We start from the raw sequence: 144,179 nt of genomic DNA, 5'->3' as shown, positions 1-144,179 counted from the left end.
GTTTCCTCGGAGGATGATCAAATCCGTACATGATACATGTATGACCAGCCCGATCCCTATATCTGGATAGTTGTACGAACGCCAGTAGAAGTGAATGGATCTATCTCTGATAAGAATAATCGAAACTCAAAGTGACAACAATCTATTGTAACCAAAGTATCAGAATTAGCAAACTGCATGACAAAGGATTACTTGCACATGTCTAATCCGGGATGTTCAAAAATTTTGATGGAGTCCAAGTCGGCATAGTGAGTTCCCCGTAAGGCCACACCAACGCGCAAGGCAGCTAACCACTTTGACAATCAAACAGACTAAATACTCCTAGGATGATTACGTATCAAAGGACACGACGGACCAAACAGTACGAGAATCCTCGTAAAGTCACACTAACGCGCAGAGGCCCTACCTTTCAGACTTACCCTCCAATGCTATTAACAATCTGACGTGAAAGGGTTGTGATTGGTGACCTGTAAAGCCACGATGAATGCGCAGGGGACAATCACAACTGTAAGACCCGTATCCTATACTGTATCGCTTTGCAGGCTTCCGTGGTCCTTCTGGTCGAATTCCGGCGACCCGCGATCTGTTATTGGCATTTGCACGTGATCTTGAGTCGTGTCCAGTATATCTGAGTCGGCTCGACTCGAAACTTGTACCATCATGACCGCATTGTCACCGCGGTTCTAATGCCGCGTCTCGTGCGTCAAAGTGACGCTTAGATCAGAAGTTGTGGCCCACGCATTATAATGACTGTGGACCGGACATTGTGGGACCTACCTATCCCTATGATACCATTCCTTAGGTGTCATGTCCTTACACAAGTAATAATGACTCATCCTCTTAAGTCAACACCTCCCCTTCCTCCTTACCTAGGCATTTATAATGGCCATCATTATGACAAGCAATAACTCATCTCTCTCTTATCTCTCTCTCTCTCTCTTTCTTCCCATTCCATCAAGGAGAACTCCTAAACGTCTATGGCAGCCCTCCCATTTCCATCGACAATCACCTTAGATCGCCTTCAATCCAACCATTAGAAGCCTATCTCCACCATTGAAGGAGCCTCATTGGAGCTTTGGAACACTACGGAGAAAAAAAGAAAGAAGGTGGGTGCTTCTCTTTCTCCCTCTCTTTCTCTCTCTTTGAATGGTAATGATGATGAAGGGGTGAGTGTGGCCCACCATGAATCATATTTTTCATGTGGGACCCATTGGATGAATGTGTTGGATCTACGCCATCCAGCCCATTAGCGGACCAAGATGAAGGAAAAAAACATAAGTATCAGATAGATCCAAATCAGGTGGGCCACGTTTATATGGGACCCACCTTGACTAAAATGTGGGCCACGTGCATGTGGGGCCCACCATGATGCTGTGTATATCCATGTTGTCCAGCATGAGGCAGCATGGTTGGTTAACATGGAGTGTATGTACTGACATGGGTGTGTACTAATAAAGCTAACAAAACAAGTTTTGCTTTTGGGATAGGCTTCCCATGTAGGCTCCACCTTGATGTATGGGGCTGATCCACGTCGTCCATTCCATTCTTCAGCTCATTTTAGGCGTTGAGCCAAAAAATGAAACTGATCCCATTTTCTGGTGGGCCATACAATAGGGAATAGTGGTATTACCATTGAAACCCACTTTGATCCTTCTATTCGCCAAAAATAGGCCGCATATTGGACTCATTTGGTCGATCTTGGACCGTGGAATCCAATGGTTGAAGTGGATTCATCTGATGTGGGCCCTACAGGGGAAAAATCGTAAATTTACACATTAAAAAAAAATTTAAGTAACAAACGCAGCAGCACCTGCTGCTGCCGCTGTCAGTGGGCGGGCGGACGGCCTGTCAGGGCCCTCACGGCCCCAGTTGTGGGCCCCACCGTGATGCATTTCGAACATCAACATCGTGCATTTGTTGAGTACCATTTGGGAAAGTGGGCCCTCCAAAGATCGGCCGTATACACAGCTCAGATGGCCCACATGGCAGGAAAAGGTGTGATTGAACGTCTGCCTTTGAAACCCTTACGGGTATCACAGAAGTTTTAGATCATTATGAAATTCGTCTACCCTCTTCGTCACAGTCCGTGTGACCTTGTCAATGGCTGGGATGGAAGATAAACATTATGGTGGGCCCCATGTGGGACCCACTTTTTGCGTGGATTGTATGTCCAATCCGTCCTCTAGAGAACGTCCAGAGCCTGGACGATTTTATTTTATTTTATTTAAAAAAGGAGTAATGTATATTATTATATAATATATATTATATTATATCACATATATAATATAATATAATATAATAAAGTATAATATTATTATAATATAATATATATATATGATGGTGGGTCTACATGGGACCCACCTATAGCATTGAATGCAGTCCATCCAAACCATCCATCAACGGGCGTCCAGGGCTGGGCGTTTGTATACATACATTACGTATGTATATTTATACAATAAACAATATATATAGTGGACCCACCTGACGTGGGAACCTGATTGGCTGGTGTATCCCACATCAGCCATATAGCTGACTGGATTGACGTCAGCAATGCCCGCATGCCTCCACCATGAGGTACTGTTATATCCAAACCGTCTATCATCTGGACGTTGATGTCAGCATGCTAAGTGGGGCCTTCTTTGATGAAGGGTCCTATCCAGCACTGTCCAGCAGCTGCTGGACGGTAGGGCCACCTTAACATATGTATTGTTGGGGAACATGGGACCCCTTGGCACATATGGTGTCCACGCTGTCCAGAAGATGGGACGGTGAGACCCACACCTTCATACGTGCTCTGCGTGGCTTATATCACACTGTCCAATGATACATATAGTGGGGACTACCTTGATGCATGCGTTTCATCCATATTGCCCACAGTCTAGACCTTGGATGGTGGGGCTAGCCGCGACGTACGTGTTTTATCCACTGTCCATGTGGATGTGTGGACACCACTGTGATGTATTTGTTATATCCACACCGTCCAGATTGTGTTGGACGGTGTTGGTAAAATGTTTGAATGGTGATGGACAATGTTTGAATAGTGTTGATTTACATAAACAATGTTTGAATGATGTTGATTTATATAGATGATGTTTGGATGGTGCCGATTTACATAAAGAATGTTTGGATGGTGCTGAATTACCTGGACAATGTTTGGACAGTACTGATCACCATTAGTGTGCCGTGTACCCCATGAAATGATAGTGTACAGTGATACACACGTTATACTCACAACCATTGAAATGATTTTTGGTGTGGTCCAAGCCCATTTGAGGCCCATTGGTGCGACGCATCCATAGGGCCCATCATGATGTATGTTTGAAGTCCATATGATAGGGCCCACCTGCTTCTATTTGAGGCCCATGTCATAGGGCCCACCTGCCTTGTATTATGAGGCCCACGTGCAGGGCCCACCTGTTGAGTGTTAGGCCCATGTGAGCGGCCCATAATGGTGTGTTAGGCCCATGGTGATGCATTTACGGCCGATTTGACAAAGCCCATTGTGATATATCCGAGGCCCATGGGTGCGGCCCATTGAGATGTATTTAAGGCCCATGGGCGAGACCTGATATGATGTAATTAAGGCCCATTGCAATGTATTCGAGCTCCGTGGGTGTGACCCATTGTGATACATTCGAGACCCTTGTATGAAGCTCGATGTGATGTATGTGAGGCCCATGAGTGAGGCCCATAAGTGATGTGTATTGGGCCATTGTGTGAGGCCATAGGCCCACTATATATTATATTTGGCTCTATGTGGGCCACTCCTTGGGAGCAATGTTGGTTAAATGGCCACATTGATGGGCAATGACGGTTAGATGTCATCATTGTAACCTTCCCTTAGGCCTGGTTAGGCCCATTCTCTTCGTGGGTTAATCCAAATAAGTGGGCCCCATTCCCCATAGACAGATGGCTCCGTGCTATCAGATTGATATAACCACGGTCGAGATCCGATCTTTGCATTATTGTTGATTAGTTGCCCATTTATGGACCCTGCCTTGTTTATACATGTTGATGATCGGTACCAATTATCGAGGCCGATTCTGAGTGTCGACTCTGAGTATTGAGGCCAAATATTGAGGTCGATTGTTGAGGCCCAATGCGATGAATATGCGGCCTATATTTGAGGACCATTATGATGTGCATTCAGGCTGTGTTTAAGGCCTAATATGGTGTATATGAGGCCTATGCGATGAGGCCCATTTGGGATGCATTTGAGGACCAGGCTATGAAGCCCATTGTGATGTATGTTAGGCCCATGAGAAAGGCTCATTGTGATGTATTCATGGCCCATGATGCATGGCTCATTCGATGTATTCGAGACCCATGTGTAGGGCCCACATGTCATGTATTTGAGGCCCATGAGCAGGGCCCGCCTGTTGTGTATATGTGTCCTTAAGTAAGGCCCACTGTGTTGTATATCGGGCTTTTGTGTGAGCCCGTGGGCCCATTATATGTTTGGCTCTATGTGGGCCATTCCTTGGGGGCAATGTTGGTTAAATGTCCACATTGTCGAGGTCGATTATCGATGTCGGTTGATAATACCAGTTATGAGTATGTGACAGCATAGCATCATGATACATATCCATACACATCATCTGCATGTTTGTTATGAGATGTGGTTGATCATTGCATATGTCATTGCTGCATGTTGTTATGAGACTCCCTGATAGGTGGAGGTTATCTCACATGAGCACGTGGTATGCGTAGGATTGATGCATGACTGGATTGTATGACTCATGCATCTCGCATTATGATTACTGCATGCCATAGCGACATCAGGGTCATAGCCTCCACAGGCATATCGTGGATGGTTAAATATGACACCGAAAATGTTTGGTTCTAGCATACGGGCGCCATAGATGTCCTTGGGTGAAAATTCTTAAAACTCTGTGGCCAGGAGAAGCCCCAACGTCGAGACCGAGTGGATACATGAGCACCTGAGTGCCGAATACCAGGAGGCCGCGTCTCCCACTGTGTCGTGGTCGGTTGGGAGGGGGTGTGGCCTTACCCACCCGAGGGTAGGGGGCAATACTAGGTTGAGTTTGACTAGCTCGTGAATGGGTCCGCTATCGACATGCCGGATAGGTATTGGCAGACTATTGGCCAGGCGGATAGTGAAGTTTCTTACGCTCACTTGGACTGTGCGGCTAGGAGAGCGACAGTGCTATTTGAAGTGTACTAAACCCTGGTAATGATCCTAGAGATGAACTGTACTAATATGTAGATTTAGTAAGTAGGAGTTGCATACTCATTCATGCATTCATTCATTTACTATCCACTCGGGTTGGTGGTGCGCAACTATTTGTTACGTGTGCCTTCGCAATGGTCATGATTTTGGTTGGGGCGCGCGACTAACCTAAGATTAGGAGTTTACCACATTGAGTCTGATTATCCAAATTTAGGTATGGGACTGGTTTGGATAGAAGTCCCTTGTGATGGACCCCATAGCCTGCGATACTACGTACTATCATCTCGACTTCACACTCCAGCATGGTCCTTCCATTTGCACTGCATATTGCATTACATTCATGGCATATGACATTTTGGGTTACTGTGTTTCTGCATTATATAGTCTAGATATGACTGATGTTATTCATGGACTTATCAGGAATTGCATATTGCAACGCATCCTCAGCATCTGATACCTGGCTCTTTACGACTCCTCATTTGCATAGTTGTTCTGTATTACGTATTCTGATATTAATTGACTTATGAAATTGTCTGTATTTCCACTTATTTTGTTATCGTATGATTTATGATCTTGTCATAATCTTATTAGCATTTCTGTTTACCCTGATAATTCATGATCTTGTCAATATTTCTTCTTATTCCGATATGGTACGATTTATGGATTACCAGTACATTCGGTATTGTATGACTATGGCATTGCGTTGAATACTTGACACTTACCTTGTGCACACACTTTCACCACCCTCTAAGCTTTCTATAAACTTATGCACAATAGATGCGTGCAGGTGATGTTAGGTTGCAGCAATGTTGAGCTTGGAGTGTGCAGCGGTCTTTTGGAACTTGATTTTCGATTTATGTATTTCCCTTTCAGCATTGTGTTCAAATGTTTATATTAGTGGATATATGATGATGATGTTGCCTTTGTGATTTGGGTATGCTTGTGGTTATGCTTATTACGAGTTAAATGTAAAAAAAAGAATCATACTTGTAGCATCCCAGGATCGGAATCTGGCGTATGAATGCTAAGAGTCGAGAATGGGGTACTGCGGAGGCTGTCAGCACCAGATTCGGTGATCGAAAATTTTGTGAGCCTGGTTTCCGAGTTTGGGACGTGACAACAACATTTTCATCAACCCTCGTGATATGTGCAAGTCATCTTTTTCCAAACAGTCAACTCACAATGATACAATGGCAGGCAACAGATTCGAATCACTATCCTTTCTAACCAGAAGGGTGGGGTGTCCACGTGCTTTGGCCTTCGGTTGCTCACAACCTCGGCCAAAGAGGGGCATCTGTAGACACCCCACTCAGGATAACATCTTGAAAAAGGCTAAGACAGGCCAGGAACCATGATCACACCTTAAACCAAACCCTAATCCTAGCCTAAACTTAACCCTGCCACAAAAACCTCAAAGCTTCCAAACTGAGACCCAAAACCTTGATCCAAACGTTCAATCCACACACAGCCCCCGCCCATACCTTATACCATGACTAGAACCCGTTACCCAAGCCCCAGCCAACCTGGCCGAGTCATAAAACCCCAGAAGGAAGCCACCGTTCGAACCAGCACATCAGACAAAGCCTGCACGTGCGAACCCGGCCCGAACAGAGCCTGAGCGGTAGTCTGACTAACGCCGGCGGTACTCGGAGTGCCACCACATGTGGCTCGCGTGTGGACAACTGTCCCAGCGTCCAAAAGTTAACTTTCTCTAGTATTTACCCTCTCCATCTTCACATTTACCATTTTACCGGCCCCAAAGCCAATGGGAACGCGCCACGTGGCACTCATCCCCCCTAGCCAATCACAAGCCTCCATATCCTAATTTTAACCCTTACCCACCCCCTATTTACAACAATGTCATTGGAGAAGGCTATAAATAACCTTCTCCTCTTCTCATTTGAGTCATCCCCAACAAGCCACTTCATATTTCCAAGGCTAAGTGAGAAAGAAAGGGAGAGAATGAGGAAGAGAGTGAAGGAAAGGGAAGGAGCTCCCAAGCCTTCAATGATTCGAAATTTCCAGCCATCCCCTAGCCTTCCTCTCAACCTTTCTAATCCATAAATCTAGCCTAGATTGATCATGGTTCAATCCATACCTTAGCTCACTTAAAGATCAAGTCAAAGATCCATTCATTTTACATACAAGCATTCATCATGACATCTATTCTCTTTTCAACCCCCCTGCTCCTCTAGATCTCTAGTGAACGTATGCTTTGTGACTTGCCGTACACCGAATCCTGTCACATCAGAAATTCCTGGTGATCTAGTCCATTCTTCTTTACCTTTTTACATAAGCATCATTACATCCGCTTTCTAGACACGCTGTTGGACGTATGTTCTGTAGCTTGTCGAAGTCTCGGATCTTGCTACATCAGAAATCTGCATGTGCGCCTAGTCCCATCTCGACCACAGCATACATCATCCCTTGAGATTGTTTTACAACACTAAGTAAAGACCGTACATTTATATGGGTAGAGAGGGTGCCTAACACCTTCCCTCTTTATAACCGAGGTCCCTTACCCATAATCCCGGATAGCAGACCAGGAGTCAATTTAAAGGAGGGAAGTCTTCAGATTTCTCTGACTTTACGTATTCCGTAGTTCTAGCCGACTGTGGGATTCTAAGATTATTCGGCTAGTGGCGACTCCAACATCCATAATCACCCATATTAAAAACACTAATCAGCATGGGCGCCAATTTTTCAGTGTCTACAGATACTTACCGTTAAAAACTTGCTGGGGCCACTATTTCTTTTAGTATGGGCCAGTTGAGTGTTGAATCTACCTCATTTTTTTTTATCTCATATATCAAAATGTTGTGGTAAAATGGATGGACGGATTAGATATGTTATATACATCAAGATGGGGTCCAAAAATTTAAACTACTTCTTTTGAACCGGTTTCCAAGACTGAAATTCCCATGAATATTCAAACAGGTGAAACGGTAATAATCATCCACTTCCAGGGTGTTTACAATTTCTAGGTGAAACGATAAAAATCAAATAGGACCTTAAGGATCATCATATATTATTAAGTTTTTATAACTAAAGCCATTTTATAAATTAGAATTACCCTGAATCGATGCTGCTGAAAATTGATGAATTATTGATGTCAATCCCTTAAAGTAGAATATGCCTACTATATCCATTTCAGATAAAGGAGGGAATGAGAACTAACTAATAGAGATTTCTCCTCATGGCTCGACCGGTCGAGGGTGCTAATCGACCAGTCGAGGACTTACTCGACTCAAACTCCAGCGAGTTTGGTTTAATTTTCTTCGAGGTGCTCGACCAGTCGAGGTTACATAGATTTGAGTCCGGATTTTGCACGGACTGCGGAAATTTGAGGTGGTTTCGCAAGAGGTGCGAAAGGGAGTTACCTAAACTATAAATAGGAGTGTCTGGGGCTTTTCTAGGGAATGCAAGAGGGTTTCCTAAAGCTTTACAAGGGTTTGCTAAAGGGTTTAGGGCTATTAAAGGTGTGAGAGAGAAAAGAAGCTTGTGGAAGGGAGGTTTTGCTCGTAGAGGTGGTCTACTGTACACTCGACATCTCAGTGCTTCTACGTCCTCGTGATCGGTGACATCTCTCTGCTTTTCTTACTCTCTTATTGTTTATCCACTCATGTGTAAGTGAAGAAGGTTGTAACGTTCTACTTCATAGTGGATTGTTGATTTGGACTAGGTCCCATGGTTTTTACCTCTCTGAGGGTTTTCCACGTAAAAATCTATTGTGACGTGTGGTTTGTGCTTTGATTTATTTCATAACTTTATTATCCCATATATAATTCTAGTGTTTTTAGGAGGCTAGATCCTAAGGTTTTGTGTAAGGCCCCTAACACTAACAGGTAAACCCTTAGTGGTGTTAAAGTAGGCACAAAGAACTGTCCAAGGGCAAACCCCATGTTGACACGTGAACATGTGATAGAAGGAGGAGAGCAAGGTCTCTCTCTCTCTCTCTCTCTCTCTCTCTCTCTTATAATACTGTATTATGAATTGCAAAATGACCTTGGTATGCATCGGACATGGAGACCAGAAGAGCTATAGGGCGTGCCTTGTTGGGATGTCATTGCTGCCATTGCTGCTGTAGGTCGAATGTTGGAGTCTTCCTCTCCTTACACCCTTAGAAAATCTCTGATGGGATCACTACTTTTGTCGATCGTGTTGGATTGGGGACCCAACCCTGTTAATATAGGTTAGAGGGGTGAGGAGTTTGAAACCCATAAAAAAATCCTCTCCCCAAGGCTCCACACGAATTGGTAATCATAGTCCCTATAAAACACTGTGTGCATATCACAGTTATAACACTCCACCCCTTATACGAATTTCTGGATGCATCATAGCTTAGTGGGGCCCACTGGTACACCCGATCACATTATCCAACCCTTAGAACAATCCAGACCATTAATCAATAAGGCCCACCTTATAGAATTCTTACACCGCTCCCTCCCTCAATCCCTCTCATATAGTTATTTATCTATTTTCTCTCTCCTATGGTGTCTAATAGGGCTAACGGTGTTTAAAGCTCTCCCACGCTTAATCCTTTTATCATACGACCTTTGCATATATGGAGAGACACCACCATGGTGCTTTGCTACCCTATAGTTTTCTGTATGCCCTACTATATTGAAAGTTTGTGATATTTTCTTAATCAAGTACCCAAATTGACTTAATCCTTCCTATGTCAATAGTCATATACCTTTAATTCAATTATCACATAAATCAATTAGTATATCCTAAGATCTTATCCATTATAGTTATCATAAAATGCGATTAAAACAATTTAATGAAAGAAAAAAAATCAATTATTGAAAATATTTATAAAACTATTAATAAACTTTTTAAGTGTGGGCCCAATAAAAAACCACATGATTCGTTTAAGGTATAAAGGAGCTTATAGTTAATCAGCAGGTCCCTCGTTAGATCGCATGGGCCTTAATTATTCCTTGATGCATACACTCAACTACACTTACATATAAACCATTATAATTAGCCCCATGAGGTGAAATAGAGCACGCTTTACTAAAAACTTAAACTCTCCATATGTCTTTGAGTTTAAGGACCGATCAAAGTTAGTATGTATTCAACTCGATATAATCTAAGTATGGTGGAACTCTAGGTCTAGCGACTTGAATTGATATGTGAAGTAGGGTAAAGGCTTTGCATCATCGTTAAATTCGATGGTGGAGACATTCTATTCCTACTTGTCATCGATCCCCTCGCATAGGATGACAATATAAGAATAACTACAACTTTGCCATAAAATTTGCTAGGTGGTCATGGAATGAACATGGTATTGTGATATATGGAATGTAACTTCCCTTTGGCCAGTGACTATTGTGCCCAAACTCAAGTTTCCATGGACAGTAAAGTAAGCAATTTTTTTAACCTACTCTTCTTGTGTATTTTTAAGATAAACTTACATTAATTACAATAATACTAATATGTTTATATGAGACCCATGATTTTAACGATTGATAGATAAAATCATTAATGTCAATGATTATGATATATATTGTCAATTTATAACGTTTATACTGGCTTTACATGGCACACAAACTTAATAAATAAGGACTTCAATTTTTAAGTGGGTTTAGTTACGTTAGGGCTTAACTAATTTTTTTACTCAAGCTTAGGCCTTGGCCGAGCAATAATAGACTAGGCCCAAGATTTGTTTTTGAACTGGTCAATTGACCCTATTTAAAATTTCAATCTTGTTATCCTAATGCAGGTTCATAATCCCATATGGGCTTGTTATGTAAGGTCAATGCCAAGCTTGGGCATTGAGTCTTAAGTGTTGGGCTTGGCCTAGCTGCCTGTCATAACTCGTCATTTGCCACACTAGTCGTAATCATTTATTTTATAATCATCGATTTAACCAATAAAAATAAAATTTGATGGTGGTCCAAATTATGACCCATGGCTATTGGTGTATATATAGGTTTGTTCTCTTCCACGATAAGGCCCATGATTGGACATTCTAAATTGCTATAAATGCATACCAAGTGTGTGAAGGATGGGAGACTGTATCATCAAAGTCCAGTATTAACAATTTGTGGCCACGTAGTTACGACCATTAAATCAAACTTATTTTTAAGGCCTGTTTGATTAACCGTAAATGCATGGAAAATATATTGAATAAGTAATGATGTCTTCTTAGTACTTGTTGTGAGTAAAAATATTGATTTGTATGATTTTTGGAAATAGTATCATGTAAACTCCGTAGGCCCCACCACGATGTGTTTCAACCACACTATCCATTTATTTTGTGAGACCATTTTTTAAAAATGAGTCATATTCAACACTTCTTTAACCCTTGGGAAGTTTTCAATGGCATGGGTCAATCCTCACTGTTTTATATAGTGTAGTGTTGAGATTTGGATCTGCCTCATATTTGGGCTTATGACAACAAATGATATGAAAAAATTAAATAGATAGTCTAAATACAACATATACATCATGGTGGGGCCCGCCTATCACAATGTTGAGTTTTGCTTGATTTCCAAAGTAAATTCCATGCTAAACCACACGTGGAGAACTTGTCACAATTGCTTATTTACACTTGTTTACATGCATTTACAACTAACGAAACAATCCCTTAGTGGTGTTTCGTAACTTCACCTTACAAACATTCGATGCCAACAATAAAAAAACTATAAAAGAAAATATCGAAAGCCAAAAATCCAAAGGCCAAACTAAACCAAAATACAAGAGACAAGATGCACAAAAGATTTATGTAGCACGACAATATACTTACTTTACATGGCAACAACATAGATATTTATCCTTCACTAAGAGAAACCAAATTACAAGGCCTACCTCTCACCACCTTGCATAATAAATCCCTCACCAAAACATCAATAAAAAAATATACAATGAAATATCTCACTCTACCCGTGGTCTCCTATATATAAACCACATTACACGCGAGAGCAAGTGACAAAGATTAGAGGAACTATGCTTTATCTTACATAATCATATGGACGTATATGGGGAGGAGAGTAAGAGAGAGATACATGGAAGAGGAGGAGATAAAGAAAGAGATAGACATCTATCTCACAAGGAGACGTGTGTTTCACACCCACAACAAGTGGCACATCGTTATAAATGTTTAACAGGTGAATTCGGGTTCATAAATTGAGCTATCCATGAGAAGTGCATATATCATCTGCATGTTTATATTTAAAAAAAATATGGTGAATTATTTATTAAAAAAAAGAAATTCAAGTTCTCAACATATTCTATAAAAGTTTGTATGAACAATTGAAGTTGTAGTTGGTTGAATATATGTTGGCGAATAATCTTGACCTCTCATTTAGTGGGTTCTATTGGTTATCTTTTCACTAAAAATTAATATTGTGCTTTCAATAACTGTCACACCCCATAATTCGAGTACCAGTAGGGTTACTCAATACCCAAATTCCAAGCATGTGAGTTAAAATTAATATATTATCATTAATGCACAAGTAAATACTCAATTCCACAATCTAATATATATTCAAAATAAATGAGGATAACTACTAATTTCAAACTTAATTAAATGACATTGTACCGTACCATCTACAACTTAAGCGACTAATTAAGCTAAATTACTTAACTTATTACATTAACATTTGAAATTTTTAATTTAAGTATAATAATTAACAATGCAAATTAATAATAAAGGCCTGCTTGCTCAAAATATTTCAACTCGGCAACTATATGGTTTAAATTAACGTGAGTATAACAACTTAGTAGGATTGTCTCAAACATAAATATGAAGTTTTAGATTTCGCATTTTTATAAATAAAATAATATATTTGAAACAAACGTAACAATATAACTTATGATAACATTGAGTACAATGAATGCAAAAATGATATGCATATGATACTATCTATGATCTACATAAATAATCAAATAAAATCTATCATTAATTACAACATCGTACTTAGTGTATGGCCACGTTGCGTTAACGCCCACGCACCGTTACCTCATGGTGTGAGGGACCTATTTATACATTAACTGGCAATCAGACTACTACTCCAGTTGTACTTCTGGCGTATGTCCGCGCACACAATTGTATTCATATGACATACACAAATGAGACTCCAAAGGGTCCAATGGGTTATAAAGTCTTTCATCCAATGGACACGATTGCGCTACTTGCTGACTTTAGGATTTTTCACCAAATGAACACGATCATGCTACTTGCTCACATTACTCATTCATTTTCTTTTCTTTTCTTTATTTTCTCTATTTATTTTTCCATAAATTAAATGATAATGATATGTGATATGAATGTAATAAATTTTACACAATGAATAAATTTACAGGAAGTAATCTTATTTAAACAAAATACAATAAATCTACGATTTAAAAAAAAACAATATTGTATAATGTTAGTGTTATTAGAAATAAATCCCTAGAATTGTTTGAAAATCAGTTTATTAACTGAAACAGACTGAGATTGGATTTTTAGGAAGGTACGAGCTACATTCTGAAACAGTTAGAGAATTTATGACAATATCCCCTGACTTTACTAAATTCCTAAACAGGCTTAAGATTCCGATTTTCATAAGAATATAACCATACTTAATGAGTAGATAATCAAATAAAATTTTACATCTACTAATAAAATTCAAAAGATAAAAATATTATTATGTTTATTTCAAATAAAATTCTAGAATAATTTAAATAAATAAATAATTAATTATTAATATTATTTTACTTAAAACTCCAACTTTTAATCAATTTAATATATAACTTATTAATTTATATATAATCACTATAAAAGTATATATAACCTTGCAGTTTTATTACTTTAAATCTTAAATTAATTCTAACATTCAACAACAATTTCAAAATAAATTAAACATATTAACAAATAAGTCAGTATTTTAATAATAAATCCATTAAATTAATTTAATTTACAACTAAATGAATCTTAAGTTGTCTAATTATTATAAAATAATAATATACAGCATATGATTAACTTATATTTAATAATTATAATAATCTATTTTCAATTTATTTAATTAATAAATATAAGTTTAATTTAACCACTTATAAGTCACTTGTTCTTAATTTTAAATTAAATAATTCATTGATGATGATTTTCTCAAATCTACAACATACGACTTAGGGTCGATCGCAACGTCAATTATACGTCACGAGATGTCGAAATTCGACAGGAAGGATCGCGGGATTCGACGGAACAGAACGGACTAGGATACGGGTCTTACAAAGATTAAAGTTTCAAGTGTTAAATCGTATAATTCTAAATAATAAACATATATTAAAATTTACATTTTCACGAAGTGATTTAGTTTAATTAATTCTAAAGTTCCTAAATTAATTCAAAAAAGAAGAAGAAACTAACTAAATGAAGTTAACTTTTACCAATTTTCATAACTAAAACTTTATTTAATTCCAATAATACTAATTAAAAAAATAGGGCCACTTTATAATTAAACTATACAAAATTATCTAATTTAATTAATATTAAAATTCGAAAGTAATATGAAAATATAAATAAAAGTCTTAACAAGGTTAATCTAAAGCATTAAAAGGATTCATAAGGTAAATAAATCTATCAAAGCTAATGAAACAGGATAATCTATTTAAAAATAAAAATATCAGCTAATCTATTATTTTAAAAATAAAAATATCAACTAATCTATTATATGTAATTTAATTAATTAATTTAAATAAAATACATAAATATTTGGATTTAAAACATAAAAAAATTTAAAAGTTCAGATCTGCATGAGATCACGTACATTTGAAAAATAATATGTTAATTTAACTTGGTACGACCTTAATTCAATTTCGATATCTTTCTCTTGCTATCTATAGAGTTCTCATTTTTTTCTTTCGTTTTTGTTTTTTATTTTTATTTTTATATCTGACTATTTGTTTCTTTTATTTTGTTTTATTTAATTTTAAGAGAAGGAGAAACGGAATGGAAGAGGAGTGGGGTAGATATGACTAGATAGTCTCATTGATTGGATGGTTCAAATTGGTGGGATGGCCCCACCATGATGGAGGTTGTAAGATAGTGGTGGGTTCATTACTCATTGCTGCTCAAAGAAGAAGGAAGAAGGGAGAGAGTATTGGGGAAGTGGGTTTGGGGGGCGATGTGCTTCTCCATGTCACTGCGATTTTGATTTTTTTTTTTAAAATTTAAATATGGTGAGCCATTAGAGGACATGATAAATCCACTCAATCCATCATCTTGTCTTAACCATGAGAAGACATGAGGCCAAAAAATAAGGCTAATCCAAAACTCGGGTGGGCCATACTAAAGAGGACGATGGGGTTGATTCCCATAAAAAAAAAACAGGTTGTTACAATCTCACTTTTCATGAGGTTTTTACTTCTTGTGATGTTATTTTTCATAATGACATTTTTTCCTCATGCCGAGATATCCACCACACATAAAAAATGATATGCGTACGATACTATCCATGAATCCACATAAATAATCAAATAAAATCCATCATTAATTACAACATCGTATTTAGTGTATAGCCACGTTGCATTAACGCCCACGCACCGTTATCTCATGGTGTGAGTGACTTATTTATACGTTAACTGGTGATCAGACTACTGTTTTAGTTATACTTGTGCCGCATGTTTGTGCATACAATTGTATTCATATGCTGTACACAAATGAAACTCTGAAGGGTCCAACGAGTTATAGAGTCTTTCACCTAAGAGACACGATTGCACTACTTGTTGGCTTTAGGGTCTTTTGCTGTAGGGACACGATCGTCCTACTTGCTCATACTACTCATTATTTTTTTCCCTCTATTTATTTTTTCATAAATCAAATAATAATAATGTATGATATAAATGTAATAAATTTCATACAATGAATACATTTACAGTAAGTAACCTTATTTAAACAAAATACAATAAATTTACGATTTAAAAAAAAATAATATTGTATAATGTTAGTGTTATTAGAAATAAACCCCTAGAATTATCTGAAAATTAGGTTATTAACTGAAACAGACTAATATTTGGTTTCCATGACGGTACGGGCTGCATTCTGAAACAATCAGAGAATTTATGACAATATCCCTTGACTTTGCTGAAATTTCTAAACAGGCTTAAGATTCCGATTTTTGTATGAAAATAACCATATTTAATAAGTAGAAAATCAAATGAAATTTTACATTTACTAATAAAAGTCAAAAGATAATAATATTATTATGTATGTTTCAAATAAAATTATAAAATAATTAAATTTATTTCTTATTTATTTATTTATTTATTATTATTATTTTACTTAAGACTCCAACTTTTAATCAATTTAATGTATAACTTATTAATTTATATCTAGTCACTATAAAAATATATAAAACCTTGCAGTTTTATTACTTAAATTTTAAATCAATTCTAACATTCAATAATAATTTCAAAATAAATTAAACATATTAACAAATAATTCAGTATTTTAATAATAAATCTGTTAAATTTATTTAATTTAAACTAAATGAATCTTAAGTTGCCCGATTATTATAAATTAATAATCTACATCATATGATTAACTTATATTTAATAATTATAACAATCTATTTTCAATTTATTTAATTAATAAATATAAGTTTAATTTAACCACTTATAAGTCACTTGACTTAATTTTAAATTAAATCATTCACTATGAATTAGTTGTTCTAATATTTCAAATATGAATTAAAAAAATTTATTATCCAATATATACATATATATTTAAATTTACAAATCCAATATTTTAAATTTTAAGTTTGACAAAAAATTGACCTAATTAATCTTAACCATTAAGATTAAAGTTTCAAGTATTAAATCGTATAATTCTAAATAATAAGCATATATTAAATTTTAAATTATCAGGAAGTGATTTAGTTTAATTAATTCTAAAGTTCTTAAATTAATTCATAAAAAAGAAAAGAAAAGGAAACTAACTAAATGAAGCTGACTTTTACCAATTTTCATAACAAAAAATTTATTTAATTATAATAATACCTAATAACAAAAGGATCACTTTATAATTAAACTATACAAAATTATTTGATTCAATTAATATTAAAATTCGAAAGTAATATGAAAATATAAATAAAATTCTTGGCAAGGCTAATCTAAAGCATTAAAATGATTCATAAGGTAAATAAATTTATCCAAGCCAATGAAATAGAATAATCTATTTAGAAATAAAAATATCAGCCAATCTATTATATGTAATTTAATTAATTAATTAAAATAAAATACATAAATATTTGGATTTAAAACATAAAAAATTTTAAAAGTTCAGATCCGCATGAGATCACCTGCATTTGAAAAATAATATGTTAATTCAACTTAATACGACTTTAATTCAATTTCGATATCTTTCTCTTGCAATCTCTAAAGTTCTCATTTTTCTCTTTCAATTTTTTTTTTTTGTTTTTTTATTTTTTTGATCTGATTGTTTGTTTATTTTATTTTATTTTAAAAGAAAGAGAAATGGAATGGAAGAGGAGTGGAGTAGATATGATAGGACAGTCCCATTGATTGGATGACTCAAATTGGTGGGAGGGTCCCACCATGATGGAGGTTGTAAGATGGTGGTGGGTTCAGTACCCATTGCTGGTCGAAGAAGAAGGAAGAAGGGAGAGAGTGTCGGGGAAGTGGGTTTAAGCAGCGATGTGCTTCTTGCACATCACTACGATTTTGATTTGTTGTTTTTTTTTTTAAAATATGGTGAGCCATGAGAGGACATAATAAATCCACTCCATCCATCATCTTGGCCTGACCATGAGAGGACATGAGGCCAAAAATAAGGCTGATCCAAAACTCAGGTGGGCCATACTAAAGAGGACGGTGGGGTTGGTTCCCATTGTAAAAAAAAAAAAAAAAAACAGGTTGTTACAATCGCACTTTTCGTGAGGTTTTTACTTCTTGTGATGTTATTTTTCACAATGGCATTTTTCATCATGCCGAGATATCCACCACACATTCTCTCGTCCTACCATGCCTTTCCTTAATGAAGAGCCACCACTAATTCATATTGCTCTTTTTTCCTTAACCACCAAAGGAACTTGTTCCTACTCCTACTCTAAACCCTTGCTGCTCTGATTGTACAAAGTATCCTCTAGCTTAACCATGTGATTTTCATTGCTCGAATGTCGTCATGTCTTTTATCCATGCGGTGTATTCTTTGAAGGTCGTTGCATTTCATTTGTTATAAGTAATTTTTTCATAAAACATACAAGTTTTTCTCAAGCTACAAAAGACCCTCATTAGCACTATGCATTGACAACAGTTAAACTTAAGCAAAATAATAGTCATAATATTAGAGGTGTACATGAACCGAGCTAGCTCAATTAGCTCGCTCGACTCAACTCCAAAAAGCTCGATTTGACTTAGTTCGAAGTTGAGTTCGAGCTGAGTCGAGTTGATTTTTCAAGCTCGAAAATGAGTTTGAGCCGAGTTCGAGCTAGCCCCAGCTCTACTTGACTTGGATTGAACCCAACTCGAATCGAACTCGGATTGAACCAGTTCGGTGACTCGATTACTTTGATATTAATGTTGCTCACCAATTGTTTGATGAAATGACTTAAAGAAGTGTGGCTGGTGGCAAGGAAGGTATGTATATGAAACCAACACCCTTTATTTCTTGATTTTTATGTTGCTTAGAAGGTTTTTGATAAAATACTTGTAAAACCATTGCTGCTGTCTCCAGTACAGTGAGATTTTAAAGGTGCAGTCCAGTGTTTGTGAAAATGCTGCAATGGTGAACTTGGCTTGATCTTGGCTTGAACTCGGCTCAAATTGGCCCCAGCTGCTGACTGAACTGAGCCGAGCTGAGTTCGAGCTGAGGTCAGATAGTGGCCAAGCCGAGTTCGAGCTGAGGCTAGCTTGACTCGGTTCGACTGGATGTACACCCCTACATAATATACTTTATCATAAAATTCACACCAAAACTCAATTATTAGAGCCACATATTTTTGGAGAAAAAAAAATGATAGTTGGAAAAAAGTTGACCAATGCATGTTCAACATATGCACAAGGCCTAGCTAAGCACTGAACATGGAAATATCACAACTAGGTATGTTCCTGGCAGGTCTTAGTCAATGAGTGGCCTAATCTCATACTCACATGCATTGGGGATTATGTCTACAATATCTTGTATTATGATGGTAATAAGTACATCATCCTTTTTTATTTTTGGCTATGCAATATTATATAATATTGGACCATGTTACACAGATTAGATAAAATATGTGTAATAATCAATTAGTATGATTGTAAAGATAATGTCTTCCAATTTCTACTGTCTTTTAATGTTCTTAACGAACTTTATTAAACTTTATAAACTTCATGAGTTTTGTTAGGTCTGGTTCCATTCGGATCTGAAAATGAGACCTGGATCCAATTGGGTCTAGTTCCCATCAGTTCTCTGGACATTGGCTTAAGTCGGGCTTTGAAACGTTGGTGGTGTGTAAATGAGCAATCTTTCATATATGCTGCTCGACAAATGTCATTCGGCTTCTTTCAAATTGGCCCCAGCTGACTCGATTCTAGCTGCCTGCATGATGTCATTCGGCTTATGTTATTCGGATCCTTACTCTTGCACGGGTGGTAGACTCTCAGGAGTTTCAACACTTGGTCAAGGGTTCGAGTATCCATAAGTGGTGAAATTCCACTAGCGTGAGAGAGAGAGAGAGAGAGAGGATTTGTAAGGGAGTAATGATTATGTTGTAAGAAAGCAAATGATAGCCTATGGTGACAATAACAAAGTTGCTATACTTAGGCTAGGTTTGGGTGATGTCTAGAATGGGTGGTGAAAATTCCATGCAATTGTGTAGTGTGTGTGGGTGGTATGTATGAGAAGTTGTACCATGAAAGTGGTCCACATATTTTTTTTGTACAAAAGTGGGCCACATGATGAAATGCTCATAACTTTTGATCTATAAGTCGGATGAATGCACAAGATGCATCATTGGAACCACAATGATGATACGAACGAGATGGCATAGGTCTAGGGTCGATCCGAGTTGGGTCTTACTATGAAAATAGGTTTTTTCAGGTTCACCTAAAACCCTCACAATTATACTAATAGAACTCTAAAGATAATGATATTAATATTTTTGTTTCAAATAAAATTTTAGAATAATTTATTCTATTTCCTTTTATTTTATTTTATTTTTGTTGATCACTTAAGATTCCAACTTTTAATCAATTTAATATATAACTTATTAATTTATATCTAATCACTCTAAAATTATATCTAACCTTGTAATTCTATTACTTTAAATTTAAATCAGTTTTAACATTCAACAATAATTTCAAAATAAATTAAACATATTAACAAATAAGTCAGTATTTTAATAATAAATCCATTAAATTAATTTAATTTACAACTAAATGAATCTTAAGTTGTCTGATTATTATAAAATAATAATCTACAGCATATGATTAACTTATATTTAATAATTATAACAATCTATTTTCAATTTATTTAATTAATAAATATAGGTTTAATTTAACCACTTATAAGTCCCTAGACTTAATTTTAAATTAAATCATTCATTATGTAATAGTTGAAGTGGATTTCAAATATAAATTAAAAAATTTAATGTCAATTATACGTCACAGGTTGCCGAAATTCGACAGGAAGGATCGCGGGATTCGACGGAACAGAACGGACTAGGATACGGGTCTTACAAAGATTAAAGTTTTAAGTGTTAAATCATATAATTCTAAATAATAAACATATATTAAAATTTAAATTTTCACGAAGTGATTTAGTTTAATTAATTCTAAAGTTCTTAAATTAAATTTTTTTTTTTTTTTAAAGAAACTAACTAAATGAAGCTGACTTTTACCAATTTTCATAACTAAAACTTTATTTAATTCCAATAATACCTAATTAAAAAAAAATAAGGCCACTTTATAATTAAACTATAAAAAATTATCTAATTCAATTAATATTAAAATTCGAAAGTAATATGAAAATATAAATAAAAGTCTTGGCAAGGTTAATCTAAAGCATTAAAAGGATTCATAAGGTAAATAAATCTATCCAAGCCAATGAAACAGGATAATCTATTTAAAAATTTAAATATCAGCTAATCTATTATTTTAAAAATAAAAATATCAGTTAATCTATTATATGTAATTTAATTAATTAATTTAAATAAAATACATAAATATTTGGATTTAAAACATAAATTTTTTAAAAAGTTTAGATCTGCATGAGATCACGTACATTTGAAAAATAATATGTTAATTCAACTTGATATGGCCTTAATTCAATTTCGATATCTTTCTCTTGTTATCTATAGAGTTCTCCTTTTTTTTCTTTCGTTTTTGTTTTTTATTTTTATTTTTATATCTGATTGTTTGTTTCTTTTATTTTATTTTATTTCATTTTAAGATAAGGAGAAACGGAATGGAAGAGGAGTGGGGTAGATATGACTGGACAGTCCCATTGATTGGATGGTTCAAATTGGTGGGAGGGTCCCACCATGATGGAGGTTGCAAGATAGTGGTGGGTTCAGTACCCATTGCTGTTCATAGAAGAAGGAAGAAGGGAGACAGTGTCGGGGAAGTGGGTTTGGGGGGCGATGTGCTTCTGCATGTCACTGTGATTTTGATTTGTTTTTTTTTTTTTAAATTTTATTTTAAAAATATGGTGAGTCATGAGAGGACATGATAAATCCACTCAATCCATCATCTTGCCTTGACCATGAGAAGACATGAGGCCAAAAAATAAGGCTGATCCAAAACTCGGGTGGGCCATACTAAAGAGGACGGCGGGGTTGATTCCCATCGTAAAAAAAAAAAAAAAAAAAAAAACGGGTTGTTACAATCTCACTTTTCGTGAGGTTTTTACTTCTTGTGATGTTATTTTTCACAATGGCATTTTTTCATCATGCGAGATATCCACCACACATTCTCCCGTCCTACCATGCCTTTCCTTAATGAAGAGCCACCACTAATTCATATTGCTCTTTTTTCCTTAACCACTAAAGGAACTTGTTCCTACTCCTACTCTAAACCCTTGCTGCTCTGATTCTACAAAGTATCCTCTAGCTTAACCATGTGATTTTCATTGTTCAAATGTCGTCTTGTCTTTTACCCATGCGGTGTATTCTTTGAAGGTCATTGCATTTCCTTTAGGTAACTTCCTCTCTTATGAGAAATTATTTTATTTATATAAAGCATTTGTTATCAGTAATTTTTTCATAGAACATACAAGTTTTTCTCAAGCTACAAAAGAGCCTCATTAGCACGATGCATTGACAACAATGAAACTTGAGCAAAATAATAGTCATAATATTAGAGGTGTACATGAACCGAGCTAGTTCAGTTAGCTCGCTCGACTCAACTCCAAAAAGCTCGATTTGACTCAGTTCGAAGCTGAGTTTGAGCTGAGCCGAGTTGATTTTTCAAGCTCGAAAATGAGTTCGAGCCGAGTTCGAGCTGGCCCCAGCTCTACTCGACTTGGATCGAACCCAACGATTACTTTGATATTGATGTTGCTCACCAATTGTTTCATGAAATGACTTAAAGAAGTGTGGCTGGTAGCAAGGAAGGTATGTATATGAAACCAACACCTTTTTTTCTTGATTTTTATGTTGCTTAGAAGGTTTTTGATAAAATATTTGTACAACCATTGCTGCTGTCTCAAATATAGTGAGATTTTGAAGGTGCAATCCAGGTGTTTGTGAAAATGCTGCAATGGTGAACTTAGTTCGATCTTGGCTTGAACTCGGCTCAAATTGGCCCCAACTGCTGATCGAACTGAGCCGAGCCGGCCGGTCAAGCTTGAGGCCTGAGCCGAGCCGAGTTCGAGCTGAGGCTAGCTTGATTCGGTTCGACTGGATGTACACCCCTACACAATATACTTTATCATAAAAATCACACCAGTACTCAATTATTAGAGCCACATATTTTTGGAAAAAAAAAATGATAGTTGGAAAAAAGTTGACCAATTCATATTCAACATATGCACAAGGCCTAGCTAAGCACTGACCATGGAAATATCACAACTGGGTATGTTCCTGGCAGGTCTTAGTCAATGAGTGGCCTAATCTCATACTCACATGCATTGGGGATTATGTCTACAATATCTTGTATTATGATGGTAATAAGTACATCATCCTTTTTTATTTTTGGCTATGCAATATTATATAATATTGGACCATGTTACACAGATTAGATAAAATATGTGTAATAATCAATTAGTATGATTGTAAAGATAATGTCTTCCAATTTCTACTGTCTTTTAATGTTCTTAACGAACTTTATTAAACTTTATAAACTTCATGAGTTTTGTTAGGTCTGGTTCCATTCGGATCTGAAAATGAGACCTGGATCCAATTGGGTCTAGTTCCCATCAGTTCTCTGGACATTGGCTTAAGTCGGGCTTTGAAACGTTGGTGGTGTGTAAATGAGCAATCTTTCATATATGCTGCTCGACAAATGTCATTCGGCTTCTTTCAAATTGGCCCCAGCTGACCCGATTCTAGCTGCCTGCATGATGTCAAACCCGAAGCCGAGTAGACCCGTTTTTTAATCGGGTAAAAATGGTGGCCCAGAACCGAACGCGATTTTTAACTGGATAAAATATATAGTGGCCCGCACCCAATTCGATTTCTGAACAATTTGGAAAGATTGAGCGAGAACTTTAAAATCAGGTGGAATCTTAAACCCTCTGGTGAAAAAAACAAAGACATTCAGCGGCAAAGAAGCAGCCGATGGCGTATCTGTGGAGAAATGATCCAATAGGACGTTGTATCTTAAAATTAAGACGCAACTTGTTTATTTTTTCATTGTAATTTCACTTTATTATGATATCAAAACCGTATAAAATGTGGGTTATATGATAAAGATGGCTTTGGTCGAAAATCAACATCATCCATTCATGGGTGGGGCTACATCAGTGAAATCAATGTACAACAAATGGTTTGACTCGATGCATATGTGTGGCCAACATGATGAGTGGATTGTCTGATTTTTTCTCTAGGTGATCTTCATGTTATGGTCCACCCTTGTAATGGATCGGATTTTTCACTAAAGGGATGCATAAGCAAAAATTAAGAAATACCTAAGTTTGTGACATGCAACGTATATTTGAGAGGAAATAAAGTAATAAAGGAATCTCCTCCGAGTAGAGTATTATTTTTGCCCGGAAACAGCTGAATAGATGTGGCTACCTTATCGTTATCTACGCCCTTGAGTTAGTGGGCCTCACATGCATACTCGTTGACAGAATAGTCAAATCGTTTGTTGGAGGTGATGCATGGCCCATCCACAGCGGGTCCGCCAGATAAACGATTTTTGTCCTCGAAAGTGGGGCCCACGTGTTCAAGCGCTATGCCACGACCAGCAAAGAGACGAAGTTGCCTGTACCCCTGCCCACATGAAGTTCTTGTGGTTGGAAGCTACGTGGGGCCCACCAAGACGTCCGTGATAAATCCACACCATCCATCAGTTTCTCCAGCTCGTGTTAAGACATGATACATAAAATAAGGTAGGTCTGCAACTTAAGTGTACCACACTACAGGAAGCAATGGGGATGGAATGCTTCATGTAGAAAACTTCATGGAGCTACACAAGTTTTGGATCGGGCTAATATGCGTATTTTAAGTACATCCTAGTTATAATGACCTCATGAACGGTTTAGATGACTTATAAATATCATGATGTGCCTTGGGATGGTTTCAATGACCCGGCATTTCCATCCCCACTGTTTCCTCTAATGTGGTCCTTTCTACCTCTGGATCTGTCTCATTTTGGGATCATGTCCTAACATGAGATGGAGAAACTAATGAACGAGCTGGATTTCTCAAGGACATCTGGATGAACTCTAGGTAGCTTCCGACCACAGGATCTTTCTATGGACAAGGGCACAGGCAACTCGCGTCCACCGGCAACAGGGAACAAAAGGGTGAGCACTCACTTTCACATGCATTTCTCATCCTACACGCGCGTGCACTCACACGTTGGCCCAGCCCGTGCACATGCCTGCATGTGCAAATCCAGAAAATGAGCAGAAAATCCAAACTGTCCACCAATTGAACTTACGGTAAAGATTACTCCATTCGCTTGGTGGCCCACGGCGCATGAAACACAAGGAGAGCTGTACTTAATTCTACGGTCATCTATTTTCTTCGAACACTTTAGACTACCTGATGAATCTACAGTCTGATTTTTTGGTGCAGGACATCTACATGGAGGATCCATCTGATAGACGGATTAGATTTTTCTCTTGTGTACCATGTCAGGACATCAGAACTAGGCTATGCACGCGTGTGGTCGCATAACTCAACTACCTTCCATTATCCTTAAGCTCATCAAATAGCGTTTCGTACAATGTTCTAATGGAGATTGTACGTTACGCCAGGGCTTTCAGATCTACATGCGTGGCATATCAACTAGTGATCTAAAGCGTTGGTATGATACCGATAGGAAACCTGAAGTGGCCAATTCACCAAAAATTTACTAGATTGGAAGATCCTGGACGCACAATATTAATCACTCTATTGCCTTTTTAACAGTTATCTCGTTGACCGTTTATTGAAAGGGTAGGATGTTTATTAAGGGAATTTTGTGGTGCATTGACTATTTGCAGTGTGGCCCATAATATCAACGGCTTGGATCACTCAAGAATGGCACGCTGTTACAACTGAAAACCTGAACGATACTGCAAAATAACACCGCTCGAGCGTAGGATTGGATATCATCTTCCTTTATCTAACACCCACCCACCGCTCTCACGTCCTAGTCCACATGTTCTCTTATTAGTATCTTCCCTCGTCGTAAAGACGAGAGGCGATTTGCGCGAAGAGTGATTAAAAAACAAATTTCCAGCATACGTGCCAGTAGTCCACATGTATGGTATATCTAGACCATTCATCATATTGCCCTTCCATTAGCCAGTCCTTGTACAGAAAAATATGGGCCGCTCTACACATGTAAAAATGGTTCTCCCTCGAAAGTTGGCCGCTCTACACATGTAAAAATGGATGGATATGAAGAGTCGACCAACTTAAGTTGTGTGGGCCACCAGAAGGGGAGACCAGACTGATTATTTGGACCATGGAATGTTCATTGATGTGACATGTGTGCGCTCAACGGCCTCTTCAGTCTTTAATCTAGCGAATTGCCTTCGCACATCTGTTCTATCTCCTCCCAAAACCGCACAGTCATTGCTAGATCAAGACGCCACATCTTCAAGCGCCAAGCACAGACACACGTGCCAATGCTGCGCGTGTTTGGGATCAATCCGTTTATCAGACGATCCACCCGATGAGTGTTTCTCATTTAAAATCACGGTGGTCCGTTTTCAGGTGGGCCTCACGTGGGAAGAAATTGATCGGTTGGAAAAATGATTAACCAATGGTCCACATTCAATATGCCTGCCTGCGTTTCTCCTTAATCATTGGGCAGCTTTTATCCTACGGATGGAAAGTCACAAGTGTTCGATGAACATTTAAGATATCTACACGTGTTGTGCGGCCAATTTTCGCGCCTGAAGATAGAGCGTTTGGAATTAGGATTCTTCGTGTCACACGTGAACTTGCCTCGAAAAAACTATGATACTCTGGCACTGTGATGGATGATACGCAGTCACTTAAAAAGAAATTGCATAAGTGATGTACCAATAGTCAAATTAAACCGTCCAAATGATGTTACTTCGTGTAGATTTATAATGAACCAAGACTAAATCTTATATGGTTATCTAACTACCGGATCGGTCAACATTTATTGGACGGTTAAAAATGGAAAAATATCCAACGGTCCTATTTCCTTAAACAGGTGTCCACAAATCAGAAGTTACAACCTTTCAACCAATTTGATCTTGGCATTTTGACTTGGAGATAGTGAATTCACAATATAATCGGTTTTATTTGAGTTAACATATGACACGTGCACAATTTCTTAGTGACTGAGTATCAAGCGTCGTAAGCACCTGAGTATCATATAACTCTCCGTTTGCCTCGGCCGAGTGCGGACCAACACTCGTGTAAATCGTGCAGGGCGTGGGATAACATATCCGATGCTTAGTACTTCTGAGTGCAGTTGCTCGACTGCACTTTGTTAGCTCAGCCCCCTCACGTGTGGGGATAAGGCACACATGTGTAAAATCGGAGCCTCTCATCTAGGCTATGTTCCGTGTCTAGGTTCTCTTTCTAAAAAATCAGCCAAAAAGATAATCAAGTGGGCCACACGTATACATCACACTTCGACCGTTGGATAGATCCTCTGAAACGTGCGCTTTTCTTGTACACGTATGGCTAACATGATAATCGCGTCAGCCTGAATTTTGAGACATTGCATCTGCACAGTGGGGATACTACAATGAGCAGCTTGGATATTACACACATGTGAGTCGTGTACACGTGTGGGGCGAGTGCGAGTACAATTTTAGCCTTGCTCGATCTCATCCAACAGGTACTTTACTCTCGGATTTTGTGAACAAGAAATATAAATTGTTGTTGGTGTTCTCTGTCACTGCTGCTGCTGTGGTTGTTGTTGTTGCTGTTGGTGGCTGTCGTGGTGGTGGTGGTGGTGATTGCGTCTGTGGTTGCAATGGCCGTTGTTTCTCCCACATCTCTCGCATCTCAACTGTCTGGCCCCAAATCCGCAATCCCATCCGCTTCGCATTTCTCTGGATTGCGTCGCTCTTGCTTGAATCTGGACACTTCATCTTCTACTCATGCCTTTTTTCAGAAGATCGACTCTCGCCTCCAAATCTCCACTAGCCGAAGAGCCTGCAGAGGAGTCGTTGCCATGGCCGGGTCTGGAAAGGTAAAAAAGCTCTGGCATGATCATGTCCTCTCCTTCTCTCTCATATTGATGTTGTTTTGTTTTTACATGTTTGTGTTGTTATATGACGATGAAATAATCTGGATAGATGGTTAGGGTTAGGGTTTTGTGTAGATGTTTCATGTGATGTTGGATCGAAAAGAAGGCCTTTTTTTGTTCGTTTTGTGTAGTGTTGGGGCGTCCACATTTTGATCTAAGCCGTTTAGCATCATGTGGTTGGCAATTCCTTTATTTCTCAACCGTTGGATGAGTTGGTGGCTTATGAATGGATAGTTACAAATGGTGATCCACATTTAACAGTGTATTTATTGGATGCTCTGGATCATCCTGTTGAAGGATGGTTTGGATTTTGAAAGGTGGGCCCCACCTGCAGAGTTTGTTGGGCTGAGGGGAATTGCTTAGTCAAACGTTGTCTCTTATTCTGTATCTGGAGATTCTATTTTAATTGTAGGCAATGTGTGAATGAACAGTTTGGAGACTCGATTTTTCTTAGATATTAGGCACTCTATCCTGTACATTTTGTGTGAAAGTACGAGATCCAAACCGTTAATCTGGTGGGCCCTGTGGTGGACAGATCATATCCCAAAAATGATCATGGTTGGTCGATCCTACTTGCCCCACTGGAGGACTTTTTCCCATTGAATGTAAGTTGGATTGTTGATGTACATCTTTTAGCTCCTCTAATCATAATATCCAGTCCTTTGATGTCCAACTGGTGCGTTTTTTGGAGTATGAGCTGACCTGTTAATGGCAACACCACCAATGAATTAGCTAGATCTTGTACATGTGCTACATTTGTGAGGGTAGACCACCCAATATGTCTGAAAAATGTGCCAAAAACTGGACCCTTATTGCATTTTTATCACTTTAGGCTGCCTATCCTTGAGAAATTCTAGAAAACTATAATAAGGCTTGAGGTTATCTTGAGTTCCTTAGATTTTGAGTGATGCTTCTTCCTCTCTCTTGATGCTGCATTTACGGATGATTGTGTGACTATTGTGTGATTGAGATTCTTATTCATCATCTTTATTTTGCTTGTGATAAGCCTGTTGTTGCTGTTACTCTGACTACACTCTAGTATCACTTGTCAGTTTTCACCTGCGCATAATACTTAATATTGGAGCCTATTAGTAATGTTATTCAAGGATGGTTGCTTCACATGGTTTGCTCCCATGGCATCTCCACACTTTGGGCTTCTTTTAGTTTAATGCTTCTAAACTAGTAAATGTTAAACTGTTAAAGTTGTGAATTTCATAACAAATAGTCTTGTGTATGATGCTACTTGCTCAAACATATTACCTCTTACTTTTCCCATTGGTCCCAAATACCATAATGAGGTAGCCTTGCAATGAAGCCATCATTTACCAATGAAATAAAACAGATAGGGATTATAAATTAGTGTGCATATTTGGAGATAACTTTATGCATCTTCTTTCTTTCTTTCTTTCTTTCTTTCTTTATTCTTTTATTATTATTATTATTATTATTATTATTATTATTTTTAATCCCGACCTTACATGTTATTGTACACTCTCTTTTGCCATGCCTGCTCCTTATTCCTTGCTTTGCTTGTGGTTGCAGTTTTTCGTTGGCGGTAATTGGAAGTGTGTAAGTATACTTCAGAAATTATGTCATATTTTCCGTTTGCCTTTCTTGCTCTAAATTTATTTATTTATTTATTTTTCTTTTATCTGTTGGCCTTAAATTCATTATCATTGTCTACATGTCAGCACTTAGTTATGTTGCATGCAGTTTGCTTCTTTTTGGTTTTAATATAGTTAAATGGAGAATTTGAGGACTGCATGTAACAGGCCATCAATGGATATGCTTATGTTTGGACAGGGAATTGCTGTATCTTTTTAATTGTTGAACTTATGCATCAATGTCTGAACTCCTTATATGTGCTGGAGAGCCTAAAAAATGCTGCAGGAAAATTATTTCACATTAGGGTAGGATCTATTCTATCTCTGCAGAAGAACGTCCTTCCTCTAGATACTTGAAGAATGTACTAGTGTAACATTTACTTGTACAAATTTGTTTCTGGAAGCTGTTAGTGAGGCCTATGACTGAGAAAAAATTGTTCTCTGCTACGCCAGAAATCTATTTATGCAGTTTCCCTATCTCTCCACCCTATGCCATGATAAATTGACTACGTATGTTTGGAGGCATATTGTGCAACTCGTAAAATGTAGATAAGGAATTTTTGGCATGCCTTGAAGGAAGACTTACAGGGGTCATGTTATTGCCCTTGGTTCAACCATAGAATTTGGGGTATTGAAATCCAAGGAGATCTTCTTGGTTTAGTTCTTTTAGTTAGGATTTGACCCAATGCCTGGGTGGGTTGGATCCTTCAAATTCCCAAAGGAATCCATTTAGGGCGTAATACTACTTGGATATGGGGGAGGGAGTCCATGTCACTTACGATTTAAGAATTAACTAAATTCAATTAAAGTTTTGCACTTGTTATACTTTGAGGTGAATTAACTGCTTTGTCTTGGATGAGGACCCTTGGTGTATGTTCTTTGCAGATGAGTTGGTATAGGTTTACAAGATTAGAGGGGGTAAATGCTAAATTAGAGGTTTGGAGGAAGACTTTAGATTCTAGAGTGTAGAGATTTACACAATAGCATGACCAAGATGGTGTTTGGAATGCGATGTGTGGCTCAGTTGCACTGGGACCCTATGGGGGATCCACCAGGCCAGATGGTGAGATGCGAGCATCCAAATCCAACCCGTGGTCACTGGTCAGAGAGACACATGTCCCTCAAGGAGAGGCGTGACATGTACTGCTAGACATCAGAGGTTTGGAGGAAGACTCTAGAGTTTAGAGACTTGGAGATTAGTATAACCAAGACAGTGTTTTGACTGCAATCCATGGCTCAACTACACCTTGGCAGGATCCACCGACCCAGATAGTGAGATGTGAGCATCCAAATCTAACCTATGGTAAAAGAGATGTGCCCCTCAAGGAGAGGCATGGCATGCACTGCATGACAGTGGAGGTTCGGAGGAAGATGTTAGAGTCAAGAGTCTAGAGACTTGGACATTGGCATAACTAGGACAGTGTTTAGACTGCAATCCATGGCTTAGCTGTGCCAGGACCCTGGGGGGATCCACTGACCCAGATGGTGAGATACGAGCATCCGACTCCAAACCATGGCCAGAGAGGTGTCCCACAAAGGAGAGGCATGACAAGCATTGCAAGACATGGAATTGGTTCTCCACTATCCCCTACCTTACAATAACCATCCATTCCCTCGGCTCTGACACTCATTTCCATCACTAGGACTCTCCAGCACTGCCTGTTCCTCTGGCTCCCTTTGGATCAACACCTTAAAAGCCGAGTCGCCCTCAACTAGCTTCACCTGATGAATGACCCAAGCTAAGATCTTCCTCTTTACGTAGATTCTTGCAAACCACGACTCCTTGTTCTTGGACTTGGTATTCAGTGCCCTAAACACAACCATATCTCTAGTGAGATGTCAAGTGTTCGAAGCATCGGTATCGGCATATTGCTACAAGTTTCATTGGCTGGAGATACGAAAATAATATTGATATCGTCGATAATATCGCTGATAACTGGAAATGCGAGAAAACATGGGAAAAACGGTAAAATTTTCAGTGAAACTTCAGAAGATGCTAAAATACACATATTTGCATATTTAGAATTAACTTTTTTGCAAAAAGAATGTATACACAATAAGTTTTCATGTAATGAGAGCTTAAAAAAGCATGTGTCGTCGTAAGAAACAATCTAACCATCCCATCCTTCCCATTTAAGCATCCAATCACCTATCCAAATATCCATCGATATTGTAGAATATCAAGAAGTCATTATATTTTGCCAAGAAATCGTCAACAACTAGAAAGGAAACAAAAGATTGTGGTCTTGATATTGCGCATGTTGGGATAATGATAATATTGAGATATTATCAATATTAGCAACGACAAATTGAAAATTGAATACAACACTGTGCTCATAAAAAAATTGAAATGGATTTTTTTTTTTTTTAATAAACAAATTTTCTGTGATATCTCTATGTTGGTGATATTATTGAAATATCGTCGATACACGTGATAAAAGTGTCACATAGAATTTACACAATCGAAAATATTGGTGATACATTGGCACTATCGATACATTGGCAATACAAGTGACGCCTGAAACTTACACAACTGAAAATATTGATGATATCGATATGTTGGCGATACTTAGCGATACATTGTTGATGCCTGGAATTTCTAATACTACCGGTGTTATCGGTATTGCTACTAGTGTTATCGGAATCGCCAAGTTGGAGATAGCAATAATATCGTAGATATTTCGATAATATTGGAGATAATTTAAACAAGTGCCATACGTTTTGACCCATAAATTTGCCAGCAGAAACCACTTGGACCATCGCGAAATTTGAGAACTGATACTCTCCATAATGATTGAATCCTCCAACAACATGTGCTGAAACTTAACATGAGGTTCGACCTCCAGCCAGAAGTCCTGGGAATTAAGTGGATTAACTGGGAATTTATTCTTCAGTAGAACCCACCTGAGATCCACCAATCCATCACATGACTCACAACTAAAACTGGAAAGTTATCCTTAGGATGTGAGAGAACTAGAGATTGATCCAATCTCCTCCTTTGTATAGCCACCACCAACCTGTTGATTTTAACAGTATGAATGGCGCCATCAGCAAGAGTCACCAGGGGATCCTGGAATCTTTGACAATTCAACACCTGAATGGCATAGACCATTATCTTATTCCTCAGTATTGTGGTGGCCCATGACAACATTCATAAATGACCTCACTCTCCTAGATTGAGGCTGCGCTGAGACCAGGACCTTTCCTCCAGATCTCTATCGCCATTCGTGTGGACTGCTGGTTTCTCTTTGATATCTCCTCCTCTTTAGTTTTGTTCTTGGAGGACGAATAACTGTTGGCCTATGCGGGAGGACTTGGACCTGGTATGGCTAACCTTCAGCTTTCTCTTTGCAAAAATGCCTCTGTCCAGGCCTTGACCCACAACAGCTGCCTCAGGGAGCCATACCTAACAAAACCAAAGCCCCTAGCATATCCTGACTTCCTATCCACTGGAATTGCCACATCTAGCACCTTACCAAATTCCTTGAAATGCCGCCCGAACTCTATATGTTCCATTCCTTTGGGAATTCCTCGACAAAAAATATGGTCTCTGATGTCTTTGGACATCCTCTGAACTTCCCGATCCACACCTATGTCCATTCATATGCACCTTCGTCAATCTGGATTGCTATACTTAGTTTTTGGAGATATATATATATATTAAAAATATTAAAAATATTTTTTGGATAATTTGTCTACAAAATTTATTAAGTTGGCAGCTGTTGAATTTTCAGCATCGAGTTATAACATTATTCATTTTTTCCCAAGGTCCAAAATCATGATGATGATGATGAAGGTTCAAAAGTAGCAGGGTGCTTTTGCCTTAATTGTGGATGATTTTTCAAAAATTCGCATATTCTTCAGTATTTTTGGACTTGATATGTGCCTTATACTATTTTGCATAACATTTTTTCTTTCTTCGTTTATTCTTTCGTTGGAGTTCACATCGGTGTTGATGAAGATTTTGCTTTCCCGTATTTTACCCTATGGACCATTTTTCTGGATTTTCAAAAATTTTCTTTTCTTTTTTCGCTCAAATTATTATTCATTTGATTGGGTTTTGATCCTTGTTTATGCTTGCATGCAACATGCCAACATCTAATGTGTTTTAGTTGCTTCAGATGTCTGGGAACAATGGTGTTTTTTGGTCTTCAATTTCTTGAATAGTTTACTAAATATTCCTCATCCTCGCAACTTTCTTGTTAGTTGTATTTATGCATCATTTATTTTTTTCGTGGCATGGATTTTTCTTTTCTTGGTGGTTTCCTGTCTCATATCATCGGAAGTAGTACTTACATTCATGGATATTGCCGTTCTGTATTTGTAGTTTCATCAATTTTACTTTGTTTTTATGTTATTTCTTCTGTAGAATGGGACAAAAGACTCTATCAGCAAGCTTGTTGCTGACTTGAATAGCTCGAAGATTGAGCCTGACGTTGGTAAGTGAATAACTTTCTACTTTTATTGTGTTGGTTTTTATGCATCTTGAACTATGAGTGCGACTACAACATTCTTCTTTGCCCCCTTCCTTTGTATATTGACATTTCAAACATTGTTTTTTTTTGAAAGGAAATTTCTAACATTGATCTCTACATGCATTTATTATATTTCCTACTTAGACAATTGATGGAGAAATATAGGGAGAGGAGGAGGGATCTCCACATGGTCTTTATTGACTTAGAGAAAGCATAAGATAGGGTCCTAGAGAGTTAATCTTGTGGCATTGAGAAAGAAAGGAGACTCAAGATGATATACTGACATTGTTAAGGATATGTATGAGGGAATGGTAATAGATGTGAGGATCACTAGTGGAGAGAAGCGATTTCCCAATTACTGAAGGCTTACACTAGGGGGCATTGAGCCCGTGCCTTTTCGCGTTGGTTATAGACAAGTTAACGACATTTGCAGGAAGAGATCCTATGGTGCATGTTGTTGGTAGATGGCATAGTTTTGATTGCCAAGACGAGGGCATAAGCACAAAGCTAGATTTATGGAGGGATGCTTTAGAATCTAAATGATTTGAAATTAATTAGATTAAAACAGTTAGTAATGATAGGAGTGACAACAAGGAATTAGTTAAAATTGCTGATCAAGAAGTTTCCCAAAATGATCATTTTCAATACCTTGGGTTGATAATTCATGAGAGAGGAGTGATTGAAAAGGATGTTGGCAAAGAATTTAGGCCGGGTGGAAGAAATGGAGATGTGCCTCCGGAGTTTTATGTGATCGTCGTGTACCACTCAAACTGAAATGGATATTTTGTAGGATAGCTAGAAGATCAGCAATGCTTTATGGGATAGAATGTTGGACTTTGAAAGAACAACATTTTCATAGGATGAGTTTAGCTAAAATGAGGATGTTGAGATGGATGAGTGGTAGGATGAGGAATGATAGAATTAGAAATGAATGCATTTGAGCAATAGTACCAATAGGTAATAAGATGAAGGAACGTATGTGGAAATAAATGTAATTTTGTTTGTGCATGTGTATGTTCATTTTGTACTCCTGTGGAGCACTGTATCTTTCCTGCGAAGTGTATACACACACACACACACACCTATGTGTATGTGTGTGTGTGTATATATATACACACACACACCCAATTTCTCTCTACACTTTCTCATGCTATTTTCTACTTGGTATAAGAGAGGCTATGATTGTTGGGACTTGATCGCAGCCTACAATTGTGGGGCTCGTTGCTGACGTCATCCGTACATACGGGTGACATCAGCAGTGTATGACCGATTAGTCTTTTTGAAGCAGAAAGTATGAGATCTGGTAGATCTTGATTTTAGAGGAATAATGGTGTTTTTTCTGCATTTTTTGGAGAAGTTTTTCGTGGTGTTTTAGAGACAATAGAAAAAAATTGGAACAAGTCTAGATTTCGTTATTTTTGTTGTGCTCTATTTTTGAAGGATTTTCAGGCAGATTTCCCACATGAGGTAGATGCGGTTGATTAAGAGCAATTACCAGATACAAGAATCACAAAGTTATATCAAGATTTGGGTGTGCTACAACGTGTTTTGTGAGAAGTGGGTGCCATCAGCTCTTGTTTTTAGGCCTTTTATTGGGATTTCTTTATTCCCTCTTTATGATGTTATGGGGCTACTAATGCAATGTTGAATCATGTTAATGGTGATTATGCAGCTAATGTTCTCGATTCCCTACTTAGTGGTACTGCGCACACAAGGTGTTCTACGTTATGCTTCACTCAACTTGACATGGGAAATTTTTATATGTAGTGGGTTTTTTCTTTTTAATTCATCATCTCTTCCTTTATCAGGCTTCTGTTGTTAGTTGTGAGTGTCGTTCACTCGTATTGTGTTGCATGTGTTGCACACATGTTTCCATATGCTATTGTGTGTGTATTCTCTCAAGTGTAGTGAGTGTAGTTCACTCATTTATTGTGCAAGTTGTACATGTTTGTGCGAGAATTTGCATGTGGATAACAGGTTAGTGACTCGATGGTTGTTGAGTTTGGTTATGGCCTTCTTCTTGAAGAGAAGATTCAATGAACGAAGAAAGTTTAAGCTACAATCAACAAACAATCACCAATTGAAGATCTTGTATCTTGCCATGTTGTGTTTGAGGGGGAGCAATGGTCAACGCCGATTATCATCTTCTTTATATGTATTCCAAGTTGAGTATGATCAATATCCATGCTCCAGCTTGAGGGGGAGTGTGGAAATAGATGTAATTTTGTTTGTGCATGTGTATGTACATTTTGTACTCCTGTGGAGCACTGTATCTTTCCTTCAAAGTTAATATGTATATGTGTGTGTGTGTGTGAGTTAGTCATTAAAACTAACCAATACAACACAAGAGTTGCCCTAGCCGTTTCTCTCTCTACTAAGCTTAGATGGTTTGGTCATGTGCAATGGAGACCAAGAACCTGCCAGGTAGGAGGGAGTTGGTACAAGTTGAAGGCTCTAAAAAGGCATGGGGAAGGCCTAAAAGGACTTGGATGAGGTAGCAAGAAAAGACTTGACCTATGGTCTAGCTGAGGGTCTGCCCCTTTGATAGAGTGGAATGGTGGAACGTGATTCATGTAGCCAACTCCAATTAATTGGGATAAGGCTTAGATGATGATGACATGCATTTATTATATGTGAGATGGATGTATGAATTGATGGGTGATGGATGGATGTGCCGATCGATAGATCAGCAGCTTAGGAGATATATCTGTAATTAAACAGGTGTGGAGATATATTTGTAATTAAACAGCTTAGGAGATGGATGTATGAATTGACCAATGGTATAGCTTCTCCCGTCTGTTCCTTGAGTGGGTTCTCTTGGGATCAGTAGACAAACTCGTGGAAGGTTTGGTACAATGGGCCTTCCAAAATTTGAGGTAAGGTGCTAACTTTCTCGGGGACAGCTGGGACTGGCAACTCAAACTGAGTGGAGTTGATAATAATTAAAGCTGGGTGGACATTCTTGCGAGCTCAGTAGATGGCATGCTAATTGTGGAAGGGGACTCTTTGGTAGTTGCATGGGCCACTAGGAAATGTGTTCCACCATGTAAATTAGCTTTTATCACAAATGCCTTAAAATTACGCATCATAACCATGAATGCTTCTTTTAGTCAGTTTCCCAAAGAAGCTAATTGTGTTGTGGATTCTCTAGCAAATGAAGTGCTCCAAAGATCTTTGTATAGAAGGCTCTTATCCATTGCCCTTTTCTCCTATTTTTAACATATGCTAACTGTTATTCATAAAAAAAGTTGCTCAAACTGCAGTCTATTACAAACTTTTGGCCAGATAAATTCATCTCCCTTTTTGTCCACGATTATTAGAGAAATTCTATTTGGATTCTCTGGCAAATGAAGTGCTCCAAAGATCTTTGTATAGAAGACTCTTATCCATTGCCCTTTTCTCCTATTTTTAACATATGCTAACTGTTATTCATAAAAAAGTTGCTCAAACTGCAGTCTATTACAAACTTTTGGCCAGATAAATTCATCTCCCTTTTTGTCCATGATTATTAGGGAAATTCTATTTGGATTATTGGGATTTGATCTTTGGGCATCAGTTTCTTTTGTCAGATATTTTTATCTGAAGGATTTTGGGATCTCTAGATTGCAGAAATTTCTTAGGAAGCAATTGTGAAAGCTTTAGAAGGATTGAGTTCATGTTTTTATTAGTTATTTTATCATCCTACAAGGATCTTGACCATATCTGACATGCAAAAGATGGGCATTGCAGAAACTGGAATTTAGGCGTTTATGTTTTTTGGCCTTTTCTTAGCTTGTTTGGATTCGTTTTCTTATCACTTGCTGTTAATCAAGGTTTTTATTTTCTGTGGTCAGTTACCCATCTTATTCTGAAGTAGTTGATGAAATATGTTCTTACCTTTTGTTCTCTGTTGATGATGCAGATGTTGTTGTTGCACCTCCATTTATATACATTGATCAGGTAAAGAACTCATTAACTGGTCGGATTGAGATATCTGCACAGAATTCTTGGGTTGGAAAAGGTGGAGCCTTTACTGGAGAAATCAGGTTGTCTTTCTGCTCGTAGATGAATTGAATCCTACACAATCTCCATCTTTAAGATTTCTTTTCTTTATGAGCCTTTTGATTATGGGATAGAAGCTTGTGATGCATTTTGCTGTTGCTTGGTTCTAGTCAGTTGCTTACTGACTATTAAACAGGTGGACCACTAGGTATGTTTTAAGTAGATTGATAGGAAAGATTAGAATTGTGGTCAAGAAATTAAGGGGCATGCTAATTTTTACGTGCCATTTGTGAACTTTTTAAACTTGTATATATGAAAATTTGTCACCTTAGGCACTCTTGAGCAGTAGGGTTGTGTCTTGGATAGCTAACCATTTTCTCGATTGCTTGACACCTTCATTGGTACAGAAACTTTCAAATAATTGCATAATATCACCATCAAACTTTTAGAATTCAGAAGTTTCATGATGCCAGGTTTTGGAATGACCTACAGAGAAGACATCTCAGCGTAGGTGCTTTAAAACACTTGTATGGGCTTCAAGGAATTGATAAATTTTGATCATCAAGAGATCACGAGTGGCCAGGTTTTGGAATGACCTACAGAGAAGACATCTCAGCTTAGGTGCTTTAAAACACTTGTATGGGATTCAAGGAATTGATAAATTTTGATCATCAAGAGATCATGAGTGAATGCTTTACACTTTACACCCAGAAAGCTGACCCTTTCATAAATTGATTACATCTTTACTAAAATACAGAATAATTAGAGATTTTTTCTCAAAAATTTCTGCCTTCCATATTTTGACTCGAAAAAAGAGAGATTGACATGTTCACTGCTGTGACTGTAACTGCCAACTGGATTTTCACTATTGTATAGGAGTAAAACACTTTCAGGCTCCTTCAACTTAACATTGACTCTTCAGGTTACAAACACATCCCAATCAACTAATGCACTATTTTCTCTTGACAACTTCTGCTCAACAGGAACTTGTGCGTTGTTTGGTATTGAGACTGGAATCTAAAAATGAAAAAAAGTATATTACTTAGTTGGCTAACTTTCCTTATGAAAATTATCTAGTCAGAGACTGAAAGTTATGGACCTCTCTAGTTATAAACTGCAGTTTGAACAGTTTTTGCTCCCTTTTTTGACCTCCAAAAGAGATATATATCTCTCGACCATTACATCCCAATCGTCGTCAGATGAAGTACTTGATAGGGAGCCCACGATGTTCAAGCGGCAGGTCAACCTCACAACCAATGTGCTCAACACTATCTTACTGAAATATTCACATTGATACCTTGGACCATACCTTTTGAAGGTTACCCCACTGCTTTCTAGCAATTAAGGAAACATGGCACAAAGCCGTTGCCTTGCCAGGTGCCGGCTTCAAGGATAGTGGTTGCCTTTGACATATTGGTGATGAAAGTCAATGGACAAATTTTGGCCTTCTAAATCCCTCCATGGTGACAACCCCTTGATAAATTTCTAGATGACCCTTGCACAAGGGTAAGAGAAAATTTGGAGAGGGGATTCCATGGCAAAGGCCTCTAGAGTGCCTATAAGAACTACTTGTTCACACAGCAAATCAAAATAGAATCGCACCACAAGGCCAATTCGTGCTTATTTAAGACATTGATTTTCTCAAGGCTCCACAACTACAAGAAGAGCTACCACTTAACATGCTTGCAATTCATTTAGAGATCAGATCAGAAACCACCCAGCTAGCACAAACTTTGTGGATTGTTGACGACCACATTTACCCTAACAATCCCATGAGAGCAAATCATCATCTCTTTTGCCAAGAAAAAGCCCCAAAGATTTACCTCTTTTCAAGATAAACCCGACTCGCAGGTGATCAACGGCCTCACAAAAATCTACCTCTGCCAAACAGGAATTAATCTCCCAGGTTGGTCACTGGTATCAGAGATTCAGTGTCTGATTCTTGCTTGCTGTTCATTTTTTGGCTCCACATTGACAATCTCTCGAATAGGTTGCAGGCAGGATTCAATCATTGCCGTTGTTACTGGAGATGAGTCTCCAACTCCGATTCCAGTGATCGTACATTCACATTGGTAATTACTATTTAGCTGGCGTATCCTTGGATTCCGAAAAGAAGACAGAATGGCATCACTTTTGTTTCAGTGACATATCTAATAAGGCTTCTAAGGGTTTGTAGGAGCTGTTACGATCATCCACATCAATTTAAGCAAGCAAGAAGGGTGTGAAAGCTACTGTTTTTAGGTCCAGCTTGCTCAATCTCTTAGCAGCGTGTGTTGGAGGCAATGGAGGCATTTGAACAACTAGACCATAATATGGTACAAAGGCATTTGGGAAGCAACTAGTTGCCTCTGGCAAAGCTTCTAGAAGGCTGACTACTACATACAGGGACCCATATACTAGAATATGTCATACTTTCTGTGATAATTTTTCTCCTAGGTATTTGGGGAATCTTTTTTAAATAGATGAAAGAATGTTGTAATGTTAATTGAGTTAATGCTACTAGCTGCCAATTTGAACTTTTTGGTATTTTCTGTTTATCTGGATGATATGATGGGTCAATCATTTGTGTGACTTGTGGTAAAGGTGGCAGCAAGGCTGAAGTTTGGGGATTTGGTCATGCTGGTTATTACTTTTCAAATTCGAGGGACCATTGTGTTCAAATGGATAAAGTGTTAGCAACAATACAAATGGACTATGGGCTTCCTCCAAATATGAAGAAAGCATCAGGGCTATATACTTGTCTTTCCTCGAGTCAGTCATATGTGATCCATTATGTATTTTGTCACTGAGGGAAAAGAAGTGCTGAACTAGGATGAAAGTCATATGCAATTTGGGGAATCTTTTTAAATAGATGAAAGAATGTTGTAATGTTAATTGAGTTAATGCTACTAGCTGCCAATTTGAACTTTTTGGTATTTTCCGTTTATCTGGATGATATGATGGGTCAATCATTTGTGTGACTTGTGGTAAAGGTGGCAGCACGGCAGAAGTTTGGGGATTTGGTCATGCTGGTTATTACTTTCCAAATTCGAGGGACCATTGTGTACAAATGGATAAAGTGTTAGCAACAATACAAATGGATTATGGGCTTCCTCCAAATATGAAGAAAGGATCAGGGCTATATACTTGTCTTTCCTCGAGTCAGTTGTATGTGATCCATTATGTATTTTGTCACTGAGAGAAAAGAAGTGCTGAACTAGGATGAAAGTCATATGCAATTTTCTTGAATCAACAGAGGCCACAAATGAGATTGATGTGCCTGGCACATTGTTGCATGCCCTCCCCTAGGGGAAGGGGGCAGGAGCACTCCACCCTTGATAAATGAATCAATGTTATTGACTGTGTTCCCTTCAATGTTGCCTCAACACCTAGTTGTCAGTGCTGTTCCCATCGCTGGATTGAAATCATTTGCATCACCCAATTGCCGTCCTTTTAACTATTGACAATGTTGTAAACCTGTCATCCAACAAGTGCAGTTGGAGTCATTGTCACTTGTCAGTGTATGGCTAGCAAAGAAACCATCTGCAAAGAAAAATAGGAGATAGGAAGGGGGTTTGTTAAACTCATTATAGAGCTCTCACTGATTGGAGCAGCTATGCACTGCAAGGTATATCGGTTATGGTGGCCATAACGACCACTGTAATTATTGTTATGGTATTGGCCTTAATGCTCATTACAACGAGTGTTTGAAATATCGGTATCGTGTTATGTATCTCACCCTTGGGATACAGATACATATTGGTTATCGCATGGGATATATCGTTTGTATTGGGTAATTTATGGCACTTTTTGGGAAACATAGTAAAACTTTGGGAAATTAGTTGAAGTTTTCAATGAAACTTCAGGGATTGTTAAAAAAGGCCTTAATACACACTTTTGAATCATAACATCTCAAAAAAAGTGCACATAGGTTTCCTTTGTATAGGGTCCTAAGCTATGCGCCGTCTGAATGAAATAATGCAATTGTATTTAAATTGAATTTATAACATTTATAAATGTAAGAAGACGTATGAAAACACAACTAATTCATTCAAAAGCAAAAGAAGTAGATAAGTAGATCAACCCTCATACATGTTTGGTTTCATGTTTGGAGTGCAACATTGCAAGCGATTTGGGATAAATTGGTAAAATTTAGAATTTCCTCAAATCGGGCCGCCAACACTTCAAATTTCGAATTAGAGTGTATGTGATGATTATTTCATCAAACACTCTTAAATACTTTGAAATTAGTCTCAATTGAAAGCTGGTTGAAGAGAAATTTCGAAAAATAATAATAATATTTTATTATTTTTTAATTAAAAAATAAAGTTTATTTCTTGGAATTTGACATGGACTTTAACAATTCAGTAGATGAGGCCTCATGCACACTTGATTTCATGTTTGGAGTGTAATATTTCAAGCAATTTGGGAGAAATTGGGAAAAATTGGAAAATTTTCCCAAATCGGGCCACCGACACTCATATATGGAAATTATAGTTTATATGATGATCATTTCAACAAATGCTCCTATAAATAGTTTCAAATTGCACTCAATTGGTCGTTGGTTGAAGGGAAATTTTAAAAATCAAATACTCTTAAATAGTTTCAAATTACACTCAATTGGTTACTGGTTGAAGGGAAATTTGAAAAAGAAAAATTAATATTTTAATATATATTTTTTTAATTAAGAATAATTTTTATTTTAAGAAATTTGAAAAAAGAGAGTTAACAAATCAGTAGATTAGGCCTCATACATATTTGATTTCATGTGCGGAGTGCAACATTGCAAGCAATTTAGGAGAAATTGGGGAAATTTTGAATTTTCGTCAAATTTTCCTAAATCGGGCCACCTACACTCAAATCTCGAAATCGAAGATTGAAAGCGTTGATTTTCTATGCAAAACATGAAGAATCAACGATTTCTTATGATTTCACACTCATTTTATATGATTTAAACAAGAAAAAAAAAGGATTAAAAGAAAAAATTACTTAACGAATGAGAAACGACCCCAAATGGAAGAAAATCTTGATTCTGATTTCAAATGTGGATTTTTATCCCAAATCCAAGCATAAGATGGACCGAATCCACACACTAAGAGGTTAGAAGAGAGAAATCTGAAGAAAAATGGTTAAAAAAAAAGGTTTTCGAGGTTTTTGGGAAGGGCAACGTGCGTTGCCTGTTAAGTATTGACGATATCTATCGATATCGACAGATATTGTTGATACATCGTAAAAAGCTTGAGAAAAAAGGTCGATATCGCGCGATATGTCACGATATCGCCAATATTCAGGAAACTGGGCCTTTTTTTTTTATTGGTTATTATCCATTGATTTTGTATTACTGACTTGCCATATCGATAATATCGGCCGATATATTGGCCTATATTATTGATATTGCAAACACTGGTTACAACCATTTCTTTTCTAAAACTGCATCGGCCCCATAACGGCTGTTATGGGGCATTTTTTCTGTAATGCCAGTTACAGCTTTATAATGCATAGCAGTTCCCACCTTTGTGCAATTGCAATTTATGTTAGCTTGTTTTTGAATACCTTGATGGACATTGAACAGTTATCTTAGTTGTTGAACCATCACCATGTAGTTGGAACAGCCATTGCTGTGAAGGTTTATGAAAACCTACCTCATAGAGAAGTGGATACAAAAGCTCCTGGGACCTGAAGTAAAAGGAGTTAAAAGAAAGCCATTCTCTGGGCTCTCTGAGAGAGCACCATAATCCAGTGCACCTTCAGGTCAAAAACAAGCATTAGCCCAAACCCATTATTGTTCGGACCAGGCCTGAGTGCAATTTCACCAAGCTCCATAATCCAGGTGCACCTTCAGGTCGAAAACAAGCATTATTCCAAACCCAATATTGTTCAGACCAGGCCTGAGTCCAATTTCACCAAGCTCTGGCCCAGACCCTGGGGCTGAAATGGTCACTTTCATAAACCGGGGCAACACACACCATTTTTATAACATCAACACTTCCCGTTGTTGTTGTACATTGTTGCTGACTGTATTCGTCGCCATCGTTGTTACTGCCTTCGACGTTGCTGTCAGTGCTATAATAGCCATTACTTGAGGGTTTTGTGGAAACCCATCTCACAGAGAACTGAAAAAGGTAAAGCAAGAGCATTGTAGGGACACATTCTAAAAATGGGGTTAAGTACCTTTTTCTTTCCTGTGTTTTGTGAGAACACTACAATTATGTATATGTCCATGCCTACAACTAAGGTCCAGGCCTTGTTATGGAAGGCCATGGTCCAGTTGAGCAAAGCATAAACCATGTGCCATCAGCCCTTAGCTCAGGACCAGTAATGTCAACCATTGATCCAAGCCTAGTTACCCACAGTCCAGGCACACTTAGCTTGCTCAGGGGTGATATCTCATTTGTTTGTTTGTCAGTTTTTAAATCCATTTGGAAGCTATGCGGCTGTCAAATCAAGAGCATATTAAGGTAGCAATTACTCAATTCTTTTGGATCATTTCAAAGCATTGATCATGGGCAGTGTTCCAAATATCTGCAATCCATCCATTGATTTGTTTTTTGGTTAATTGCAAGCCAATGGATATGGTATTGAAGCAGGTGGGGCATGACCCCCAAGGCAAGTCAAGTGAATCAAACCCTTTTCATTAAGTTTATTTATTAGCAAACATATAGGCTTCACCATTCTACAATCATTTGCATGTTCATATATGCTCTTGTTTCTGGATAGATGCACCTACCTCTTTCTAGCTGTAGTCCAACATGTATAAATTGCGTCAATGCCATAGAGGCTCCATGGAAGCTTGTGAGCTGGAAATATACTGATAGGAGGCCTGTGATTTCCTGTTATTAATCATATACAATACCACTTGATTCCTTGTAATGTTCTTTTCCCTTTCCCTTTTAATCAACTCGTAACTTCCTGTTAGTGAGATACTGCATCTAATCACACACCCAATGTGCTTTTTTGAGTCTCTATAACTTCTGCTTGCACTATTTTCCCTTTTGGGGTGACCACTATTTATTGCGTGTTCCCTCATCCACGCCATTTATTGCATGTTTCTCTCATCCATGCCAAGATGGAGTTTAATTTCAACAGTTCTAATACCGCCATTCTTTTGAAACTGTATTTTCTTATACTTGTCTATAATATTCTGGCAAATAAGGTCTCCAAATCCTTTTATCCTTCTGCTTTGAGACTTTGTTGGATACTTTTATGAGGATTCTGACATTTTCCCACTTTGAGGTCTTGTTTCTTGGATTTTATATCATCACTCCCTCCCTTACCAAAAGTTTCCTTTCCAATTTGTAGTGTGGAACAATTGAAGGATATTGGCTGCCAGTGGGTCATTCTTGGGCATTCTGAGCGGAGACATGTCATTGGTGAAGATGATCAGGTAAACATTCCAAAACTATTCCCATGAACGCCTTTTTTGCTACATTCAGGGCTATGATCATACCTAAGTGAACTATTGAAGTGAAGCTGAGTAAATGAAGCCTTGCTATTGATATGGAACTTTACTAAAACCCTCCCATCTTCAGTTTATCGGAAAGAAAGCTGCTTACGCCTTGGGTCAGAATCTCAAGGTAATTGCCTGTATAGGAGAGAAATTAGAAGAAAGAGAAGCAGGGAAAACATTTGATGTCTGTTTTCAACAACTAAAGGCTTTCGCAGGTACATCTTTGTAATTTTGGCAAATGTTTTCTTTTCTTTTGAAGTCACATTAGATCGGGTCTAACGTGTGAAAAAGAAGAAGATAAGGACGACTGATTTCCATATCTGGATGGGTTCATGTTGTGCAGATAATGTGCCCAGTTGGGATGATGTAGTGATTGCATACGAGCCTGTGTGGGCCATTGGCACAGGTAAAGTTGCCACTCCACAGCAGGCTCAGGAAGTACATGTAGCCATTCGCGATTGGCTCAGAAAGAATGTCTCAGCAGAAGTAGCATCTAAAACACGCATTATTTATGGAGGTACTCTTTCTGTTCACAACTGTTAGTTCATGGATTATGCTTTTCTTATTATCTGAAAGGGAAATTTTATAGGAGGGCTGTAAACCTGTAAGACAAACCGTGCTTTATGGGACAGAATGTTGGCAGTTATGTAGCTGAAATGGGGATGCTGAGATGGATGAGTGGCAAGCCAAGGAAGGATAGAATTAGAAATGAATGCATTTGAAGGAATTTAGAAGTAGCATCAATAGGTAATAAGATGAGAGGGAAAGTACACTTGGATCATTTGGTCATGTGGAATGGAGACCAAGAACTGCATCGGTTAGGAGTGAGTTGGTACAAGTTGAAGGATCTAAAAGGGCAAGGGGAAGGCCCAAAAGGACATGGGGGTGGAGGTAGTAAAAGAAGACTTAGCCCAAGGTATTCAAAATCGGTTACGTTTCACCCGTAATGGCCGATACGTAACGGTAACGGTTGATACCGTTACGCGATACGGCCCCGAAACGGAGCACCCTCTATTTTTGGGTTTGTAACGGCCGTTACGGTACCGTAACAACAGTTACGGCCCATAACCGTAAAGAAAATGGGAAAAAATGAAATTAAAAAAAATACCTTTTTCTTCTTCTTTTTGGGTTGCGGCTGCAGCTGCGGCATTGCTGTGGTCGGGCCGCTGCTGCGGTTGTGGCACTGCTGTGGCTGCGGTGGCAGCAGCTGCCCTTCTGCTTCTTTCTTCCCATCTCGCTCTCTCTCTCTCTCAGTCTCCCTCTTTTCTTTTCTCTCTCTCTCTCTCTTCTTTTCATTTTCACAGCCACGCACTTATTTATTTTTATATACTCTGCAGTCTGCACACGCACGCAGCACAGTGCACACACACGCACTTTTTTGTTACATGGGGCCCACCTTGATTTATGTGTAGTATATCCATGCTGTCCATAATTTTTTTAAGTTCATTTTAAGGCACGATGCTTGAAATGAAGGGATCCAAATCTCAATTGGGCCACACAGTTGGGATTGAATGTCCACTGTTAAAATCTTCTAAGGGCCCACTATAATGTTTATTTTCCATTGAACCTGTTGATGAGGTCACATAGACCTTGACCTGACCTTGATGAAGGGAGAACACAAATAACAGCTTGATCCCAAAAAAAAAATTGTCTTAAGAAAATTTTAATGGTGGGAATTAAATCCCTTTTTTGTGGTCCATCTAAGATTTTGATCCGCCTCATTTTTTGAACCATGCCATGAAATAAGTTAGCAAAAAAGGATGGACCACATGGATATACAACAAATGCATTGAGGTGGGCCCCACTTTTAAAGGGATGCTCACTAGTGGTCCACCGAAGATTTAGATCTACCTGAATTTTTGGACCATACCTTGAAATGAGTTGGCAAAACGGATTGATGGCATGTATATACAAATACATCGAGGTGGCCTGCCTGGCCCACTAGTGGTCCACCTGAGATCTGGATTTACCTTTTTTTTTTTTCCTTTTCCAATGCCCTTAAATGAGTTGCCAAAACAGATGGATGACATGGATATATAATACATAATCGAGTGGACCCTAGTACATGGCCCTAAAAATTTATGCATGAGCTATATATCAACTCAAAATTAACCAATTAAATTTTAGGACCATTATTGCTAAGTCACAATCCCAAAATTAAATTGTTTGAACAATTTTCACCATTAGTGTGCAGACACTTGTTTTTTAAAATAGGACCATTTGATATTTTTCATTTTTCACTGTCCAATAAATGTCCACCAATCCATTAGCGGGATAAGTGCCAATAGATTGCATTAATTTGAGGCTAGTTTGGGGCATCAAATGGTCCCCGAACCCCAATTTAATTTTATTTTTTAAAAGATCTATGGGGGAAAATGATATCAAATTGTTAGGTGCATAAAAAGTCCCTAAACTCTATATATTGAAATGAAATGTATGTGAGTCATGAAGTATGCAATGCACTAGCACTATAAATAAAAGGAAAACTTGAAAATATAAGATGTTTTGGTATTACATTCATTATAGTAAATTTATATAAATATTATATAGTTAGAAAACTAAATATAAAAAGTTGTATTTAATTCCAGGTTTTTAGGTTCGTAAGTCCTTCAGACAACCCAGTATAGCATTCTCACCAAAGACTGGACCGTTACACCACCATAAACATGTTCCAAATTATAAATGAATGCATATTTGGAATATTTAGAATATTCCGGATTTAATGGATATTTTTCTATAATTTTTTGACAAAAAAAATAAAAAACTTGTACCGTTACACACCGGTGGGCACCGTTACGCCCACCGATACCGCAACGAAACACCTTGACTTAACCTATGGTTTAACTAAGGTTATGGCCCTTGATAGAGTGGAATGGTGGAAAAGGATTCATGCAGCCTGCGCCAATTGGTTGGGATAAGGCTTTGATGACAATGGTGACGGCGGTTTTCTTATTATCTGCTTACCTTTTTGTACTGTCAAATATACTATAAGATGTTATTAGATTCCGTACATTTCCTTTATGCTGTTACGGTAGAAAAACATGAAAGGCTTTCTCAAATTAGGTGGAATTTCCAAAAACTAATGCGTAGACTGTTTTTCCTGGTAAAAGCTCTGTAGATTATTATAAACCGTGTACTACTGTATGCAGACTGTTTTTGTAAAGATTGCCGTGTCATGTGTTGGACAGTTGGGCTGAACTTGGTTGTGAACATGGAAATCAGGACAACCTGATTGAAGGGTTAAGATCTTCCAATCTGGAGAACTTTGGGGCATCCCTCATCGATGATGAGCTCGAGAGATCAACAGTCTTGATCACCTGACTGTGAGCTACGCATGCAAGCAAACCATATATTTCTGAAGTTCAGGACAACACAAGTCCTCTATGCAAAATATTTTGCCACACAGGAACACATAAAGAATAAGAATTGTACTCTTGCACATATGCCTTTCTGTGGCATGTTTGTGTGAGATTTTGGACTGCTAATCGGGTGGTCCACACAGTGCACAGGGGCAGGTCAGACCTCAGTCTCTCCTTGCATGCATTGCACCCACCATACCTGGTTATTATATAGTCAACACAGTTTGATGTCAGGTACCTGTCATTGGATTTTTTGAGCAATGACATGACTTCCTGTTTCAAATATTGAGATAGATTGGAGAAACAGGATTCATAAAGCTGAAGGTGGGAGAAGGGCTACGAAGATGATATAATTACATAAAATGATTTAGAAAAAAAATCATAGAAATTGATACAAACAGCAAGAAGGTTAAGTTGTGGTGTTGTATGACGTGTATGGAAACCTTGTCTGACAGTCAATTAGGCCCAGTGCTTTGTGAAAGCAGATGGTCTCAACAAACTTGTCCTTTCTAGCTCTTGGTAGCTGGTATCAGAGAAGTATCATATGTTTCTGAGAAGAATCAGAGAAGCATCATATGGATCCACTACCATTTTGTTTTTGTTGCTATTCCTAGACTTTTGAGCTTTGCTTGCCTGCCAAGTTCTGCCAGTGCCATTCTCACTTGTTTTATGTAGTCATTGATATTCTCAACTTCAAGCTTTGCTCATCTGCAAAGTTTTGCCCATGCCGTGGACTCTCTTTCATTTCATTTCATGTCCTGGAGGCGTAGTGCTCGTAAGAAGTTTTTAGCTTGGTTTATGCTCTTTAAAGTTTCTAAGGATGAATGGGGCATTCTCTATTTGCAGGTTCTGTAAATGGGGGCAATTGCGCTGAACTTGCAAAGCAACCAGATATTGATGGATTTCTTGTTGGTGGCGCTTCCTTGAAGGTATGCTCATGCAGTACACCAACACAATCATCGCAGATTCCTGATTCATTGGGATGCGTGAATTACATTTACCGTAACACAACACCACCATTTGTTTTCATATGTATATGTTATGTGTGCATTGGCCTCAGCCACTCTTAAATCTAATACCGGCTTAAAAAAGTTTTTGGCCACCATGCCCTGGGCATCCACAAGCACTTCTCCAATCACCTAAAACCTTAGGGCCTGTTTTGATATGGGCAAAGTTATGTGGCGACTAAGCAAACCATGGCATGCTGTTACTGACTGGTTGTTCTGTCCCTTGTTTGTCAAACACCCTGGAACATGGAAAGGAGAGAGATTGTGGCACATGCGGAGAACTAAAACATTGGTTGGTGGCACATGTGCATGTGCACATTTGATGTTCACATTGACACATGCGCTACATTTTTTAGTGCTTGAAATTTGATGGTGGCACATATGCACCTGTGGGATGCTTGAACTTGGATGTTTGTGGACGTGGCATATTGGAACATGTCAACTGTGTGCATGGATCACATTTGAAACTGTCAAGTCTCATTGATAAGTAGTTCCACCTCTCCACTCAACAACACCCAATCCATGATTTAATGGTCATATTTGTTCAAAAGTCCATTGATTCCTGTGCAAAAGGTGGTGGACGAACTATTGGCGTGTACGGTTTGTCGGTTCCTCTGACTGCTTGTCATGACACAACTTTGCCCAAATCCAAACAGCTCCTTGCCAGTAGAATTCCTGCTGTGTACTAAGGACACTCCATTTTTCTTTTTTCCCTCAAAATGTCACGTTAAACACGGTTGTCAAACTGAATTGCACACATCTAAACAACTACTATTAGAAAACTGCAATGTATCTCTTTTGGTTTTTTTTTTTTTTTTTGTTTTTTTTTTGTTTTGTTTTTTGTTCATCTTTATTACTGCATTTTAACTGTATCTATATCTTATATTTTATGTAGTTCCAAAGTATTTATTGTTAGGTAAATGCATTTTTCCACATTTCATGCTTTACGAACTGAGAGAATAATACAAAATAATAATAATAATAATAATAATAATCATCAGATATATTTTCAGTCACGCTTCTAGTGGATTCTTGCCAAGTTCTTCAGTTGGTCCTTTGTGTAAATGCTGCATACAGTCTCAGGCATTGGAGAAAGTATATTCAATATACACTTCCAAGGTTGTTGACAGTTTGAACTATGCTACACTTGATGAGTGTGTGGTTAGTCTGGGTGTTGTGAGATCACAAGATGTGTGTTCAAGTAGTTTCTGTGATTATGCAATGTTTTATAAATATTGGTTTTTGCAGGGCCCAGAATTCACTACCATCGTCAATTCAGTTACTTCCAAGAAGGTGTCGGCTTAATGAATACTGGGTGATTTCAGTGCTGAAGGAGGACAATTGAAGACCATTAGTTGTTTAGTTATTTGTATTTGTGGGGTTTTGATCTCTCCCTTAAGAAGGAAAAAAAAAGGGAATAAAAAAAAGCTGTCGAGTACGCACTATGAGTATTATACTTCTTTTTGAAATAAGGCTACAAATCGTTGTTGAAACGTTTCTTGCTGAAACTTCACTTCTATTGAGATCACCTCGGGTAGTGCAGTCACTAGCCAGGCTACCCAGGAAAAAAATGCATGGTAAAAAAAGAAAAAGAAAAAAAGTTTCATATTCAATGAATGTATGTAGCCATCTGGAAGAGTGGGGCCTGATATTTGCACCAAGTCATCTTCATACTGTGGCCTACCTTAATGGATGGCTCAGATGCTCTATGGACCTGCCATGTTGGTTTCTTTAGTGCGTGCAGGGCCAGCGAGCCTCCACAAGTCAATCTCACAGGCCACTTGCTTCATACATTTAACTACTCGTAGAGTAATGCCTCCTTTATAAGAGGGCCAAATTCATGCAAGTTGCAATGCTGTTTACATGGTGGGTTATTTGATACTCTGGCAGAGGGTGATGGTTGGTGTGCCGGCCTCAAATGTTGTACATGCGGCAGATATTAACTCGAACTAAGCCTAACAAATTGCAGATCCCTGTGTAGAAGTCATCATACCAAAATATGTATTTGTTTGAACCATCCTAACTCTGATTCTTGGACACTATTTCCTTTTAACATCAAAACTCCACATGATGTCTTTGAATAGGCTACTTAAAAGTAACAAAAGCAGTGTTCTTTTTTTGTTAATGGTCCATGTTATTTGGGCTTTACAATGTGGAAGTGTTTAGTTCGAGTTAAAGTGACAATGGGACAATCTCATAATGCCTGTTTATCAACAGTAATGCTTTGCCAGTGTATTTAAGTTCCTTTGGATCATGGGCCCCATTTACATAAACTGAAAACCCAAATGGTACTTAGCATTGTGTGTAATCCCACTGTTTCCCTCTGAATAAAACATTAAATAGCAATATAGAAATCAATGCTGGGCTCCATCTTGTGCCAATGTCGCATCTAAGCTGTACACGAGCCGAACCGAGTTGAGCTTGGTACAGCTCAGCTCATTCAGCCAGCAGCCTATCCAGTTTGAGTTTGGCTTGGCTTAGTCCTCGAGCTTGACTGGCCAGTTTGGCTTGGTTAGCCTCGAGCTGAGTTCGAGCCAAGCTTGAGCTTTTAATCTGAGTTTGAGTTCAAGCTTTCGAGTTGAGCATTTTCTTTCTAGTTTTTTGAGCTCGGCTTGAAACCCTTTCGAGCTCAAAAAATCACCTTGGCTCAGCCCGAACACAAATTTGAGACGAGCTGAGTCAAGCTTATCCGAGCTGAACCTAGCGAGTTAATCGAGCTTAGTTCGTGTTCAGCTTTAGTTGCATGTGCAGGAGATCAGGGGCCAGTCCCTGTCATGCATGGAGTAAGGCTCGCCCCACTTTGGTCATTTTCACTTAATTGAATTTTGTCAATTCCTACTTTGGTCATTTTAATTAATTAATTGAATTTTGTCAATGCAGACTTTGAGATCCATGCATGACAAGATGATATCATGATCACTTCGGGTCCATCTCGAAACGAAATTTGCCACCTCCACTTTGGCTATTTCTCCTATGAAATTGAGTGGTTATGCAATTCTATTTAATTGAGCATCCAAACACACTTTGGGCATGCACACATGCATTCACAATTTTGGGTGGACACATGTTTACGGGTGTGTGTTTTCAGTCCTCTCTCTCTCTCTCTCTCTCTCTCTCTCAGTACTTTCAGGGAAGCTGGGGATCTGTTTGGACTTTCAGAACTACTAGGGCTCTGGAAGGGGTCCACTTCTTAAGGACAGGCAAGCTGCTGAATCTTAGCGAGTAGCAGTTAAAGTAGACTGGCCATAGGGTACTGTCGACCCACCGAACAGGACTCGGATTCGGCAGTGACCCCTCCACTACCGAGGTTGGTACTGGTTGCTCCTATGGGCCCCACCATGATTTATGTATTTTATCCACACCGTCCATCCATTTTTCCAGCTTATTTTAGGTGACGAGAACAAAAGTGAGGCAGATCCAAATATCAAGTCGACCAAACCACAGGAAAAAGTGGTGATTGAACACCCACAATTAAAAAGCTTCCTCGGGCCTACTGTTATGTTTATTTTCCATCAACCTTTTGATAAATTCACAGAGATCCAGATAAAAGGAAAACACAAATAGCCGATTTATCCAAAACTGACGGCCCCCCAGAAGTTTTTAACGGTGGTTGTCGTTCAATAACTGCTATTTCCTGTGGTGTGGTCCACCTGAGATTTCGGTCGGTCTCATTTTTGGGCTAATACCAAAAAATGATCTGAAAAAATGGATAGACGGCATGGATAAAACGCACACATCATGGTAGGGCCCACAGAGCACCAACTAGTACCAACCTCTGTACCGAAAGGGTCACTACCGAATCCAAATCCGAGTTGGACCGCTCAGAAGTTGAAATCAGAATTGTAAATTTTAGTGTAGTTTCAGTCTTTGAAGCCAAACATGGACCTCTTTCTGGAAAGAAAAGCTTTGAATTCTCATTGTGGTTTGAAAAATTCTCTAACCATAACCGAAAATATTTCACGCTTACAAAGCATTCATAGTGGGGCCCATGGTTCTAGAAAGATAACCAAATAATCGTCCCTATCAGATGATCCTAACCATCCAATTAGTTATCATTTTCTATTATTTTTGCTTGATGCTGTTTGGGAGAGGGCAGTTAATATAAATTGTGCAGGGCCCACAATGTATGTGGGATGGATAATATGGTTTTGATTGCAATTGTTGAGAAAGGCGATTAGAAATTGAGAATTCTGATTCACCCATTATTTATGTAATTCAAGCTTCATAGAAATTAAATGGTTGTGAATTGGGTTAAGGCTGCGTTTGGATGCACAAGTGTAGTGAATTGCAAACAGTCAGCTTAAAGTTTAAATAGACGGAAATGAAGAAATTGGAAGGATCCTCAAATTGCAGTTATGTTTCTTTCCTTGGCAACTTGAAAGAAATTTAGTCGCTATTTGGAATCAAATCCCTCGCTAAACTATAATTTGGTTGATTGCACTTTATTAGACTAATAATTGCAATCCAATTGGATAGATTGGTCCAACGAAGTGGAAAAAACCAACCCCGTGGAGTCATCTGGCACCCTGAAAATCCTGGATTTCAACTCCAGGTGGTTCAAATCAACGATTTTTATCCTTTCTCAATTTCAAGGAAAACCCCTAGCTTGCAAAATTTAGGATCTTGTAGCCATCTTCAAAAGATATAATTACCATCTCCTCTTCTCGTAAGGTATTTACATTCATTTATAACAATGGATCTTTTCACATGCATTTTCACCATGATAATGAGATACTAAAAAATTAATCCTATGCAATCATTATGTGAGTTACACCGTCAAAATATTTTACAATCACAATATATATATATATATATATATATATATATATATATATATATATATATATATATATATATATATATATATATATATATATATATATATATATATAAAATGAAATTAGTGGGCTCATTTTTATAAGCTACCAAAAGTTTGGAATTACCTTATTTTTTGACCTTAGTAATTTGACAATGGGCTCAGTGTAATAATTGTTTTAGACACTTATTTCATGTTTACAATATTTGAGAGTATTTAATTCTCCACACTTATTGTCTTGTAAATATACTACGAAATAATTCTAAGAATCAAATCGTAAAAACCCAAGCTCTCAAAAAAGATTTGGATGGTCGATGCTGCCAAAGATCTAAGATTTCAATTGCCTTACTTTTGAGTTGGACTTGAAAGAAACATAATTCTAATTTGAGATCCTCATTATAAGTAATGGGAAATATAATTTAGGTATATGATTCTTGATTAAATGACTTTTTGCAATTTAATTCATTTATACTTCCAAACACATCCTAAGTTGATTTTTATGGCTGTGTTTGAAACTTCTCAATGAAAACTTTCTTGTTCCTTAGCTGTGGTTTTGTGCCATTCAATGAAGCTCGTGTATTCCAAATGCAACAATAATGACTACTAAACAAGAATTTGAAATCTAAATACTGTAATTGGGCATTAGAGTTCTGCTGAGAAAGATTAATGAAGCACTGTCATGCTGAAAGATGACCTGCAGTAAGCATACTGGAGTGTTCTTCTGCATCAAACGTGCATACAACCCATGCATTTTGTATTCATGGAACCTGATTTCTTTGTACCTTACTAGCAGGTGGTTAAGAATTTCTAGACAACTGATGACTGCATACACATGAATGAGGGGTCCCGCCGTATCTGGGCCGCAGCAGTTAGGCAATCCAAAGCATCTATGCATGGATGCTTACACATCGAAAGCAGACCGCTGCCCAATTTTATTTGTAGCTGTCCACTGTGGGGCCCTATGGGTGGGTTGGGTGGATGAACTTGAGCAGAAGGGTTGCTTGCAGCCCCCTACACTCCCCCATCCAAAAGCTAGAATGTAAATGTGCACAAAGCATACATATGTGTGCATATTTGTGTATTAGTACTAATTCTCAAGTGTGCATGTGGATGGTCAGATGCATTCTTATATATGTAAAATCCACAGCAAAAGGGGTTTGTTCAGCGATTTTGGTTGTGAAAGTGGATTGTCATGTGCACATTGCAGCTGTAATTGGAGCAGATATCATATATACCAATGTTTGAGGAGCCTTTTGCCCGCGCGTCGACTGAGACAGGCGCGGGAGTGGAGCATGCATGAAGATCAATTGAAAGGAAATACTACATTCCGGGTCATCATGAATTCGTTGTAGCATGCATGAAGAGCTGTTGAAGGGAAATTGCAACTCCATGTGATCAAGAACTCATCTGATTGCTAATCAGGTGATTGGATCAGATGATTTGAGACTGATATAGTGGAACAGAAGGAAAATCTTCAGACCCCATTCGACACCTTCTCAGTGTAATAGAAAATTTCTTGTTTGTTGCAATTCCAATTGCAATGGAAAACAATGAATAGAATACAAAAATGTTGAAGTACACAAGCACAAGAGACCATCTCTAGACACCAAAGATGCATTCATATTTGTAGTCTCACACATTACATTTGATTAGAAAAGACAAGAAAAAAGCCCGCATTACAAGATGTACAGAAGCATGCAAGGTCATTTTACCAGAACCTCTCCCTGTAAATTCCGTGGCGTCAGTTCTCATGAGCTTGTGTAGTTCTGATGGGCAGAAAAATTGATTTCTCTGAACAGACTACTGAGTGAAAGATGGAGACATGACAAAGATGGGGCCCACAGGATCCGTTGCAATCTGGTATATAAGAGTAGACGAGAACATTGGCTTTCATCTCTTTTCCCCCCATCTATGTCGTTCTCTTTACCCTTGTTTTACAATATCTACATCTTGCGAGAATTTCGGCGAGCAGTCGGGCTGTGGACACTTCTCATGCTTGCAGTTCTCAACAGTCTGCGGAATTCTGACAAGCTTATCTTCCCATCTTTGTCAATGTCAGCATCCTCTAGGAGTGGATCAACTGAGCCCTTCAATCCTGTGTGCTGCAAAAACAACAAAATCCACAGACAATTAGTACGATGATAGTGTTGAATCAAAAGTTGTCATGTTTCCCAATGAGTCTTCACCATGGACTCAACATCATTGTTGTATACAAGCCCCATGATTTACTATTGAGGAATGCTACTCAAACAACCGTGCTTCATGGAGTTCCATGAAGTGCTCTATGAGAATGTCTCTCATACAGTCATACTGATAGGAAATAGCATGCGTATGTCGATCAGGACTGTAGATCTGGTGGATGATCACATGGGTGGGGGATATCCCAAAAGGCAAAGATATAATACTGGTAAACCATATGATCAGTGGCTTAGAGAAGGACAGTTTAACACAAAAAAATGAGGGTCTGCATTCGATGGGCACAACTCATGATACAATGGCTAGAATTGTCAAATCAATCAATATTGGCCTCTAGCCATCCATGTGGCCACCAGATCCAAGGGTGACAGCCAACATTTTGGCTGCAACTTGCTTCAGGTCAACCCAAACCTGATTGACCCAACACAAGTTCACGTAAGGTTGGGTTAGTGTGTCAAGGTCCTCTGGTTGGGTTAGGGTTGGACAGCAGCAAACCAATTTCAAATCAGGTTGGGTTCGGGTTGGGTTAGGTCAGGTTTGGAATAGTTACATGTATTGGGGTTGGCTTGGGTCGAGTCAGGTCTGTTTAGGGTTCAGCGTAGAGGACTCCAGATTGGGTTTGGGTTTGGCACATTGGTTTCAAATTCCTGTCAGGTCAGGTTGTGGGTTGGGTCCTACTGAGGTCGTGTCAGGCTTGGGTTGACCCTCAATCCGACCCAACCCACAAAAGTTGCAGCCCTAGTCACCATACATGTTTGCCACAAGTGCAGAGAGAACAACACTCCATAGAAACTATATGACGTATATGGCACAATAGCATTTCTCAATATTAAATGAATGCAAAAGCCGTACTCTGATATCCATTCAAGTGTGATGCCATTTGTTTTTTATTACTATAGCAATTAGATGAATTCATTAAATTCATGATAAAAGCTTCGAGAACTACCATCTTCAGTTCCTCTGGAGTGATAAATCCATCTTTATCCACATCAAACTTCTCAAAAGCAGCTTGAGACCGCTGCTCCCACTTCTCAGAGTCATGCTCCTCCAACTGATGCACATGTAGAGTTGCCGCGACAAATTCTGAGAAGTCCACGAGCCCATCCGTATTGCTGTCAATCTACCTCAGAGAAGTGGGTATTTGTCCGAATTAAGACACATGAGAAGAAACAAAACAGTTTAGAGACTGAGACAACAAGTGGTAAGTAGAGTGCATAATCAGGTTTCTAAAACCTGGACCAGACTGGACAGTCATACTGTTTTTGGGAAACCCAGGGTCAGTTAGCTCGGCAACTTTTTCTTAAAACCAATAAAGTGTCCACCGGTCAAGGGTCGAACCAATGAGGATGTGACTTCTAATATAAACCAAACGCCGGGTAAGAGCACACATTTTCTATTTCCTTGTATTTTAATGATTTTAGACTAAGGATATTCGCAGGCTGGAACAGCTCTAATCAGTAGGACCAGTTGCTGGACCCAACCGTCCACAAAGATGAGTCAGGATTTGGTATGGGTTTTAAAACATTTGACTGGAACCTTTATATACTTCAAAAGACGGTATTGTTAGGTCATCTCTTGGTATCAGGGACATAGATAATTGTTATGATGGTATTGGATCTCATCCGTTTTGTAAGTTGTGCTTGTCCTTTTGCAATAAAATATTTATCCTGTTATTCATAAAATTAACCCCTTAATGGTGATCTTTCTAGACATCTGTGTGAATCTATCCTAGCATTAGCTGAAAAATAAAGATATACAAATGTCTGCATTAGATGCAAAATAAAGATATACAGATGTCTGCATTTGATGTGGTAGTCAAAAGTGGCACATGTAAGAGGGTTAGAATGTACAACAATGCAAAACAAATGAATGTTGAGTTTTGTGCTTAATGAAATCCACCATTGCTCTCTATCAAGGTCCAAATGGTATTAATGAAGCGTTGGCAAATGAGGGTGTCAGCTAGCAGTGGTGGCAAGCTCATGGCAGAAAATGTGTTCCATTTAAGTAATGGTCAGGCCTGGGTTGAACCCTACCCAACCCAACCTGCCCATATAGGTTATCAATAGGTTGGGCTCGATGACCCAATCCAACCTGACCCAAAACAGAAAACAAAATATTACTTTAGGGTTTTGATCCCTAGACCTCTCAAATGTTGTAATACTTCGATACCACTCTTACCACTACCAGTGTTGCAAATGCTTACTGCAATTTTTTTAACTTAATTAATAAACATAGGGAATTATTGGATGAATATGTGACGTCACATCTTGTAAAGTGGTGCTCATGGTTTAGGAATTCAAACCATTGGTTTGTTGGAACCACTGTGTATAGCCTGGCCATGCTTCAAAGATCTCCTATGTAGGACTGCTGGGCTGGGCTGGTCCAGCTTAGGTGGAGCCTAGGTAGATAGAACTCAACAGGTTGGGTCAGGCACGCTTGGGCTTAATGATTTTTAAGTTGGTTGGGGGATAGAATTTTGAATTTGTTTGTAATAGGGAGCTAGTTCCACTATCCCAAAATAACAGTCTTGACTACCAATAATTGTAGTGGGTTCATTCATTGTAATTGTGGGAAGTTCCCTAAGGCCTTTCCTTTCAGATAACTACATTTGGTTTCTATCTTTTGTCTCCCCATTTGCTCCATTGTTTATCCAATGTATCCCAGGATACATCCTCTCATTTTACACCAGCCAAAACCATTTTGCACTGACCATATTGTTTTTTTTTCAGGTAAACAAATTTCCACTTTTGGTTTCCCATGTAAGCAACAAAGGGATTTTTTTTTTTAAATGTATAACAACTAGCATGTTTGATTGATGCAAATGGGAAAAATAAGCATGTCCCTGAATTTAGGCTGGTCAAATCATCGGGTGGAACAAATGGTTGAGAAAAACTCTGAAAGTTTTATTAAACCATACACTATTGTAGCATGTGTGGTCTACCTAGTGATTTCAGCAGCATGATTTCTAGGCCAGGTCATTGGCATAACTGGTCCCACTTCATACATGGCTTGAATGTGACCTACCATGGATGCTTGCAGAGGTGTGCATAGGGCTAGCAAACCTTAACGTAATAATATACCAACAGATGCATGTTTTAGATTATTGGCTTCACATTTTCATTATATTTATTATATAGAAATCATGCCTTACAGAATTTATTTTGAATTAGGAAGCTATGAGATGGGGCAAAGTGCCTAGAACACGAAAGTGTTGTGCCCTTATTGCACAAAGCATGAGCAGAAGTGGGAGGGATTTGAGTGAGGAAGTTATGAGATGGGGCAAAGTGCCTAGAACACGAAAGTGTTGTGCCCTTATTGCACAAAGCGTGAGCAGAAGTGGGGAAGTAGTGTTTTGGAATGTTATTGGGTTAAACATCCTACACCGGTAGAAGGTTCATGCAACTAAAGTTGTACCTGGGAATTTCTTTCACACCCACAAACCTAAATTGTTATGCAAGAATCCAACTATGACCCATTTTCTCCAAGGATACTGCATGTAAACCTTTTCGGGGCAAGAGGAGAAGTGAAAGCCATAGCAATGGAAGAAGAATTTAATGGTTTAGATGTGAAGTTAAAAAGTATTCGCATACCGCTTGAACAATCTCCAGCACACGTGGCTCCTTCATTTTCCAAGGAAGATCTTTTGCAAGGGCCTGCATAATGACCATCAAAATATAAGAGTGAAAGAGTCAAAGCATGCGCTCTGTCATAAAAGTATGAAACCAGAATCAATAGGAGAATTTAAATAAATAAAAAAAGAAAAAAAAGAAAAGAAAAGAAGAGTTGCCCAATGCATATTACGGCAGAACACTGCATCAAGATAAAGATTGATTTTTTTAATTATTTTTTTTTAATTTATAAAAAAGTTGGCCAATGCATATTTAGAGTAGAACACAACATTACAAATGCAAGGTGAAGGGAAAGCTAAAGAACCAAATAAATGTTTGTGTGGAGGAGATTGATCCTATCAAAGGAAAGAAAACAACAAATACTCTATTCCAACCTTGGGAAACTTTTCCTAATAAAGCTCCCTATTTTGCGGAAGACCATTACCAACCTCAAGCAATAAACAAAAATGAGGTTTACTAAGATTTTATTTCTTTCTTTTTTATTACTTGTCAAGGCATTGCAAAAAATAGAGAGACGCAATGAAAAGAGAAACATCCCGCAATATTTATATTCCATCTAAGTTTGTAGGGTGCATTAATGATGTTTATAATTGTTCATAACTTAACATTCATTTCATCATCCTTTTTTTCCAATCAATAACAAAAGATTCTAAGAAAAAGCCCAATGGGCAAAATGATACAAGGATTCATAAAGGCAATGGATAAGAATACCTGGTGTAGAGAGAAGATTTAAGAACCCCAATATTAGCTAGGAAATCGTCAAGGAAATTGGCCACTCTAGGGTTTGATGAAGGAGACATCTATTGAATGATAGAGGAACTTCGTGCTATTGATGACAAAGCCTAAATCCTAAGGGGAGCACTTTTCCTCAATGCCTAAACAATTGGACTGCAAGGCAGCAAGAGTCACCCTCCAACATCACCAACCCCCCGATCCAACTTGCATAAATATCCACCCTTGTTTTAATGGCCAACAATTCACCTAGAAGACAGCATTTGGAATTTATTTATTTATGAAAGGTAGGTGGAAGGGCACAAATTCCATCCCTTGAAGTGGGAAGACATTAGGGGTATAAGATAAAAAATAGGGTATCTTGGCAAAAGTGGTGGTGGAGATTCATGTGATTGAATAGCTACTTCCATCTGGAGCCATTTCTAGCAGTCATTTGGGTTGGTCCTTGGATGCTTCCCTAAAGGAGCTGACTGATGGGTGGTCCACCCACCTTCTAACCCAAGGTAGGTATTTGGCAGATGATTCTTGCTATCATGTGGGCAGTTTGCAATGAAAGGTACTCTAGAGAGTGTTGTATAGTGTGTGTGTTTAGTGGCTCTTCTAATGTAGGTGCATGTGCACACTTTCCTCCTCCTACAATGTACTATATGTGCTCTATTCTAATAAACGTTGTGTGTAGGGGCATGTTAACCTACACAACATTTTCCCCAAACTCTCCTCCTTCTCTATCACTCTTCCCCTCCTTTTCCACACTATAATCATCAAATCCTTTCTACTTGGTATCAGAGCATAGATCCAGACATTCTGCATCTAACAAGTTGAAAGGCGACATGTCACCTTGCTTACGTTAGCAGTTGTACGGCTGATGTCAGCGTTGTACGGACACATGGACCCCACTTGAGCTAAAAGTTTAGGGGTTTGATAGATCTTGATTTTAGAAGATTTGTCATGATTTTTAAAGAATTTTTTAGACATCTTTTCATGGTGTTTTGGCCAAAATAGAGAAATTCAAAATTCGGGTCCCTCATCCGTTTTTCTTCGATCTATCTCAAATCGGTAAGCTTTTTCTTGATTTTTTTGCTCAAGATGAACCGAAATCTTTCTCCCAAGCTACTCATGGAGTATTTTTTTAGCTACAATTCATGTTTGAGTGGTTTTTTTTAAACCTCAAATGGCAATGCGGCTGGGTCGTTTTTCACTCGGTCGCATCAAATCTGACTGGATTTCTTGTTATTTTGGACGAGTACTATTTGTTTGAGGTGTATCTCTCATTCCCTTTAAGGATTGAGTGAGAAAGAGTTGTTTGAATCAGTTCTTCTTACTTGGAGTCTCCTATGGACGACAAAGGGCCCTCGTCTCATGGCATGGGCTCTCTTGAATCAAATCTCTTGCAGATTACATCCATTAAGTTGAATGATAACAACTATCTTCAATGGGCGTAATTTGTAAAAGTGTTCTTAGGAGCCCGTGAGAAGTTGTCGTATATTTTGGTGATCCTCCAAGCTTTACAGATGCTACCCACAAGTCTTGGACAAAGGAGAATTATCAAGTTATCGCATGGTTGTTGAATAATATGGATTCTTCGATTAGCCACTCGGTGATATTTTTATCCTCAGCTAAAGGCATTTGGGATACACTTTATGATATGTTCTCGGAGTCTCAGAAATTTTCATGGGTATTCCTTCTTATTCAAGAAATTGGTCGGTTCCAATAAAACTCAAGATCATTAAAAGATTACTATTTGACACTTTGGGGCATGTTGGATGAGTTCGACCAGTATCAGACTCTTTCTTTCAAATGTAAAGAGGATCATGAACGTGCCCATAAGTAGCGGGATAATACTCGTATCATGCAGTTCCTAGTAGGGTTGAACTCCGATTATCTTTATGTTCAAGATCAGGTTGTTATGCAGGATCCTTTTCCCTCATTGACGACAGTCTACACCATGTGCCAAAGCGCTACTGTATCCGCTCTTCCTTCCCATTCATTTATGCCACCAGAGCATTCGGCACATCTTGCTGGTGATCAATCCTCTTTTGACCTTTGGGCACCATCCTTGAGTTCATGGCGCATTTCTGGTTATGGTGGTCGTGGTAGAGATGGACGAGGACGTGAGGGAGATCACAGTCGTGGCGGTCGTAATCTTTGTAGTTGTGGACGAGGACGTGACGGTTCCCGCTTTCGTTCGCATTGTGGTGGCACCAATCACACTGTTGATTATTGCTGGTAGCTCCATGGTTGTCCTACATATGGCGCTGCTTCTGTTACCTCCACAGTTGCTCATGAGGGACAGTCTTCCACCTTGACAATTAAGCGGTATTCTTCAAGGGAGTCTCTTATCATTTCTTGGGCTGCATATGATGCCCTGATGTGGCTTCATGTTCGTGATATTCCTAAGCTTTCTCACGCAGCTTCGGCCCAGTCGGGTACTGCTCTTCTTGCGTCATCCTCTCCTACCTCCTGGGTCATATAATCTGGAGCTTCCTCCCATATGACTGGTAAGTCATAACTCTATTCCTCTTATTCTCCTTCTCCCCATGCTCAATATGTCATAATCGCAGATGGAACCCAAACTCTCATCTCTAGGATTGACTCTATCTCTTTTTCTCATTCCTTACCTCTGCCCTCAGTCCTGCATGTTCCTTGTTTTCCATTAAATTTATTGTCTGTTAGCTCTCTTACTAAATACTTAAATTGTTCTATTACCTTCTTCCTTTCTTGTTGTTTGTTCTAGGACCTACAGACGAACAGAGTGATTGGTGGGCGGCACGAGCGATGAGGCGTTTATCTTCTCGATGATACACCCGTTGTCACCTTTAGTACCCTTTCTCTGGATCGAGAGTCCATGACACGGTGGCACTGCCGCTTAGGCCACCCATCTATAACTATATTGAGAATTTTGTTTCCCTCGTTATCTGTCAATAAACTGTTATGCCGTGATATTTGTGAATTGTCTAAACATCATCGTGCTACGTTTCCTCCTAGCTCTTCTGGGAGGAAACTTCAACATTTTGTTCTGGTTCACTCAGATATCTGGGGACCAGCTCCGATTACCTCCACTTTTGGATTTAGATATTTTGACACCTTTATTGATGATTATTTGCGCATGACTTGGGTTTATCTTTTGAAATCTAAAAGTGAAGTGGTTGATGCGTTTAAAGTGTTTTATCATGAAGTGTGCACTCAGTTTCAATGTTCTATTAAAACCCTCCATTCTGATAATTTGGGAGGGGGGAAGGAGAGGTAAATGTCTATTGCCTTTCTGTCCTTCTTGCAGAAGCATGGTATTTTGTCTCGGACGTCGTGTGCTCGCACACCTCAACAAAATAGTATCGTAGAACGAAAGAATCGTCATCTTTTTGAAGTTGCTCGCACCCTTCTCCTTGGTATGCACTACCTAAACATTTTTGGGGTGATGCCCTTCTAACTTCTATTTTTCTTATTAATCATATACCCTCATATATCCCGTCTTACAAATCTTCATTCACTATATTGTATCCTCATGATAATCAATTTCCTCTACCACCTAAAGTATTTGGTTGCACATGCTTTGTTCAACTTTTGGATGAAAGTAATGATAAACTTACCCCCATGGCAATTAAATGTCTTCTTAGGGTACACTTGGAGTAAAAATGGGTATAAATGTTATGACCCATTGACTCGCAAGCAATGTTCGAATTGTCGGTATCGTTACAAGTTTCGCTGGCTAGAGATAAAGATATAATATCGTTATCGCCGATAACCGGAAATGCAGGGAAAAGGAGGGAAACATGGAAAAAATGGTGGAATTTTTTAGTGAAACTTCAGGACATGCCTAAATACACATATTTACATATTCAGGAATGAAAAAATTGAAAAAAGAATGCATTAAATTAGAAGTTTCCATTTAATGGGGGCCAAAAGGCATGCGTTGTCGTAAGAAATCACTCAAATAGTAACCAAAATGAGTTTATATAATACAAATGCAACTGGCATACAATAATTAAGACATATAAAAGCAAATGAACTCAAAGATGTCAAATCAAAGATGGATTAGATTATTCAATCAGTGTGATATTTGATAGTCTGCCTATGTATGACACTTGATACCTAGCATTTGAAAATGGTACATGTGGCAAATTCTAATATAATCTAAACCGTGTTTTCGCTTCATCAAGATCTGTGTGACCTAATCAAGAGGTTGGTTGGCAAAAAAAATTTTTTTAAAAAAATCATTATAATGGCCCTATGAAGTTTTTAATGGTGGACATTTAATCAACACTATTTCCCTTAGTGTGGTCCACCTTAGATGCAGTCATGTAGATCTATCTCATTTTGGACTCATGCCTTAAAATTATCTATCAAAATAAATGGACGACATTGATAAAATATTTATCATTATGATGGCCCCACATAACATCGACCCATCAATCCACTGATATAAATAAGTGACATGTGGTTCCATATAAATTAGTACGCTTATCATACTAAGTCAATTGTGTGGGGCCCATTGTGATTTATGTATTTTATCCACCCCATCCATCCATTTTACAAGATAATTTTAAGGCTTGATCCCAAAGATGAAGCATATCCAATGCTCAAATGGACCACACCACATGAAACTATGTGAATTGAACATGCCTACCATTGAAAAATCATTAGGGGTCACAAAAGTTTTGGATCCATGTCATTTTTGTATTTTACCTTCATCCATCTCCGTGTGATCTTATGAATAACTTGGATGACAAATAATCACCACTGTGGGCCATAGCGCCTAGGAAGGTTTCAACAGCAGGAATCATTGTCCCCACCGCCTTGGCAATGTGGTCCACCCTAACTTTGGATCTGCCTCATTTGTGGGTTCACTACCTAAAATGATCTCGCTAATTGGATGGACCATGTGGATATAACACATACATCGTGGTGGGGTCCACATAACTTGGTGACATCCAGACGCCACTAAAGTTGGCACCCGCACACGAGGCTAAAAGGAAGCAGATTGCGTACCAATTAACTCCTAGGCTAAGCGTACTGAGTGAACTTTGTGGGGTCCACCGTGATTTATGTATTTTATCCACTCCGTCCATCCATTTTAGTAGATAATTTTTGGGCTTGAGCCTAAAAATTAAGTATATCCAAACTTCCAGTGGAACACAGAATGGGAAACAGTGAATTGAACATCTACCGTTGAAAATTTCTTGGAGGCCACAGAAGTTTTGGATTAAGCTTGTATTTGTGTTTTCTCTTCATCCATGTCTGTGTTATATTATGAACGGGTTGGATGAGAAATAAACATCACTGTGAACCCAAGAAATGTTTCAACAGTGGAAGTTATTATTCCAACTGTTTCCAATGGTATGGTCTACTTGATCTTTGGGTATGGTTAAATTTTGGTCTCAACCCCTCAAATAAGATGGAAAAACGGATGGACGGCGTGGATAGACTAGATACATTGACGGTGGGCCTAACAGATTTTACTCAGTAAGATAAGAGCGTTCTGTGTAACCAGTACACAATCTGATTTCCCGGACGCGGATTAGATACTGATCGGTTGAGTAGCGGGACTGGCTACACGTCACCAAGTTCTGTGGACCCCACTATGATGTACGTGTTGTATCCACAATGTCCATTCATTTGGAGATATTATTTTAAGGCATTACCTAGAGAACGAGGCAGATCCAAAGCTTTAGTGGACCCCACCACAAAAAATAGCAGGAAGATTGATGTACACCATTGAAACCTTCCCAAGGCCCAACATGATGTTTTATCGAAATCTAACCTGTTCAAAAATTAACAAAAACATTAAAGAAGGGAAAACACAAATATCAGCTTGATCGAAAACTTTTGTGGCCTTTAGAAGTTTTTAATGGAGGTGTCACTCTCCCCACTGTTTTCTATGGTGGGGTCCACTGGAGATTTGAATGTGACTCATTCTCTAGATCTTATGCTAAAATGATCTCTCCAGATGGATGGACGGCGTGGATTTAAAACATACATCATGGTGGGGCCCACAGAACTTGGTGACGTCACTTCAGTAGAGTCTCGCTACTCAACCTGCCAATAGCCGATCCGCGCCCGTAAAAAACCATTGCGCTATTTTTGAAACGAAAGAGGGTTTCGCCGTTTCGGAAGAGAACCCTCGAAACCCTAAAATTCCGAAAGAAAGTCTCTCCAAATCCCCTAATCTTCATCAGATTCTTCGCCGAAATCATCTTTAGGTTTTGAATTTTTGAGTATTTGAAGAAAAAAAGTGGAAGTAGAGATTGGATAGCACTTACGGCACACCGATCAATCAATTGGCCCACCGCAATTTCTGTTCACCCATCCTCTTCTACGATTGGCCCTCCTCTTCTACAGACTGCAGGTATGGTAATCCGCAAGTTTCCCCATTTTTTTCCTTTTTTTGGGATATTTTCCGTATTTACGCAATGCTCCAATGTTATCGGTCCTTTATCGTTGAAAATGGGTTGTTTGTTATAGTTATCCCTCGATTTTTCGCTGACAACTGGACTTTTCACAAAAAATCGATAAAATCTTCGAAAAATCGGCGATATTCGGAAGAGAAACGAAAAAAGGGAGTTTCGATGTCGGAACTCCAGCGATACCGAAATTATCGGCGATAATTCGATAATATCGCCGATAATTTAAACACTGCTTGCAAGAAATATGTATCTGTCGATGTAACCTTCTTTTAAGGTTTTTTTTTTTTCCAGCTCCAGGTCAATCCCTTTGTGATCCTCTTGGGAGTCAGGGGGAACATGACTCTTATCCTCTTCCTCCTTCCTCTAGTGATCACAGGGAAACTCCTCTCCATTTCGTTTAGGGCCCGTTTGGCCAGGTGGATTGGAAGGGATTGAATGGTATTAGGGTGGATGGCATGGATTTCTAGGTAATGATGGTGTTGTCAGTGGATTGTCTTGAGATCCATGGGATTGTTATATCCCTGGATTGCTATATCCAGTCTGTTTGGCACGCCTGGCCAATCCCAGGATTAAACCTTCCCATCCCTTCCAATCCCTCGAACCAAACACGTCCCAGGCAAATTTGAACGGATTAGGGTGGATTGGATGGGATTTAAAGGTAATGATGGTGTTGTCAGTGGATTGTCTTAAGATCCATGGGATTGGGATCAAATCACCGAGTCTGTTTGGCACGCCTGGCCAATCCCGGGATTTAACATCAAATCCCTTCCAATACCATCCAATCCCTTCCAATCTGACCAGCCAAACGGGCCCTTAGCATCCTGTCGGTGATTTCGGTGAACCTAAGCCTCTGCAGATATATCATCGTCAAGATAAATCTTCACACACTCAGCCGTCCACTCTTCTTCTCACTTTGGATGTTGACTCAGGTGACTCTCCTACCTCGAGTTTAAATTTCTCCATTGCCTTGCATAAATGGTCACAATCTTGTACTCAACACCCCATTGGTAATTTCATTTCATAGGATCATCTTTCACTATCTTTTTAGTCATTTGCAGCTTCCCTTTCATCACAAACTATTCCTTGGTCTCTCTCACATGCTCTTCAAAGTCCTGATTGGATGAAGGCGATGATAGAAGAAATGTCCGCTCTTGAGAAGAATCATACTTGAGAGCTTGTGCCTCTTCCTTTAAGGTATAAACCTATTGGATGTCAATAGGTTTATACAATTAAGTTTCTTCCAGATGGCTCCATTGATCGCTATAAAGCCCGCCTTGTTACTAAGGGTTATACACAAACTCATGGTGTGGAATACTTCGAGACATTCTCTCCAGTGGTTGAGCTTAATTTGATTCGCGTTGTTATCTCCTTGGCCATTAATTTATCATGCCATTGTTTCGACTTGATATTAAGAATGCATTTCTCCATGGGGACCTTGCAGAGGAAGTCTACATGCATCAACCTCCCGGGTTTGTTACTTCTCACAACCCTGCGCTTGTATGTTGGTTGAAGAAGGCTCTTTATGGACTCAAACAATCCCTACGTGCATGGTTCGAAAAATTTAGTCAGGTTCTCTTGGAGTTTGGCTTTGTTCGTAGTCATGTCGATCACTCTCTTTTTATGTCGTCGATCGACGGGCATCATGGTTCTCATTGTGTATGTGGATGATATTGTTCTGTCCGGTAGTAATTCGGTTGGAATGTGGGAGGTCAAAGAATTTTTGAAGACCAAGTTTGAGATCAAAGATCTTAGTCCTCTTCGCTGCTTCCCAGGATTTGAAGTTGGTCGCTCCTCATCCGGGTTGGTCTTGTCACAATGAAAATATGCACTTGATCTTCTCATGGAAACTAGCATGTTAGGGTGCAACCTGCTACCACCCCCATGGATACTTATCAGAAGCTTCGACCAGATGATGGTACTTTGCTTTCTGATCCCGGGATGTATCAAAGACTTGTAGACTGACTTATTTACCTGACTATTGCTCGCCCAGATCTCTCCTTTGCGGTGTGTATTGTTAGTCAATTCATGCAAGCTCCCCGTGCTTCACATCTCACGGCTATATACTGCATATTTTGGTATCTAAAATTAGCCTCGAGTCTTGGCCTCCGCTTTCAGTCTCATAGTCATCTTAATCTTTCTGGCTATTCCGATGCTGATTGTGCAGATAGTACTTATGATCGTCGCTCTACATTCGGCTTTTGTACCTTCCTAGGTGGCAATCTTATTACATGGAAGAGCAAGAAGCAACTGGTTATTGCTCGGTCCTTAGCTGAAGTAGAATATCGTGCTATGGCTCATGCAATGTATGAGCTCGTGTAGATTTGAAGAACTTGGTAATCCTCCTTTGGCTCCTATTTCTCTTGATTATGACAACCAAGCAGCCATCCGTATTGCTCGTAACCCAGTTTTTCACGAGTGAACCAAGCATATTGAGGTCGAATGTCACTTTATTCCTAAGAAAGTTGCCTCTAAGGAAATCATCACTCCTTTTGTTTGATCCGAGGATCAAGTTGCTGATGTACTAACTAAGTCCTTGAGTCGAGATGTTCTTCATTGTGTTCATGTCAAATTGGGCATGATCAACATCTATGCTTCAACGTGAGGGGGAGTCTAGAGAGTGTTGTATAGTGTATGTGTTTAGTGGCTCTTCTAATGTAAGTGCACATGCACGCTTTCCTCTTCTCCTGTAGTGTACTATATGTGCTCTATTCTAATAAACATTGTGTGTAAGGGCATGTTAGCCTACACACAACATTTTCCCCAAACTCTACTCTTTCTTCTTCTTCTCTCTCACTCCTCTTCTTTTCTCCACACTATAATCATCAAATCCTTTTCTACTGGTACTCCAGGGTATTCAATAACAAAATTGCTTCTCTGGAAATGGCCATCCATAGGATAACCTCTATGATGATTGAGTGGGTCTGCGCTAGATCAGATTTTGTGATATTTCGCTTGCAGATATGGTTTAATAGAGAGGGAAGAATAGGATGATGGTTTTTGGAACAAGGACATAGACAAGCACAAAACTTTCCAAGCGGGACGTACCTCACCAAGGATAAATTCAACTTCGATGGATGCTCAGGGGCTCACAGGGTTCAACAGGGATTGTTGGAGTTCTAACAGATGGTCATGGTGGTTCTTGGTAGCTTTCTCCAGCCTGTGTGAAGACGGGCGGTCCTCTTGTAGCAAAGGCACTCTTGCTTCGAGAAAGCATCCATATATATTTTGAGCCGTATGCTGGGATATTTAATGTTGAAGGAGAGTCTAAAAAATGGTTATTGGGGGGAAATTGGGGGCTCAACAACTTGCTACTTATGCCACGGATGCTAAGGTTTTACTAGTAAGTGATTGAGCAGTTTGGCCATCTAGTGGTCAAGGTATATGAACATAAAAAATCTGAAGAAACTGGAACATGAAAAAAATTTAGATTCATGCCCAGATTGCAATTGGTTTCATTTTTATGGTGGAAAGATTCCTCTGTTCATTTCGAGTGGCTCAGAAAATAGAAACTGCATTATGTGGGTTTTTGTTTTCCATTTTTTCCGCCTCAAATAACCTTATGTTAATGATTTGGAGGGAAAACATCCCAACAGCCATGGGAATACCCAAAGATACCCTGAAGTAAGATAGGCAAACCAGTTGGCCCAGTTTTGCCAAAGCTTAAAGACTTTAAATGCAGCAGAATCTTTTTCAAGGCTTCATAAACCTATTCAGAATTGTGCTCAATATAACTTGTTTGATGCAATGTTGTTTCATGCAATGTTACAGCTAAATAAACAGTCAATCACATTAGTAAGAAGCAACATGCATCTAATAAACAAAGGAAAAAAAGAAAGGAAGAGACAAGATATACATGAATTGGGTTAGCAACTGCCTGGATGGTTTGACAAAAGTTAGGATCGGGCCTCGATAAATGAGAGTGGGTCACACCTGGGCCCAACTTGCAGGCTCAAGTAATGGAGGTCAGGTCCAGGCCCAGGCTTAGACAAATTTCTATTTATGCTGGACTGAGCTTGGGAAAGGGCCCATTCATGACCTTACTGGGGGGGCCCGAACTTGACATCCAATTATTAAATGGGCTATGCCCATGCCTGAATTCTAGACCATATTAAGATTGGACCATTCAAAGACAGCCTAAGCCATTTCCCATAGATAAGGTGGATGTAGGGCTGTCACCGAGTTGAGTAGACCCGCCCAAGAAGGTTTGGATTCAGGTCTGGGTCACAATACCTGAGGTTCCACATTCAGGTCAAAGTCTTCGATGCATGTTAATTGTTAAGTAATCGTAATATATAACAGATATTAGTTAGATTAGTTAACATAATAACATATAATATTAATATCAATATTAACCGGGTCCAACATGTTGGGTAGTTAAGGAAATACATGTTCATAGGATGAGAGCGGAATGTGGATCAAGGTCTTCAAAAAATGGTAACACAATGGCCGTCACGTAACGGAAATGACACGGGCCATTATGCATTACTGGGTCGTAATGGTCCTACCTAAAAAAATGGCCCGTATTGTGCCTATAATGGCTATTATGGGCCCACATTAGGCCATAACGGCTATTATGGGCCCATAACAGGCAGTAACGCTAAATGCATAACGGCTTATACAAGCCCTTCAAAAAGTGTTGTTTTCGATTTTTGCATATTCTCCCCTCTTTTCTACATTTTACCTTCATGAGTGTTTTAAAACCTTTTTTTTAATACCAAATTTGCACAAGTTTGAAGAATAAAACACAAGACTTAAGCTTCACTCGATGAATCGAAGATCTAGGGCCAGTTTAGGGAAAAATTCCAATTTTTTGTTTTTCCTCACTATAAAAGTGTTGATTCAACAAGATGGAAAAATCGAAAAAAAAAAGAAGAGAGAGAGATAAAAAATTCCTTTTTTTTTTTCCCTACCATAAAAGTTGATTCAACGTGATATGACCAAATTGACTAAATCTTGTTAGATTTGTGTTCAATTTGCCATATATATATATATATACATATATATATATATATATATATATATATATATATATATATCTTTTTATCTTTTTAGATAGTATGCTTCATCTTCCAGCAATATTCATTCTTTTTTCAAATTTTTGTGGAATGTTTAGAGTTTAGATTGATGAACTACATCTACAGAGGTTAGATCTACATATGCATGCAATAAATTAATGTTTTTGAGCACTTTTTCTATTTGCTGTGTACTTGTGGCAATTTCAGGCCGTTTTTGGGACGAATGGTGACAAATTTTTTCCTTCATATTTTTTGAGTGAATGGAATAAAATGGTTAGGGATATGCATTAATGAGATGAATCACATGGATCACAAGAATTTTAGACCCTTTTAGGCTGTTCGAGTGTACTCAAATTGGCTCAACATTGTTCATCCAAATTTTATATTAATTTTTTTAAGGAAAATGTTGTTAAAGAGTTCCATGGATTGCACGAATTTCAGACCATTTTCAGGTGCACCCAAATCGGCCTGACACAATTTGTTCAAATTTTATTTTAAACTTCTGTTTTATATTTGTTAGGATATTGTTGTTTTACCATTATATGTTTATATTTTAGAAGGAGCTTGAGGATTTGGGATAGCCAACTTGAGTCAGTTGAGACGGATACAACCGTGGATTGGTTCGATACTTTGAGAGTTAAAATTGGACTTGGTTGATGGCTTTGGTATGACTGTAGTATGGATGTGGTGGTGGTAGTACCCGTACTTAGGTGTTTGCTCCTGTCACACCCCAAATTCATTTTCTGGCGCCCATTCGCTGTAATCCAAGTTCAGATTTGACAACCTCCGTAATATCCCGTTTTCAGCACTTAATGTCCATTCACCAAGTCCCGGAAACGGAATACCACAATGAGGATTTTCAGGGTTTTTTGGTTGTTGTTGTTGTTGTTGTTGTAAAAGAGCAGAGCCACAATGTACCACAAACCAAGACATCATCACATTTAACTATTATAAAAGGATTCGAGTACAGTGTTGGAAAGGACAATACAAAGCATAATTAAAACTACAAAAGATCAGTCATGTACTCTAGTCGTACTATTGCTGCTGTCTAGCTTAATCTGCACGTAAACAATGTGCGTAAGCTTACTACGAAGCTTAGAGAGTGCATGTACCATGCATGTAACAAATATACATATGTCAGAGTATGCATAAATGATGGAGAGTTGTACTATCAAATATATGAATGTCGCTAGCCATATTGAGGCTAGGTAGTACGACTGAAAGTCGGGCGGGTTGGGTCGGGTTGGTGATCAACCCTAGCCCAACCCAAGGTTCCTATACCTCAACCCTAACCCAACCCAACCTCGGGTTGGGAATTCTCAACCCAAGCCCAACCCAAGCGGGTTCGGTCGGGTTGGCCAGGTTGGTCGGGTAGATATATGCTAATATTTTCATTATTACATTAGTCTATTATATTTTCAATACAACTTTTATTTTTTATACCTAGAATTTTATTAATTATATATATAGTTATTTATCATAAAGAACATTTTTTCTAAACAAGCTCGCTAAAATATAGGACAAGTACTCCTTTAGAAATCATATTGTGCATCAAACAATCTATTTGGGAGAGAGAAATCCGGTGTATCTTGTTAGCTCGAGTCATCGGAACTGACGCGGACCAATGAAACCTGACAGCATTGGAATTTCTTGTGCCTTCGACATAGACGATCTGCACTCAATTATAATTAATTTATAAGGAACTTATATATTAATCAGGTTCGGGTTGGGTCGGGCAACCCGAGACCTCAACCCGAGCCCAAGTTTTGTCGGGTTGGCGTTTGTATGGCCCAAGCCCGAGACCAAACCCTATAAATCATGCCCAAGCCCAACCCATTGTCGGGTCGGTCACGGGTCAGTCGGGTTGAACCCACCCAACTTTCAGCCCTAAGTACGAAGGCCTATCAGGCCAAATGTTATATCAAGCCATGCAATACAAGCTAGCAATTCCTGACATCTAATCCACATCATAGTACGATTATCATGTGGAACATCACTAAGATCTCGTACACTTCCGACATTGGCTGGTGCCCATCGCATGGATAACCCAGCGAATAGAAGAGACCTCACTATCTGCCTCGTTAGTGATATGCCAAAACCCACTCGGCTTGTCGATAGCAAACCCATTTCGGAGATGGTCAAACTCAACCTAGCATAAATCCCTCTACACCTGAGAAGGTAAGGTCGCACCCCTTTTCAATTGACATTGACATAGTGGGAGACACGGCTTATTGCAGGGGCATTTTCACGTTAGGCTCGAGTGGGGTGGCTTGTAGGATGCAGGGGCACACTCGGGGTGGGTGGCCCGCTGAACCCATATGATTTGGGGTCCACAAGGGGGGTTCATCCGAGGACCTAACGCATGGATGTGAGGCCTGGGCAATGAGATAAAGGGATCAATTCACCACACTATTAGTTCGAGCTTTTAGAGCAAGTGGTTAATCGTCCTGCATCATATTTGGCCCTCGTGCGCTCATGATTCCACTTAGTCTGGATATTGAAGCGTCCTACTGGTACCACAGCGTTTAGGGCCTTTCGCCCATGGACATCCTTATCACCCAATATGCTGTGACAGAATTTTCGGTGTCTATTAACTCATTCGCCAGCTATATCCATATGACGTAAATACGTCCTCGATATCTCTAGGAAGTAGATGCAATGTGCCATACATAGTGCATCGTGCATGAATCACACTATTCAAGCCATGCATCAAATCCAACGATGATCATACGGGTGACCGTGTCTCATACAGGTCCCTAGTGTGTTGTGATGCATATACTGCAGGTTTTCCTTTCATTGAGTAATTTAATCCATGATATGAGTACTATCCACAATCCGTGGCCGGATGTACTCTATGATACATTCACATTCTTAATCAAGCATACATATGATGCGTATGAGCATATGGATGAGTATGATATACACTAAACTAGGCATATTATTAGTGTTGACCATTTTTAGGCCAAGTATACTAGCATGTTACTAATCATGGCACATACATATATATATTTTCATCCATATAAATACACACACACACACACACACACACACCCCACGTAGGGTACATCAACCTGAAATGGTATAATATAAAGAGATTAAGATGACCCGAATGGTAGATCCTACTAGAAGTTAAATGTCAATGTGGCATAGTACACTTGAAACTTGCATCGACCTCACAGTTAGGCCTGTGTACATAGAATGGCTAGAAAAACTGATGTACAGTGCCGGTATATATACATATATATAGCATGGTGACATCACGGTCAGAAGTTCTATTAAAACAAATGGATGGCATGAATAAGCTACGTACATCAAGGTGACCCTTACCCAGAATAACTAAATATCTGGATAAAGTACATACTCTATGTGGTGCCTAAGAGTGTTTCAACAGTGGACATCAGCGTCCCCACTGCTTCCTGCAGTATTGATCACTTGAGATTTTGATCTATCTCATAACTAGGCCTCTTGGCCTTAAGATGATATGGAAAATCGGATAAACGATGTTGATAAAATATATACATCATGATGAAGTCCAGAAGGTTTTAATGGTGGCTCTTCCAGTCCACAACTTCCCATGGTTGGGCCCACAAATCTTGGGCACGTGGCCCTGTGCCAAAGATTGGATGGAATATAAACATCATGGTGGATCTTAAAGGTTTCAATGGAGGGTGTCATTACCACTATGGTTCCTAGTGGAGTGGCCCACATGAAATGTAGATTTGTCTCATTTTTAGACCCATGGCCTAAAATGATATAGGAAGATGGATGGACGGCGTAGATGAAACACATGCATCGTTGTGGGGCCTCGAGAAGTTTCAATGATGGACGTCACTATCCCCACTGTTTTCCTTGGTGTGATCCACCTGAAATGTAAATTTGTCTTATTTTTGGGCCCATGGCTTAAAATGATATGGGAAAATGAGTAGACGGCGTAGATGAAACACATGCATCATGGTGCCCAAAAAAGTGTCCGCCCTCCTTACGAACGCTGGGCAGTAGTGCCCTCTGGATGTTGATTGTTCCAGCATCAAAATCCCTTCTTTTTTCACTATATATATATATATATATATACAGCAATGGGGTCCACGTACAGATGATCTAGTCCATCTAGGGGTGTACATTGGATCGAATTGGCCTCGGCTCGGCCACTAGCTGACCCCAGCTCGAAGTCGGCTCGGCTCGGTCCTCGAGCCTGACTGGCCAGCTCGGCTCGGTTTGGTCAATAGCTTGGGCCAGTTCAAGCCAAGATCGAGCCGAGTTCACCATTGCAGCATTTTTACAAACACCTAGACTGCACCTTCAAAATCTCACTGTATTTGAGACAACAACAATGGTTTTACAGGTATTTTATCAAACACCTTCTAAGCAACATAAAAATCAAGAAAAAAAGGTGTTGGTTTCATATACATACCTTCCTTGCCACCAGCCACACTTCTTTGAGTCATTTCATCAAACACTTGCTGAGCAACATCAATATTAAAGTAACCAAGTCACCGAACTGATTCGATTCGAGCTAGGTTCGATCCGAGTCGAGTTGAGTTGGGGCAAAAGCTCAAACTCATTTTCGAGCTCAAAAAATCAGCTCGACTCGGTTGACACTCAGCTTCGAACTGAGTCAAATCGAGCTTTTTCAAGTCAAGTCAAGCGAGCTAACAGAGCTAGCTTAGTTCGTGCACACCTCTAAGTCCATCCATGAGATTGGTCAGCCCATGACGGGCCCAAAAAGACCTATCTTGGATAGGTTTTGGTGGCATATGAAAATCATATTGGCCTTGGAATGGTTTTAATGACCGACGCCTCACTGTTTTCTACTGTATGGACCACTTGAGATTTGGATGTCTAATTTTTGGGCTTATGGCCTAAAATGATTTGGCAAATTGGATGGACAGCTTGGATGACACACATCCATCAAGATGGGTCCAAAAATGCTAGATGACATTAAACCCAAAAATAAGAAAGTTCCAACGGTGGGTGTCGCTATTTCCTATAGTGGGGTCCACCCGTAATCTAAATCCGACTCAATTTTGTGGCCTAGCCCTAAAATGATTTGGCAGGATGGATGGATGGTATGGATATAATATGTACGTCATGATGGGCCCCATGAGTGGGCCCAAAAAATGCTGTAAAGATAATTGTGGCATTGCCATCTCTGCCTCAAGATGGTTGTGGCACAGTCGTGTCTGCTCACAAGTGGGTCTGGCCCACCCATTCATCATCTTAGCCCACTTTATCATCAATCTGAGCCATCATGGAACTTTCCAAAGCCCAGATCTACAAGATACAGTTAAAACAATAAATTAAATGGAAAACCATGTTGTTGAATGGCTTGGATCGCAAGGCCTAACCTTATGCTTACTATTCCTCTCTCTGTTTCTGAATATGAGTCATATCCAAATTTCAGGTGAATCCCACCATAGGAAACAATGACACCCACCGTCGAAACTTTTTTTTTTTGTTTAATGCCCATCCTGATGAATGCATCTCACCCACAAGCCGTCCATCCGATTTGCCAAATCATTTAAGGCCACGAGCCGAAAAATGAGACATCCAAATCCCAGGTGGTCCATATAATAAAAAACAATGAGGTTAAGCGTCGGCAATTAAAATTGTTCCAAGGCCAATATGGTGTTCATATGCCACCAAAACCTACCCCAAATAGGTCTTTTTGGGCCCGTCATGGGCTAGCCAATCTCATGGACGAACTGGATCATCCGTACGTGGACCCCACTCGCTGAAAATAAATAAATAAATATATATATATATATATAAGGATTTTGATGCTAGAATAGTCAACATTCGTAAAGAGGGCGAATGCCCTATTTGGGCACCATGATGCATGTGTTTCAACTACGCCATCCACCCATTTTCCCATATCATTTTAGGCCACGAGCCTAAAAATGAGACATATTTACATCTCAGGTGGATCACACCATAGAAAACAATGGGGATAGTGACGTCCACCATTGAAAACTTCTTGAGGCCCCACCATACTGCCTGTGTTTCATCTACGTTGTCCATCCATCTTCCCATATAATTTTAGGCCATGGGTCTAAAAATGAGACAGATCTACATCTCATGTGGGCCACTCCATAGGGAACCATAGTGGTAATGACAACCTCCATTGAAACCTTCAGGATCCACCGTGATATTTATATTCTATCCAATCTTTGGCACAGGACCATGTGCTCAAGATCTATGGGCCCCACCATGGGAAGGTATGAACTAGAAGAGCCACTGTTACTTAAAACCTTCATGGACCTCATCATGATGTATTGGTTTTATCAAAACCATTCATCCGATTTTCCATATCATCTTAGGCCAAGGGACCCATATATAACATAGATCCAAATTTTAGGTGATCCATACCACAGGAAGCAATGGGGACGATGATGTCCACTGTTGAAATGTTCCTAGGCCCCACATGGAGTATGTACTTTATCCAGATGTTCAGTTATTCTTGACAAGTTATTCTAGGGAAGGGGCCACCTGGATATACGTAGTTTATTCATGCCATCCATCTGTTTTAACATAACTTCTAACCGTGATGTCAACATGATAGATATATATATATATATATATATATATATATATATATATATAGATATATATATATATATATAAAAGGAAAAGGTACCATGTGCTCGACCTCACGATAAGCTCCAGTGAGGTCGAGCTGTGTGGGCCCCACCGTTATGTGTGTCGACCATCAACACCGTGAATTTGATGGGTCCCCTTTAAATTATGGGATATCCCAAAAATCAGCCGTATACGGAACTCAGGTGGGCCATACCATCTAAAATCATGTGAAGACACCGTTAAAACATATAAAATAACTTGGTGTGCCCACCTGAGTTTTGAATGATGCTGAAACTTGGTCTGAACCCTCATCCAAGTGGGACACACATAATGGATGGGCTGGATTTGCAAACCACATCTCGGTGGGCCCAAAAAATGGTTATGAATGTTTTAATGGTGCACGGCCCCTCTCCACTTCTGTATGTGGTGTGGCCCACACAAGTCACGGATTGACTTGATTTTTGAGACCTAGGCACACGATGGAATGGTGCATCTGACTGATGGGGTAGATGTTCGAAACGCATCACGGTGGGGCCCACAGCTCGACCTCATGGGACGGACTCGTGAGGTCGAGCACATAGTACCTTTTCCCTATATATATATATATATATATATATATATATATATATATATATAGAGAGAGAGAGAGAGAGAGAGAGAGAGAGGCATGCTCACCTACACACGTGTGCACCTTTGCACACGTGTCATGGGTGTTGAATCCGAACGGTCCATAAGATGCGGAATCCCATGAAACCTTAGGGGGTGAATTTTCACCCTGATCTAAGATTCTGGTGGGCCATAGCAAAGAGAAATTCAAATCAAGGGAAGAAACTGTTTGCAATTTTCATGGCCCACCAAAGTCTTGGATCAAAGTAAAAATTCGTACTAGGAGGTTTCATGAGGTTCTGCTTCATGTGGACCGTTCAGATTTGCGAGACTCATCAAATATGATTAGTTCTCAAAAAAGTTCTTATGTAGTACGTACGAACTGGTTCGCAGGTGAGCGTTTCCGTATATATATAAATATATATATATATATATATATATATATATATATATATATATATATATATATATATATATGTTTATGTTTATCCGCACTATACATCTGTTTTTCTAACCATTCTATGTACACACGCCTAAATGTGAGGCCGATGTAAGTCTCAAGTGGACCATACCACATCAACATTTAACTTCTAATTGGATCCACTATTTAGGTCCTCTTAATCTCTTTATATTGTACCATTTCAGTTTGATGCTCCCTACGTGGCGCGCACGCGTGTGTGGATGGATGGATGGATGGATGGATGGAAATATATACGTATGTGCCATGATTAACATGCTAGTATACTTGGCCTGAAAATGGTCAATACTTATAATATACCTAGTGTAGTGCATATCATACTCATTCATATGCTCATACGCAACATATGTATGCTTGATTATGAATGTGAATGTATCATAGAGTACACCCGGCCACGGAATGTGGATAGTACTCATATCATGGATTAAATTGCTCGATGCAAGGAAAACCTACAGTATATGCATCACTATGCACTAGGGACCCATACGAGATAGGGTTGCCCGTATCATCATCGTAGGATTTTATGCATGGCTTGAATAGTGTGATTCATGTATGACGCACTATGTATGGCACGTTGTATCTACTCCCTAGCAATATCAGGGACATTTGCGCCGTACAGATATGGCTGGCAGATGAGTTTATGGACATCAGAAATTCTGCTACAACATATCGGGCGCTAAGGATGTCGATTGGTGAAATGCCCTAAATCCTATGGTACCAGTAGGACACTCCAATGTCTACACCGAGTGGAATCATGAGCGCATGAGGGCCAAATACCAGTAGGCCGCATGTCCTACAATGTCAAGGTCAGTTGGAAGGGGGTGTCAACTTACATGCTCAGGCAAAGAGGGCTTTATGCTAGGTTGAGTCTGACTAGCTCCGAAATGGGTTCACCATCGACGAGTTGAGTGGGTTTTGCATACGAATAGTGAGGTCTCTTCCACTCGCTTTGTTATGCGTGCGATGGGCAGCAACCAGTGTCGGAAGCGTACGAGACCCCTGTGATGTTCCACATGATAATTGTACTATGATGTGGATTAGATATCAGGAATTGCATGACATTAGGCCCGATAGGCCTTTGAACTACCTAGCCTCAATATGGTTGACGACATTCATGTATTTGACAATACACCTCTCCATCATTGCCCCATACTCTGATATCTGAATATGTGTTACATGCATGGTGCACGCACACATGTACTCTCTAAACTTCATAGTAAGCTTACGCATGTTGTTTACGTGTAGGTTAAGCTAGACAAGAACAACAGTACGATTGGGGCACGTGATTTATCTTTTGGAGTTTTAATTATGCTTTGTATTTCCCTTTGCAGCACTGTACTCGAATCCTTTTATAATATTTGAATGTAATGATGTCTAGGTTTGTGGTACATTGTGGATATGCTCCTTTAGAAGAAAAAAAAAATTACCTTAAAAACCCTCCTTGTGGGATTCTGTTTCCAAGACTTTGAATGGGCACTGAGTGCCGAAAACAGGATACAACAGAGGTTGTCAAACCCAAACTCGGATTACAGTGAATGGGCACCAAAACCCGAATTTTGACTGTTACAAGGCCAGAATGGTTGTTATAGCTAGTGTTCAAAATATCGGTATCATGTTATGTATCACACCCTTGGGATACAAATACGTATTGGTTATCGCACAGGATATATCGTTTGTATCAGGTAATTTATCAAACTTTTTGGTAAAACGTTAGGGAAATGGTTGAATTTTTCAATGAAACTTCACGGATTGTTAAAAAAAGACCTTAATATATATACTTTTAAATCATAATATCTAAAAAAAGAAGTGCAAATAGTTGGTTTCCTTTGTATAGGGTCCCAAGTTATGTATTGTCTGATTGAACTAATGCAATTATATTCAAATTGAATGGATAACATTTAAAGTGTACGTGATGATCATTTCATCAAATACTCCTAAATACTTCGAAATTAGTCTCAATTGACAGCTGGTTGAAGGGAAATTTCAAAAAATATATATATTATTATTTTTTAATTAAAAATAATTTTTATTTTCTGAAAATTGACAAGGACTTAACAAATCAGTAGATCAGCCCTCATACATGCTTGATTTCATGTTTGAAGTGCAACATTGCAAGCAATTTGGGAGAAATTGGAATCCAATTTCAGAAATTTCCACAAATTTTCCCAAATCGGACCACCTACACTCAAATTTCAAAATTACAATGTATGTGATGATAATTTCATCAAATACTCCTAAATACTTCGAAATTAGTCTCAATTAACAGCTAGGTGAAGGTAGATTTCGAAGAAAAAGAAAATATGGAGAACATGAAGAACCAATGGATATCGAAATCAAAGCCCCAACGCCATGATTTTTTTATGCAAACGTAAAGAACAAATGGATTTGTAACCATTTGACACTAATTTAACATGATTTCAACAAAAAAATGGATCGAAAATTGAAAATGCTCACCGGATCGAACATGTGGGATATATCGGCACTACTTGTGCGTTTCGTATCGCACAGGTGGGATACAATATATATCGTGGGATATATCGGCCGATATCATCAACATTTAAAACATTGGTTATGGCCCGTATATTAATGGTCTCCAGGCCAGCCGTTACGATGGTCGTTACTGTTATTGAATACCTTAGCATAGACAATATGAGGATGTTGAGATGAACGAGTGGTAGGACAAGGAAGAATTGAATTAGAAATGAATCCGTTTGAGGGAACGTAGGAAAGTAATACCAATAGGTAATAAGATGAGGGAATGTGGACTTAAGATGGTTTGTCCATGTGCAAGAGAGACCAAGAATTGCACCAATTAGGAGTGAGTTGGTTCGACTTGCAATTTCTAAACTGAACGACCTAAAAGGACGTGGGTGGAGGAAGTAAGAAAAGACTTGATGACCGGTGGTTAACTGAGGATATGGTCCTTCATAGAGTAGGGTGACAAAATAGCATTCATTTAACTGACCCTAGTTTGTTGGGTTAAGGCTTAGATGATGATGTAATGATTAACTGGATACCAGGTAGGTACCTAATCCAAACTGATTTTTTATGGGGTTCAAAAATTGGATTGGGACCCATTCAAATTAGGCTGGGTCCCTCAGATACAAGTGGACACAGATGCTCGTTGACAGCCCTAAGTGCATGCCAGAACATTAATCATCACCCAGGGTCAGCCGAAAAGTCTAATAGAATTTATCTGATAATAAATTAAGGCTAAAAATTCATAGATCAAAATGCCATGATAGTGGAAAAACACATACCTGTCTCATTTCTTCAAGGCTAATAGAGCCATTTTTATCAACATCAATTGCATCAAACTGGTCACGGAGATTAGCTATCTCCTCTTCATTAAGGGTACTTGCTAATGCCTTTAAAAAATTCAAGAAACATCCAAATTAGTGTCCACCAGAACCATTCAACAGAAACCAAGATTATAAAAATAAATAAATAAAAAACAAAGAACATTTTCTTTTTTGCCACTATGATCCTCCAACCAAACATAATTTTCTTACCCGAAGAGCAAATTGCTTCATACGGCTGTACCTCACAAACTGACGCATGTTGGAGAGAACAGATATATCCACAGGGATTTCAGATGCATCTCCTCCTTCTCTCACCCACGGATGTGCTAGAAAAAAGGGACCACCACTTAGAAGATGCATACTACCACATAGAAGTCAAATGAAAAGAAAGCAAATCTAACCATACAGCCATCCAACTAGGTAAGGAGCTCGACAAGCACACGTTACTGACAACATGTTAAGTAGTTGGAAAATGGAATAGATATCCCTTTTTATTTTGAATGGCAATGATGAAGGAATAGATGTTCAATTGTAGAGGTTTGATAGTTCCACATTCAGCCCTATATGTGTGCGAACGTGCAAGTGTCAACATGTTGCACCCCCCAAGGTGGGACCCACTATGTAGATAACCTAGTGAAAATGGCCACCCTGACCACCAGTCGGCTCTGTGTATTAAAAAAGAAAAAGAAAAAAAGAGGATAAAATAAAAGGGAGTAAAGGACCAATGATCCTTGTTGAACTTAACACGTGGGGACAGACTAATGAGTGAACCAGCCTCACCTTTAGGCCAGCTCATCTACATGGTTTGGGCCCACCTAATGAATGGCTTGGAAGTCTCACACGTGGGAAATGTTATAACGTGCGTCCGTGTGTAGGTGTCCATTCAAGATTAGTGAACCTCTCAAGTGAAGTATCACTTGTTGACAGATTTCTACATCAATCTTCAACAAGTATTCAGAAATGTTTCTGAGCCATCTAATAACTTGAAACATGTATGCTTTACACAGTACCAACCCAAAAACATATGCATCTTATGATATTTAATATTTTCAAGACTCAACCCAGATACATACACAAGGCTTGTGCTGCAGTCAGTCTTGTACGAGGATCCTTCACTAATAACTTCTGAATGAAATCTTTAGCACTGCTGCTTATACTTGGCCAAGGCTTCCGCTTAAAATCAGGCTTGTTCTTTAAGACCTGGAAAACCACAGACAGGAAAAAATTTTAAAGGTCTTTACAGACATAAAAAAAAATGAAAACCAAAAAGTACTGTTCCCATTATTATGACTGTTGCAGAACAATCAGACTGCACAGTTCAACTTCTTCTACAAACTTCCAAGAATAGATCCATCAAAAAAAAAAAAGAAAAAAAGAAAGAAAGAAAAATATATATCCAAGGAGAAAAGCCATATTGTCCATAGTTGTCAGTGGCTAGTGCATAGTTACCAAAAAGGGGAAATGGGTTCAGGTAGGGGTGACCAGTCCCAGAAAGAATTTCGAATACGTGTTAGATACATGTCATTTTTATGGGAGAATTTGGATTTATAACTCTCAACATTTGAATAATACATGGATAAGAATCGTTTTACATTAATCTACTTCTACGGCATTCCTTATTTCTAAATATTTAGAAACAAAATTATACATTATTAGGTCCAATATTTGAGTACTATTTAAAATGTGATCACGAATTTCTGTTTCAAAAAACAGCAAGAGATGACCAATGTAACATATTGTTGTGAAGGTTGTACTCCAACATTAAAAAATCATGCAGTGAAAAAAATTGATAATAGCAATAGCTTTATAGTTAATTCAACAATTTCTATCCTCAACCTTGATGGATTACGTATTGGAGTTGTACTCAGAAAAACCAATGTGTGCCCTGATCCACTGGCCATGTGGATGTGATTGGATCGATCTTGGTTGTTGATCTTAATGACCATGAGTCCTTTGGACATGAATGATATGTCTCAAACAATATCTGATGTTGCCTCAAGCTTAGATGATTTGAGTTATGTGGGGAGCTAAGCCTCTGGTCCTTGGGAACTTGAGATTGAACAAAATCGTCACTAACCAAAGAAAGTTTGTGTTCCATGGATCTCAATACCCTGATAAACTATGATCAATACAGATGCTTGTGGTGCAACTCTCTTATCGAGTCAAGGAGATCTCAAAACCCAAATTGCAAAGAAATGGACAAGAGTACACCTGCAAGAATATTATGGTAGAGAGGGAGAGAATTTGATTGATACCAAATCTCCTCTTGCAATACTTAAACTTGCCATAAAGGCCACTATGTAAAGGTGGCAGCCGTTACATGTTACAAGGTCATTGCAGAAAAAAATAACCCATAAAGGTTGTTACAGCCCATGTAACAGCCCGTTACGCCCCCCTTAAAGGCCATAACGGTCCATTACAGAGCCGATATATGTTCTTCAAGTTTTTTTTTTCAAATTTTTTTTTTTATATAAAAAAAAAGACCATAACAGCCGTTACGGTGGCCGTAACAGCTGTTACAATCCATATCGTAAAGGTAATGGTGGTGGCCATTAGGGACATCATTACAATTACAGAATACCTTGATCTCAAATGAGAATGCTCCAGCTAAGAGATTGATTTCAAATCAATTATAGTTGATTGCAAACTAATCTAATCCACTAAGATGGTACAAGCCTAACAATAGTAAAAGCAAAAAATAGAAAATGCTAATTATATCTTTGAATCTGCCCCATATCTTTGATTACATCTTTAAATCAGCTTTCGTGTCTTCAATCACATCTTCAAATCAGCCAACATATTTTATACAAATAGTAAATTTTAAATTTCATATTTAGGGCCCAAATCTATACACGTACAGTCCAAAATAAGCACACGTTGTACCCTGAGCCTACATCAGCTCTCTCGCCCATGTATTGGTCGATTTTATTTTATTTTCTTTTTGCTCAAAAAAATCCAGAAAATACAGAAAATTATAAATATTCCAAATATGCATTCATTTATAATTTTGAACATGTTTAAGGTCGTGTAACAATCCAATCTTTAGTGAGAATGTTGTATTGGACTGTCTAATGAATTTATGAACCTGACAACTTCGAATTAACTGCAAATCTCTTATATTTAATTATTTAACTATATAATATCAATATAAATTTATTAGAATGAATGTAATACCAAAACATCTCATATTTGTATGTTTTATTATTATTTATAGTATTGATGGTGTATTACATGCCTTGCAACTCTTGTACATTTCATTTTAACATACAGAGGTTAGGGACTTTCGATATCATTTTTCCCAATAGATCTTAAGACAATTTGAAATTAAATTCAGGTGAATAGTGTTGTCAATTTGGGGTTGATTTGGCGGACCATTTGATGTCCCAAATCAGCCTTAAATTCATGCAATTTGGGGTTGATTTGGTTGACCATTTGATGTCCCAAATCAGCCTTAAATTCATGCAATTTGGTGTTGATTTGGCGGACCGGATGAAGTTTGCCTCAGTAGGGCGCTGGTTTTGCTTTTTCTAACTTTTTCCCCTTTTGTTTTTTTATTAACATTGGGTGTTGTCCAGCTCTCATTTTCTGCCTAGTTTGATGCTCTTTCTTCGTTTTTCTCGTCTGAATAAAATCTTCTATTCAATAAAGAAAATAACGATGAGAAAAACATATGTTACATAATGGTACAAAAGGATGAAATTATGAAATCACTGCACGTTTGTTAAAATAAAGGAAATAAAAAACTGTTACATTTACAACCGCAAAGAGCATTATGTAATGGTAACCATGGATATTACACGGTAAGGTCTATAACAGTCCATTACAAAAACTTTGACCGAAACGGACCCGTAACAATCATCTCGGGCAACAACAGTGCCTTTGCTGCCCAGGCCGTTACACGTAAGTAAAGACCTTGTGAGGGATGTTTTCTGATTATTTTATTTTTCTTTTCTTTTCATTTTCCTTCTTTCCTTATTTCAATAGTATGCGATTATTAGAAACCCATTTGCAAGATCAAAACACAATACTCCCCGTAACAATCATCTCGGGCCACAACAGTGCCTTTGCTGCCCAGGCCGTTACACGTATGTAAGACCTTGTGAGGCATGTTTTCTGATTTAAATTTTCTTTTCATTTTCCTTCTTTCCTTATTTCAATAGTATGCGATTATTAGAAACCCATTTCCGACCAAATTTACATCCATTTGCAAGATCAAAACACAACACTTCAGCTCAAATCTACAAATTGAAGATGCATAGCTGGTTTAGGGGAGTTTATTTACTTATTTATTTTTTTTAAGTAAAAAATCCTTTTTCTTTTTTACTGTATGTGTCTTTTTTTGTTTGAAAAGATATTGACTTTATTCAAGGCTCAAAGGCGAAAAGGATAAAACAAAAAGGAAAGTAAAAGAGAAGGGGGGAAAATAACAAAAAAGAAAGGAAAAGAAAAGGGGAGAAAAATTGCAAACAGCCTCTTAAGGTACCCAATCTTGAGACCATTGTTCAGAGTATCCTCGATATTATCGAAATATTCCCGATATTATCCGTATCTCCAACTTGGCGATACCAATAACACTAGTAGCATCAGCAATTCTAGGCATAGATGATATATAGTAAGTATTGCCAATGTATTGATATCGTTGATGAATCGCTAATATTTTTTACTATAAATTCCAAGTCTCTCTTGTCTCGCCAATATTTTCGACTATGTAAATTCTAGGTGCCGCTTGTATGGCTAGTATATTATCGATATAGCCAAAAAACTGTTTATTAAAGAAAAATCATTTAAAATTTTCTAATGGGCACATGGTTGTATGATGAAAATGCATGTTTGTATGTGTATATCTGTATGCATGCATGAATGGATGGATGATGGGTCGGATGGACAGACGGATGTGTATATATGCATGTGTGTGTGCACACGCATGGATGGATGGATGGATCATGCATGTGTTTTTATGTATCTATGTGCATGCATGGATGAAAGGATGGATAGATGAATGGATCCACCATTTCCCCTATGTTCCCCAATGTTTCCTTGTGTCAACGATACTTGCTTTTAGGCCCCATTAAAGGGAAACTTATTATTTGATTCCTAAATATGCAAATATGCATCTTTTTAACTATTATTTTATTCTTAAATATGCAAATATGTGCATTTTAGCGTCTCCTGAAGTTTCATTGAAAAATTCCACTGTTTTCCCCATGTTTCCCTGCATTTCCAGGAATCGATGATATTATCAGCGATAACAATTGTTTCCATATCCCCAAGCAACACTGCCTGATACAATGATTAACTCTACTGATAACCCTGAGGGATGAACTGCTCTAATTCCAAAAGCAGTGCTCATTCCTCTCGCCCCATAAAGACCGTAGGACTGCAAGCAACAATAATCTCCATCTGGATCTCCTCTTGCCTCCCACTCTCCCGCGTGCCAGGATCGAAACAACCCTTCAATAGAGATAAACATCACCCAGGAAATCTTAGAAGCCATAAGGACATTGCTCAGACTTCTCTCGCAAATAGGCAGTGAATTAATATATGATCCATCAATTCTGCATCTTTCTAGCAGAGTATACAAATGTTAGGGAGCACCATTGCCCTTTTGTGCAGGTTGTTAACAGTCAGGATCTGATTTCTACCAGAAAGCCAAGCAAAAGCAGCCACTTTTGGATGATCACCGAAGGTACGTGTATTTGTGTCAATTCATGTTGAATTGACGCATACATTGATTCAATTGCATTTGTGTCAATTCAACATGTATGACTAAATTGACCTAAATTTATTAGATTTATGTTGGATTTGAGCACATTTGCATTTTTTATTTCTTCAATTTTCAATGTTTCACACACACACACACACACATTAGTGGGATGAATTCGCCGATTGAACATATTCCAGGCAATTTCCAGACTGTCTAAGTGTGCCCAAATACTCCCCCCCCCCCCCACACGTCAAACACAGGCTTAGCGAATAGGGATATATACTATTGGGATGAATCTGCCAATTGAACAAATTCTGGGCAATTTTTGGGCTGTGTAAGTGTGTACCCAAATCACACTGACACTATTGATTAGATTTTTTTACCCTCAAACACAGGCTTATAGTCTTAATTATGTTTTGATGATTATATAATTAGAATATTAAAGATAGGATTTTTAGAATCAGTCGAGTAAATAGCACTCAAGCAACCTGAGACAGCATTCTTACAAATGAATGGCCCTTCACACCATCAAATGCATGTTCAAAACCAGAAAAATGAGATCCTCGCGTTTTTCTAAACTTTCTCCATATTTTATTACATTTTTTCTTTAGAAGACTTCAGCTGATGGCCAAGACCTATATAGTAACAGCCAAACTGGTCAGGCCGGCCAATACCAAGTACCTTGGTTGAAGCCAAAAATACCCCGATGTTTCTACTTGATATCTAACTTTCTAAAACAAAATTGAGGCAGCATAAGGCTACAGGAATATGATTTCTTAGTAGGTTCCTATTTTTAGGAAATATGTTTGTGTCAGAAAACGAGTTTCCTGAATCCTTCTACAAAAAGGTAGGAAACAGGGAATGTTATATTGAAAACGATGCCAAAAACTGCACCTGTTAGCAGTGAGTTGGTTCAACTTGAAGGCTATAAAGGGTAAGGGAAGGTCCGAAAGGGCATGGTTGGAGGTAGGTAGAAAAGATTCAACAACTTATGGTTTGGATGAGGATATGATCCTTGATACAGTGGAGAGGTGGGACAGGGAATTGTGTCGCCAACCCCAATCAGCTGGATAAAGGTTAGATGATGATGATCAGTTTTGAGATAAGTGGTTGTCCTGGATACTTTATTGATTACACACAATAACCCCTAGTTATATACAATGAACTTGCTTCATACATCAAGGAAGCACTGAAAGGCCTCTTTGTTTAATACCGGAATTGAAATAGGCATACCTCCTTGAATATTCCATCCTCTGTTTTGTCCCAAAATGGACGCCTTCCACAAAGTAAAATGTATGTAATGACGCCTATGCTCCAAACATCTGATTCCGGGCCAGACTTGCGCTTTAGTACTTCTGGTGCAACATAATAGGCACTGCCAACTATATCATGGAACATCCTCCCTGCATCGTCCCAACGTTATTTCAACAACCATGCATATAAATAATTGTAAAAAGCTTTTTCCATATCTTGAAACTTTCAAATTCTCATCCAATACAAATCCTTTCTTCTACTACCTGGCTTTATGAAATCAGACAGGCCAAAATCTGTGGCCTTAAGGGGTGAGTCCGCTTTCGTTGATTTGAAAAGAAAGTTCTACACAATAAAATATACACAATGTTTTTAGCAAATAAGCAAGAGATGGGGAAACATGCATCTTCCTAGAGCTCCATCTTCCACTTTTTATCTGATTATTACCTCGGGTTTCATATCACGATGTACCAAGCCATGTAGATGGCACTCAGCTGCAACTTTGAGCATCTGGCGCACTATTATCGCTGCATCTTTCTCTGTATAACGACTATCCTTTCTGAATACAGAGAGTAAGTTCCAGAATTAGTATGCTGAAATCAGCTTAAAAAACTAATAGGACCGGTTCAGTGTCCTGCTCAGGGCATGTTCTGCAGCATGCTGCAACATGGCAGCCAGAAATAATACAGTAGGAGCCACCTAAGTCGTAGAGGCCAGAAATAACACAGTAGGGGCCATCTCAGTTGCAATGGCTGCAGGCAGAACATTTAACAGGTAGGACGTGCCTTTTTCCAAAAACTAGAGTACTTAGAAATATCCTATAGCTCATGCATGTACTGTCCATAGAAGTACCCACATTTTTGTTTAATATTAAAAAGCCAGGAAAAAGATATACTGATAATAATAGAATTGATGCAGGCCCATCTAGGCCCACTGTGAGCCCAACAAAACATAGGGCCATAGCCAACCGCAATGCCCAACATGTGCTGATTTTTTGAAAATTTATTTATAGATTTGGGGGCTTAAATCAAGGATTGCAATTTACTATTTTTGGGATATATGGGGGGCTGATTTAGAGATGTGATTGAAGATATGGCGCTGATTTAGACATGTAATTAGGATTACTTTCTTTGTTTGCTTTTACTATTAGTTTTTACCGTCTTAGGTAGATTACATTAGTTTGAAATAAATTATGATTGATTTGAAATCAATCTCTTAGTTGAAGAGATTTTAACTAAATATTCATTTAGGGTCTAAAAGGGGAGGGTGATGTAGGAGTTGGTCACTCCAAATTTTCTAAGTGCAAGTTTTCTTAAAGTTTTTGTAAGAGAAGAAGCGTGACATCAATAAAGTTCTCTCCCTCTCTACTCCATTGTTCTTGTGGGTGTACTTTTTTTTTTTCGCAATTAGGGTATCGAGATTTCTCATTGACTCGATAACCGGGGTGCACAAAGAATGAAGTACACTCTTTTTTCTTTTTTTTTGGAAGGATGAAGTGCACACTATCATGACCAAATAAATATGATAACATTAGAGAAAATAAGGATAAAGTTAGTTAAATTACAAAGCACGGTCAAAAGAAAGAATAGGTCAATGTTTTCGATAGTGCTTGTAGAGTAGCTAAAAGGCTACGTAGCATATGCAGGTAGCAATGTTTTAAATAGCGGTAGCATGTTGTTTAGCATTCAGCCTTCTATAGCGTGTAGCGTAAGTAGCATAACATGTAGTGTAAGCTACACGATACTTCTATTTTTTATTTAAAAATAGGAAAAACATGATAAATAGTAAGAATATATATATATATATATATATATATATATATATATATATATATATATATAAATGCTTAAAAGATGATAAATAGTAAGAATATATATATATATATATATATATATATATATATATATATAAATATATAACAAATGCTTAAAAGATGATTCATTTTATCAAAATGTTTTAAAAAGTTATTAATTATCACTTATCAAAAGCCGATCCAGATATCTAAAGTAATAAGCCAAATCAAATAATTATCACATCAACTTTTTAAGCAACCACTTTAATTAATAGTCTAATTGAAACTACAAGTCACAACTCACAAGTATGAAAAAGAAATAAAAAAAAATTCCACAGATTAGGAGCATTAAGTACAATACAGATGTGATCAATACAAATAAGGGTTTTCAAAAACCCTTTCTATTTTAAGTTTAGCTTTAAAGGTTTTTAACATGTGAGTTTCACACCAACTTTAACAAAGGATCACCATGATTTTAAGTGAAAGTAAACAAAGAAAGGTTTGATTCACTGGTAGCGTGCGCTACTTGAAATCTCTTTTTTTAGATGCTTCTTCTATGTTGGTTCAACACCTATTTTAAAATAGTGGTGACTCACCCCATCTCACATGGCACTACATTAGATCAATCTGGACCATCCAAATTGTGATCTATATCATGGATGGAGCACTTAGATCAATCTAGACCATCTAAATTGTGGTCCATATCATGGATATAGCACTTAGATCGATCTAGACCATCCAAATTATGGTTCATATCATGAATGGTGATGTTTCAATAAATAAATATGAGAGGTTACACTTAGAGATGTTTGAAGGCAAAGAGATAGAGATTTTGCATGGAAATATGTGGTTGATGAAACAAATTCGCAGTCAAGAACTCATACGAATTTTGCATTTTGTAAAATTTATCATATTTTTCTATTATTTCAATTAAAAAATATTAAGTATCGTGTAGCTTACACTACGGGCTATAGATGGCCAAACGCTACGCTACACACTACACACTATAGATGGCCAAATGCTACGCTACACACTACACACTATAGATGGCCAAATGCTACGCTACACACTACACGCTATTTAAAACACGGGAATAGGCATATGAAGAAGAACTGAGTAGTCTTACTTGGCTAGTATCCGGTCCAATAGTTCGCCACCTTCACACAACCTGATATGGAAACAAATATCAAAACAGATTATCACCATCACAAAATAATATCACGATTGTCTTAGTCTTCCACTAGTATAGACATGACAGACATTGGCTACCAAGGAAAATTTACATAACCGTATGCAAATATACACAGGCATGCATGCATGCGCGCATGGATATACCTCCTTTTGAGAAATCTATGACATGAGGCCAGTGGTTGTGTGAAGTTTAACGTAAGGTAAAAAAATGAAATTTCTTTTGACACGTCAAAAAGAGGGAGGAAACCATGATCAACAGAAGCAAAGCTTTCAGCAAAACCATATGATCCATTAATAGAAGTTCACAACATAACCAGCCAAATTACGGAAAAATTCCAGCTGAAGCAATCACACATGAGATATAGATATAATAACTGGAAGGTTCAATGGACAGAACTTACTCCATAACGATATAGACGTATGAATCGTCTTCAAATGCATTATGGAATTGAACAACATTCTCATGGCCTGTCAGGGCCTGTAGTATCTTGACCTCTCGCTTAACATCCTCAACAGCAATAGGAAGGACCATCTGCAACCAAATAGAGAAACTCTCTTTAAAACATTAAAGTTGTTGGTTACTGCCAAAACCATAGTTACCTAATTTGCTTAAACCATACTCAAATTGCAAATGGGACATAGCAAACAAATTGTAGTTTGATGCACTGTAATTCATTATTTTTGGTCAAACTAAATCGACCTAGTTCAATAAAAAATTTGTTGCCAATTCACTGCAGCTTGCAACTTGTGTTGACTCAGTTCGATCTACAATTTGAGTAAGATTCAAGCAAATTCGAGAAATTCTTCAGTACTCAGGAATAACACTTAATTGGACATGGAAAACCTTTTAATCAGAAGAGATGGTGATTAGTTTGATTAAGTTGACTAATTCTGCAGACTGCACAAATTATATTAAACTATGTTGAATTACAGCATTGTAGTAGTCCATCGAACTAGGCAAACCCAAACCACGAACCAAACAAATTGAACAATGAATTAAATGAGCCATGCCTAACAAACCAATGAATTTTGACAAGTATTGAACGACGGATTGTGTGAATCAGATAACCATGGCCAAAACCAACCAGGTAGCACAGATATGGTATATTTATAAAAAGGGTAGAAGTTGTTTCATTGTACCAAAAAAAAAGGGGGGGGAGGTTCAACTGCTTGACAAGGGGTTCCGATGTGGCTGTCATGATGCTGTCAGTGGCTACCTCTCCTAAAAGCTGACCCCAATTAGTTGGTATAAGGCTTAGATGATAATGATGATGATGAGTGAATGAGAATTTTATTAAAAGCAAATACCAGCAGAGCTATCTAAGTCTGATTTCCCTCATCTAATTACCTATTGGTACCACTCTTTAGTTCCCTCAAATGCGCTGATTTCTAATTTTACTTTGAAGTTCCCTAGAATGTATTCATTTCTAGTTCTATCCTTGTCTTACCACTCATCCATCTCAACATCCTCATTTCAGCTACACTCATCCCATGACCACGTTGTTCCTTGACTGCCCAACATTCAGTCCCACAAAGGATGAATGGTCTTTATATCTTGTCCTATAAAATGTCCCCTTCAGTTTAATTTCACATAAAACTCTAGGGGCATCTCCACTTCATCGACCCAGCTCTGATTCTATGAGCAACATCCTTCTCAATCTCTCTGCTCACATGAATTATCGGCACAAGATATTGAAATTGTCATTTTGGGGTACTTCTTGGTCAGCAAATTTAAGTTCTTAACTAATTCTTGTTTTCATTCCTTTTGTTACTAAAATTGCATTCCATATACTATGTTTTACTCCAACTGAGTTAAAAACCTCTAGATTCTAAAGAATCCCTCGATAGTTCTAGCTTTCTGTTTACCCCTCCCTCATCTCGTCAATGAAAACTACGTCATCCAAAACAAACATACACAACAGGACCTCTTCCTGTAAATGCCTTGGTGACTAATTACCCATGCTATAAATGCCTCTTTGACAGCCTCAATGTACCTGTGTAAGCAACCACTAAGAATAGAACAGCCATGGAACCTTGCATTCAACTTTGAAGGTCCAACAGTCACCCGATTAGCTTCAGTCCTCAAATAAGAACAATTACATCTAACGAGTAAATGCACGATGCAGTCTTAACAAAGAAACAGGATTTCCAAAATCATGGGAGAGGAAAGTCTACCTCAATTATTTGCCAAAATTACTACTAATGCTAGAAATTTGATGCGGACATCACGCCACCACTCCGTACATATCAGAGATGTAGGCGCCGACAGGCTACATCGGCATTTTCACTTTGGCTAGGCGACTAATGATGATCACTAGTGGTCATCGGCAAGCATTAAAACAGCATGGATGGCATGGATCATATTTGGAAATCATCTCACCATTGACCGTGGTATATATGATTGTTCATCCATTGGATCATCTTGTGTCCCATCATGGGGCCATCCAATGGTTGGATTATGTTGGACCATTTTGTCAATTAGTTCTTTTATGTTACTTGATGATATTGACATTTTAGTTTGTGATTGGACTTTTGGGAGGGTAGATTAGACTTTTTACTTTTTAAGACATAATGGGTATTTTTGTTTTTTGCTACTAAAAGGGTAGAATTGTTATTTCAACCAATTTTTGCTATAAAATAAAGCAAGAGAGGACGTCCAGCCCTAATTGTGAATTTGGAGAAATTTCTGAGGAGGCCTCATTAATTGTGAATTTGGAGAAATTTCTGAGGAGGCCTCATAGAGATCCTTTCTTCCTTTCATCTTCCTTCATCGTTGTGAAGTCTGGATCTTTGGATAGAAGCCTAGAGGATGTGAAGTCACTCTATCCTTCATCCCTAAGATCCTTCCTCTTTCACTTCATGCTTGATGGTTTGTAGGTGATAGATTCCTTTGAATCTTCAAATAAAAAAAGGTAAGATTTTATCTTTCATTGTCCTATCTTGATTTTATTTTTTTATTTTTTTACCTAATCCTATGAGCCACCTCAGTCCTTTCCCATTATTATTGGACCCAACTCATGCGTGGATTCCAAAATTTCACCTATTGAGCTCGGATTATTCCTATGCTAGTTGGAAGATCTTTATCTTCCTTAGCCCTATTTTCCAAGCATTTTGTTGGTCAAAGGGTTGATGACTATGATTTAGCCTCAGATCATGCCCGTCATCTCTTGGGCTTCACGTTGTTTGCATGTGCATCACATTTAGCTTAGTGATTTTCTTTTATATAACTTTGATTTTATATTAGATCTCAGTCACATAGCTAAATTTGCATCATTCTGCATCAAAATTGTTTAACCGCAAGATCATGATTATTAAAGAGTTTTTTAAGGAATATTAACAAACTTTTATGTTACCCAAATCTAACAGAAATCAAAGCTTAGTCCTCAATTCTGAATCTTCAATCAATATTTAGGGCTTGTTTGTATACTAGAATCTCTAGCCAAACTCAATTACTCTCAGTCTATGTAACATGGCATGGAGACATGTCTTTGTGTATGCCATGGATACTTGGTGTCAAAATCTGGGACTTTTGAAAAACAGATTTGTCAATATGCCTATTCAAAATATTTAAATGATAAAATATTATAGTTTAATAGTTCATCTCTATCTGGTGGCAATGCACCAGCTGGTCCCAGACTGGGTAGAGGGGGGTTGATGTCAGGTAGATAGTCCGTTGCTGAATTTCTGCCAAGCAATCATGGGAAGTTATCCTTCCCCAAGTAGCTAGGACAAATGATGATAATTATGATGCTATGATTATAGTTTAATAGTATATTTTAATTACTATGATGATGATGATGATAAATCTAAAAATCAATTATTACATGTAAAAGAGGGTCCTGAAATAAAAGATGGTAATACATATTAAAAAGAAAAGCTTTTACATGAGCAGTGTTCAGGTGTGCCAGACGTGCAGACCTGAACATGTGTTGACACGGTAGTTTTCAGTGTCAATAGCTGCTGATAATATGGATACAGTACTTTGTGCCATTTTATCCTTCCATTGTTTTGCCGTAAGATACCCATGAAAGAGATACATTTTGTTCCAGAATACTGAAATAAAATTCATTTTCTGGGTGTCTTCTGGCAAACACCGAAAAGAAAAATGGCGTAGATCCCTGTCTGGCCCGAACCCACATTGGATTTATCAGCCACTGAAATGAATTGATATGGGTTAATGTCTCGTGTATGCAAAATGGTTCCTTAGGTCGTAGACAAGAAACTAGTCTAAAATACCATCCAATACAGATTTGTATAGCCCAATGCTTAGCAGTTTTCTTTCTTAGCAATAGAATATAATTTCATATTTATTGCTGATAAAGCACTAAAATCCATCAAACTGTACATCAACACATATGATACATGCTGTCAACATGCAATTTGCATTGTGTATTACAGCAATATCCAATACATTTTGGATTTTGGTCTTGGAGCTCGTCTCTGGCACTAATATTTTAACCTCTACTAAAAACTAAATTAACAAACAGAAAGCATAGTCCTTTCATTTATAAATGCATTTAAAAGCTTAATCCCGATTGAGAATGCAACAATTTCAACATTACATCATAAAAATCCTTGCAGGTACCATTCAATTCTGCCTGCAAGGAGTTTGTGATGAAGGACACTTAACCATTTGCTCTAGAAGCTTGAACTGATAAAGCATGGTGAATTAATCCATTTATCTCATAGCCCAAACCCCAAATCCATGGGTTAGGTTCTCGGCCAAACCCTCATCGTGGGCCCCCAAATCCATGGGTTCTGCAGGCCGCCGCCCACCCCGAGTGTGCCCCTGCATCCCACAAGCCACCCCACTCGAGTCCGGTGTGAAAATGCCCCCGCATTGGTTTGTGTTGAACCAAGTCTCTATCTTGAATTACCATCAAGTATTCCAATAAGAATTTTCAAATTCTTATGAAAAACTGTACATCAGCACATATGATACATGTTGTCAACATGCAATTTGCAATGTGTATTACAGCAATATCCAAGACATTTTGGATTTTGGTCTTGGAGCTCGCCTCTAGCACTGATATTTTAAACTTTACTAAAAACTAAATTAACAAACAGAAAGCATAGTCCTTTCATTTATAAATGCATTTAAAAGCTGAATCCCAATTGAGAATGCAACGATTTCAGCATTAAATCATAAAAATGCTTGCAGGTACCATTCAATTCTGCCTGCATGGAGTTTGTGTTGAACCAAGTCTCTATCTTGAATTACCATCAAGTATTCCAATAAGAATTTTCAAATTCTTATGAAAATACTTTCAGCATTTGCTTTAAAAATCGTCCAATTTGACTCTTAGAGGAAATGACATCACATATTTTGTCCACTATTAACAAGTGAAAACTATGGCCATATTGCACGAAAGGTTTAATAGAAATACATAAGAATTGCCTCATCAAACCAAAGACCAGTTCTTCATAGAGTAATCATAGATGTGTTACTTTGCATCTTTCACAGAATACACAGGTTCTTGATTTTGACAAGTGTGGTCCATGACTTGGTCCAAATTCTCCTAGATTAGAAGTTCCCACCAACCAATATTAGGAATTTTTCAGTTGAATGTGGATCATTGTTAGGCTTTTATTCTCAGCCATCAATCTTTAGGCCAGAAATCGAAAGGTTGACATATTGCCCATTGAGGATGCTTTTGAGGCATAGCCCATCCATGGTGGGACAAAAAACTCCAATGGTCTGGATTACTAAAACATGGCACCCAGTTGTCACAATTGATAACCCATTGATAATGTGCAAAGATGTGGCCCATCTATGGCATAATTCCTCTTTGAAAAAGGAAAAAGAAAAAAAAACAAATTACATTTGAACAAATAATACAACAACCCACATAGGAACACATTAAACAGATTTTTGAGCCCTTAAAATTCTGGCAGACAATGAAATGATCGACATCCCTACAGGTGATTGGGGGAAAAAAAAAAAGAAAGAAAGAAAGAAAGAAAGAAATGGTGCATGACCCACCAGCGGAAAAGCCTACGAGTTCTAAAATCCAACAAAGGAGACGATCCAATGAGACAAACACTGATAAATCACCCGATGGGAATTCAGAACCATACCAATCAAAATCTAAGAAATACAGAAAAAAGTTATCACAAAATGATCTCAATTCAGTTGCTGATGCTGGCCATTGAAACAATCAAATCCCAAGCCATTCAAATTCTATCCACGCGGTTTTTCAAAATCAAAGTTATTTGACGAAACCTGAAAAAACAAACCACCAACACCTAGTGTGATCCAACGCATCGAAATAAAACAAACAAATAAAAAAACAGACGAATTTCCCTCCAATTCCTAAAAGGTTATCATGGTACATCTGATTTGCAAAAAAAAAAAAAAAAAACACGAATTTCACTCCAATTCCTAAAAGGTTATCATGGTACATCTGATTTGCAAAAAAAAAAAACAAACCAAGACCCAATTCGTAAAATACTTAATTCTCCTAAAATTCGAATCATTTCAATTGAAACCCGACAACCAAAAACAGAAATCTAACCCAGATCCAACCCATTGAAAGAGATTAAAAAATTCCACATAATTCAGAAAATGCTCGCCACAATTCTCTCAAATTGTGAAACCCAATTCGTTAAAAAGACCAAAAAAAGAAGAAAAAGAGAAAAGGGTACCTTATTCTTGTCAATCCGTTTGACGGCGACACGGTCGCCATTCTCCTTACTGGTGGCAACGAACGTGTACCCGAACTGCCCATGGCCCAGCAGCTTCCCAATGGTGTACTTGTTGTCGAAATCCTTGGCGTAGCCGAAATCCGTCCGTTTGCCGCAGGAAACGGTGCTGCCGGGCCGCCTCCAATGGTCCTTCTCCTTCTGGTGCTGGTGGAGGTGTTCGGAAGGGTTCTTCTGGCTTTCCTTTTGTTGTTGTCGTGTAGGTTTGGTGGAATGCTTGCTTTCTTTTTTATTGTGGGTGCTGTTGTGGTTGTTCTTGTTTTGGCTGGCGGAGCCACTCACCTTTCTGGTGGAAGCACAGAGTCCCATCTTTTCGCCAAAATGGATGGTGTTTTTGAGAGAGAGAGAGAGAGAGAGAGAGAGAGAGAGAGAGAGTTTTTTTAAGGTCGTTGGAGAGGGAGGCTTTTTTGAAGTTCGGTGGAGAGAGAAAGAGAAAGAGATATAGAGAGAGAGGGAGAGAGGGTTATTGCAGAAGCTCCTCTCTCTCCCTCATCCTGATTGTGTTTTCTTCTTTCGTTCTCCTCCTCTTCCTGTTTCTCTTCATTTCCCGTTCTTTTCAGAGCTGCAGCGGTTGTTTTGTTGGTAGAAACCCATTTTTCTATTTTTGGGAGAAAGATCTCTATTCATTGGATGTATGCGAACTTTCCACCGCAGAATATCCAACCGTCCAATTAATGGGTCACACCATCGTGATAGGCTGAGATGAAAATAAAGCTACTTCACTTTATATTGGCTCGTCCTGTTACTGTTTCATTGATTTTTGTCGTTGGGTGCTGTCGGATTGGGAAGCGGATTGGCTAGTGTCGACGTCATCAAGTTATGTGGGTTCCATCATGAGGTCCATTTCTCGAGCTCAAGCCAAAAAATAAAGGAACGGATTGGCTACTCCCCCCGCCACCAGCTCCGTGGCTGGTGATCGGTGTTCTGAAGCCACCATCATGACATATGTGCTTCATCCATTCCGTTCATTCATTTTTACATATCATTTTAGGGCTCTATACAAAAAATGATAAGAATATAAATTTTTTTAGGTTAACGGTAGTTTTGGGTCAATATAGTATTTGTGTCTTTGTAACTAGGGTTGTGGGCAGTTCATTTTGGTCTGATTTTAGGGTGAAATCATTCTGTGGTTCTCAGCTTTTATGATCTAACCTAATTATATGGTTTGTTTTTATAATCCTTTTTTTTTCTAATGTTTATTTTATATATATATATATATATATATATATATATATATATATATATATATATATATATATATATATAATAATTTAAAAAAAATTAAAAGTTAAAAGTTAAAACCCCAAAAGGCTAAAAATCTTTTTACTTTCCCTCTCTCTTTATGCTCTTTTCACTTTCCCCAACCGACTGAGCGAGCTACGAGCGTGCGTGCGAGCAGTCGTCCGATTAAGAATTATGTAACTATCATATTGAGAATTTTTTGGACCTTGAAAATGAAAAATATCTAATGTCTCTGTTTCAACAAACAAGTGTCTTAAAATCATAGGTTGAAAATGTTTAAAGAATCTAATTTAAGTTGTCACTTTCAGAGCGGGTTCCATGATGTGGTAGGTTGAAATTGTATCAGTATATTTCATGTGTACCCTTATTTGGTGACTGAGGATCAATCTTCATATTCTGCCTCGGAAAGATTCCTTCCCTTCCATAATACAGAATTGTCGTTTCCCAAGACCTTTTGGTGTCGCCTGCCTAAAGGTCGGAATATGATTCAGTTTTTGAGTTCATGATATAAAATGATCTCACCGAATGGATGAATAACATGGATATAATAAATACATATTGTGGGGCCCCTTTAACTTTAATGTCCTTTGAACTGTTGGTACGACTAGCTCGAGGAGCGTCAATGCTTGTATTCACCGTATGTACCTTTTTTAGAAGTTAGCTAGTGTTGGTGTGTTGACATCACGGAGTTATATGGGCCCCACTATGAGGTGTGTCTTATATCTAACCCGTACGATCCATTTAGTGAGTTGCTGTAAGGCTCAAGCCCAAAACCTAGACAAATCCAAAGATCAAAGTGGACCACACTATAGAATGCAACAGTAATAGTAAGGGATTGAACGTCCACCATTGAAATCTTATTGGGGTCATGAAAGTTTTGAAATAATCTGATATTTGATTTTTCTCTTCAATCAGGTTTGTGTGATCTTATGAATAGATTAGATGGAAAATAAATTTTATGGTAGGCCATGAAAGTTTTGAAATAATCTGATATTTGATTTTTCTCTTCAATCAGGTTTGTATGATCTTATGAATAGATTAGATGGAAAATAAATTTTATGGTGGGCCCTATGAATGTTTTAACAGTGGAAATTATTGTATCCACATGTATTTATAGTATGGTTCACTTAGACTTTCAATATGAATCATTTTGAACTCACATGCTAAAATAATTTCACCAAATGAATCAACGGTTTGTATATTTTAGGGCTGGAGGTGGGTTGTATGTGGTAAGCTTGACACATATTTACTCAAATTAAAGGGTCCCACTTTCTGTACTATTAGTCAAAATTGAGCTTCGTTGAACAGTCTTTTCTCTGATTTGTGGACACTTGTTTGTTGAAATATGACCGTTGGATTTTGTTTTCATTTTTAACCATCCAATAAATATACTCCAGTTTGGTTATAAGCTATAATTCAATTCACGTTTCATTTAAACTGGTACCCATAGTTTTGGACAGCTAATTTGAATTATTTGCATGATACACGTGTGCAAGTTTTCTGTAATTTCTAAGTGTTCTAGTTTTTTATTCTACAAGTGTGACATGCTTGGGAAAGAAAAGCTGGTAGATAAAGATAGCATACAGAAGCTGCACGCAATCATTCATCATAAGCAACATACATCGCGTGGAACACCGTGCTATGGTTAAAGGGTCAAACCATTTATTATAGGACCCCACAGCAGACCCATTCTATAGATGGCTGCGATCATTTAAAAAATATTAATAATATAGGTATTTTTACCGCAGAATTTACCAAAAAGTGCCTGACGATTTGAGAAAGCATGGGAGAGTGACTTTTCAGGGATGAAATGACTGAATTGCTCTCATCCACTTTTCTTTCCGGTAAATGTGTATCGTGGGTCGCATAGCTTCTGCAGTATTTCGGCATTTACACGAAATCATGATGATTAAACAAACTAGAAATCATGCTGATCAAGATCAAGGGGGGCGCATGTGAGTGGTAGGGCATTTGGTTGACTTTAAAAGGTTGTAATGGGTGGTGAATGGTGTTGCTTGTCGGCTTCAATTTCAGTCATTTAGTTTGTGTGGGGTGCTAAATTGAATGTGCAGCTCAATTCAAACTGAACAACTAAGAGCCCTAACACAAGGATAGGTGGATATATCGGAAATGGTCATATGTGACTGAAATTGAATAAGATCAATTACCTATTCAGCCACTTGCATAACATTGTTTTGAGATGATTAGACGATTGTTAGGTGGAGTTTGACTTTTGAATTGCACATTTGTCTTCGATATAAAAGAATTTTTTTAATATAGATAAAACAAAAGGAAAAAAAAAATCTTACAATCAGTCTAAAAGAACAACTACATAATGCCTTTTTGAACGGATAACTAACTTATATTTGAATTGAATCTAATGAATAAGCATATACCTGAATTACAAAGTTAAGAACTACTTAATTATTGTTACTGATTACAATAAAGAATGTAAGCAACCGATAATACTAATGAGCACAAAGTAATTGAAAAATAAATTTGATTTGATTTGATTGGCATGAGATGCCTTTTCTACTTAATTTTCTTATTATTTATAATATTAAACTAGTCATCTAGAAGTTTTTCATGTTCTCACAATTACTATTATCATTTTAAAATTATTGACGTTATGGAGACTTCCTTATGAGCTTGCCACCTCTCCTGATAACGGCTCCGGGCTTTCTTATTAACTTGACCACATTTTACTTAGCCATTTTTGCCTTATGGATGACATGACATCGCACAATAGACACCAGTTGTATTACCACAAAATTCTCTTTAGATATCTCCATAGATCTTGAATATGTTACGTAAGTCTCGAAAAACTATACATTTGCTTATGATTGACTCTCGTGCGAATGGACAAAACTAAGGTAAAATAAATGGATGATTATTTGGTTAATGATAAATAATAGTAATTAAAATGAATGTCAAATGAAACGTAGCAAAATCATATAAATTGAAATCCTCTTAAGCCTATGAATTAAATGCAAATGCTAAAAATGATTGGATTTTTTTACGGTGGGCCTACTTTGTAGCCTATATAAGGTTCAAAATTTCTTTATTTTTAGCCAAAATATATAATTTTACATTTATTATGACAAATGTCATATATTAATTTAGACTATTAAGACTAAAATACTTAATGCACGCAAATTTTAGATTCCAGTAGGATTCCAATTCAGACAGATTTCATTTACCACATGACTAGGATTTTAGTTATTCCAATCACAAGCATTTCTAATTGGGTGTTTTGGCCATGGCCTAACAATCTAATTATCAAGATGGGGTATAATAATTGTTGAAAGGATTAGATGTTAAACAAACAACACATGAACCCACAATCCTGAATTCCACTCTTTAAAAGAAAAAGTGAATGAGATTATTTTGGTCATTTCACCCTATAAAAAGTATTTCTGTTAATTTTAAAATGCTCAGGTACGTGTTTTTATAAAATTATAATTTCTGAAGTATACCATGGTAAAATTCTCGATGATATATTAAGAAATATGTCAGTCAACCATTTTAGGTATGGTTTAGGTACAATTAAAAATGAATATTTTCCACTTATCACCTGTCAACACGAAAAGTGGTGTCGACATCTTTTAAATTTACAGCCTATAATTTAATAATTAATTATAGTCCATATGAAGGTCCAATTAGTTGGCATTTCAGGAGAGGCGTGACCACATAATGATTATTCACCTAAAAAGTTTGGGTTTTGTGCGTACTCATACACATTAACACCTGTGCATTGGTAGAAAATCAATATGAATTTTAAGCATCATTAGCTAGTGACCCACCGCCAGCTAGATAGATGATGTCGCAGCTCTATGGTGTCCACCATAATTTATTTGTTTTATTCATGCGATTCATCCATTTCACCGGCTTATTTTAGGATATGAATGAGTGTTCTTATTTTAGGATACGAATAAAAACATGAGGCAAATTCAGTGTTCAAGTGGACCATATTAAGGAAATAGTGGGAACTGAACATTCCATCTTACCTATTTATAAAGTCACGTTACCCTCTCCGAAGTAAAAACACAAATATCCGCTTGTTCTAAGACTTTTGTGGTCCTTACAAAATTTTCAATGATAGGCGCACGATCCTCATTGTTTCTTTATTTCCTTTCACGCGGTTAGGTAGTTGTCTTATTTTTGGATTGTACCTTGGAATGAGTTTTTAAAAAAAGCACGAACAGCGTGGGTAAAACAGAAGTGGATTGGCTGATGTACCACATACCACTGACTTAAATGGTGTTGATGTCACCAAGTTCTGTGTATCCCATCATGAGGTATATGTTATATCCCAACTGTCCTTCCATTTAGCAAGCTCTTCGTGATGCTTGAACCAGAAAATAAGACAAATCCAAAGATCAAGTAGACCCATTGCAAAAAGCAGTGGGGATTGAAAGTCTACCATTGAAACCCCTTTGGGGGGTAATAGAAGTTTTAAATTAATATTCTATTTGTTTTTCCTCTTCATCCCGGTCTTTATGACTTTATGAATAGATTGGATGGAAAATAAATTTATGGTTGGCCCTGCTATTTGTGGCGCAGTCAAGTTAAACTTTAGATATGAATCATTTTTGGGGTCTTGCTTTCAAATAATCTCAATAAAATGGATGAACAGTTTGGATATAATAAAAACATAGTTTTAGGGCCATGTAACTTTGATATCCTTTAAACCGTTAGTACAACTCGGTTGATGTAGAGCGGGTCACGATAGACATAAGAGAATGTTACAGAATAAAGTGAAAGGAAATTAAACATTAAAAATGTAGTTGGAATGAGTTAAATAAAATGCGATCTACATTCGAGATGTAGAGAGAAAAAGATATTCAACACTATTTAATGGAAGATGTTGATGCAAAAAACTGTTGCGTTCTCTTCCTACGTCCTGCCACCTGCACAAGGAGACAAGGGAGACCCTGGCTTAAGGCGGAGAACAGATGACTTAATCAGAGTTTTAAATAATATTTATTTTTTTTCTCATAATCTCTATGTACTTATGAATAGATATGAATTATATTTATTATTTATGGTTGGCCCTATTTAAAGGGTTGTGAACTTATTTTTATTTATCAATTAATCAATTTCGAATTTATTTCTATTTTCTGCTTTCTTTCCTCGTGGATTCGAGAAGTCCTGCGTCATCGGTGCTCATGACAACACTCATCTCCACACTACACGTACCCATACCAACTAGATTAGTGGTGTGTGGTACACAGATGTGGAATTTCTGCAAAAGGTTGTCTGGGAAATTCCTATGCTGGGATTCCAGGTGGGGACCCACTGTGACATTTATAAGAGATACACCCCGTTTATCAGTTTTGTCAGTTCATTTTAGGACGTGAGGCCAAAATGAAGCTCAATCCAATACTCAAGTGAGCTAGAAATGTGAGAATTGAACGTCCATATTGAAATATTCGTAGGACCAAGAAGTTTTAAATCATGCTAATATTTGTGTTTTCAGTTAATCCCAGTAGAAATGACATTTTTGTGAATGGTATGAATGGTACATAAGCATCATTGTCGACTTTAGGGGTGTACACGAATCGAGCTAGCTCGGTTAGCTTGCTCGACTCAACTAAAAAAAGCTCGATTCGAAGCTGAGTTCGAGCTGATTTTTTGAGCTCGAAAATGAGTTCGAGTTGAGTTCAAGCTGGCCCCAGCTCGACTTGACTCAGATCGAACCAGTTCGGTGACTCGGTTACTTCGATATTGATGCTGCTCACCACGTTTGATGAAATGACTCAATGTACTTTGATATTGATGTTGCTCACCAAGTGTTTGATGAAATGACTCAATGAGTGTGGCTAGTGGCAAGGAAGGTATGTACTCAGCCATGTTTCTCTCGAGGTAGAGCATGTACTCAGCCATGCTTCTCATGGGGTGGAGCAGCTCGAATTTAGGTAGCTCACAATTGATCAACATTAGTTAGACTTTAGTGTGGGCCTGAATTTGCATGGAGTGGGTCACTGCAAGGCTGTATGTGTGGTCGCTCATTGCCCCACTGATCTTGCCTGACTGTGAGTTCACATAGATGTTTTATGTACCAGACTTAGGTGGATTGGAAATATATATATGGATTGGATGTATGTTTGTCTGTGCAGACTCTATTGCTGTGTTGAAGCTATGGTAAAAGGAAGAAGAAAACAACTAGTAGATTCATTCAAAAAAAAAAAAAATCATTTCAAACCAGTAAACAAAGGTGGGATTTTGGACGTGCAGTCCATATGTTTATGAAAATGCTACAGAGACAATGTTGCACAGACGAACTTGGCTCGATCTTGACTTAAATTGGTCCAAGCTGTTAGCCAAACTGAGCCAAGCCGAGTTCAAGCTGAGGTCAGCTAGTCGCCGAGTTGAGTCGAGCTGTGGCCAGCTCGACTCGGTTCGAAGCAATGTACACCCCTAGTTGACTCCAGGAGAATTTTCATAACCCTGTTTTCCTTTAGGACGGCTCACTTGAGTATTGGATCCCGCTTCATTTTTTGATTCTTGTTCTAAAATGAACGGACAAAATGGATGAACGGATTGGATTTCCTAAAAACATCACAGTGGGGCCCAACTTACTCCCGCGAAAGCACTTGGCAGGAGCCACGGATCTTTGACATCACCGGTCATGGCAATACAGCCATTAAGAGTGTAGATTTAAAGACTAAAAACCTTAAAAATTGCAGTTTTAGTGCATCTAACTGCACAGGGCAGTCCATCAATCTATGTGAACGGTCATCATGCTTGGTTCGGATTCCAGGGGCCACGACGCAATCATCATCACATATCACATGATCTCAGCCATTCAAAAGTTAGCATTTTTTTATAATAACCATCCATTTTCTAAGTAATAGATTGAAAGGCTAGACAATGTCAGATCAAAGTGATTATAAAATAAGATTTGCAATCTCTGGTCGTCCCACCATGCGGATGGTTCAAATTGTTTATTGGACTTGGTTTTTCATAAACAATAAATGCTGCAGGCTGTGATGAAATGGTGGGAATCGTCGCATGTGATGGACTTTCCACGTGTCGGTCTGCAACCATGAGCACGGACCGTTGTTCATGAAATAAATTGCAGTGTGAAGTTCACATATCCACCATACACGTGGCAAGCATGAACGTTAATCCTGACCGGCTAAATCATGGTCCTCATCAATTGGATGGTTAGGACCATTCGACAAGTATTGATATCTATCATATTTAAAACCGAGATTTGAACGGTCCTGATGGTTATATATGTATGCATGTATACCAAAAATGAGTGTGGCCGAGTATAAAAATTGGTTGTAGGCTGTCATTCTAGTATCTTCCTCGCGTACTGTACACGTAGCCTGGCCATTTGGGTTAGTTTGGTGTTCCTGCGGACTACCAAAATAGACGTTCCGACAGTTCTGAGAAGAGTGGTGGGACCCACATGCTTCAGTTGCGGTCCCATGTGAGCGTTGACGGGAAGGGAGTCACGTTTTCGATGTATGGAAGGATGTACTTCAAACACGGATCTCCATGACACGATGATCTGGATACCATTGTCACTAGGACATTAGTGTCCATTGGATAGGGCTGTCCAAGGAAATCGAATGTCATGGTGCCCACCTTGGACATGAAATGCAGCTGTACATACACGGGCAAACGCGCAACGTAACGGCATAGATTTCAGAAGAGAGAATGATTATCTTTTAGGGCCCGTTTGGCCGGTCGGATTGGAAGGGATTGGATGGTATTGGAAGGGACTGCAAGTTAAATCCCGGGACTAGCCGGGCGTGCCAAACAGAGTCGGTGATATGATCCCAATCCCATGGATCTTAAGACAATCCACCGACAACACCATCATTACCTTTAAATCCCATCCAATCCACCCTAGTCCGTTTAAATTTGCCTGGGATGTGTTTGGCTCGAGGGATTGGAAGGGATGGAAAGGTTTAATCCCATGATTGGTTGGGCGTACCAAGCAAACTTGATATAGCAATCCGGGGATAGAGCAATCCCATGGATCTAAAGACAATCCACTGAACATCATCATTACCTAGAAATCCATGCCATCCACCCTAGTACCATTCAATCCCTTCCAATCCACCTGGCCAAACGGGCCCTTAGGACTTACATACGTAGTGTACACGAACTGAGTTAGCTTAGTTTACTTGACTCTATTTGGAAAAGCTTGACTCAACTCGGCTTGAAACTGAGTTTGAGCCGAGTTGAATTGATTTTTTAAACTCGTAAAAATTTCAAGTTTAAGATAGACTGAACTTGACTAAGTTGGCTCGGAACTTGACTCGAACATAACTTGATTCGAATTAATTCAACTCAAATGGGATTGACTTAGATAAATATTTTGTGTGTGTGTGTGTGTGTGTGTATAAACTTATAAAACCTAAACTCGAACGCAACTAGGATGCTTGTACTCGAACTCGGCTCAAAAGATTAAGCTCAAGCTTAGCTCGAACTTGGCTTGAGTTAACCTAAGTTGTTGATCGAGCTGGCCGAGGTGCCAAGTCAGGCTCGAGGACTGAGCTGAGCTGAGCTAGCCAAGCCCTACTCGTGTATAGCTCTAGGCACGTGTGCAATAGGTTATCACTTCTACATCCATGTGGTATTGCAAGTGTCATCCAAACACAAGATGTGAACATGGACAACCCTGTTTGTGCATCCAAAAACAACATCTCACCTAAAAAAACAACATCTCAACTAAAGGTGCATATGAACCGAGCTAGCTTGGTTAGCTTGCTCGACTGGACTCAATAAAGCTCGATTCAACTTGGTTCGAAGCTGAGTTCGAGCCGAGTTGAGTTGATTTTTTGAGCTCGAAAATGAGTTCGAGTAGAGTTCAAGTTGGCCCCAGCTTGACTCGACTCAGATCAAACACAACTCTAATTGAACTTGGATCGAACCAGCTTGGTGACTCGGTTACTTTGATATTGATGTTGCTCACCAAATGTTTGGTGAAATGACTCAACGAAGTGTGGCCGGTGGTAAGGAGTGTATATATATGAAACAAATATAATTTTTTCCTTGATTTTTATGTTGCTTAGAAGGTGTTTGGTAAAATACTTGAAAAACCTTTGCTACTATTTTACATACAGTGAGTTTTTTTAACCTGCAATCCAGGTGTTTGTAGAATTGTTGCATAGATGAACTCGGCTTGAACTCATCTCAAATTGGCCCCGAGCTGCTGACTGAACCGAGCTGTGCTGGCGAACCAGGCTCGAGTACCAAGCTGAGCCAAGTTCAAGCTGAGGTCAGCTAGTGGCCGAGCCGAGTCCAGCTGGGGCCAACTCGACTCGGTTCGACCGGATGTACACCCCTGTAATCCCAGCATTCATTGCAATATTTAAAGATCCAAGACATGGTTTTCCGCGTATGCACCTGCATCCTTCTGTACAGGTTTGCTGCTTTATGGAGTGCAACATTTATCATACCGCACCGTTTTTCAGCTAATGTTTCACGTATGAAAGACATCTGAGCCGTGGAAGAGATGGATCCCAACATAGAGATCACCTGGCTTAAAAATCAGGACCATTCATCATTATTGGTTGATCTACATCCATCTGTTGATTTCAAGGGTAGCCCACTTGATGTGTACGATTTTCTCGATTTCCATGAAAGAAAATCTCGGCAATGAGACTTACTTTTTGGCCGAGTCAATGTCACATACACATACGTAAAGCACCGTTCACTCATTAGCTAATGGTACTCAGGCTGCATATTACCTCAATCTTTTCAAGGCTTGTTTAGTTTGGAAATGTGGATAAAACCCATGTGGGGCCATCATGATATATGTTTTATACCCATGTCTTATATTCATTTTCTCATATCATTTAAGAGCATGATCAGAGAGACGGAGTTGATCCAAAGCTCATATGGGCTACACCATAGAAATAAGTGAGAATTGAATGTTTACTATTGAAAACCTCTGAAGGGTTGTAGAAGTTTTGCATTTGACTTATTTTTAGACTCATGCCTGAAAATGATCCAACAAAATGAATGAACGGCATGGATAAAACACATGCATCATTATGAGGCCCACAGAGTTTACCTAATGTAATTGGGAAGCGGATTAGCGGGTGTACCACACACCAGCTATATAGCTGGTGTATTGACATCAGCAAGTTCTGTGGATCCTATCATGAGGTACGTGTTATATCCAAAATGTTCATCCATTTGGCAAGCTCGTCTTAAGGCTTGAGCTGAAAACTAAGACAGATCTAAAGATCAAGTCGACCATATTGCAAAAAGCAGTGGGGGACTGAATGTCTACCATTGAAACCCTTTTGGGGGCTATGGAAGTTTCAGATCAGTATGAAATTTGTTTTTCCTCTTCATCCATGTATTTGTGACCTTATCAATAGATTGGATGGAAAATAAACGTTATGGTGGGCCTGATGAATTTTTTAATAGTAAAAATCGTTATCCTCGCTGCTATTTTTGGTGTGGTCCATTTGAGCTTTGGATATGATTCATCTTTGGCCTAATGCTCTAAAGTGACCTTGAAAAATGGATGAACGGTATGGATATAATAAATACATTATTGTGGGGCCTATGTAACTTTGATCTCCTTTAAACCGTTCTTACAACTCAGATATGGAGGAGCGTCGACGCTCGTCTTCGCATGAGATGAATCTACACTAGCTATATATCTGGTGTATGGTACACCAACCAATCCGCTTCCATGTAATTGGAGTCTCTTTTCAAAATATATACTAACAAAAAATATCTGCTAAATTGAAATACTGAAATTATCATTACTTATTTACCATTATTTACGTACATTACACATTTACAGCTAATTAAATAGACTCTAAAGAAAAAAAGAAAGAATTCTTATTGTATAATTCCTCAACAGCTTAGAAATTTTTAAAAATGGTAGAATGAGAAATTTAAGAAGAATTTTGCAGTAAAATTTCGAAAGAACCAAGGTGGCACATATGATTATTACTCTACCGGAGGTCTTTACAATAGAGCATAACGCAGAGGGCTCTAATGATAAGTTCACAGATTGGCATGCGTGGGGCGCAGATTAGATACCGACAAGTTGAGTAGCCAAACTCGCTACCGAAGTCACGTCACCAAGTTCCACTGGCCCCACCATGATTTATGTTTTGTATCCTTCCATTCATTTAGAGAGACCATCTTAGGGAAATATCTAAGGAATGAGTTAAATCCAAAGCTCCAGTGGACCCAGCACAGAAAATACCGAGGACAGTGACTTCCACCATTAAAAACTTCTAAAGGCCACAAAAGTTTTAGCTGATATTTGTGTTTTCCCTTCTTTCATGTCGTTTTTAATTTTTGAATAGGTTGGATTTCAAATAAACATTATGGTGGGCCTTAGGATAGTTTCAACGGTGGGAATCACTCTCCCCATTGTTTTCTGTGGTGGGTTCCACTACAGATTTTTATCTATCTCATTCTTTGGCTCATACCCTAAAATGATATCTCAAAATGGATGAACGGTGTAGATACAACACATACATCATAGTGGGGCACTGTAACGCCCTGAAAATCGGGGGTCGAGCATAGGCCCAACTCCCGAGTTCCAACGCATCACTTATGCAATATATATAATGATGATTAAATGTTGTCCATATTAGTGTATTTAACATGAATGTGATTATACCAAAACGACATATCATACTCTAGAGACAGTTACATTACGCAAGCGGAAGACTGTGATAAGTATATAAAGTATGTAAGTGATTGTGAGTCTCCCAAGTATGATCATGTTACTAGGTCGAATAATTACAAGTATTGTTTCAAAATACAAAATGTCAAGATATGGTGGTCTACTACAAAGTATTAGCCCTGAAGCCCCATCGATTCAAAACGATCTATGTGAATACTGTATGTATGAGAATGCCTCCTCATCATCCTCAAAATCTAGCTCCACCTCGCAGGCTGCGCCATCACCTGAAACTACAATATGGTCTGGTTGGTATTTAAAACACCGTCCCGTAACGTGAGAATGAGTGATTAACTCAGTGGAGCTATAAAGCAAATATTAACATGTTATCAATTCAGTCAAGCAGTAATGATAAAGCAGCACATTCAAACATTCCTAAATACTCTAATTAATGTAAGAATGATATGAAATAATGATGCATGCCCTCGCCTATTCTCCCTTAGCGACTTCATCTCACGATCGTGGCATGCAACCCTTCCTCAGTGCTTGACCTGCTACGCCAAATAGACACGTAATGCGGTGCATGAACATGATTACCGAGTTTCTTATTAGACCCTTTTCATACAACAGGATTGGGAAGCTAACGTACCTCCCTTATATCAATTCTCAAATGATGATCTATTCTAGGGTAGTCAGTCCTAGTAAATCTCATACGATGTTACGGTTCTAGGTCACTGTAAAGGGCTCGTCACCTTATCAGTGCAGGCCTAGCATGTACTCTTGTTGCTACGTAAAGGCTCGTCGCCTCTACGCGGTCTTAGAGTATGCTCAAGGTTACTACAAAGGGCTCGTCACCTTATCAGTGTAGGCCGACAGCTCGAATACAGTGTCCCATACTACCGTATTCGGCTCACGAGACTGTGTTGCTCACTGGACACTACGGGGAGGCTCGTCGCCCCAGCGTAGGCCAACAGCTCGACCACGGTATCCCATACCACCATGCCCGGCTCATGAGTCTTAGCGGATCGAAGTACCAAGGTTAAAGGGATTTTCAGTGGTAAGTTGGTACCTTAGGTTCAAGCAGTAGCGTCCATATATGGTGAACATACATCGGATCAATCGGGTTACTTGACGAGCTCGACTGGTACGAGCACACATCGAATTGATCGACTTGAAGTGCACGAGCACTCCGTGTGGCCTAACCACTGTCGACAACCGAAGTACAACTGGGACTCATCGAACACGTCCTGTGGGGCGAAAACAACCTCAGTCACCAAAATCAGGGCCTGTTACTGATTGCCTGGACTATATCATAGTCCCAAGCGTATTTAATTTCAACAGATAATCATATAAGAAAATCAAGGAAGCAATGAATCCATAATTCAATTCATATAAGCATTTGAGCATATTAGGGAATACAACTTAAACATGAATTCACACATATACATTCTATACCTAAACAGACACTATAGTATAAAATACATGGAGGAAATCATACACATAATTAAGGTAGTTGAGAATCATATCTCAACAATCATATAAAGTACAATTTACTAACTACTAGTTCATTCAGATATTTTTACAAATACTTAGACTATATTTTTTAACATACATGACGTATGTTGGCCATAACATGTATTGGGGCAAATCCTTTCACCAAGGAGTTGTTACACATACAACTAGTATAAATATACGACAATTAATCATGACAAACACACTTTCAAATTTCATACATATACGATCCTTTATACGAATACATGGAATACACTAAACTCAATATAGTTCATATATATCTGAAACGCGAAACTACCATCGCATTTGGCATGTGAAATAGCACCTACGTCAGTAATAAATCATTAACCGACATTAAAAGCCTTGAAAACCATAACCTAAACGTTTATAATCCGCACCTTACACTGATAAATAAGTATTGAACTCAGTTTGTATATCGAGTCTTTGTCTACGGCACAACGACAACTTGCAGTATGAAATAGGTTAGCTATTTCACGCTTTACACTATTTGAGACCCTAAAATAGATTAGGGTGAGGTTTTCTTACCCAAGTACGTTGTTGGAAACGCCGGATCTGTGATACAGATAGGGTGGCTAAGTGCGTGGAGTTACGGGATCAAATCCCAAGATGAATCTTCAACTCTCTCACTCTCTTTCTCTCTCTTTCCTTTCCTTTTCCTCTCCTCTCTTTCTTAGGGTTTAAAATTCGTATGGAATATAAGAGAGAGGGTTTAAGGCCCTTATATAGGCCCAGAATTGATGGGATTGGCCCTGGGGCCATGGTATACTTAGGTTGTGTCCAAAGATCGGCCGTTCCGATCCAACGGAGCACTTCTGGAGCCCCCTTTTCTGCGTGCGGTCGGACTTAAGCTCCCTAACATTGGATCTAGGTCAGGCTGAGTTTTTGCTCTGATCGGGTTTACAGATCGACCGTGGCGGACCAGTTTCAGTTCAACGGTCACCGTCACTCGATCAGGGCCACAAGTACATTGCCATGTATGAAAAATTTTTCCTGATCCGAGGGTGTATTTGGGTCAAATTCTGACGGTCTGAATCCTTATATTTGGCCCGCAAGCGACATGACTCAGTTTACTTAAATTCGGATTTCATTTCTAAAGATATTCATGTTTCTCACACACTTTGCTCCGGGCTTAAGTTGTGCATTTTTAGACACAATTAAGACTTGATTTCTGAGGGGATTGTTAAGTCCAATAATGCGGTCATAGCCATATAGTTTTGCGGTTATCGGACCTTCGACGTGCGGTCCAGGTCCAATACGGAGTTTCGGTGTGCTCCCGAGAGCAACCGGGTTTAGGGATGGATTCTAGATTTCAGGGTAATGTAGCGTCAATGACTTTACACGTTTCGGGTCTTACAGATCATATAAAAAGTGATTAGTGCTAATTTCACAAGTACTCTAGTTTAGCACTTACTAATCTTAACCTAATTTTTAAAGGTTCTAGTCCTGGATGATTTCTGCCTAAGGTGGTACTTGGATCCTTATACGGATTTTTCTAAGACGTTACAAGCCCACAGAACTTGGTGATGTCACTTTAGTAGCCCACTCGCTACTCAACCTGTCAATATCTAATCCGCGCCCAGATGCGTGGGCCATCGGTTGGATAGTACAGGGCAACTAATTTAGTAGTCCATTGAATGTGACATCCATTTCAGCTTTTTCTTTTTCCAAAAGTTTCTAACAGGAATTTTACTGTAAAAATCTTCAGAAATCAAGATTTTATCACAAAGGATATCGTGGCTTCAATTACGTGAGAGGCACTCCATGGGTGAGATAATAAAAATGCCCAAAGTTATTTCTATTTTTAAAACCGGTAAGTGAGTCGTCCAAGTGAGCCCCACCCATTGGAAGATAGGGTGATAGGGTAGTTTCAAAAGTACTATTTCATCATCCCAAGTAACCTTTTAATCTTCCTAAGCAGGCTTTTATCTAACAGTTTTGGAACTATTGTCTTTTACCATTGATGACATTTATAACAATATTCTTATATAATACATAGGAACTAGAGCTGTACATGAGTCGAACCAAGCTGTGCCACAGCTCGGCTTGGTTTAGTTAGTAGATTGGGACAGTTCGAGTTGAGTTTAAGCTTGCGCGGCATTTTCTCAAACACATGGAGGACGCACCATCAATTTCTCACATTATGCAAAACAACAACAGTAGTTTACAAGTATTTCATTAAATACTCAGTAGTCAACATTAAAATCAAGATACAAGGATAGTTTTACAATATAATATTTTTTTAATAACGATTTGTTTCATATTCATACCTTCCCCACCACTAGCTGATCCCGCGGAGAATGTATGCACCTGAAACAACATTTCGTTCAGTCATTTCATCGAACATTTGGTGAGCAACATCAATATCAAAATAATTGAGTCACTGAACTGGTTCAATCCGAGGTCAGTTTAAGTTGAGGTTTGATCCGAGTCGATTCAAGCCCAAACAAGCTTGAACCTGGCTCAAAATTATTTTGAGCTCCAAAAATCAGCTCAAGCAAGTTAACCGAGCTAACATGGTTCATGTACAACTCTAGCAGGAACCCATGACCAAAAGATAGAATCTGGAGCACAAACACATATAGCACATAGAGGTATTGCAAGAAGGAAGTTAGGTTCCATTACTACCACACAACTTATAGTGTGGATCTTGTTTTGAATGAGAGTGTTCCTCTAAACTTCTTCTTAAGCGAGTGAAAGCGGGTGACTCTCTTCCAATGACGTGAGACTCATTTGGCAAGATCTAACAACTAAGTCTCCATCTTATGCTACCATTGGTGTAAGGGAATCACTTTGAGAAGCCATTTCCTAACAATGCAGTCAAGAATTGTGGGGCTCACATGAAATGTGTACAACATCCAATTTATTCAACCGATTAACCTCATTATGATGACTCTATGTGTAGATGTATATCTATTTGTGTGTGAGAATTGATTTTCAACGACAATTTTCATGAGAACTTTTGACACGTGATGCGGGCACACAATTAGGATGGTCCACTAAATGACTCACCTCATGAACACCAAAAGCTAACTTTTTGGCTTAATCAAAGAGTTTAGTAAGCCATAACAAAGTGAAAGGTTTATTAGTTTTTTAAATCAAGCCAAAAAATTACCTTTGAAGTTTCATCACCACTTCTCATGGGAGCATATATATTGCTGATCCAATTGTAAGATAGGTTACACCATTAAAATTATTATAGACCATCCAAATTCATACATAGCCCATATGATGATCAGATCAGCCAGATTTTTATTTCAGTTGATCACCATCCTAGGGCACATATTTTGGACGGTTTGGATTCCATACACATCACAGGCCCTACACTTTTTCGACTTACTTACTTTTTAAAGAAAAAAACAATAACAAGGGCAATTTCGTAACTTCGTCCCTCGCAGAAAGCATTTGAAGGGAATTTCCGTTTATGGAGAGGATGTGTTTGGTTAAATTTGATTTTCTGAATAGATTTTCCACAAAAACGCCTTTCTAATCTTAAGGTGGCTGCGATGTTTGGTCTGTTTCCTGTAAGAAGGTATTGGCCGAGGAATGTGTGTTTTCCACCACACGCGGCGCACGTCTCGATCTACGGAGGATGACCCGTTCTTCTACCCCATCTCTCTCATTTGTACAAGTGGGGCCCATGGTTCTACATCCAGACCATTGACGTGATTCATCCAAATTGAATGGAACATACCCATATGTTCTCCTACATCGTTAGATCCTAGCCACCAATTTGGGGGCCTTTTTTCAATTGAACTTGGATCATTGTTGAATTTCAGGTGACTAATTCAAAGGCTGGGATTACCATTTCGAGGAGATTTATGGGGTGTTGTCCATGCAATGTGGTGTGTGGCAGATGAGCGGTTTGGATCATTGAACCATGGGGCTACACTTGTACAATCTGAAAATCGTTGTCCACTCTCCATTTCCTCCTTCCTAAAATTGCAATGAGACAGACAAAGAGTAGGCGATCCATACCGTTGATCTAGTAGGCCCCATGGCTGATGGACCATTCGCCAAATATCTCTTCCATTGGACAATTGGAACCCCGTAGATTGATAACATGCTAACTGAGGAGAAATGTAATATCCGGTTCACATTCAAATTAAAGGAAGTGAATAATCCTCCCTGGAGAGCCTACTCGGACGTCCAGTTGGTACACATGAGGGCTCCATTTCAGATCCAGACCATTGATCTATTGGACCCGTTAGTGGATCATATCCAAAATTTCCTTAGACTATAAGATCCTAGCAAAGTATGCCTGAGCTAAAAGGATTAGAGCACATGGCTACGAACCATGTTGTCGTGGGTTTGAATCCCTCCTCACACAGAACCGGCCCAAAAGGGAAAGACCTTTCCTTTACCTCTGTGGGTAGAAAAATCATAACCGAAACAACGGAGTTAGAGAACTTGGGTGTGGGTCTTTTGTCAATAACTATGGTCCAAAAAATGAAGCAGGTCCAAATCTCAAGTGGACCATACCACAAGAAACACCTGTGATTAAAAAATTCCTAGCCCCCACCCTAATGTTTATTTTCCATTTAACTTGTTGATAAGGTCACACAGACCTGAACAAAGGAAACACACAAATATCAACTTGACCCAAAACTTTTGTGGGCCACAAGAAGTTTTTAATGGTGAGCGTTCAATTCCTATTGTGGTTTTCTTGAGATTTGGATATACTTCATTTTTTCGATACCATGCCCTAAAGTGATCAGTAAAAACTGATGGACTGCATAGATTACAACACATACATCAAGGTGGGCCCATCATCAAGACCTGACCCACTAAGCTACTACCTGTGCCTCACCTAATCCACTCATTTGGACAGATAGTGATAGTCAAATATTTAAAATTTCCTGCAGGGTGTCTATACGTATAGACTGATTCCCAATGAACTCTCCTGGTCCAGTCATTAACTGATGATGCTGTTCCATAAGAAATTCACTAAGCTTCATTCGGTTTATTATTCTGGAGCATCTTCCACATCTTTTAATGTCATTCAAAAGAAAATTAATTTTTTGATGTCTTCATGCGCAATCACTCATTCATTTAATAAATGTTTCTTATAGGTTGTTGATGTCTTAAATTAGTAAACACCAAAGTCTGTCAATGCTTTCGAGCAGATGTTGATGCCAGTGGAAAAATTCAAAAAATTCATGTCTGATCATTGGAATGTTTTGATGTTTTCTTGATGCCATTGAAAGTGTTCGATGCTGTCGACAGATCGTCAATGCCATCGAAGTCCCATCGAAGGTGACATTGAGTGCACATGCAAAATTGCGTAAGTGAAGGATTTGTTTCGTATTCCGATTGTGTTACGATTTTATGCTATATATATTGGGTGTAATCTGGATTTGGAAAGTAAGAGAGGTATTCTAAGTTTTTTTAAACTCGTTCATAAGGGTTTCAAGGGCAAAGCTTGGTTTGTGAGGGAGATTTGAGGATTGTTTGAATCGGTAATCTCCATTACTTGTAATTTTTTTTCTTTCATAGTGTATTATTGTCGTTATGGGCCGTGGTTTTTTTTCATAAGGAATTTTCTACGTAAAATGCGATCTGTTTGTGTTTGGACTTGGTTGTGCGATTGGATAACTTTGTTTGATTCATCTCTGCATGCTTCCATGGTTCCCCAACATTATTAATGACCCACATCATTTTGAAAGATGCAATTTCAAGGTGGAAACCAGCCCTAGTGTAGTACTGTAGTACCCATCAAAACCCTTATTGTGGCATACCATTGATGAAAATGCTTACAAGATATCTCAAGATCCTATCCACCAATTGTTAGGCCCGCGTCCTAGTGTTCATTCCGTTCTGTAGGATCCCGCGGTCCTCTCGATCAAATTCTGACGACCCGCGACCCGTAGATTGCATTTGCGCATGACCTTAAGTCGCATCTTGTAAACCCGAGTCGACCCAGCCTGAGATCTATGCCATTGCGACCGTGCCGTCGCTGCGGTTCCAATGCTGCATCTCGTGCGCCAATCCAACATCTAAATCATAAGATGTTGGTCGTGCATGATCATGGCCATGGACCGCATGTTACGAGACCCACCTAACCCATGACACATTTCTCTAGGCCATTATGAGGATGACTTCACCCTACCCTATCCACCCTAGCCCTTAGCCCATGATCCCTTTCTCTTCCCCATTAGAGCATGCCTCTTACACAAGTCATAATGACCTTAGCCACACCTCTTCTCCAAACCACTCATTGCCTACCTAAGCTACTCCCTCTCTCTCTTATCTCTCTCCTCTCTCATTCATTTCCCATTTCCTCCATTGTTAGTAAGAAAGAAGCCATGGACTCCCAAAAAAATTTCAGCCACTTCCTCTCCCTAATCTTCCCAATCCAACCATTAAGAGCCATCTCAACCATTGAATCTTGTCCCCTTGGATCATTGGAAGCCATTGGTGGAAGAAGAAGCCCTAGATTTGAAGGTGGGTATACTTCAGAGCTAGATTTCATCCCCTTTCTTTCATTTGCTTGGGGACTTGAAAGACCTACCAATCCATGGTGGAGATCCTCCTCCTTGATATGGCCCTTGGCCCATCTTCTTGCATGCATGACCCATGGTGGGTCCATTCTCCATGGACCCCACCATGATGATTTCTACTCTAATCTATCTCCATGGACCCTCACCATGATGATTTCTATTCTAATTCATGCTTTTAAGGGTCATCTAGACCCTTGATTTGCATGGTGGGGATGGTGTCCCCACCTCAGATTTTTATGTTATGTTTCTGTCCAGATTTCTTTTTTATGTTGATGTATGGTGTATGGTGTATGATGCATGTAATGAGGGACCCATAGTGGTGGGGTCCCTCCATCACACTTTTCTCCTTCCTCCCTCCCTCTCTCTCTCTCTCTCTCTCTCTCTCTCTCTCTCTCTCTCTCTTCCTTTTCTTTTGGTGATGATATATGATGGCCCATATGTGATGATGAATGTGTGTGGCCCACCATGATGTATTATATCCATGCCGTCCATATGTTGGACCCGCTATTACTGGATTTTCCAGCGGCAGGCCCGCTGGCCTATCCGTCTGGACAAGCCCAGATGAAGAGAAAACATAAATATCAGCTTGTTCAAGTTGCTGGTGGGTCCCACATGTGTGGACCCACTTCATGCATGTGTTGCATCTGAGTCGTTCATCTGTTAGACGGCTAGCAACACTTGGATGTGTGGGGCCCACCCCACACGTGCTCCAGGTGTGGGATGGGACCCACCTTGCTGTATGTATTCTATAACCTTGCCGTCCATATGCTGATTGACGTCAGCAAGCTTTGTGGGCCAACGAGATGTATGTGTTTTATGCACATCGTCCACCTGTTTGGACGTGGGCCCACCCCGCACACGTGGCACATGTGGGGGTGGGACCCACCTTGATGTATGTATTCTGTCCCCACATTGTCCATCTAGACGGTGCTGCTATGGGATGCACCGTGATGTATGGATTTAATCCACACTGTCCGTCTATTTTTCTTGGTAGGACGGTGGGACCCAACCACACATGCTGCACGTGTGGGGTGGGGCCCACCTTGATGTATGCATTCTATATTCACACCGTCCATTCGAACGGTGCTGTATGGAGTCGACTGTGATGTATGTGGCTTACATCCACGCTGTCCGTCCATTTTGGACTGTGTGGGCCCCTGCCTTGATGATGTGTTGTAAACCACGCCATCCATCTATGTGTGGTCCACCTTGATATATGTATTTTATATACATGCTATCCGTCCGCGGCCCACCGTGATATATGTGTTAAATCCACATCGTGCATCTGCGAGGCCCCTATGATGTATATCCACACCGTCCACATGGGACGTGGGCCCCACGAGATGGACGTGTTTGACCCAAACTATCCGTCTGATGGGGCCCATTTGGAATGTGCAGGGCCTACCTTGATGTGTTGTATATGTGTGGCCCATGAGTGAGGCTCGATATGATGTATGTGTGGCTCTTGTGTGCGGCCCAATGTGATGTATATATGGTCCATATGATGAGGCCCATTATGATGTGTATGAGGCCTTTGTGTGTGAGGCCCAATGGGATGTGTTTTGGGCCCTTATGTGAAGCCATGAGCCTACTATATGTTAGGCTCTATGTGGGCCACTCCTTGGGAGCAATGTTGGTTAAATGTCCACGTTGATGGGCAAGAATGGTTAAATGTCCACATTGTGACCTTTCCTTAGGCCTTATCAGGCCCATTCTCATCATTCTCTAAGTGGGTTTACCCAAATCATTGGGCCCCATTGATGTTTGCATGGTCCATCTATTCGTATTGTGTTAACCGAAAATGTTGGGCCCCCATTGGTTGCTTGTAGGATTATTTCTTTTTAATCTTGGAGTCCGTGTAGGACTCATCTGGGCCCCTTAGGGCATCTAGCGAGCTATATAATAGCATGAAGAAGGAACCCTTTCCGGATCCTTAGGTTTATAAGTAGGCCATCTAGGCCCAACTTTGATATGAGGAGAGTTCATCATCGTCGTAGACGGATGGATCTATGCTATCGGATTTGGTAAATCCACAGTCGAGGGTCGATCTTTATATTATTGTTTAGATTGGCTGTTCATCTATGGACCCCGCCTTGTATATAGGTCGGTTATCGGTACCGATTATGAGTATGTGACAGCATAACATCATGATATATGCCCATACGCATCATTTGCATGATTGTTATGAGATGTGGTTGACCATTGCATATGCCATAGGGCAGGTTGTTTATGGGACTCCCTGATAGGCGGAGTCGTCCCACATGAGCACACGGTATGCGCAGGATTGATGCATGATTGGACTATGTGACTCATGCATATTGCATTGTGTGTTGTGATTGCTGTACGCCCTAGCGTTATCAGGGCCATAGCCTCCATAGGCATATTGTGGATGACAGGTTTGGACACCGAAAATCTTCTTTTTACATGGGGTGGGAAGGATGTCCCTGGGTGAAAGTCCCTAAACTTGACATTATCGGATGACGCTCCAACGTCGAGATAGAGTGGATACCTGAGCGTACGAGGGCCAAATACCAGGATGCTACATCTTCTACCGTGTTGTGGTCAGTTGGAAGGGGGTGTGACCTTACTTGCCCGAGGGTAGGGGGCAATTGCTAGGCTGAGTATGACCGGCTTGTAAATGGGTTCGCTATTGACATATCAGATAGATATTAGTTAACTATTGGCTAGACGGATAGTGGCGTCTCTTTCGTTAGCATGGTTGTGCGTCCAGTGTAGGGCGACAATGTGGTGTACAGTGTATTAGACCCCAGTGATTATTTAGAGAGAACTGTATTGATATATCATGCTCTAGAGATGAGCTGGATTGATATGCTTGAGCTGCATCTTGCACATGACATTGGTTATGTAGGCCTTGCATTGGATGGCCTTGGTGCGGCTGATAGCATTCATGCCTTGCATTGCATGATCTTGGTGTGGCCGATAGCATTCATGCCTTACATCACGTAGCCTTGTTACGGCTGATTGCATTCATGGACTTATCAGTATATTCTGTATTACTCCGATATTGCATTCTGAGCACGCTTATATTGCGCACACACTTTCACCACCCTCTAAGCTTTCTATAAGCTTATGCACAATTGATGTGTGAAGGTGATGCTAGACCGTAGCTGAGCAGGAGTAGGAGCGTGCTTCAGAGCTTCTGGAGTTTTGTTACTATTATCATTGTATTTCCCTTTTTACGCATTGTATCTTAAAGTTTTTTATCATAGTGAATTTTGTAATGGAGTTCTGCTTATTGTTAGTGAGTTATGCCTTTGGTCATGCTTATTATGAAATGAATTCATGATTAAAATTCTCCTTTTAGGATCCCAGGATTGGAACCTGGTATATGGGTGCCAAGAGCCGAGGATGGGGTACTACGGAGGCTGTCGGCGCCGAATTCGGCGATCAGAAATTTTGTGTGCTCAGTTTCTGAGTTTGGGGTGTGACACAAATATAGGCTCAATTTAGAGTTGAATGTGGGTGGTTGCATGTACTTCTCTTGTTGACTACCCTATTGCTAGGAGACAAATTGGAAGGTTAGGATTCATGATTTATTCAGGTTGGGGTCTACCAAACATATGCTCTAAACAATTAGACTTGGACCACTGTGATAAATGTCCCCCAGATTTTAATGCTTGTACCACTTTTGCAAATAACCTATCAGAAGATATTATCCTATTAATATCATGACTAAGATTTAACGGTTCTTTTTCAATGAGATTTTCGCCATAATGTCTTAGGAAAAACCTCAATATGTGAAAATCAGGGGTGTACACGAGTCGAACCAAGTTGAGCTTGGCACAGCTTGACTCGACTCGACCACTAGTTGACCTTTGCTCGAACTCGACTTGGTCCTCGAGCCTGACTGGCTAGCTCGGGCCAGTTCGAGCCAAGATCGAGCCTCTGCGGCATTTTCTCAAACACATGGAGTGCCCCTTCAATTTTTCACAGCATGTATAGCAGCAGCATCCATTTACATGTATTTCATCAAACACTTAGCAAACAACATAAAAATCAAGATACAAGGGTATTTGTTTCATATTCATATCTTCCTCGCCACTAGTCGACACTTCGTTGAGTCATTTCATCAAATACTTGCTGAGCAACATCCATGTCAAAATAACAAAGTCATCGAACTGGTTCGATCCGTGTTCGATTCGAGTTGGGGTTTGATCCAAGTCGAGTCGAGCTCGGGCAAGCTCGAACTCGGCTCGAAATTTTTCCGAGCTAAAAAAATCAGCTCGAACTCAGTTTCAAATCGAGTTGACTTGAGCTTTTTCGAGTCGAGTCGAGCGAGCTAACCGAGCTAACTCGGTTCATGCACACCCCTAGTGAAAATCTCTCGAGATTTGAATAAAAAAATTGCTGAGAGAGTGAGAGTTAGTGGAAAAAAAACCTTTAGGATGAAAAATAACAGGGGAAATGTTCATGTTTATTTTTAAGGTTTTGATCATTAAAAACAGCAAAAAAAATTTCAATAAAAAGAAAACGCCAAAAAGCCTGTGAATGAAAAATTCTGTAACAATATGTTTTCAAATTAAAATGAAGTGAAAACAACACCTGTATATGCACAAGTGATGGATGGTCCGGATTACTTGGGTGGTCCCACAAATGATGGATAATGAAGGAGTGACGAGATTTCAAGGGAGAGGGATCCTGTTTTCTTTTCACAATTGCAACGCATGTTGTGGGTTTTGATTTATTTTTTTAGGCCCCACTTGTGATGTTTACGTAACATCCACTCTACTCATTAGTTTTGTTAAATCATATAAGGGCATGGGCTAAAAAATGAGGTAGATCCGAAAGCTTAGGTGTGCCGTATGTTAGACAATAGTGTGAAAGGGTCACCAACCATTGATAAATGATCTGGATAATGTGTTTGATGAATGAATGGTTAGAATTGAGATGATCGGATATAGACGACTCAAATCGAATCTTTAATAATTTGATGATGATGGAATGGTCCATATTTAAATTGAACGATTTGATAGCTAAATAGATCCATGATGAGTCTTTTTAACGGTTCTGATCAATGATAGATCAAGTGTGAGATAATAAAAAGGCTTGAAATGTGTAAAAGGAGTGTATGAGCATGTGTGTACAATTGGAGTTGTTAAATAGACTCGTATAATAGGGTAGTAGGTAAGATGAATGGATTAGAATCAAGGATGAATATACATACGAGCAGATGGGATAATCCTGAAATTAGTTTACTATGATTGGGTAGTCTAAAAATTGAAATGAATGATCACGTGTCATGATCCGGTGATGAGTGACTATTTCAACAGTTGGTTTGTTAACTAATCAAATAGGTAATGATATATTGGGTCTTAAATATTTACTTGGTGTATGGTCTCAGTGTGAATAGATGTGTGCAAGTTCATGTGTCCTTCTCCTATAAGCTCGATTTTCAATTTGAGATGTATACTAGGATACACATTCATGGATCTACATGAGTGCACAAATTTTCGATATATTATGCTTATTCTCGTTAAAAAAATTTCGTCTTCTACTCGATCTATTCATGGCTAGCAACCACTAACCTTTCTTTTCTTTATCTTGTTAAATCTCTTTCAAAAGATTTTTGAATCAAACATGCAAAACATGTTTAATTTGGTTTGCCCTAAAATGAAATTGATATTCCTATGTAAGATAGAAAGTTTTGAATATTTAGCTAATTATACAAATTTTTTATTTTAATAATACAAAGTTTGAAATGAATTATTGCTAACTATGGTATAAACCACAAACCCAAGCATATTGTGCGCATCTTCGAGCCTACGGTTAGACAATTCACCTCTTGTGGAGGTAAATATTAAAGCTAAAGTCCTTTCAAGATGGATTGTGATTTAGTTGCCCTCTCCTTTGTTATTTCACACACATAACTAACGCAGGGATGAACGTGATGAGGTCGAGCACCGTCTTCCTCAAGGATAATTATTCCGAATCCACAGAACTTCTCTGGACTCCTTACAGAGGCTTCTCGAATCCATGAGAAAGAAAGCAAGTAAAATAAAAAATAAATTGTATAAAATTCGAAATTGATTAATCGATGAAATATATGAGTTCACAACCCTTCAAATAGGGATGCCAAGCAATAAGAGAGAAATCAGAAGCAAATTACAGCTAAAACTTTTAGAATTCGTAACTTACTATAAATAGTAAACTTACTATTTATAGACGGTCATAATGTCCACTAGTACGTAAGGTTTTAGGCTAAAAATAGTAAGTTTCCTATTTGGCTTCACCAAGTTAGTCTCCTAATTTTTCTAAGCTCTTTTCACGTTGGGCACAACTCCTAAAGCTCAACGGATGAAGAGTTATAATTAAACTAAAACTTACTATTTATAGTAAAAACGGAATTAAAATAAGAAAACTACTGTTGATCCAGGAGTATTTTGCAAATCCGGTTTGTGCAACCCGGCATAGCAAGGTTGGTTGGCTAAAGTAGCTTGTTCCACCCCAAAATCATATATTTTACCCGATAACTTGTTCTGGATTGTGAGATACGCTCAATCTAATGTCCGACAGTCCGGATCACTTCTATCATCGACCGGGCCTTTTCTGATCCATCTTGGCCATGAAACTGTCCGCGACTTGCCCTACATCACACACACAAACACACACACACACACACATGCTGAATTTTTAAATTTAATAATAACCCTCCTCTTTACTTGTAGGGACTTGCATGATGTTAGGAAGTACTGCAAAGGTGCAAGTTTATACGGAGATTCAACCATTAAAAATGACCAATACTTTGGAATCCTTCTTTTCTTCAAACGGAATGAACAGAGATAGAATCAAATTAATTCTTGAAATGCCTTTCCAGCTATTCCTCAATATCATGAGAAGTAGACGAATAATCTTCTACTTCTGGAAGAAATTGCAGAATTTATCGGGACTCTTACAGGATCATTTCGTTCAATATCCTGCCCGTCATCAAGCGACACTTAAGAGTGCAGGCATCTGATCATAAAATCTGTAAAAGTTACTTAACCTTGTTGCTAGTATATGTGGATATTTTTGTTTGAATAGTTCAGTTAATAAAAAATATATATTTTATATACATCAAAGTAGATTATTCCACAGCTTTAATTAAAAGGGAGAAGACTAGGCAATTATTGAATTATAAAAAGAAAAAAGCAAAAAGAAAAAGAAAAAAGAAAGAGAAAAATAGAAAGATGAGAGAAGAGGCCTTATCACGTGAATAATCCTCTGATAAAGACTTACGCTTTCATATGATAAACCTAACAAAACTGCTATACGTATTGGTGACACCTATAAAATAAGTCCTTTAGCTGATCCAAATGGGGGCTACTGAAAGAAAAATAAATATAGCAGTACTTGCACAATGTAGGCAACATTAGACTATTTAAATTTGGTCCAAGACACATACCTGGTGGTGATGGCGATGGCGACCTAGTTAATGACTTACATCTTACCTAACCTACACATTATTATTGCATGCATGTAGAGCTGTACATGAGTTAAACCGAGTCGAGCTTGGCACAATTCGATTAGGCTAGTATCTAACCCCAGGTTGAACTTGGCTCGGCTCGGTCCTTGAGCCTGACGGCCGGTTTGGCTTGGTTCGGTCAGCAGCTTAGGCCAGTTCAAGCCTATGTGATATTTTCTCAAACATGTATAATGCATCTTTAATTTCTCACATAATACAAAACAATTACAACACTTTATATATATATATATATATATATATATATATATATATATCATCAAACACTTGGCGAGCAACATTAAAATCAATATATGAGGGTAGTCTTATAATATCAAGTTTTTGTTTGTTTGTTTGGGATTTTTTTCATATCCATTCCTTCCTCGCTATTAGTCGATTCAATCTCAATATCAAAATAATTGAGTCACCAAGACGATTCAATCCGAGTTGATTCAAGCTCAGGCAAGCTCAAACTCGGTGAGCTCCAAAACTAGCTCGACTTCTTCCGAATCCAATTTCGAGCTGAGATGAGTCAAGCTCTTCCATGTCAAGTCGAGTGAGCTGACCAAGCTAACTCGACTCGACTCATGTACAACTCAACATGCATGTATAGTGACAATATCATTCCCAGGAGCTTTTCAAAATTTAAGCCTTTTTCTCTAGATATCATAGGAAAATCTCATGAAAAATAAAATTTATTTGTAATAAATAATTTTAAAATCTAAATATATAATTGTATAATGAATTAAATAAGATTTAAAACATGCCGAAAATTTTAAAAATCTCTTGATATTGTCATTTAATTAATTTTTCCTGAAAAATCGTGAATTTTCAAAATTCGGAAAATGTTTGAAACAGTGTGTGTGTGCACTTTTCTACTAGCCGAAAAATAAATGAACGGTGGTCCCTTCTCACCTTAGGAACAATGATATAAAAACATCTAGAAAAAGAAGATAAATGATGTTCCATGTGACCATTGATGGAGACGGTTGGATTAGATAAGGAACATAAATGAAGTATATGAACCTCGGTGTGCACTACATCTAGATTTGAAGTGTATATAAATGGGCTCATGTATGGTGATCTAGACCTTTTATTCAGTGGGCCCACCATGAATGGACATGCCCCAAATCACAATGGGACAATGCTAACCCTTTGATCACTAGCCTGAAAATAGATACTTAAGAAAAAAAAATGCTGCTACTCCACATTTAGAGAAATTGCCAGAAATTGGATCAGTAGGATGTCCCAGTCCTCAAGTTCACCAGATCAAATGTTCCGATCGAATAGCAATGGGCCCCAGTTGTATGAACACAGAGGGTGCGGATTGGGTACTACCCCCACCGGGACCGGAGGCGGAAGTTCCTGTGCAACGGCGCTGGGTGGGGTCCACAGAGATGTTTTTGAGAAAACATCCCATCCATCTGTTTTACGAGATCATTTTATGAGATTATTTTAGGATGTGCGACTAAAAATGAGGTATATCTAACACTCATGTGTGCTATACAAGAGGAAACAGTGGAAATTCAGTGAGCGCCGTTGAAGCATTCTTATGGCTATAAAAGTTTTGTATCATGCTATAATTTGGGTGATTTCACTTCATCAAGCATGCAAATATCAAGGTGTAGCCTAGGAAGGTTTCAACGATGAGAGTTTCTTTCCCAAGTTTCCTTCTTTCCCCCCTTAATGTTTTATCCACCTTATTTATTATTATTATTTTTTAATGGCAAGTACTAAAAATGATCTTGCAAAACGGATGGACGGAATGGATTTATCACCTACATTTCAGTGGCCCCACCTAGCATCCTTGTGCGGGAAGTAAGTCCGCGTCCACGGGGTGTAGCTAGAGTCGGGTGGTCCTGTCAGGGACTCTGTAGGGCCCACTGTGATATATATGTTTTATCCAGGCCATCCATCCAATTATTTTAGCGCATTAACCCAAAAAGGAGGCAGATCTAAGGCTTAGCAAACCCCACTAGATCTAAGGCTTAGTAAACCCCATCAAAAGAAGCAGTGGTGACAATGATCCCGCCATATTAAAACCTTCCTAGGTCCCACGAGTGATATTTATTGGCTATCCAACCTATTGATAAGGTCACGTGATCATGGATAAAGGGAAAAAAATAAATAAATATATCAGCTTGATCTAAAAATTCACATAAACCTGGATAAAGGGAAAAAAATAAATAAATATCAGAATGATCTAAAACCAGCCCCAAGAGGTTTTCAACTGTAGTCATTCAATCACCACTGCTTCCTTTGGTGTGGTTCACTCAAGCCTTTGATCTGCCTCCATCTTTAACTTATTTCATAAAATAATTTTTCAAAATGGATGGACGGCTTGAATAAAATACATATATCACAGTATGCCCCTACAGAGACCCTGAAAGGACTATCTATCTCTAACTAGGTAGTTCCTGGTGGGGGTAGTACCCAATCCGCGGCCGAACTCAAAAATCCAAAGATAAGACATATCATTGGCCCGAGCATTTTTGCGGATTAGATTTATCCATTGATGGTAACAGCGAACCACCTAATACGTTGACCGAATTTAATAATACTAAAATGGAAAAAATAAACCCGCTTGCCGATTGCTGTTGCGGGACACTAGATTTCATTGTTTATCGCACGTGTGAAACACGTGGCTGAGATCCATACTGCTCAACGTTTGGCCTCCACCATTGATTGGCTACTTTCCAAATGTCACCTTGATTGGACCTTACTCCTAACCATTTAATCAGAGATATCCCTGTCATTAAATGTCAGCCATTGCTCACTTTTTTGTCTTTTAGTCTTTGTTTATACTACTAGTTCAGTTGTAATTAGGAATATCCAATCAATCTGTGTATTTTTCTTGCGGATCCATTTATTATTGGATGTGATGGAAGCACATCTTAGATCTCGTGATGCATTGGATCAGCTCCTAAAAATTAACATGTATATATGAGAAGCAGATAGAGAGCCAATTGAATGGCCAAGATTGTATGATTGTTAGACAAATTGGGCCATGGTGAGTGGTGGGATGAGCTATAATTTATAAAGCAATGGTTGGAATGTTGATGGATGTTAAAGTCCATTCATATACATTAATACTCCATTTTCTAACTTATCGAGCTTTTAGAGAAATTAATTGTTTCATATAACATTAGAGCAGAATGTCTACTATATAAATTTCGGGAGCAACAAATATGACTCCTTAATATATTTTTCAACGGGAGGCCATCCACACATGTAGCTATTATCAAGGGGATGTTTGGATATGAAGTTACTTAAGATAAGCTACTTATGCCTCAAGTAGCTTATCTCAATTTCCTTATCAAGTTTTTTTTTTTGATTTTTTCCTTTTTCTTTTCAGTTAGCTTGTTAGTACACATACGGTTAGTTCACACTTCACTGTTAGCCACCCCCATAGGGGAATCCATACCAAGACCTCAGTGTTGAAACGAGATATCTTTCACTCAGTTTACCACTTGAGATATGGACCATGTTGAAGTAAAGTACTTTTAGGTAAAGTGTTACTTATAATTGATGTTAAATTAAACTTATTTATCTACTGTTATAAGTAGGAAAAGTAACTTATTTGGTGGTATTCAAAGGGAAAACAAATCATTTATGCTTGTTTGTTTTGCTAGAAAAAAGTCCTGAAAAGTGCCCTGCATTTGTATTTGAAAGTGTTTAGGAATGAGTTTTACAAATGGAATCCTCCAATTTTGTCATTTAAAGCTTTCCCCCCATCATTTTATGTTTTAAATAATAGCTTTTACTCTCTTATTTAAGGTAAGAAAGAAAAATGCAAAACCCTTTGCCATTGTACCATCTCTTTCCAAGCAAGTTCAAATATCTTAGTAACGTAAGTTAAATTAATGCTTCCCCTATTTTACTGCTGATCCAAATAAGAAATAAGATAGAATATATTGTAGGCGGCCTCCACAGTGTGTAAACAATATAAGTCGGGTGATACATGTGATTCAGTTGAGACCCAGCCAGGCACGTCTAGTTGGCTTGCTGATGCAGTCAACTTGATGTGATTGAGCATGACTCAACTTGAGTCACTAGCTGAATGATTGCTTTCCATAATAAAATAAAATAAGTTTAAGAGGGTCAAACAATTTCACCAACAAGCTTGTACTTCTTCTATGATAATTTTTGCAATTCTTATACTTGTTGATTATTAAATAGGTATTATTTCTTAAATGTTCTTATTAATTTAATTACTAAATATCAAGTTGAGTCTTTAAGTCGACCTGACCTAGCTAGACATTGGATTGAGTCAAGCTTTCGCTTTTGAACTATGCTTGAAGGACCTCTCGGTGGATGATCTAATGCGAACTGGTCCATGCAGATGCAAACCACACTCTCTTATGCGAGAGGCATAGATACCCAATGGTGGATATCGAGCCATCCCAACCCATGGTCAATTGTCTACACATGGGATAACTGCAAACTAATCCTACATGGCCTAAATCTAATGGAGTGGTTATGGAATTTAGGGTACTCAGGATTGCGGGGTCCTTATTCCTCAGTGGTAGATTCACAAGAGTTTTAACACGGGGTCACGGATTCGAATACCCATTGTGGTGAAAAACCAATATGTTGTGAGTGCATGTGTGAAAAGAAAGGGTACTCAGGATTGTGTACCACAACTCTTCTTTATTTATGATGCGCACCCTACTCATTTTATTCTTTCTTGAAGGCCTACTAGAGAGACTCTCATAGATGAATATACTACAACCTCCTCAACATATATTTGTCTAAGTTTCCATTCACAATTAATAATTAAACTAAGTCATCAATGACTTCACTCTATTTGGTACAATGGGTCATTAATGACTTAATTACTTCTAATAAACAAGACCAGATTAGCTTTTTAGGGTACACATGTCCAGTAAGTGCACCATCTTAGCCATCTATATCAATTAACTAGAAAGTTCTTAAGTGCATATAAAGAGGAGGGGCCCGGCCTCTCATTATGAGAAAGTATACTATTTTGAGTTCTTATTATATATTAAAGCATTCCATGCAACTCTTGTGTCTCTCCTCCATCCTAGAGGAGTTTGGTGTAAGATACTTGGGGTTTGCTAGATAAAGCACCTAATCTGTAGATAAACTATACTGTATGTGTAAATTCTCTCAGCCTATTCAATGGAAAACCTTATTTGCATGGTACATGCAAACAATTAGAATAATACAAATACTTTAATGAGCCATACTAATGGAAACAATGTAAAGTTTCTCTTAAAACCTTGAAGTTCATGCGGTATGGTCCGCATGAGTTTTCAACCATTTTTTTTTTTTTTTTTTTTTTTTTTTTGTATTTTCACTTCATCCTCATTAAACTTGATTAATGGGTTTGATGAAAGATACACATAATGGTGAATCCACATACAAACCTATGGTTGGCATCCTATTATGATTATTCTCCTTGGTGTGGCTCACACGAGTTGCCGATATTACTAATTTATATTATTGAAGTCTAGAATTGAGTATTAAACCTGATGGATTGAGTGGATTTTATATATAGTGGTACTAAGAATCTTTGTTTCATGATATGCGTAAAATGGGCGTTGTAGAGGATTACGAGGGTTTTAATAGAGTATGCGGTGGAGTCAAACTTTTTCTCCATTAATCAAAATCCATAATATCCTCAAAGATCACCCGTATATGATCATATTATATTTTCAAGGAATTTAAATGAAGAATGGTTAGACCTTACTTGTTTACAAATGGTTACGACATAGAGATGTTTAAGTCAATGCCGCTCCTTTAATCTAGGAGGTCTCTCCTGGATTTATCCTAGTACAAAAAGTTGAAAAGGTCCTCATTAGATCCCCTTGTTGGTGTTAAAGTCCATTCACATTGTTCACTAAGGTGGACCACACGATCACACATTTAGAAGAAAGAAGATAGAAGGATGGAGATGGAGATGATCTCCTACAACTATCTACTCTCTCCCCCTCTCTCTCCTCATCTTAATGACATCTAAGGGAAGGGACATCCCTGGCTCTCTACTACATTTGCCGGATGGGGTCATATATATAAGGCGGGATTAGGGTTTCATGGGTGCATCCAATATAGTGCTCTAATATCCGTAACCTATTATGAATGAAGTTTGTCAATTCATCTCATCCATGCATGTACTTAGCCATGCATTTAATGCTAAAAAGCCTTTGGGGATTTATATGGATGACAAAAAGAGGGTGCTTTCCCATATTGCAAGATCTAATCCTACTATTGTTATGTATTAAGTGCTAAATATTACATATTTATTCTCTGTTTTGCATCATTTTTCCTTGCATAAGAATGCTAAAATGGACTAATTGGATTGGTTTTTAATGTGCAGGAGAATTTGGATGTCTAGTATGAATTTGAACTAAAACAAAGATTTAAAGCCTAGAAGAAGATGAAGATGAAGCATGATGAAGAATTGAGCAATTGAATATCAAAAGGAAATAAGTACTTCGATGGAAGGTTGAAGATCAAGTGCACTGAACTCTAAGTGAAAAAAATCAACAATTTTTGATGTAATGGATAGTATGTTTGATTTGATCAAGCGACCTTCGATTGAAGTCGAACGATTGAGAAAATTTAGAATTTTCAAAAAGCTTGCTGGACTATTTTTGGTATCTTTGATTCGATCGAGAAAATTATGAAAATTCAAAAATAGTTGTTAGGTTGGTTTTGTTGTTTTCGATTTGATCAAACGTGACCTTGATTTGATCAAATGGACTTCGATGACACTCGATCAATCGAAAGGTTTCTTCGACGGTGTGCGTAAGTTCTCAAGTCAATGGATTTTTTTTTTATATATTATTTTTTATTTAAAGAGGCTTTTAGGACGTAAATAAGCAACAATCTAAGGTTGAGAGAGAGAGAGAGAGAGAGAGAGAGAGAGAGAGAGAGCAAAGCATCTTCGGTACCTTCTTTTTTCCCCAATCTTCAGTTTTAGTTTGGTTTTTAGTTTTTTCTGTTTTTCATTTTAAGATGTTAGCTATGCTTAGCTAATCCATTAACTAAGGCTAAGAGGTGAACCTTTTAATAGATTCTTAATATTAATTCATTTTTATTTAAATGCTATTGGTTTTTATAGTTGAATTGAGATTGTTTTAATTGAGTTCCTATTATTGATAAAAGTTTTGACTTGTAAAATTCCTTGATCTATCGTTAACTCCAGGTATAATAGATGCTTTGTATTCCTTATGATTAATTACTTAAATCTTTATGAGAGATCAATTAATTAAGATTCATATATGTTTATTATGTATATTATATTGAATTAATTGCTCTATATTCTGATTAGAATGAATCCTTATTCAATTCTAATTGAGTGATCAAGTTAAATTTATGAATTAACATTAATGGTTTATTAATTGCGGATCCCTGGATCATTAGTTGTCATTTACTATTATTTTAATCTTTTTAATCTAATTGAAATACTAATTTTAGATTTAAGTTGTTTTTAACAGTGTTTCTAACAAATTCAGTCCCTACGGATTGACCTTGGTCTTACTGAGTATATACTACTTTGCAACCCCGCACTTCAGATTGTCACTACATCAGGCTAATCTACCAGAGATTTAAATTTCATGTTGATCAAATAATGGACTATTAGATCTGGGCTATTAGATCATCAAGTGTGATAAAAGCAATATTTGAAAATCTTTAAAACGTTGATCAAAACATCTCAAGTGTTGGGCTTAAAGAAAAATTACTTGATGAGTATATGATCTAATTAAATTTAACCATATGCAAGTCCCTAAGTAAAACCCAATGAATCCCTTGCTGGCCCATGCAAGAATAAATGAGTCTTAATGGAAATGTCTATACATGTCTACTTTTAATGCCCACACGATAGTATTATAGGAAGAGCCAAAGTCATATAGTTAAGATCATGACCCTTACACATCTGAGGTTTAAAGATTAATAATCTTTCACGCAACATCATGTTTCAATCATCATGATCATTTGATCTCGACCAATGAGCCTCTATACTCGTGACTTGGTCTCAATTTAATTGACATAAATGTCCCAGTGATCTAGCATAAATTCTGCATGTATGGCAGAATCACACTCCAATGGGTTAAGGGCGAACGTGTGTACTGATGCCAGATGAACTCCCTAATGAAGGAGATTATCCATATTGACCTAAGTAAATCCCCTCATATGGGATGACCAACATCTTATCATAAAATGTCTATAGGTGTCCCATGTATCTATCAGGATCATGTTTCAAATTGAGATTTATAGATAACAATTCTCCTAAGTCATTGACTACCATATCTAATATCAAGTTTCTAAGATCTATTAGAGGAATCACTCCTGAATCAACTCACGTCCATAAAAATTGTAGGTGACAGTAATCATTAAGGTATATTAAATTGTTCATGTGGAACCTATAGTTATCATGATTTACAATGAAGGTGACGGTAATCATTAAGGTATATTAAATTGTTCATGTGAAACCCATAGTTATCATGATTTACAATTGAGGTTAGACCTATCTAATTGGCTAGTGAACTTCACATAGTTATCATGATTTACAATTGAGGTTAGACCTATCTAATTGGCTAGTGAACTAGGATTCATATTAGTTTTCCAAAACACATATTCCTACAAATTTTGAATATAAAACACCCAATCTCTATGCGCCCACCATGTTCTATATGAAAAATCCACTCCAAAGGCCAACCATGTTGTATATGTAAAATCCACTCCGTCTATCATGTGAAAGTGTTTATGCTCACTGTACAGTATAACACATACATCATGATAGATGAACCGAGTGGATATTTTTTATTATTAATATTTCGCCTGAACGTTCTAGATCTGACACGAATGTGCCACGTTAGTGCACGGAGTGCTTTTATGTTTGGCGCATGAAGATGGGGCATTTGGAATTAGCACTCCTATTTCCTTTCTTTATTTTTATTTTAAATTTTTTTTATAAGAACTATCTAATTAATATGAAAATTATATTCATGTGACTTTTTTGAAATATTTTTCAGAGATACCTTGGGTACATTTCTTTAATGGTTGAGTAGTGTGACAGAAAGAGAGGGCCACCATGATATTTACATAAAATCACCCAAAATTGACTCATCTGTATTTAGGTCCAACACAAAATTGAAAACATGATCACCCTCCAAGCTGTTTCCATTGGTATGGCCCACCTGAATCAAAGATAAACCTTATGTTTGGGCTTGAGGCCTAAATTTTGATGTGACATCTAATGGTTGACTCTTAAGTTAGCGTATTTTTTCTTTTTTTGCTCCAATGCTAAATCGAGATCATGCCCCTAATGATTGGAGTAGATTTGGCATACACATCATGGCGGGCCTTGCTAAAAATAAAGTCCAACGTTGTTATCCAACTTAACAAAAATTATTTATATAAAAAAGAAGAACTATATTGGGCATCCCTTTTGATTTTGATGGGACCACAGTGATGTTTATGTAAGATCTACCGGCCATTAGATATTAAGTCTCATATTAGGTCTATAGACAAAATATAACGTTGAAATGTGATTTTGGTGGGCCACATCAAAAGAAATAGTTAAGAGAAATGTTCACCCTTAATTTTTACAAGGCCCATCATAATAATCATATGAAATCCACTTCAAAATTATATTCCACATAAAAAGTTAATCTTGTGGCCTAAAAATCATACTCATCCATTATTTGGTGCCGACATGGTAAGAAATACTCTGGAGGGCAAATCAAGTGGTCAACTTGAATAATAAATAGAGCTGATTTTTGAACCATAACTTCACGTGATTGAAATATATTTTACATAGACATCATGGTGGGGCCCAACCACCGACCCATTTGCTAGCAGGTAACTATTACAAAAAGGAAGTGGGATGATAATTATATCCACTGGGAAGTAACCTTTTTGAAAACCTTTTTTCAGAAAGGAATGGAATTTGAAATTTCACAATAGTTAGGAAGTATTTTAGTGAGATTTCCCTTTTTCATAACAAGCATAAGAAACAGAAATCGGATTGTGTACTGAGTTACTCTGTTGGGCCTGTTACAAATTCATGTGGTTTATCCACACCGTCCATCCGTTTTTCCAGATCATTTTAGGGGTTGAGCCCAAAATTATAGTATATCAAAAGCTCAAGTAGACCATACCAAAGGAAACAGTGGAAGTATTGATTTCCACCATTGAAACATTTCTAACGCCCCCAGTGATATTTTTTTGTCATCCAAACTGTTCATAAGATCACAAAGGCATGGATGGAGGGAAAACACAAATATAATTTTGATCTAAAACTTCTGTGGGCCCCCAATAACTTTTCAACGGTAGATTTCAATTCACACTGTTTCAGGTGGCGTGATCCATTTTATCTATGGATATGATTAATTTTTGGTTTAAAGCACTAAAGTTATATGATAAAACGGATGGACGGAGTTGATACAATGCATGAATTACGGTGGGCCCCACATAGTTTACTCAGTACGCAATCCGCTTCGGAAGAAACACGTGAAAAATCACATTCTTCATCCATGCATATTATCGTCGTGTGGAGGTGAAGCACACGTGTGAGCAACTGGAGGCACTCATCAGGCCATCCCACTGGGTAGATCCCAAGAATCAAAAGTCAGGACAGAACGCTGGACCAAGTGGGCCCACATGTACAAACCACATGAAAAGTTAGTTCAATTGACTAACGGTCCAAATTCTATTTCTACATGCGGCTTATTTAATAATCAGATCCGCATGATTTTTTAGACATGACTTCTGAACGGTGGGAATTCCATGGCGAGTGGATCTGATCTACAACTTATAATACTTTCAAAGTGCACTCAAAGATTATACTTTGGATTTTTTTTAGTCTGGTCATATTTCTCGTCTGGTCGTAGTTGCAACTTTCAATATCCAAAGAGTACGGCACGCTCAGTGCACCATAGCAAGTATTTTTTTCCATGCACTAGCATCGCACGTGGTAAGTAGTAAAACGTGTGAAAGATCGGATCCTCTCATCAGGTGATCCTCACTGCGTGGAAGCATTGCATCAATAATTAGACTGATCCATAAATGGAATATGGACCATTGCTTGATTCATCTTAACCATGCATCCTTTTTGGACAACAACTTATAAACAGATGGGCTTGATTTTTCACAAAAGTTGTAAAAGCAGAGATGTCAGCTGATTGATGGCTGTGATCTTGCACACGTGTGCTTTATTGCCATGTGATGAATTAAAAAAAGTACACTTGTGAATATGGACGGTCATCTAACCTCTGTATAATTAAAGTGTTGAAATATTCAATCTGAAAGTTCTTTTGGTATCCTCCAATGGGGAACCCCATCAGATGAATGGTGTAGCTGTTAAACCGTCCAATTTGTGGGTCCCATGATCACAGACCCAAAATCAGACAAGTGGGTCTGGTGATGGAGATATGTTTGTTGAATTAGGCAAGTTAGTTGACTTGACTTTGAGACAGATCATCTAGAAGTGGGGCCCACTGTCCTCTGATCTTATCGGCCGTAGCTTGACATGGGCCATTTATTTTTAATATTTAAATAATAAACTTAGCAACGTGGTTAAGACGGTTGATTGGTTCTAAGGCACCCAATTTTGTTTTTTGCTATTTCAATAAATTGGATGGCTAAGGTTATCTTGAATGATATTTAGGCTATGGCCCAGTCACATTGAGATAATTGTGCGGTTTTACCTTTACGTTTCTCACCGGATATTATTATGTTTTCACCAAATTGGACGGCTAAGATTGTCCCATCAATGATATTTGAGATTTTGAGGGGTGTGCGTGTGTGTATAGTTTTCACCAAATTGGATGGCTAAGATTGTCCTATCGATTATATTTGAGATTGAGTTTTTTTTTTTTTTTTTTTTTTAAATTTAAAATGTATTCACCAAATTGGATGGCTAAGATTGTCCTATCAACGATATTTGAGATTGAGTTTTTTTTTTTTTTTGTTATATATATATTTTTTAATTTAATGTTTTAACCAAATTGAATGGCTCAGATTGTCCTATCGATGATATTTGAGATTGAGGTATTTTTTTAAATTATGTTTTAACGAAATTGGATGGCTAAGATTGTCCTAGCCATGATATTTAGGCAATGACCCCTCTACATTGAGGCTGATTCCTGACGTATTTTCTAAAATGTTTTTCCGCTAAAAAATTTCAACTTTCCACTTCTACTCGTCAAAGTATTTTTTGTTTTTCTCCAGGTTGGATGGCCAAGACGTCCTTCTCTGACGTGTAGTCAATGGCCAACCTATGATAAATGCAGGCAATTGGATAGTAGGACCTCAATATGGGCTGCATATGGCCACAAACCACCCTGACCAGATAAGCACACCCATTGAAATAAGGGCCTGCGAATGGACTGTTAATCTTCGGTGGACCCATCGACTCCATTGGTCCACTTGGTCTTTCATGATAATTCACACAAGTTGGGAAGAATTCGTAAAGATGATGATAGAGTCATCTCTCCATCGGGACCATCCATCAGAGCACACCATACAGGACTTCTGGCAGCCGAGGTGTGTCAAGCCCGGCCCGCGAACTAAAACCTAGGCTTGTGATGTGACGAAGTAAATAGGCCCAAGCCCGTGGCTGAGTTCGGCTCTTGGTCACCATCTTTGTTTCAGATCTTAGTTGTTCATTAGGTATGTAGTATGCCTAGTCATGCATTATATTGACAAATATTCCTTTGAAATCTTAAATGGGCTGGGCTGGGCTGACGGGCTCTTAGATACAATCCTATCTCGGTCCAATAAATAAGCGGGCTTGAACTTCAGGTGTGCCCCTGCTATTTGGCCTAGTATTTCACCCATGTCTGGCTCAATGTAGGTCAAGCTTGAACGTCAGACAGGCTAACCCGGCTCATTTCCACCATAGTGTTATATGTAGAGTTGGGCATCGAGTTGAGTTAGACCGAGTTAGAGTTGACCTAACTTGATCCGGTTTTGAAATAGACCTGACTCGAATTCGACCCGACTCAGTACTGAGTCCAGCATGCCCAACCCTATCCAAGTCCAAGTCTGGCCTAGACTAATCCAGACTGAGTCCAACCCGATCACAAGTACTAAGTCAGGTCAAGTCTGCATTGAGTCGGGTCGGGTACAATGGGTATCCAAGGGTTGAAATCACAACTCAATACCTAGGTGCACTTTCCAGAATTGCAGCCTCTCTATCAACTACGCGGCACCTCAAATTTGAACCGTCAATTTAAGTGTGTATAAACACACACACATGCCTGCGCATGCATGAGTCAAGTTTCGAATCATGCCAATTTAGTACGAAGTTGGATTTCGGGTTGAGTCAAGTTACCGGGTGACCTGAACTCGACTTGGTTTGAATTCAGATTGGATGAAGTCTACTCGGTTTAGATCGACTCACCCACTCGGTTTGGATCGAGTCAGGTTTGAGTCGAGTCTGCCAAGTCGAGTCCTTTCATGCCTAGCCCTAGTTATATGATAACCCTAGCATGAACTATACATCTGCACTTCCTCATTACATTTTATGTCAATCACCACCGTTCAAACCATGTTCGCCCAACCACTTTGCATGTGGCATGCATTCATCGTTAATCGCCTCCACTCAAATTGTGGGACCGAAGTTAAAAGACTGTTATTCGGATTGACTTGTTCCGTTCCGAGTCGAGTGGAGATTCACCAAAATCAGCGGTGACTCATGGTATTGAACTGGACCGGGTCTTAACAAGTCTGAGTCAGTTTGGACCACTTACATTAGATCTGTCGAAGTCTTTAAACATGTGTACGACCTATCATCGGATTGTTATTGTTGTTGGACCGCTGTCCATTTCTTTCAACCCTTGGCCACCTTCACTGGTAATCTAGGTGGGCTTGACACATTTACTGATTGGGCTCAAAATCCAGACCCGAGCTTGAAGCGTCACCTGATGCCTGGCCCCACACCCATTTCTAAAAGATAAGAGTCGTTATGATTTAAAACCCAATATTTCACAGATTTTCAACAACAAAGCAAGCCCAGGATTGATGAGCGGTACTTATTTACATGTATATCTCGGCAGGTTGGGTTAGACTGAGTTAAACCAAGCCAGCCCCATTTGCTTAAACGGCTCATGTTTTATAGTCTCAGTCTGACATTTTTTTTTTCAGCCAGATTGTATCCATACATTGTAAGGAAGACGAAAGTGTTTAATTCTTTTTAACATAGAAATCTGCACGATAATTGTTTGAAGAAATGCTTTAACCAAGACCCTTTGTGGATGAAACCATGCTACTGGTCCTCCAGTTTGACACTTGCAAGTCGTTGCATGGTTGGATGAGACCACTGTATATTCCATCTAGTTGAGTCTTCTTGGGTGGACCATTTTATACATTTATATGTATTTGACAACTTTAATTGTCTGATCAATGGCTTTTCCTTGTGCAGAGTATGTCAAGGTAAAATCTGTTATTATAGTTGAAAATATGTATATTTTTAGGATGGCGAAATGATCACTTACAAGCCAAGAATATTAACTTGTGGTGTCATTTCATCTTTCCCACCAACATGCCAGATTAACTAGTGGTGTTGTTTCATCTTTCCCACCAACATGCCTCTTGTGTAGTAGTCCTGTGAAAACGGTGTAGCATCTTAATCATCAGGTGTAGCATCTTTTCTTTCTAAAGGATTCAGTTTGATTTTTTTTTTTTTTTTTTAAACAATTTCCGGTGGAATTTCAGAACAAGTTGGTCTTGGGATTTTTGATGCTTTCTTTACAAGCTTGTCAATGGTCTTGGTTAGTGAGATTGGTGATGAGACCTTTATAACTGTTGCACTAATGGCAATGCGTCATCTGAAATTAATACAGAGATCAAAGGACAATAAAATAAATTATTCAAAGAAAGGGCAAGAGGTTGACTAGGAATGGGGCGGGATCAATTCATGTTAATGGAATTCAATATTTACTACAACAGTGCCACTGGCACTCTCCTTCAGAGCACACATCAATGACGAGGAATGGCTAGAGTGCGAGTAATGTAGCTGCCTTGCCCTCATTTTTAAGTTTTAGTTTTGGCTTATATTTTTCTTTTTATGTTTTCTGTCTAGCTTTATATCCATAGCCTCTCTTCTTAATTTGGCCAGTTACCTTTTACAGATATGGAGCCGTAGTTATGACATTCAACCAACATATCAAACACCTTAGAAATGCAGTTGGAGATGCAGCTTCAAAAAGCTAGCCATATTGATGGAAAACAAATATGCGGTTCTACGGTTTTTGGAAAAGATACTCAAAACAAAATTTTCTTTATTTGATTGACATGTGCAGTCTTTTTCTTTCTTGTTGCAGATTAGTGAAGCCATGATTTCTACTGACATGTCGGCTGGCAAACATGTCAACCCTGTTCATATAAGATGCAAATTTACTCTCTCAAGTGGCCATCACTCTCTCTCTCTCTCTCTCTCTCTCTCTCTAAGAATTACACCTGAAAACTCGTATTGGTTGAACAAGACTTGTCCCGATTCGTGGAAACAAGTGTTTTTTTGGTTTAAACAAAATACTCTTTTGCTTATTTGGCCGTGGATGAGAACTCGGGCCATGGTTGAGCTTCATGCACTGGGTG

The 144,179-nt window shown here is 38.5% G+C and overlaps 2 protein-coding genes across 2 annotated transcripts; one reads left to right on the top strand and one right to left on the bottom strand.

Moving 5' to 3' along the window:
- The first annotated feature begins 27,681 nt into the window (after nt 1–27,681).
- LOC131243483 (triosephosphate isomerase, chloroplastic) lies at nt 27,682–51,392 on the top strand. The gene is made up of 9 exons (XM_058242865.1): nt 27,682–27,955; nt 29,555–29,581; nt 33,986–34,055; nt 37,993–38,116; nt 45,351–45,435; nt 45,581–45,713; nt 45,842–46,015; nt 49,704–49,786; nt 51,113–51,392. The coding sequence occupies exons 1-9, from the start codon at nt 27,737–27,739 to the stop codon at nt 51,167–51,169; spliced, it is 972 nt and encodes a 323-aa protein (XP_058098848.1). The 5' UTR covers nt 27,682–27,736; the 3' UTR covers nt 51,170–51,392.
- A 4,888-nt stretch (nt 51,393–56,280) lies between these two features.
- Nucleotides 56,281–100,866, bottom strand: LOC131243482 (calcium-dependent protein kinase 28-like). The gene is made up of 12 exons (XM_058242864.1): nt 100,199–100,866; nt 93,955–94,085; nt 93,489–93,530; nt 91,018–91,129; nt 90,837–90,915; nt 90,553–90,722; nt 84,689–84,815; nt 83,826–83,941; nt 83,574–83,681; nt 60,467–60,529; nt 57,823–57,996; nt 56,281–56,782 (listed from the first exon to the last, which is right to left on the bottom strand). Exons 1-12 carry the CDS (start codon nt 100,562–100,564, stop codon nt 56,624–56,626), a joined length of 1,647 nt encoding a protein of 548 aa, XP_058098847.1. The 5' UTR covers nt 100,565–100,866; the 3' UTR covers nt 56,281–56,623.
- Nucleotides 100,867–144,179: the final 43,313 nt, after the last annotated feature.

This window comes from Magnolia sinica, chromosome 4, assembly GCF_029962835.1.
Source record: "Magnolia sinica isolate HGM2019 chromosome 4, MsV1, whole genome shotgun sequence".
Taxonomy (NCBI): Eukaryota; Viridiplantae; Streptophyta; class Magnoliopsida; order Magnoliales; family Magnoliaceae; genus Magnolia; species Magnolia sinica.
This window is presented reverse-complemented; position numbering and strand designations above follow the sequence as displayed.

Coding starts and splice junctions, on each gene's coding strand:
- LOC131243483 (XM_058242865.1), top strand. CDS start 27,737: ATGGCCGTTGTTTCTCCCACATCTCTCGCATCTCAACTGTCTGGCCCC. Junction 46,016..49,703: donor AACACGCATTATTTATGGAG/GTACTCTTTCTG, acceptor CTCTATTTGCAG/GTTCTGTAAATGGGGGCAAT. Junction 49,787..51,112: donor TTGGTGGCGCTTCCTTGAAG/GTATGCTCATGC, acceptor TGGTTTTTGCAG/GGCCCAGAATTCACTACCAT.
- LOC131243482 (XM_058242864.1), bottom strand. CDS start 100,564: ATGGGACTCTGTGCTTCCACCAGAAAGGTGAGTGGCTCCGCCAGCCAA. Junction 83,942..84,688: donor GACTGCAGCACAAGCCTTGT/GTATGTATCTGG, acceptor CCTTTTTTCTAG/CACATCCGTGGGTGAGAGAA. Junction 56,783..57,822: donor CTCCAGAGGAACTGAAGATG/GTAGTTCTCGAA, acceptor TTGTTTTTGCAG/CACACAGGATTGAAGGGCTC.